Genomic DNA, 140,131 nt, shown 5'->3' on the forward strand with positions numbered 1-140,131 from the left:
CAAATCTTCTGGGAAGGCACAAGGTTTAGGAGTGGTTTCATGCTTCCAGAAGCCGTCTCCGCACTAATTCATCCCAAACGCGTTCTAATGGGTTTAGGTCAGGACTTTGTGCAGGTCAAGTTTTTCCACACTAAACTCATTCAATCCATGGACCTTGCTTTGTGCACTGGTGCACAGTCATGTTGGAACAGGAAGTGGCCATCCCCAAATTGTTCCCACAAAGTTGAGAGCATGAAATTGCTCAAAATCTCATTGAACGCTGAAGCATTAAGAGTTCCTTTCACTGGAACTAAGGGGCAGAGGCCAACTCCTGAAAAACAACTCCACACCCTAGTCCCCCTCCACCAAACTTTCAACTTGGCACAGTGCATTCAGATAAGTACCATTCTCCTGGCAACCACCAAACGCAGACTCATGCTTCGGATCACCAGACGTGTTCTCCAGAGTCCAGTGGCAGCGTGCTTTACACCACTGCATCTGACGCATTGCATTGTGCTTGCCGACTTTTGTGCACTTCAGCATCTGTTGACCCCGATCTGTCATTTTATGTGGCCTACCACTTCAAGGCTGTCATTCCCAATTGTTTCCACTTTTTTAATCCCATTGACAGCTGACTGTGGAATATTTAGTAGCGAGGAAATTTCATGACTGGACTTGTTGTACACCTGGAACACCTGTCCATCTTTCAGCTGTAAGAAAACAACAGTGATATGAGTCTAAAAAGAAGTTTAGCTTCTCAGAAAACATTAGTTAGAAAAGAATAAAATGGCTATTTTAATTATTTTTCATTATTATTTGTTATTTAGGCTGTAATCTGTCTTTTTCCCTTAATAACTGTGGCAAGTGCCTTGGCCACATTACACAGTTAAGTTGGTAAAGGGGCAGAGTCATGCTACACGGCTCCCAGCATGCCCCCCTAGTTCCCCCAGAGAGGGATATTTTGTAGTTAGTTCAGAGTTTGTGCTGTGTTCTTTGTACTCATTGTTAAATAAAAGAGAGTTTCTGGCTAGACATGCTGTACTCGCTTCTTATTTAGTGAAGATAGAGAAGCTCCCCTGTGGATCCAGTGGCGAAGCGCAGCAAACATTGAGTCACCAAACCAGAGATGTCTGCCCCCTGACTAACTGGGCAAGCTACTGGACAAGCCAGGGAGAGATGGTAGGAGCAGACTGCAGGCAGTGCAAATGACTGCACTGCGGCAGTGGAGTAGAGACATCTTTAAGGAGTTTGAGGGCATGAGGGCCAAGCACACAGACCCTTTACCATCAGCAGCGTAAGGACCTGGTGTTTGTAGACTATATCGGTTTGCAGAACTTAACCATCGAGGCCAGAAGGTTCTCAGGAAGGGGCTGTGAGCCAAATGCCATGGCCCCAGAAACAGTTAAAGGACGGTAAGAGGCCGGTGCCTAGGCTACCCCAGTAGTCCCCTCATAAATATATATGAGTAAGTGAATGTGTGTGCGTTTGCTGCCCTGTGAAGGACTGGCGCCCCCTCCAGGGTGTGTTCCTGGCTTGCACCCATTGGTTCCAAGTAGGCTCAGAATATATATATATATGTATATATATATATATATATATATGTATATATATATATATATATATATATATATATATATATTGTAACCGCTTATCCAGTTCTGGGTCGCAATGTGTGCAGAGGCTAACTGGACTACAATTATAGACATATTTCTTTATGAACATATCAGAATACAAATATTCATCAACATATAACATTTTCTATTGTTGCAGTATAGAAGAGTCAATTATTTATTGTTTATATCACAGAGATATAATACTATAACAATATTTGGTCATGGATTACTGTAGGGTGTAGTCTGAATCTATTTTCTGGTACATTCTTTTCTCCAGTGTGAAGCATCTCATGGGACTACCACCTCAAGTTTAACAAAGCACTCCACAAGTAGCATCATTCAGTGTTTTACATCAGTGACACGTGTCCTTGTTTGTTATTATTATTAGTTATTTTTCTAAATTAAATGTAAAACTGTTCCTTATAAACTCAGATTCAGCTTTTTTTCATGACCTTTTTTTATGCATCTTCCAAAACGTCCAGTTAATATGGTGCTGAGTGTCATAAACATCTTTTTAGACCTCTTTTCATACTCTAAACTCATGTAACATCTGTAAATGCACAGATCATTGCTACAAATCATTCTGAGGCTGAATGAAACGTGAGTGATCCACATGAAAATCTTAAAGCCCAGTGAGCCCGACAAAAACCCTTAGACTAAAAAGCCTAATTTATAACCGTATAAAGAAGAATGATTACAGATCTGGCTTACAGTATAATGATGAGCAAGAAAGATAACATTAATTGTCTAATATATAGTATTATTATGCAAAGCCACATAGGGCTTCAAACTAATAAATTAAAATTTATAAATATTTACCAGGGCTCTTCTTGCCTAGCTTTTCAGATTTGGAATGTACGGTCACATGACCCTGCACTATTACAAGCTCAAAGCTGTGAAAGCAGAGTACATGGCAAGTCTGTATTAATGCGGAAAGAAGAATGAGTGCAGATTCTTCTTGGCACGCCATCCCTCTCCTCCAGTGCTCTCCTTGGATGGGAGGCCATCTTAATCCCACTCTTTGTTTTTGTGGTTGTGTTAATTGGGGCATGCTCAGAGAGAGAGAGGAGAGAGGCCCAGTTTCAGAAACTCACTGCACCTCTGTAAGAGAAGGATGAAAGGAAAGAGAAGAAAAAAGAAAAGAGGATATAAAGAGGAACTGACCTACACACTTTTCCACTAAGGTTTTCACTATAGCAAGGGGTTAAATACTTTTAATGTTAATGTTGTGATACAAAAACAAGATCTTAGCACAAAATAATAGTTTAAACGTATATCAGTCTGAGCCATTATTCCATTATATTTGAAGAAGCTTTAAAAAACATATGCAGCATATATACGATACGTCATATTTCATGGTTCGCCTGTGTGTAGCCAGTTAGCTAGGTACCAATGTGCAATAGGCAGTTGACATGACAATCATCTAAACATCATTGTTATGCAAAGGCCATCACATTTTCTGTGGGTGTACCAGACCCGGGAGCTGAGCTCTTGCCCAATTTAACCCTGGAGTACAGCTCCTTTAGGCTTTTGGTAACAAAGGAAGAAAATCAAACGAGTCCTGTTCCTGGAGTGAGTGTCTGCTGGTGTGCAGCAGCTGTAATAGTCAATCTGCTGCGCACATTTCCATGCCAACTGTCACTATATGTCATGTCTTATTAATGTGCAGCACTGTCCATTTTAATTAGCAATTTCAGGTCAGTGCTAACGCCTTCCTCCTCCAGGCAGTGGTGGAGAGCAGGGACGTGTGAATGAGATGCCTTTCCTGTTATTTGGTCAAAAATAGGCCATTACAGCCATAATCTTAATGGTGACAGGCTTAGTGTAATGCATGTTTCACACAGAACATCCATCTTGAGGCGAACAGGGCAGCAGCCGAGAGCGAGCCGGCAGAGGAGAGATAGAAGACAAAAGCTGAAGCCTGTCTGCAAAAATAAAGCACCACGCTACGCACTGCAGTGTAATTAGAATGAAAGCCGGGGCCATCATTCTCCAGGAATCTCATGCAACGACAGACGAGAGACTTTTTTTTTTTTTTCCACTCATATCAAGAAGCCCATTAATTATGTTAATCACCTCCACGCATGATAAGGAACATCCAATTTAAGAAAACCAATGTAAGAGCACAGTCCTAGGGAGATAGACAATTTGTTCATTTCCAAACCAATAATGCTTCTTAGCTGTGGTTAGTTCATTATTCCCATAATGAAATTAATTACATCAATGTGACATGTAAAAGAGATATGTGCTGTAGGGGTAAATGCATCAAAATTCACCACAGTGTGCACTGGAAACGTGGGTACCTTCGAGTAACATTTACTTTCTCTACATCAGTAGATGACAGTCTACTACTGTGTGCCCAAGCTTTTTATGAAACATCTGTCGACATTGTTGTATAGATATGACATATCACACTGATCCTACTCTGATACACTGCTTCCCTGTTAAGATCTGCTTTGACTACAAGGCCCGGCTTATGGTATTTAAAGCTCTTAATGGCCTCTGTTGAAGCAGCACAATCCATCTAGACCACTTTGCCCAGCTGAGGCACCTGCCTAGTGTCACTTGCAGCTCAGGTGTTGGAAGATCATTTTCAGATAGAGCCTTTTAGCTCTGGAATAGCAAACCAGGTGAAGACTCGGTGTAGTGGCTTTTTACCTCCTGCCTGTAAATGTGCTATTATTGTCTTTTAAAATTATGAAAATGCTTTACCGTGTAAGGTTTATATATCGTTGCTGTCCAATGAAAACTATGTATCTCCCAAAACAGTAACTTTACAGGAGAAGAGAAGAAACCTTCTTAACTTTCAGTGGAAGTCGATGTATTTTGGAGCATTTCTATTAGTCCATGCATCATAAAATGTTCACACAGTGTGAGGGACAGCTGCTGTGTCAAATGATGTAGTAAATTAAAAATGCACAAAAATGGAGAGATGTTTTAATTGGACAGTGGCAAAATGCTTTTTATAAAAGCACTTTGAGATTTTGCAAGTAAAGGGAAAGTGCTATATAAACACATTGTTATTCTTCTTCTTATTATAACTATAAAAATAATAATGATAATTAGTAGTAGTAGTGGTGGTAGAGGTAATATAAGTGTTTTGGTGCTTGCTTTTGGGACGTGTAAAATACAACTGCAACACAGGAGCATTTCTCCTATTGTCCTCATTGCAGTGCAGATGCAGTGTGTGAATCCTCCTCCAGTCCGCCCCTCTCCCTGCCAGGAACTATTGTATTCCTCTCCAGTAAATTAGGCTTTGTTGCATATGCACATCTCGTCTCTCTTGTCCAGACCTAAGAGGCTGCGACAGTTTCCTGAGCCCTGGGAAACTGAAGGGGGGGAAACAGGAATAAAAACATCACTGAGGCTGTTTTAGACATCTGGAGAGAGAAAGAAATAAAGAGGGAGGGGGACTGAGTACATATCTTAACTTGTAATTGGTCTTGTTTAAAGCTCTTATAAGTGTAGAATACTGTAGTATCAGGACACACTGAAGGTGTGCAAGGCAAGGATTCACTCCTATTGCAGATAAAATTGCACGGCCCTCACAGAAAAGACTTAAGCACCATGACCGTGGACTATTTCTCTTTCAAAAAGAAAAAGAAATCTCCATTGTCCCCAAGACAGAATATTCCATACCTCTTCTACCTCTCACTTTGCTGATCTCTGACAGATATAAACATTTTTTTCTCATTCATATTTAGACCAGTGAGAATGGGCCAGGGCTCCAGCACTTTTCACACTGGAGTGTCTCTTGGTGTGTTTCCTACAAACGTGTGTTGATCAGAACAATTATCTTTTACAGTTAGTGATATGTAACCTTTGCTCCTCTTAAGCAGCTGCGGAAGGCACAGCTCTTGTTTGCAGCTGAAAGGCGGTTGAGATCAAAATAGACTGAATATCTGTGTCCTTTGTTTTTCAGCAACCCTTCTGACCTGCATAGTCCTGTGGACTTTGGAGCAGAGGAGCAACTGGACTATAAAGACAGGCTGTGGCTGCCTTCAATCACATCCTGCTCTTAAGGCCCCAGCCAAGCAACAACAAACTCACTCCAGATCCCTTAGGCAAAGTCAGACGACAGTGAACAAAAACAAAATAACTGAAAAATTGATTTTTGTCAATACAAGGAGATTCTATATAGAATGTATGTTTAAACGTGCTTCTTAAAGATCATGCTTCTTACCCTAAACTCAAAGAAAACATGGATATATATCCATGAGAGAGAGAGAAAAAGAGAAAGAGAGAGAGTGAGAAAGAGAGAGTGAGAGAGAGAGAGTGAAAAAGAGAAAGAGAGAGAGAGAGAAAGAGAAAGAGAGAGAGAAAGAGAAAGAAAGAGAGAGAGAAAGAGAAAGAAAGAGAGAGTGAGAAAAAGAGAAAGAGAGAGAGAGAGAGAGAGAAAGAGAGAGAGAATAATGACTTTTATCTTAAAAACTACAAATCTAAGAGAGGACAAGACTTAGCCCATAGCCCTACACACTACAAAATGCTACAATTATAAGAGAAAAAGGACAAACTCGAGGTTACCTTTTGTCAAGTCACCATTTTCATTTATGGCCAAAGTCCAAGCCCTGCAATTTAAAAGTGTACTTCTTTATAAAGACAACTTTTAGTTGCTTTTTTACAATATTCAATGCCAGACATTCCCCTTAACTCAGGGACTAGGCCAGACATTAACTGAAGGTGTATGAGGGAAAACAGCGGGTTGTATATCGTCCAGTTTGTAATTTTTGTTACAGGCCTTTAAGTGGAATGGTTTATTGAGGGTATTTATTTATATTTATTATATTATATATTAATTTATATCACGTATAGTACGTTTATCACCCTCTAGTTCATCCCAGTGACGGTAGGAAATAACCATCGATTCATTCTGTGAATTTTCCCGAGATGCAGCGCGCTCTAGCGGCCACAACCTGACATTACATCACCACCCACCAGTGAGGAGCGACCAAAAATGAAGCAGTGGTGTTCTCCTGATCAGGGGGACATCCGACCTGTGTGTTGTTTTCTCCTCCCTCCATCACACACTTCAGCTTTAGAAGTAGTTGTTAACTAGCTCATTAACAGGTGTGTTTAGGGCAGAGGGGTTTCTAAACCAGAGCAGAGCAGTGGCCGAGCAGGACGACAGAGAACCACTCAAATAAGGAACGATGATAAAAAAAAAAAGTAGTCAGTCCCAGTAACTAAGAATTATAAAGGAGAGTTAAATAAATTACAACAAAATAAAGGAGATAAGAATATATACAGCTGTAGTGTGCTTGAACCTTGTAGAATTCCTATCTGCATAAATTTGACATTAAACTTTATCAGATTTTCACACAAGCTGTAAAAGTAGAAGGAGAACCATATATTTGTTGAGGAGAATGATCAATCGTTACATGTCTGTGAGCGGCTCATAGGATTATAAGGTCATTTGTAGGTTAAATTAGAGTCAGAATTAATTTTTTTATTTATTATGTATGTTTTTATCAATCAGATATGGACACTATTGCACAGACATATAACTTGATGGGATTGACTTTTTACAGAGCTTTGAGGGACCAGAGGCAAGGTGAAGTTCTATATTGAAGGAATAATTTGTTAATTCTGTGCACTTTTTAATTTAAATTATTATTTGGATTATTTCCAACAATTTACAAAATGGCTGTTACTTTCTTGTTTTTTAAAATAATTATTATTGAATTTTCCAACACAATTTCTTAAACATTCCTTAATCATTCCTGCAGTTTACGAAACAGGAAAACCTTTAAAAAAAATAATAAAAACAAAGGACTGTTTGTAAGCTGTGTTTGAATAAATACAAAAATTGTTGCCTGAGAGAAAAATAAAACTGTAAATGTGCTTTTAAGAAAATTAAATAACAACTTATAAATTGTTGTAATTAATTAAGAGACTCTGGACATTAAATTGAAAATTGTATATATATATGAGGATAAAAGGAAATACACAATCTCCCAGCAGAGGAATCCAGACTGACCTCACTGAGACTCCTTTCTCTGCAGCAACAGGAGCACAATGAGCTGCTGTGTGGACAGAGGTGCGTGTCCAAATCCTGTGCATCTGCAATTATTCCCCATCCATATCTCAACTAATAAGAAATACGTGATTCTAACGTCACAACCCTGAACTGGATAAGCATTTACAGTCAATGAATGAATGATTCTAATGTATAAAACTGTACTTTTAGCATTGCACACGTAAATGTGAAAAATACCATACTCACATCACTCACATATCTACAGCGATTCCACATTCAGCCACAGCCTGAGACACAGGAGCCCAAGTGGAACAGGTAGACTGACACTTCCAGGGTGCAGCACTGACAGTGATGTATAAATGCCTCTAGGGGAAATTAATCTGGCCTCAATATTCTGTCCTAATTCATACTGCTGTGTTTCAACAGTCATAGCTTTCACATGAAAATGTAACAGCATTTAAACATGTGCATGATGTGTGGTGTAGCCCTCAGAAATAAACAGGTTATAAGAGGCAGGTCAAAAGCGTAGCGCTCTGAGGTAGCAATCAAGCATTTTTGCCTTTTAATATTGACACTTACTGACCTGAGTGTTTGTGGGTTCGATTCCCGCTCCGGGTGACTGTCTGTGAGGAGTGTGGTGTGTTCTCCCTGTGTCTGCGTGGGTTTCCTCCGGGTGCTCCGGTTTCCTCCCACAGTCCAAAAACACACGTTGGTAGGTGGATTGGCGACTCAAAAAAAAAAAAAAAAAAAAAAAAAAAAAGAAGTGTCCGTAGGTGTGAGTGAATGTGTGTGTGTGTGTGTCTGTGTTGCCCTGTGAAGGACTGGCGCCCCCTCCCGGGTGTATTCCCGCCTTGCACCCAATGATTCCAGGTAGGCTCTGGACCCACCGTGACCCTGAACTGGATAAGGGTTACAGATAATGAATGAATGAATGAATGAATGAATGACCTGAGTGTTTGAGAGAGAATCTGTAGCTAACATTTCAAACAGTGTCACCTCTCTCTCTCTCGCCCATTCTATCGCACATGATCTTCTCCATCCAAGGACAAAGATATTCAATTATTCACCTCATGGGATTTTCACTTAAGAGAAAAATGTACAAAAACATGATTTGTGATGCGCTGCTATTTTATGGAATGAGTCAAACATGAAACAAACGTGGTTTATTTTTGGACAATAGTTAAGTCATAACCACTATTTTTCATGACTTGATGTACATCTGACCGGACAAAAGTTAGTAAAGACTCGTGTTTCTTAAAATATCTTTGAACTCAAAAGCTATTTGACCTGTAGTTAAGCACAGAATTCATCTTAAAAATTCACACAAAGCTCACAAACACACACACATCTTAGAATTAAAAAGAAAACCAAAATGGAGAGAGAAAAAAAAAGGTAAGTCAGAGACCACACAACATGCTCTAAACCCTTACAAGCCACAGGTTTAAAACCTCTCAAAGTGCTCGTCTTAGATTTCTCTTTCAATCTTAAAGAAAATAAAAAATCTGAGACGTAGAATATGCACCAAGATTTACCTCCAGAGCTGAACATGAGCAGTGAGCTCACAACTTCAGCTTACGCTAACTTTCAAAGCATCATTTCAAATACAAGAGGCAAATATTGCAGAAATTAATCAGAAAACAAAACAAGTTTATCCACAATTTATAGGATCCCCTAAAAAAAAGTCTCTAAATCAGAGCATCATTTGGGTTTTTCCCCAAACAGAATATATGTTTATGATTGAACCTCACTATGCATTTTCTTTCATTCTTAATAATGGCTCAAAAGTATAGAGTATTGGCTCAACAGCATACAATAAATGTATTTTTTTAAAAATTGTTAAAAATAGGCAACCAGAAGCTGAAATTTTCCAGAATCACAAGGAAAACCGGAATGGGCTTAACACTTCTCTTTATGGCTTTAAGTCTTTGGAACCATTATACATGTGTAATAAGAGCAGTGTGCATAATAAATGTTGCAGCTGAATGTGTATAAATGTAACATATGAACCTCATGTCATACTGGTAAATTCACAGGCCTCAGTCACTCTTCCCCAAATTGGCACAAGAACCAGCAAATAGTCTTTTATCAACAAAATGCACCATGTAGTCCACGTCCTCGCTACTTGGTGAAAAAATTAGGTGCTCAATCCCTAGATAAACTCTGGATCCACCAAAGTACAAATGGAAAAGGTGTCAATTAAACGTGATCACTAACTATACCACAAACTATACTGCTGTAATTCTGCATAGCTAAGAACAACATCCAGCGGTATGCCCCTGGACATAGTGTGCTCAAGTGGGGCATAGCTGGTAACACAAAAGCGCCGCATGCCCCGGGGTCATGGGTCTTCAGGAGGTTTCATCAATCTCTTCAGCCTCCACCAGGCAGGTCTGGTCAGCAGAGGGCGCTCTGAAAGGAGGATGGTACTCAAAGGAGGGAAAGAGTGTAGAACCAGAGCCTTTCCTTTGCTGGAGGAACCACACAGCTGCAGATATCCCCAGAATCATAATTACGCTAATGACGACCAGGGCAGAGAGGAGAGGGCTAGCATCTGATCAGAAGAGAAAAGAACATAATCAATTACGATTCACTCAAACTGGAAGAGTAAAGTGAGTTCAACATGCCAACTTTTCTTATGACACTGCACAGCTCAGTGGTTAATACATCTTTAGACTTGGCAGTATGTATATGTAGAGCACGGGTTCACTCCCGTTCTACTGGCAATAATTTCCTTCTATGGAATTTTAAAGATGTGTGAGTGTGTGCCTGAGTAATCAGTGAGTACACCTTAAAGTTGGCTGAATTTTCAAAATACAAGAAGTTTATAAATACGTTTTTGATGTGGAGTGTAGTATCAAAGATGAACAAGTTCTTTTACTTACTCTTTCTCTGTAGTCGAACTGGAAAAGACAAAAAAAAAAAAACATGAATGAATATCTATTTGCTTATACTGCCAGTTTAAAAAAAGAAAAGATTAAAGTCTACGAAGGTTTACTGTGAGGAAACATGTAAATAACTGACATTGAATTGAATAATCTCACAAACAGCAATACATAAATGTTCCTAAAGGAAAAAAATGGTCCTACTTTAGCAAGAACTACTCCATGTCATTTATTCCCGACTGTTTAATGTAGAGTTAAAGCAGCTTACTCTGGGGTGTTTCACACACCACTCCATGCTGGGGCTGTTCAGAGCAGCTGACATTCTCCCACTTCCCAGAGGCAGCATGCAGTATCACACACGTGTCAATAAGGGGCATTTCTGGATCCTCTGCGTCCCCTTCCTCCCAGTTCTTAAAGGTCACATGAGACTCATCATTCCATTTAAACTCATCATCTGAGAGAGAGAGATAATCAGAGTGATAAATCAATTATATGATAGTGATAAGCTGCAAAAAACACTTAGTTTCTGTTTTTTAAATCGTAATTATCTTACACTCCTTACATATATCTCCAAATCTATTTCCAGAAATTAAATATTTAGACTGATATTTATAGCGTTCATGCGGTACGTTTACTCTGTCTGTCATTTAAAAACTCAAGTGTTGCCTGGAGACCAGTTACACAGTCCATAACACTTTTATTTTCCTTGCACTTCCAGACAATTCTCTATAATCACAGGATGTCCTGATGGTGTGAAGCAAAAGGAACCTGTATTATGTATAGGTCATGAACTCATTATAATGTGAGCACTCTTAGTCCTTTACAATTGCTAAAAAAATTGCTGAAAATGAATTCAGCCACTTACATTCGTTTATTCTGAACTCACATTTTAATGTAACTATTCATGGAAATGCATACCCAACAGTCCCTAACACACAAACAAAAACGACCAGCAACTTCAGAGCAACTCTGACTGGCCCCACTTTAAAGCAGATTAAACACACACTGCTACATTCCAGCTGTATGTGGAAGGAGAAAAGGCTGGACCAAGTCCAGTAATCTGATTTAAAGTAGCACTGGTGTTTTCAGAGTAATTGTTTACATCAATTTATGGTTAACAACGCCTTTGTTTTAGAGAGGAAATCCTTTCTAAAATATCAAGAACTCTCTATCCGATTACTCAGAAGCAATGTTAATACAGTATATACACCTTCAAATAAATCACAACCATGCAGCTCCACATTTGTAAGTGTAGAAAAGTAGGCGACATGTATATGCATCATGTGTGTATGATTTAGTAACGCATCATGTGTGAAATGTTACCATCACTGTTGTAGTACATTCCCAGCCACATGTTGTTGTTGCCACCTTTCCACACTTGTAAACTGTTCTCCACTATGAAGCTATTTTCCTCAGCACTGCGCACTGTGAGGAGCCCTAGAAAAGATAAAGAGCAGAGATGGGAGTGTGTACGGAGGCCTACATATGGACAGAATGAGGAGTAAATACACTGAAAAGCCAGATTGACTGGTACCATAGTCTTTGCACATCTCTTTTGCCTTTTCAATTGTGTAACTTTTGAAACGGTCCTCGTTTCCATGCACGAAGTAGTAGCAGCTTTGGCCAAAGGGCACCCAAGTGCGTCCATCTGCTGGGCAATCTGTGGGCAGTTTGAGATATGGTCAACATTGTGTTTTAGATTTATTACATTTTTTTTCCCCTCCTCCACTGCGACTGACTCCTGTAGTTCAGATATATGTTGTGTACGTGCAGTAGGTGACAATGGGTCATGTCCAGAGCTTTAACCTCGCTTCCTCTTTCATTTTAAACATGAGGAAACTTAACCTCGTGATTAAGCTATACACAGACAGCACATAAACTCCTAAAGACTTGTATTTTTAGCTGCAGGACTTAGGGAACCAAGATATAAGTAAACCATAATGTTACACGCTTGCTGTCATTTTTTCAGGTGGCCATGTCAAATAAAAGACTCTAAGTGTAAAATTCCATGTAGAACTATTACATTTTAACAACAACAAAAACCTGTAATACATTTAATATGGTTTTGCAGCGCCCTAGCGCCAGTGACATTGTTATATAACCACAGCTGTAGGCTTCGTCTTCAGCCATAACTTTTTTTTAATGCTGCCATTACCGCCATAGTGAGGGACAATAAACAAACGCCAGCTCTCTGACAGTCCTCAAGGAACCTTTATCTGTGAGTAAATGTATCTACTCACCTCCATTAACCTGTCCCTGCGAGCAGAGAAATAAAAAAGTTAAAACAGCAAGGTTTACAAACGACGTAAGGTGCCATTCCGTCGACTCCATGTTTTCAGTAACAGTCAAACCTTGTTGCTTTTCCTACCTCTTTTCCAACTAGCCCCACTTTCTACGCTAGGATTAGGTAGAAGTGCAGTGTCCTACGCTGTGATTGGCTAATATTTTTCCTACACTTAACACTGGCCAATCACAGTGAAGGGGCCGCTACCTGTCTGAAAACGGGTGCAGATTGAAGTAGCGCTCTAACTGAACTGAAGCGTTCGAATCGAACATGTTTACAACCGCTCCCCCGACAGATATGGGTCTGGGTCTGGGTCTGATATTGACTCCACTACTCTTCACACTTTACCTTAACTCGTTTGTAAACTACGAATTAATAAACACTTAAATGTATCCCAAGGAAACTACAGGATTGGGAAACACTGGACTTTAGAAGAATCGATATTTCAGTAGGACTGAGCTCTCAATAAGATTCAAATAATTGTATATTCCAGTTTAATACTACTACCACTATTCTACTACACACTTTATTGCGGTCCATCAATACTCATTAAAATATTTTTATATTTGTACTCATATAATTAGTATTGGTAATTAATGACAGATTTTTTTTTTAAGAAATGCAGAGCAAACAGATTAAAGAACGAGACACGTCTCAGCAAACAAAGACCAGCGGCTTTGGGGCCATCTGTGTTTCAGTGAAGGCTGGACATTCCCCCCCTCGGTGACCTGTAGTCCACTCTGGCCCGAGTCCATTAGTTCACTTCTGGCCCTTACTGGTTCAGATTGGGTTTATAAGTATAAGGCTTGCCCACTGTGAAGCACATGGTGGCAGTTTACTCACACTGAGTCTGTACTCATTAACCTACTTCTGTGTGTTCAGTGTTCCGAGCAATAAACCATGCTCGCCCTGCTAGCACTTGTCACCCACACTGAGTTTTTAATGGATTTTTCCGTTCTCTCTATTTGTAAATAAACCAAAAGCTTAAAGCACATTCATTGGACACAAGGCGGGAATACACCCTGGAGGGGGCACCAGTCCTTCACAGAGCAACACACACCCCTACGGACACTTTTGAGTCGCCAATTCACCTACCCACGCAGACACAGGGAGAACACACCACACTCCTCACAGACGGTCACCCGGAGCGGGAATTGAACCCACAACCTACAGATCCCTGGAGCTGTGTGACACTACCTGCTGCGCCGTCTCTCTCTCTCTCTCTCTCTCTCTAAATAATATATGTGATAAATAAACATAATTACTATGTTAATAACTACTTTTTGCTTTGAATTTGAGAAATGAACAATTTTGCTTCAATTTACAGTTGATTATGGGACATTTGGTAAATATGCTCCATAAAATACATTTCTTTACCTACCTTATTCCATCCATTATCTGTAACCGCTTATCCAATTCAGGGTTGCGGGGGTCCAGAGCCTACCTGGAATCATCAGGCGCAAGGCGGGAATACACCCTGGAGGGGGCGCCAGTCCTTCACAGGGCAACACAGACACACACACAAACACACACACCTATGGACACTTTCGAGTCGCCAATCCACCTGCAACGTGTGTTGTTTTGGACTGTGGGAGGAAACCGGAGCACCCGGAGGAAACCCACGCGGACACGGGGAGAACACACCAACTCCTCACAGACAGTCACCCAGAGCGGGAATCGAACCCACAACCTCCAGGCCCCTGGAGCTGTGTGACTGCGACACCACCTGCTGCGCCACCGTGCCGCCCCACCTACCTTATTAATTTAATAAAATATTTGGAACTCAGATGTATGCTCTATGAGGTATAGGCTGTAAGCTTCATGACACTTGACACTTGTAAAAATGGGATATATTATTTAAGAAAATTAAATGTTTATGCTATAATTGATATAAAGCTTTTACACCCCTACAACACCAACAATAAAAAAATATTCAAACATGTCTGTCACACTCCAGGTTCCTGGGTTTGGGGGTTCGAGCCCTGTTGGGTGAGGAGGGTTCTCCCTGTGTCCGTGTGGGTTTACTCCAGGCGCTCCGGTATCCTCCCACAGTCAAAAACACATGATAAGTGGATGTGTGAGTGTGTGTTGCCCTGGGAGGGGCTGGCACCTCCTCCAGGGTGTGTTCCTGTCTTGCGCCCAGTGATTCCGGATAGGCTCCGGACCCACCCTGACCCTGAAGTAGATTATGTAGGTTATGAACAATGAATGAATGTTGGAAGACAGAAAGTAGTCGTGGAGCAAATGTAGGACCCACACATCTCTAACCAGGCCTCTAGATGGAGCCTTTGTCTAATGTGAGAGTAGAGGGCCGGGTGTTCCCTGCTGAACGTGAGCCATTTCATTATCGAATGTGGGTGGGTGGTGTTCGAGGAAGCACACCCTGATACACAAACAAGAGTCCTTGGGCAACACTCCTTACATTACATTTCACTCCTATTGTGATATTATTAGAACGGTACATTGCTCGGTGTAAGAACAAAAGCCAAATCCATGAAAGAAAGTGAAAGAAAGAAATTCATTATTGCTTCATTAACATGCAGAATGAAACAAAAAGGCATCATATTAAGAAAAGTTCAGTGTAATCACAGCGGAGCAGCACTGATTCTTCAGTACCTTCACATCTGTGGCACATCATCCCCATGCAGCAGCTCCTGTATATTTGATGGAACTGATAAAGCACAGACCTTTACTAAAGACCTCCACAACTTACTCAGACTCCAATACTGCTTCAACCTGCAGTTTAAAATCAAAACTCTGTTGTTTATAATTTGATCAGAGGAGGATGGGTCCCCTTTATGAACCTTGGCTCCTCTTACGCTTTCTTCCTCCAGCTTTGATGGAGTTTTCGTTTTCCCAATTTCGCATTTGGCTTGCTCACCTGTGGTTATTATTTTCTTTCTTTTGTTATTTCTTCTCAGTGTGGGTAAAACTGTTTTGTGACACTATAAAGTTGTATAAAAGCACTATCCAAATAAATCTGACTTAGGAGGAGTAGCTGGAACAATTCCGTAAACACAATTAACACAGTAAACAACGGCACTCTTAAACCGATGGGAGAATGTTTTAGTGAATTTTTGTGTAGCATTAGTCTCTCTACTGTGGAGTGAGAAAACCGTGAGAGTGAGACAGTGAGAGTGAGAGGCTGAGAGACTGCACACTGGAGGCGAGAAAAGGGAGCTCAGTGCACACCCTGTGGAGAGAGTGTGTGTGTGTGCGTGTGAACAAACTGTGGAGTGTGAGTGTACCCCACTGTTCCACACAAAAAGACATTGCTGGCTTCTGCACCAAGTCTCACCCAGCAACAAAAGCCTGTGCAGCTTTTCTCCTCATTCCAGACATTCCAGCTTAGCACCAACGTGTTCCACAACATACCACTTAATAAAATAAAATAAAATAAAATAAAATTAAAATAAAAAGATGGAGGGGAGTTAACTGAGTGTTTCAAACAAAGTCCTCTCCTCGGTTTTCAAGCTCAGAAAGAGCACTACATGTGCATTGCTGCTCAACATATTGGGCTGAGTAACAATTTCCATGGTGTAATTAAGGACATATGGAAGAAGACGCTGAAGGTGTTGTGGATATGAGAGGACTCTTGGGTATGAGATGTACGGGATCTGACCGTCCCAGTAATTCTGACTCACCCACAGACGCAGCACAGCGGCCAGACACCCGTCTCTGTTTATTTATCAGCTGTTGTTGACTCTGAGAGGAACACTGACTGCTTTATTTTGACGTTGTGCAAGTTATGTGGCCTTTCATTCTCACGACACAATCGGTCAAATCAAAGCCCACAAAGCCACTTCATGCCAGATTTCTCCAGACTTACCGAGGCTGTGTGAGAGAAGTGTTAAAGGCCCATATGTACTTCTACGGTACCTTTTTATTTTTTACGATTTTTTGTTTTGAGAGTGTAGCTGTAGATTCCATTCGATGCCGTACTGATGTACTCTCAGCCCCACTCATCCTGAAGGTCCTGGAAGGTACTCCATAACTCCAGAGAACACAGTGCACTGTCTTTTCTGTTTTCATTGTAGCCACATTTCTGAGTGTGTGCAGGCAGGGTTTGGTACTACAGGCGGGTGGGAGCAGAAAGCTGCAGTCTGGGTCTCACTCATCATCTGGTCCTCTAGGCCTCCTGTAGAGTGTAGCCACACACACACACAGAGAAAGAGAGACAGACCCTAATTGCTCTAGAGCCATGTTGGGCCCATCTGTTGATCTTGTTGACCTACTCTTCATCAAATATCAGTCTTTATGAATCTATCCCTTTAAAAATGTATTATTTCAAAGGTCTCATAAATACGCACACTACCCTGTGGCCACCAATGCCCGTCTGGTGCCCAGAGGTTCAGTAGAGTCAGGAACAATATTGATGGAGTTATACCTTCCAGAGTATTTTTAAAATCATGACTTTATTTCTTCTCAAGTGTTTTTGTGAGGGATCTTCTACTTACCGCTACATGTTGTTCATTAACACTTAAGCAATTCTCTCTCTTTTTGGGTTTAATTTCATTACGTTGTGTTGGCAGCAGCAGATGTGCTATGTTGTGATTGGTCACACCTCTCTCGTAGAGTTAATTAAATAAATAAAGTGTCCCATTTGGAGAAGTTGTACTGTAGTTATTTTACTGGGTTACACAGTTTTAACCCATCTGCTTCAGTCAGGGGCATAACTGTGTCTAGTAAGTAGCCTGTTAAGCCCTACATAGTTTAAGTGATTTAACACTAAATTGTGTTGCTTTGTCATGAATGAGAAATGAACAAATTATCACTAAAGACAGATCAAGTGCCAGACTGTTTGCTTTAGTGGTGTAGGATGTGTTCTCAGCTGAGATGGTTATAAGGGGCAATAACCTAAAAATATAGCTATGAGCGGTCATTGCCTTGTGTTGTGTGGCTGATTTTCTTTTAATGTTTACCAATGTCCCCCAGTAAATTGGGTCTAATGAAGCCCCACGCATTACCGTTACTCTTTTAGAGTTACTCCGTCCCAGTCCACTCCTCTCGCATTTATTAGTGTTGTAGAAACATGATCATGTGCAGGGAGAAACACTGTGGATCAGTCTCGCACATGCTGCCCCCTGGTGGAGCTTCGAGGAAGTAAGGAACCTATGATTACATATTGCAGTGTGAAATGGTTCATTTATAAAGCTACATTTGAATCATTACTTATTAGAACCCTCTGCATTCCTTTTCCAGCTCTGTCTGCTGCCTGCACTCTTCCTTAAGGATTTAAACTTTGGAATTTTTGGAATTACAAAGTGAAGTGTCTGAAGTTGAGGTATAGCAGCATGGTGGCGCAGCAGGTAGTGTCACAGTAATATAGCTCCAGGGGCCTGGAGGTTGTGGGTTCAATTCCCTCTCCGGGCGATTGTCTGTGAGGAGTGTGGTGTGTTCTCCCTGTGTCTGCGTGGGTTTACTCTGGGTGACTGTCTGTGTGGTGTATTCTCCCTGTGTCTGCGTGGGTTTCCTCTGGGTGACTGTGTGTTCTCCCTGTGTCTGCGTGGGTTTCCTCTGGGTGATTGTGTGTTCTCCCTGTGTCTGCGTGGGTTTCCTCCGGGTGACTGTCTGTGAGGAGTGTGGTGTGTTCTCCCCCTGGATAAGGGTTACAGATAATGAATGAATGAATGAAGTTGAGGTATCACACTGACAGCATCAGCAAGTATCAGTCTCACCATCACAAGGACCACAGAGATAACATGTTCTACATTTTGAGCCAAATCAGTGGCTACTGCCCTGAGCATATCCCTCCAATTTATTTATTTATGCTTTTAGCCAGAAAAAAAAAAGAGATGCAAATCTACACAACCCACTAAATTTCAGTTTTTATTCCAAAAATTCAAAGAAATGAACAGAAATAAAGCTTAAAGAACAATCTAATGAAAGGAATTTTTTTGGCTTTGACAAACACCACAAAAAAACCAACCAAACAAAAAAACAACAACACAACAACAACAACAACAAAGAGGAAGGTTTTTCTTTAACCGGACATGTTACCACAGGCAAGGTTGTGGCACGTGTAAAACAAAATAAAATAAAAATAACTCTCATATAGATATCTCTATGAAAAACTTTTTTTTATTTCTTCAAACAGTCTGTACAAAACTTCTCTGTTCATAAATTATTACTTTTTTCATAACTTAATGGCTGTCTAGTATGTGATGTTTCATATTCATGAGCGATGCTTTCTATACGTCTCCCACTCTTTCATCCAGCTATACATTGGCACTTGGTTCAGGTGTTTACTAGCAGCTTCGCCCACACGAGGCTCCTGCTCCAGCATTCCTCTGTCTTACCCTCTCTCTGACACACACACACACACTTATACACACTCTAACACCTCAAGCATACTTCAAACTCTGCCCACACACACACACACACACACCCACACAATACCAAACCACGCAGACAGGTCGGACAGACAGACGGAGCAGGGCTGTGAGGTTTGTGCTGCTGAAAGTCTGGACTGGGACTGAACACAGATCCTAGAAATACCACAACTTTCATTTTTGAAAGTATTTTTCTTTATTTTTCCTCCTTCTTTCTGTTTCTTTTCCGTGAACTGTGTCAACTACTGGAACATCCTGTGATTAAGCAGCAGTGTTTTGCTTTTGAAACTATGAAACTGAATGTCAATACAAGACTAAATCACGTTCAACGCACATCTATCCCCATTATAATAACAATGTCTTTAAAAAAAATAGTTTGAAGGAAAAAAACAAAAAAACGTAAGTATTTAAAGACAACCTGAAAACAAAAAAAAAAGTGTGTGTGCGGGCAGCTCCAGAGCTAGCCGTTTGGTCTGGAGGGGGCGGGCTGAACCTGCTAACCCGGCCAATCAAAACAGAGGAGAACGCAACTCTGAGGTAGATAACTGGTCAATAGGACCACCAGTTCGAAAACACAGTCTTGTGGAAGACAACCTAATAAAGCCTAAATTAAAGCCTATTGTTTTGAAAAGAAATAAAAAATTGAACATATTCATGCTGAACAATACCATAGCAAAGTATGACTGTGCTGCTCAGTTCATAGTTTCAACCTTCTCCTTTTTTGTGTTCTAGTTCCTATTTCAGTTTCGTGTGCTCTGTAGTGATGCTTGTGGCACTTGTTGGATCCAAAACTTCCTTCATGCACGTGTCCAAATCTTGACAACTAAAGACAGCTGGATGCATATATACAAAAAAGGCACATTCTCAAAATTGCAGTCTAGTCCAGTAGAAAGTCTTAGAATCTTATTCTGACCAGGGAGAAAATGACAGTATATCCATTACTTTGTCTCTGTTTGCTAGCTCACTGTCTTTGGTGAAGTAAACTTGATTGAAAGTGCCAAGTTCTGTTTGCTTCCTAGAAAAGAGCTAGACAACTAAAATTTCTTCTGAAAACCTCCACTGAACCTTTGCTTAAAGTTGCCCCTGGAAGGCTATATTCATCTGTACACGATCACTAAAGCACATCTGTCTGCACCAAAACTGAAAGAAAAAAAAAAAAGAGAGACAGACCATATCCCCCCTCCCTTTAAAAACCAAATGAAAAATAAAAAAAAAAAGACTTGGTCAAACTACTTTCCCCCACCCATATGTTCGTGTTCAGCTAAACTACAACAGCATTTTTCTAAAAGGCAATTTAAAAATGTGTTCATTCAGCAGAATTTCTACCACATTCAAACAACCAGAGGATTTTTCCCCCCGATTACAAAAACATTACATCTCATTTAAACTCAATCACCTTTTATCACTCAACACATTTTCTATTCTAAAAGCTCAAAGAAGATCAGTAAAAAGTAAAACACCTAATCTAGTCAAAGCGAATTTCATTAGCTAGATCCTAAGAAAAGCCCTATTCAGCTGATTTACAAGGCCATAGCTGATTTTAACGTCTCTTTCTCTGGTTCAACCTCGGCTAGAGGCTACCTGTACAGCTGTATGGAAAGAATTTAAGGCAAATTGTATGAGAGAGAAAGAGAGAGATAGAGAAAGATCATTCTAGTTCAATAAAACAAAAAACACACTGTACAGGAAGAGACATGTAACACTTCACCAAAGCAACACTCACACTGCAAGCACTAAAAAAAAAAAAAAAAAAAAAAAAAAAAAGTTGGGGAAGAGGAAAAAAAAAAAATTTCTCAGGATGTCCGGCCAATAAATCTCTTCAAACAACAAAACTAAACCAGTACAAAAAAGGAAAGAAAAAAAACAACCCACACACAAATCAGAATTCATAAAAAAATATTAACAATGGACACCTTTGCTACCATGCACATATAGCCACATGATTCTTTGAGTTTGTGTGACAGTTCCTTGTTAAAAATAAACGTTCTTGCTATTAAAAAAAAGGTTTTTTTTCTCCTTTTGTTATTCTCATCTTCGATAGCTAGCATCCTTTGATGAAATTAATTTCTTATTTGCACCTCACTGAACTTATACCAAAAATAGTCTGGATAGTTATTTTAAAAACAGAGGAAACTCATTGTAGAACCTGTGCAAGCACCGATCAATCGGTCAAGCTTAATCCATCAGAGGAAGCATGATTGTTGAAGCAGACTCCTCTCATGTTGTCCTGAGCACTGAGGGACCTGGACCAACACAGACATATAAGCTACCATTAGTTTTTAGATGCATTAAATGTAGCTCCAGTGCTAAATGTAAAACTGATCACATTTGGGGTAAAAGTGAAACAGAAAATTAGAGGCTTGACTAAACCTTTGCTGTTAAAATTAAATGGCACTTCATATTAGACATGTGCTGATATAATTTTTTTCCCCCTGTGTCTGTGTGGGTTTCCTCCGGGTGACTGTCTGTGAGGAGTGTGATGTGTTCTCCGTGTGTCTGCGTGGGTTTCCTCCGGGTGACTGTCTGTGAGGAGTGTGATGTGTTCTCCGTGTGTCTGCGTGGGTTTCCTCCGGGTGACTGTCTGTGAGGAGTGTGGTGTGTTCTCCCTGTGTCTGAGTGGGTTTCCTCCGGGTGACTGACTGTGAGGAGTGTGGTGTGTTCTCTGTGTCTGTGTGGGTTTCCTCCAGATGACTGACTGTGAGGAGTGTGGTGTGTTCTCCCTGTGTCTGCGCGGGTTTCCTCCGGGTGCTCCGGTTTCCTCTCACAGTCCAAAAACACACATTGCAGGTGGATTGGCGACTCAAGTGTCCGTAGGTGTGAGTGTGTGTGTTGCCCTGTGAAGGACTGGCGCCCCCTCCAGGGTGTATTCCTGCCTTGTGCCCAGTGACCCACCACAACCCTGAACTGGATAAGGGTTACAGATAATGAATGAATGACATCATTTGCAAAAAAAGTCTACCTAAATGGTTAATCACAGCATGTACTGCTTTCCATAGCATACTCTGTGTTAAATCACATAATCCTAAGGAACCTGCCTGACATATGTGGAGAATGATTGCACCCCTTTGTAAAGCAATCCCTATGAGGTCTCGAATGTGTGGTGCAGTTCTTAACCAAGAGCAGGTGAGTGTGCGTGTGAAGGAACTACAGGCCAGTTCCATTGGTGCATTACACCTAAAAGTGCTAGAATGTATAGATAAACATTTTCATTACCGTCACCAAGCTAATATCAGAGCGTTTCTCTTGGTCCATTCATCGTGAATTTGTCAAACACTGTGAAAGACTGCTACTGTGTTCAAATGAGGTAGTAAACTAAAATTCATCAAATATTGAGGTACATGTTTGTCTTTGGACAATGGCTATATTTTAAGGTCAGTTTTAAACATTAATTGCTTTGGCTTTAAAGTGAAAACGTCAATTTAACCAAAGAGTGGAGTATACTGATTCTTAAACTCAAACTAGTTCTTAAATGAGGATAAGTGCAGTATGCTCCAGTGCATTTTACTTCTTATACATATGTTGTTTGATGGCAAATGTACATTAATATTAAACTATTTTTGTTTTCCTTCTCCAAGCTTGGCGGGTATTTCAAAGTGTATATATTAAAGTCTGTGTTTCTGTGTAATACAGTGACATATCAAAATTACTACCTATCAGCACGTATCTACTAAACAGATCAAATTATATTAGCATTGTAATATTAATGCATTAACGCAGGTTAACGCACTTGCAAATGTAACAATTTTTTTTAATGCTAATTAATAATTTACCAAATGTGGCCACAACTTCCTCCAATAGACTAGAGACTGGGTGGATTCATGTAAAAACACATAATCACTACTGTTGGGTTCTGAAGGCTGAAATATGTATCTCTCTCCTCTTCATTCTCACACACACACACACACACACACACACACACACACACACACACACACACACACACACACACACACACACACACACACAATTAACAAGCTTAACTTATAAACATTATTTAAAAAAATAAACCTATGGTTCTTGCACGGTATAATAATTTCTCCAAGAACACACAACAGCATATTCCGGCTGGAAGATACCTTTCAGTAAATGCTTATTGAGGTGCAGGATATGGTATTATTTAGTTGAATTATAAGCTGTACCTCTTCATCACTTGGTTTGTTGGTAGGTGTAAGGAGAATGATCACCACCTGACTCCACCTGAGGCTGGGGACTGTTTTCCTGCAAACCAAAACACATTGTATTTTTCAGCTGAAATTGCCTTTATGTAAACATGTATTAAAGACTAAGCAATGCCTCCACTCACCTCCACGGCAGGTGGCTGCATGGGAGTGTACTGAGGGATGTACGCACCCTGCATCACTGTGTTCGCCGGCATGAACTGTAGCACAACCAAGAGATGGAAAGAATGTAAGCGTGACTTGTACAACCACATTACACACCTTAACCAAACATTATTTTGCCTCAGCACAGTACACAACTTTGCGTTTCCTTGACAGCAGGCTGTGACTTTACCAGCAACTGACGTCACCAACAATCCAAAATGGAAACAATTCAGGCCACGTTTTGTTATTATTTAGGAGGAAGAATGCCCTAATTAATGCAGTCATGTCTGTAGTGAGCCAATGAAACATGGATTTCAAAGGCTCATGAGTCAGTATGGGTTTGTTTTTTTACATAATCTTCTACAATAAAATGAAAGCACATTGTAACGTGTTTTTATCCGTAACAGAGCAGGGACAGCTGTTTATTTCAGTGTATATAAAATACACCTTTATTTTAACTTATAAATGTATGAAGAAATAATTTCCAGTGTTTTCACTGATAGGTTTGGTTTTATATCGTAAATATAACACATTAATACATAGGATGTGTGTCAGAGGAATATATACCAATGTGTTATACCACTCTTCCTTCTCAATACCCTTCCAAATACATTTTAGCAAGTGGATTTTTGCGCTCGTACTTCATACAAGAATTTCCTGATCAACAGTTATTGTCTGACACTTCTTTTCATGATGTGCTATAAGAGACAGACTTGGACTACAGAAAAGCCAGCCAAACAATCTCTGTTTTTGTAGCACATGCAAAATGAGGCTTGGCATTGTCCTGCAAATATAACTATGGAATGACAAAGAAAACACATCACTTTTGTCTCTCTAAAATTCCAGTAATTTGTTACATGATACGCATATCTCCTATTACTACATTTATTATTATACACTTTCGAATATAAATATAATTGTCTATTTAAATCAAATATATTACTTTCTTTATTTAAAACCAAAGGAACATATGTCCATAAAACCCTCATATCCCGTATATCTCTTTATTTCATATGTTATATCTACTGAAATTGCACGTATGCTGGGATCTGAGCGGAAGTGTGTTTTTATGTATCCTCACCGCTCCTGTAGTGCCCAGAGAGAGGTGACTCATCTGCTGAGTGAGTGGGCTCATCATGGACGTTGGCTGCAGTGACATAGAGGGATCCATAGAGGGCGATATTACAGCTCCCTACACAAGATCCAAAGAGATAAAGGAAACACTAAACCGACAGACAGAGAAACTGGGAAAATTCAGTCTGGATTCTGACTGGCTCTACAGGACACTCCTTTAAAACTTACCCTACTACAAAAGGCACCAGGGCTGCCATTAGTATACTTAATATGGGTCTCAGACACAGTGCTTCATAAAGCACAGGATCTATCAACGCTGCAGTATAGGTAGCATATTATAAAGATAAATACATTTCACATTACTACAGAATATGAAAAAATGTTATTTACACTGAGAGAACACCTCTCATATCACATTAGATATCCGGGACTGAATAAAGACATGGGAATTTTCAGATAAAACCAAACACGCCTTCACATTGGTTAGGCTCTTAGGAGCTGGAATAGGAACCTAACACATTATTAATCACTAACATAATTGTGAATCCTCAATGGAATCAATCACAATGTGATTTACAATATCTCATGTAGTTACTAGTGCTAGCTTCAGTTTTCAGCTCAGCTATAAACACAGGGCTCTGCCACAGATTGAAGATGACAGCAGAGAAGAGTTCATTAACAAGTCTGCAGAGCCAAAGCACTTAAGTGCATAGTCACTTGGCCAAGAGTACCCTGCATACATGGCACACTACGCTTTTTCCTACTCCTGCCTCAAAGTGTGTGTGTCTGTGTGAGAGAGAGAGAATTAAATAACAAAAATTACAACTCAGTATATTAGAATGCGGGTCCTCCAAATGAACCTCTCTCTCTATATATATATTCCCTTTAAAATTTAAATCATAACACAGGACATGAAAAATTATTTTTTAACTTCAGCCTTACTGGATGCTGCATAATATAGGGCTGGTGGGTGACCCAAGATGGATTCTGCACCTGAAAAAATGAACGAACACACACACACACACACACACACACACACACACACACACACGAGTAAATATACACTGCGAAGGCAGTCGCTATTTCTGTCGGTTTCACACCCCTTGTTTTAGCTTCACAAGAGTGTGATACTCCATCTCTGCCATAAAGATGTGTTAAAACGGGTAACCATACACACCCTCGTACTGAGGTAAATATCAGAGGCTCAGCAGAATCTATTATACATTTCAATAACAGCAATAAACTTTGTAGATAATTTGGAGAAAGTTTTGAAATTATTCAGTGTACACATTCTTGGGGGGAAAAAAGTATAAAACTTTCACTGGGCTAGTGCCCTTTTAGTCACTGGGGTGCTACCCTCAAATGTATGTCAGTGATTTTAGGTAATAAACATATATTGTAACTACACTGCCATTATGTTTTTTGAGTGGCACCGACTCCATCCAATGTGTCTTAACAACAGGCCTTTTAAAATGTTTTACAAAGAGGGATGAATGCACATTTTTTCCCCTGCAAAAGTGAATGTAGTGTATGCTTTAAGATACTCAAATGGATCTTAAGATCATTCTTCCTATGATGATGCATTTAAACTGTTTATTCCACTGTTTAAAAAAAAAGTGTTTACCAGTAAGAACCAAACATATGCTTCATTTTTAATACTGCTAAACCCTTATCAAATGTTTATCTTCCGCATTAACATTAATTATACATATTATCTATATTACACTACATCTATCCATTGTAAACTTACACTAAATGAACATAATTAATTCAATATTTCAGAACTGGCACCAACCCCAGGGTGAATAAATGTGCTAATCCAGACAGTTTCTTAATTGATACAGACTCATAAAGATAACATTTTGAACCAACAAAAGCAAAAGCACTGAAGGTTTTCTCTAACTGGAAACTGTAATATTCTGGGACCTGTTTCTACACAAACAGTTATAAACATTATATATTTATTGTGACTATACACATTTCCTGAGTATAATGCATGTTTTTCTTAGTACTCTGGCCAAAAATATAATGCTGTAAAAATGTGGACAAACTGCAGAAAGCCTTTATTATGAGTTTTACATTGTCACGTGATAATGAGGACCTGACTGGAGGTTATAAATTATAGTAAACTATACTGTTGATCTGTTAGATCAAATTTTATAATATAGTGTTTTTTTTTGTTTGAAATGTATGCAGTATGTGCTTTATCATTATATGTAAGTTTTGGTTAAATAAAGTCAACACACTAACTAGAAAACAGTTTTCCTTAGTTCACAAATATGTGTTTGTGTAATTGGTGGAATGATAGGTACCGGGTATGTGGACACTTGGGAGATGTATGGTGACATGGCTGGCTGGGCGATCATTCTGTTAGTAATGCTGTAAGGGGTGGGATAGAACCTAGAGAGAGAGAGAGACAGAGATAGACAGAGAGAGAGTCAGACTTAAATTGTTCTAGTGAAACACACCGTCCACAGTAAAGTGTCAAATGCGCATTCTTCAAGGTGCAGTCCAGTGCTGCTTGTGAGCACATGTGCTGGAGCTAATCACACAGCTGGACAAATTGTTTCATGTCAGTGGTGGTCTTTCACAAGTCTGATGGCCTATGTACATAAGCTATTTTTGAGTTCTTCAAGTTGTTCTTGATTTCTCACTCCTACACTGCTTGCCTGATGTTTAAGAGTGTGAAGAGGTTGTGTTGTGGTCAGGTCGTACTCTTAAATGATGCTGTGTGCTCCTCTGATTACCCTGATGGTGGTAAATGTCCTCCAGTAATTGCGGTCCTGAACAGAGCAGGTCCCAAACCAGAGTGTTATGCTACTGTTGGGGATGGCACCCCTGTAGTTGAAGTTGAAGAATTTTATCTGGAATGCCAAATATTTCTCAAAGCTTTTAGGAAGTACAGATATTGCTGTGACTTCTACACCAGATGGGATGAATTTTGTGACAAGATGAGACCCTCACTTATGTGGATGCCAAATTCCACCAGATTTGCCACCTCCCTTCTATGGGCTGTCTCATCATTTCCAGGGATCATTCCAATGACTGTAGGATCGTCAGCAAATTTGATGATACTGCTATTGGCCTGGGAAGCACCACAGTCATATATAAAGTGTGTAGTGCATGGAACTCAGTGAACAGCTCTAGGTTTACAATGTTTAAGATTTGTCTTCCTGTCAAAAATTGCAGGATCCAGATGCAGAGGTTAGTCTGAGGGTTTGGAGCTTTGTGGTCAGTTTTGATGGTACAAAAAGTGTTGAACGTTGAGTTGTAGTCAATGAACAGCATTATCACATAACTGTCCTTGGTATTGAAGTGTGAGAGGGCTGTGTGGATGGAAGTGTTCACAACATCCACTCTGGACCTCTTCTGACCATATGCAAACCAGGGCCTAATGTGTCCAGTATGTTCCTCTGGATGTGGGTCATGACTGGCCTTTTCAGACACTTTATTACAATTGGGAGTCAACGCCAACTAGCCAGTAGTCATTGAGAAAGGTGACTGGGCCAGGAACATGTCGAATATGACTGCAAATACATCAACCAACTCCAACAAGTAGTCCTTGAGTGCACTCCTGGGGATGTTGATTGGGCCAGAAGCTTTTGCTCACTTCTGCCACAGAGGTTGTGAATGATGTGCTCCCCACTGTCACCACACTCTTTTGTGGCTTAGTGTGGAGAGCTTCAAAGCAGGCATATAAATCATTCAGCTCATTTGGCAGTGTGGAATGGCAGTTTGTTTCCCCCTAGCACTTGTCCTGGTAGCCTTAGATGCCTTGTAGCCCTTGCCACATGCAAAGAGTGTCAGCCATGTTGTGGTATCACTCCAATTAGAAACCGAATTGTCTCTTGGCTTCTTTGGTGGCTCTATGTGGACCATACCTGGCCCTCTTGTAGTCATTAGTACTGCAAGAAACGAGTGCAGTGGCGCAAGTGCACAACAAGGACCACACCTCACAGTTAATCCATGGCATTTGGTAGGGATTTGTCTTGAGGCATTTAGTGGGTATAAAGTTCTCAGTGCTGTGTAGATAAAAGACTGTGCGGCCAGTAGCATAACTGCTGTTGTGGAAGGGCATATACTCACAGGCATCACTGAGAATTTCCTGTCTGTGATAATAAGTTATATCAAACGGAAAAAGAAACAGTAATAGACAATATGTCACCAATCTACTGGTGGTTATCCACCATTATGATTTAATTAAAGCCTTCAGATTTAATGATCCACATTCAAAGCTAGGTATTCATGCGTAGTTAGTTATGTATATAATGCTGCGGGATGTGCTTGGTTGCTTTGTGCTTTTAATATATGTAGTTTTAAAAATTTGGATTATAAATTTAAATTGTGTGACATGAGTAGTAACTGGTTGCTGTGATTTAGTTAGCATCTTAATAAGAATCAAGTAGAAAATTTACATTTGAGCAGTCAATTGGGGGAAACAGAGCATAAATGGGTGTGGTTCAATTAACCTAGTGACCTAGAAAAATGACAGATTGTGGAAAAACAACTAAAATCAATCTCATACAGGAGCACACAGCACCTCTTCCAATCGAATAATGTAAGTCAGTGAATCATTAATATTGATGAATCTATTATTAACAATAAATATTATGTATTATTATCTTAAATCGAATTAGTATTATTATTATTAGAATTAATATCGCTGTCATAAACTGTGTTACTTCCTCTTGATACAGTCATGCTAATAAGCTCAAGTCTAAGAAAGGTGTAAAGGTTTGTTTGCTGCTGCTGCTACTTACCCATTCTGCATCGCTGCAGCAGTGGGGTCATATGTGAGCGTCATTCCAGCCTGGGGAGGGGGGGGGGGGGGGGTTGGAAGGCAGAGCAAGCAAGAAAAAAGGGTGAGAAAGAAAGAGAGGGACTCATGAATATATTGCCACCACTGTGATTCTTATTCCAGTCAGCATTTTACGGCCTTCTCCTTTACTCCCACACACTCTCCTTCTGCTGGTTTTCTCCCCTCTCACACAAACATACACACATGAACATACCACTTTCACTGCACACATCCATCAGTATTTATTGATACACAATTACACAGAGAGAGAGAGAGAGAGAGAGAGAGAGAGAGAGAGATTTCTCTACAATACAGAAAAGAAGCAAATCCAGGATAATTCAGTATTAGAACAAACAGCTGTCCAATAAAAAATATGTAGCTCTCAAACTTTAAAGTAACTTTAAAGGAGAAAGAAAAAACATTCTTAAGTTTTAACAGAAGTAGAAGTCTATGTAACAACATTTTATTTGAAGTAAATTTGGATAACATCTGGAGATCTGTTTTTATTTGGACAGCAACAAAACACTATATCTGTTAATGAACTAACAATAGCACTTCATGGTGTCAATGTGCATTAATATAAACTTATCCAGCACTTACAAGTCTGGCCTCTCCATCTCTGGCCCACGCTCGTCCATTCGGCACGTATTTATTTTGGCTCTGTCGCTTTTTCTGTCCTCCGTCTGCAAACTTGCACAGCAGAGGCTCACTGGGGGCTACAGCAAGGTTATGGGGTGGAGACACACATGGGAAACGAGAGAGAGACAGAGAGAGATTTGGATATTATAACAATGCGTATCATTCTGTCCAGTCTTTTCACTACTACGTCTGTCATTTGGGAGACAGCCCGCCTCCACTCAAACTGTCTACTTTTTCCCACTATACTAAAATTATAGACATCTAACGTGCCAGCCACCTTCCCATAATCCCCCTTGTCCTCCCCCTCCCATTTTGGAAAGGCAGCATGGACATCGGAGTCTATTTCAGTCTAATAATCCAATTACAAAGCTTAGACAGAGAGCAAGAGAGACAGAGTGAGAGAGAAAGAGACACAGACAGAGAGCAACGTCACTGCCAAACACAACAAAGACACACACACCAAAACCCCCAAAACAGACAAATGGAGAGGTTCAAGGAAAAATAAAAGAAAAATTAAAATATCAGAAAAGAAATGCAATGAAAAATGGGCATAACTTGAGAAATAGTCTGCAATTTAAAGGAAGAAAGAAGAGAGTAATACAAAGAAAAGAAAGAGAGACAGAGAGCCTATACACTAATTTCAACATTAACCAAAAGCTACAGTAAAGAATCAATAAGCTCTTACTCCTGCATTAGGCCTATAGTGTAGCAGTTCTTTTTGTTTATTCTGTGTTTGTTTCAATCTGAATCTACATTCATTTTACGTGCTGTGGGGCTGTAATGCTGAGCTACACAGGTGTAACCTTTACTGACTCAGAGGAGAGAAGCACAATAGGCAAATGAACAAGGAATGAATTCTCCCTCTAAATCTGTAGAAGTGTTGCTTCTTAATGAACAGCCAAAAACACTTAATAAATTATTCACACACACACGCAAAAATTATTTCACTTGAACACACTCAATTCTTTCTTACCCATTACTCCCGCTGGCATCTTGAGAAACTTTCCATTGAAGTGTGAAATAACAGCATCACATTTTTCTGTGGACTCCATTCTGCAAAATAAAGCAAATGAGCCCTTACTAAACACTATCACTTCACACAGTAGAGGAGGGCAATATTATATATTTTTTAGCAGCAGATGTAAACAAATTACCTCTGAGCATATCATTGCATTATTTAAACAACACTGACATGCTGTATTTAAAAAAAAACATCTGACCAATGATTTTGAATGTGTATCCTTATTTTGTTTTTGTCTTTACAGGGACTGAGAAATATTATATTATCATTAACGCAGTACTGGGGGTTCACTCATTAGAAATGTTCTGAAACACTTAACGTTCCCAGACATTTTAAATCAGGTGCAACAAGTAGCGCAGGCCGGAGCAAGTGTGTGTGTGTGTGTGTGGGACTGAATTCAGCCCTGCCATACTGCCGTAGGGACTGGTATGATCAAATGTTTGAGGTGTAGATTATTATTCAAGCTGTTACTTGTTCACTCACACACTCACACACACACAGATCATGTCACAGATCAGTTATGAGAAAGTGAGAAAGAAGTGTTCGCTCAAATCTGAGTCACTCTCACCTCACCCCATTCCAGGGCTTATTACACAAATGGGAAACATTATAATGTTACAGTAATGGCATCAAAATGACTTTATTCAAATCAGTTGAGTGCATGCTTACACTGCGTTCACACGGGCAGCAACACAGTGGCAGGATGTTACTTATTTTTAATGTGAGAAGGTGATTTCTGGTGACGGCATGAATGCTGATAACGCAAAGTGGAAGTTGTTAATGTGACAACAATGTTCAGATAGTTAAACTTGATGCTAGTTAGGAACGGGGCAGCACAGTGTCGCAGTCACACAGTTCTCCCAGTGTCCGCAGGGGTTTCCTCCAGGTTTCCTCCCACAGTCCAAAAACACATGTTAGTACATAGATTGGTGACTCAAAAGTGTGTCACCCTGTGAAGGACTGGCGCCCCCTCCAGGGTGTGTTACTGCCTTGCTCCCAGTGATTCCGGGTAGGCTCCAGACCCACCGCGACCCTGAACTGATAAGCAGTTACAGACAATGTATGAATAAATAGAAACAAACCAATGTGGTGATTTTCAGTTGGAATCGAGCAAGGTAGTGCATGCTTTTTCTCCCCTAGCCCACTGTGGCACTTTGCATCAGTGAAACCATGGCAACTGAAGGTCAGCGTCAGTTCAGATACGCCAACAGGCAACGAGTAACAAATGACTTTGGAAACAAGAAGCAATTAAAAAAACTTCTCGACTGAATTTACAGTTAGGCACCACTTGATTTGGAAAGGATGGGTCCTCTCTCTCACACACAAAAAAAAAAAAAAAAACATTATCACTGGGGTGAGCAGAAAATTACAGTTATAACCACTGGGTTTCTAGCATTATGATCCAGGGTAAGCCTCACCTGGCAAATCCAACTCCCCGGCTAGTTCCACTAGCATCCCGGAGTATACGCGTAGAGACCACCTGACCAAAAGGCTTCAGCATAGCCTCCAGTTCCTGCTCGTCCATAGAGAGTGGCAGATTTGAAATGTACAGGTTAGTGGGGTCCTGCTCCTGTTGCTGTGCAGAGAGAGTGAGAAAAAGAAAGAGAGAGAGGATGAGACAGTGTGAGAGAACACACTGACAGATTGTTATATTGCTTTTTTTTTTTAAATACTGAAACCTGGCCTCTTGTCCCTGTGGCTGCATTGGACAGGTATAAAAATGTTAAACAACAAAACATACTGATGTACAAATAATGACAACAGATAATTTACATTAAGGTGTGGCCAATACTGTTACTAATTACCAGCAGAGGTACTGATTTGAAGCTTTGATCCAAAATTTTTATGGTCAATTCCAGTTCTTTTACAGTCACTGACAGATTTTTACACTTTTTTATTTCTTAATTTTTTAAACGAAGCTCCCACTGTGTGGGATAAATGAACAAAGTGTCAACATTATGTGCTCTTACAGGGGTAATGTTGATCAATGTCATTTGTGCACCCCTAGTTTTACAATTCGTCATATAATAAAACTCTTACAATGAATCCAAATATTTGCACATGGTCCTGACATTTGGTTAAAGTAAGACAAAAAAAAAGGCACCCTGAGACGGTCACTAATTATCATCTTTAAATTTCACTATTAATAATTTAATTTATCTGTCCAAAAATATGTAGACACGATTAGGTGCATCCACTGCTGATAAGGTCACCGTGCCCCATGCCGAATTTGAGTCATGGCCAATGAAGCTCCCAGTGCTGGACTGCCCAGCAGTGAAACAAGACTCCTTAACGCAAAGGAGCACATCCAATAGCTTTGGAATGTTTTGGAGTGGCGTTTTTGATCCAGGACAAATCACTAATTGTGATAATCAACTAATCAGCAGCCTATACATTGTACACCATATCTACAAGATTTACAAAAAAAACCCAAAAGAAAACCCTAAAAAGTAACACCTGTGTCCAAACAGCTGTAAAAACACCTGGAGTCTGCTATCATATCACCCAATCAAGCAAGCACTCACAAACGCACACGTACACTGCAGGTTTCCCCGTCACAGGCCCCTGTTTGATCAGTTAACGGCTGCACAGCTGGACTGCAATGAGCTGGACTGCAAGACTCTCATTCTGTGGCACTGAGCTTGGTTCTGGGCTTTTGCCACAAAGCTCTAGATAGAGCCATGCAGGATTTCTCCAAATTCCCCATGTAGGATCTCACACACACACAAACACACAGACACACATTAACATTTTATGGTCCTAACTGACAAGAAAACATACTGTGGATGCAGCTAGTGGGTCATTCTTACCAAGGGCTGGAAACACCCCTTGAAATGCTTTACTCAGTACTGATACAAAGCAATAAAGAGTAAACAAATCTAAAAAAGAAAAGAGACCATTTAAGACAATGAACTGGAAAAGAATGGATCAACAGGGAACTGTTTTCACAACCCCAGTAACAAAAGCTGTGGGACGTCCTGACGACATGAATACAAATTGTTTATACTCTGCTGGTATGTTTTAGAGTAGATCTCTGAGTCTGTAAATGACTGCTTCTCTTTCTCTGTCTCTCTCTCACACTCTTGCACTAGGTGCTAATAAAGGGTCAGTGAGCATGAATACTGATGAGATGAAATTTGCATGCAGGCCTTGCCCACCTCCTCCAAACGGCGTCACATCAGCTTATTTCCTGAGTTACATCTGCATCAGCAGAAACAGAAAGGGGGGGAGAGAGCGAGAGAGAGAGAGAGACCGACCAAGAGAGAGAGAGAGAGAGAGAGACAGGAGAGGAAGAAGGAGAGGAACTCCCAGGAGAGAGGGCTGCCTCATTAATATTCATTAACATCCTACTGCATTCAGTCCATGCCAGAAAGAACAAGACAGGGAAGGAAAGAGTGAAAGCAAGAAAGTAAGCAAGAAAGAAAGAGAAAAATGAGACTGGATTACCAAGTAACACAAGACAGAGTAGGAACGAGTGAATGCAAGAAAGAAAGAAAGAAAGCAAGAAGAATGAAAGAATAAGAGATGAGACTAGATTAATACGCTGACAGAAAATCTACATTTCACTATCAGGGAACAATAAATGACTCTAAGAGGCTGCGCCCTGGCCAAGAGGCTCATTGAGGGGGCACAGAGAGATGAGGCAAGGGGGTGGTGACCCAGCAGAGCTGTCAACCTCTGGTTACACTTAACCACAATGCAATTCCTGACACGAAGAGTGGAAAAAAAAGGAGGTTGCGGTTGTGCAATGATTTTTCAATGCAATTAATTATAACTGAAAGGTAATCTATAGGAAACGGCAATGTATTGACCGTATGCTGATGATTCTGAACAGAACCATCAAGTGTAAAAACATTCACCAGAGGAAGGGAGGTTAAACCGCTAGTGTTACTTAAACTGACTCATCTGGTTTTGAATCAAGCGCAGCTCAGTGACCTAATGCCCGTGCCATATGATTTGATGCAGTAGAGAAGAGTGCTTGGTCAGCAGATTAGTGGGTTAAATGTGTGAGGGGAGATTAGCGGTGATGGCTGGAGGCTGAGTAGCTACAGACACGCAATGCTAAATTACAGCTCTCAGCTCCAGCATTAACAGCTTCAGAGCGCTTTGGGTTGAGGGGGATTACAGAGTGCTTGGACAGAGAGGCAGTGGTAAAGGCCAGGTTTCCTCAACACCACACACAGACACACACTGATGTAGAGGAACCAGTAAGGTATGTGAGCCCAGATGTATTTGGAAGTCTTTGCCTATGCAAGTGTTTTAATGTATAAAAATTTTCGTGCACCAGCTTGCATGTGAGAAGGACACAATTTTGGCAGAGCTCGATAAGACATCTGTTTGCGCAGAGCAGCAGGTCACCAGTTAACCATCCAAACAGCCAAGGTCACATGACTGACACTGTGTGTGTGTATGTTTTAGAGAGACAGACAGGCGAAGAAAGAGAGCTGAGACTGTGTGTTTATGGCAGTGAGAAACAGCAGACTGTAAGCAGGAGTAATGTCTAGCCTTCTGTTTATAGAACACAAAAGGTAAGGGATGTCCATGTAAAATATGCACAGACAATCAAAAAGACATGACAGTGTGTACTGTGCCGGTGCATTAAAAAGTTACCGCAATATTTCTATAAGTCGGTTTGGCTAGTGCGTCTCATTAAATTAATTTTTCGAAGGATTTCGAGCAAGCACATCCATCAGCTTGCAAAAATTCAGACAGACTATAAAAGCACACATCTGTGTGCTTTAAAGGGCTCTTGATACGAAGGAGGCTGGCACAGCATGAGGGAAAGAAAACATCCGTGCAGCGTTTCCTTCACTCTTTCATTAGCACTTATGGTTTTCTCCGCTCAGCCAAAAACCCTCCGCACTCTTGCAGTTCTTTCCGAGCCTTGCAATCCCAGCTTCAAGTTGTGTTTAAAGCATGCGTGTTTACTTTCTTATCATCACTGGAACAATGTGTTTGTACAGTGAAAAATTCTTGAGAGAGAGATATTCCCTCCCTCTCTAATTTACACGCCATTAAAAAAACAAACACAGCTTAAACATACTGAAAGGAGTCCAACAAAGACCTAAAATGGGCTTCTTGAAAAGGAAAAGAGTTCATTAAGTCCACACAGACCAGGTCTGAATCGTCTGAACAAAGGGAAAAAACCCTTAGGAGAAAAGATAAAGGAAAGATCTCGACTTCCTAACGAGCTTTGCCCGGAACAAAAGCGGGGCTTAAACTGGCCCGTGTCGCCCCAAACAGCACTACTCTAATTGGAAGTGGAAAGGGTTCAGAGGGCACGTCCAGCAGCTCGTCCATGCCTATAGAACTCCACAGAGCCTAACATTGCTTTCTTAGGGCCTGGTTGCCACGGTGTCGACGGGCCTGTTACCATGACTACTTCCAATTATTTACTTCCTTAGCTTTAGTGGAGCAATGTAAAAGTGTTTGGAGCGTGCTTCTGCAGTTCACTTTTACACACTACAGAGGAGAGTACATCCACAGCCTGTTAAAGACCAAAGACCCAAGTCACCAAGAGACCACTGCTGTAAATGTTTTATTTAGCATTTTTTTCTGATAGATTTAGTTCTTCAGTAAAATACATAATTTACATAACAATTTACATTATTTAACATGATTCTATAAAGATATTAGTGACAACTGTTTACTGTCTTTTTTTAAAACAGACATAACTTTGTGCTGTTTGTTTCTGAGTTTAAATGAAATATAACTTTATAAACTACGTATAACTACAGCATGATTGTAACAACCTAAATATAGAATGTATTCATAAATGTTTCATTGATCTTACACTCAGTATTTGCTACTGTTATCCTGATTGACCAAATGAGTTTTAATGATTTGCAAAAACACACGCATTTAAACTCGCATGAACTCAAGCTGTAACAAAAGCTCTGAATGAAAATGTACCTAATTGTGGAAGTGAAATTTTTTTCCCAACAGTAAAACCTGCACAGCTGAAAAGCCCATCTGCCAATCATAATCTCCCTGTGCTGCCCTCTCCCTCTCTCTGCTTCTCTTTTATCTCTTTCTGATCCCTATTTAAAGTAAGGCCACCGCGGCATCTCTTTAGGAATGAACAGTGAGATCTGAATTGAGAGGGCTGTGGTGACGGCTGCTAAGAATCTACCACAGTGAACAGAGAGACCCCCCCCCCCCCTCTGTTTTAAACACTCTCTCTCAGATGTGGCTTTATTGTGCCGCTTGCTGCCAACACCTGAGCATGTGGGGTAGAATGCATGTGTACGTATATGTGTATGTGTATGAATGTGGGGGCCGAGTTGGCTATAGGTCACTTGTTTATGTTCGTTGCAATGCTTGGAGCGTCTCAAACAGTCTGCACTTTGTAGTGAGCAGAGAGGCTTGTCACAGGCACACAGAGGCTCTTGTGTGTTTTCCATGTGTGCGTGCATGGTCTGTGTAGCAGAGAGAGTCACTGTCCCAAGGAGGAATCCCACTGGATAACGTCACCCTCCTGTCATCAGAGTCTCTCTCTCTCTCTCTCTCTCTCTCTCTCTCTCTCTCTCTCTCTCTCTCTCTCTCTCTCTCTCTCTCTCTCTCTCTCTCTCTCTCTCTCTCTCTCTCTCTCTCTCTCTCTCTCTCTCTCTCTCTCTCTCTCTCTCTCTCTCTCTCTCTCTCTCTCTCTCTCTCTCTCTCTCTCTCTCTCTCTCTCTCTCTCTCTCTCTCTCTCTCTCTCTCTCTCTCTCTCTCTCTCTCTCTCAAACACTTCACAGACTCCTCTGCATGTATGAAAATGGATGCCATAAGAAATAAAAACACATTAATGGTCCAGCAAAGTAAAACACAGTATTAATACATTCTACATTCATCATTCCACAATCACTAATTCCAGAAAAGATGGATATTTTATTTAATGTGAGCATTTGTTTAAATAAACAGAATCACAAAGCACAAGCTCCAATGTTTTCACTGAGCAAACTGTACATAAACTAATTTAGAATCTGTTCTGCAACACACTCCAAACAATCAGGGACAAGGGAAAAAGAAGAGTGAAAATTCATGTCACACTGCTCTAAAGCATTACACCACCTCAAACAGAACAATTTTCCAAGGCAAGATAGAAAGGAATAGCAGGTCCTTTTACCATCTACAGTTCATAACATCATAAAAAGATTCAGGGAATCAGGGGGAATCTTAGCATGTTAAAGGCCAAGGCTGAAACCACTGCTGAATGTGCATCGCAGCCACGCAGTCCGTCTTTCCATCAAGAAACGCAACCTGAAACTGTATTATGCAAAAAGGAAGCCCAAAGTAATCTGAGAGAGACAGAAGAACAGTAGAAACGTGTTCTCTTGTCAGACAGCTCCATGTTTTAGCTTGTTTTTAAGGAAAATGTACGTCAGATTGACTACCCAGGCTGTTACCAACGAAAAGTGCAAAGAAACAGCATCTGTGATGGCATTGGGTGCATTAGTGCTCACGGCCTGTGTGATCTGTGTGTATATGAAGGCACCACGGATGCAGAGGCTTAAGTTGGCATTTTTGAGAGACATATGCTGCCATCAACACAACATTTTTTTTTCCCAGGAACTCTGTCTATTTCAGCAGCACAATGCCAGGCCTCATTCTGTACGAGCTACAACATATTGGCTTTGTAGACAGAGTGTATGTGCTTGACTGGCCAGCCTGCCATCCACATCCATCTCCTAGTGGAAATGTATGGCTCATCATGAAGAGGAGAATCTAACAACAGCAACCACACAGAGGCTCAAGTCTAGTGTAAAGCAACAATGAGCAAAAAAATCCACTGAAAATCTGCTCATCTCTTAATGTGTTGCAGGCATCCATTTTGAATTGTGTTCATGTTAAACATCTAGAATTAAGTTTGCTAATGAAATCACTCAAAATCTTTTCTTTCTCTTTCATACCTTTAGATAGTGTCCCACTTTTCTGGAAATGGGGTTTGCACATCTACAGCACACTTTCACTCTATAATTTCTTTCCCAAAGCTGCATCACAGTGAAAACAGGTTATTTCAAACCAAACCAAACCAAAACACACACAAATGTTCACAGCGCCTATGCAGATGAAAGGCATGTGACTGAATATTTCTAAGAAAGTCAAGTTTCTCAGAGGTGTCTTTTTTCTGGACATTGTCCTAAACACATTTACAACTGGCAGCTCATACTGGCACTCTCAAAGAGGAAATGGAGATATACCAGCATTTACAACCGGATATACTGCTTGGTTTGACTGACATCCATTTTGCCCGGTCTGGAACTAAAGTAATCGATTACAGTTTTCTCGTGAAACAGCAGACTGTCCCTGAAATCCACACACGTCCATCAGAGACCCAGATACACAGATGATTTGACAAGGTATGAAGGAATGAGGGAAAGAGTGAGAGTGAGAGAGCGAGAGAGAGAGAATGAATGAATAACAGGTGTGCTCTTACCTTTGCCATCTGTGCCTGCACACCGGTGGATTTTAGAGCATTGACGGCTTTCTGTGCAGCAGCAGGGCTGTCAAAGTCCACAAAGCCATAACCTAGAAAACATAACACAATCTTTCACTTATCATGACATGTACAATTCCTCTCTAAAGTTGGATTTGACAGCTCATGGCCATCTGAAGTAAATGCAATTGCTACTTGTCAGATTGATAGGGCAATACATTCAAAACGCTTGACTGAAATGTCTTTGTTCTTCTAGGATAGCACAAATGCTTCAACTGAAGATGACAATCACCCCAATAAACAATTGACCAAATGATTAGAGGACACTAACAGCACTACACAGTTATTTATACGCGATGGTCACAGCATACAATGTTTGCAGTCAAACCCACATTTCAACCATAGATAAGGGTAAAACAATTCTGAAAAACAATAACCTACATGAACAAGACGGCACCAAGTCTATTCTTCAGAGTGTTGTAAATATCCTGCTTACTGACATAATACTTTTAACCTTTTCCTCCTTCACGAGAGTACATTCAATTCTGTAAACTATGACACAATCTTTCTTCCTCTACTGTTTCAGTATCAAAGCATGGTTGATCACAAAGTAAAAACTTTGCATATCTCCCAGATAAAACGTCTTACGTCAAGAATGTATAAAACTAACATATCAAATAATAAATCACTGTGGTGGTGAATCCCCAGCTGCTCTACACGTGTGGAAATGCTTCGTTAAACATAATGCCTCACATTCAATAATGATAAAACAGCCCGACAATGCAATCTTCTGTCGCTGACTTCCTTCTCTACTGAAAAAGTTAGTTTCTACAACCACATAAGTTGGAAGAAATCTGTGCCCTGCCCAAACTTCAATATTTAATCTCTATAGCATTGTGTGCCTTTGGCTTGTAATCAGCATAAATGATGCTAATACACTGGCTCACACTTTCATTTTCTCCTACATTGATTCCTTATTGACTGAAACCCTTAAACTACCATACATCCACCAGACAGCTGCTAAAGAGTCGTGCACATTAACAAATACATACATATCACCCTCTCCTCTCTGTCTCTGAGTAAGTAAATAATTGTACTTTTCTACTTACGGAAACCTTTCATTGTCTAGCTGTGTGTCTTTCTGACTGCTTTCATCCTAGCTCACGTCCTACCCTCAAGTTGACAGGCACTGGACAGCTGGGTGTCTTCAAACCCAAAGTAGACACTCTTCAGCGGGTGATGGTCATTCAGTGATGACCCCAAAATTATGGGATTCAACCTTTCAGTGACTGCAGTTATTTCAACTTTAAAACTCAACTGAACACTTTCCTTTTTAGTAAACACTGAAAAGTATTGCGTGTATTTTAGCCTACACACAACTCTGGGTGTATATATATATATATTCAGATGCTTATACAATATGTGAGAACACAGAGCCCCTACATTTTACCCATGATAAGTTGACTTAACAGTTGTGTGTGTATGACTGTGGGTGTGTATGTAGGTGTGAGGGTAATCTGTGGGTGTGACCTGGTCTGCTTCTCAGCAAAGGCTTTTACTGGATGTGTGCAAATGCTGCACAAACAATTTGTTTATCAAAAGAGCTTATTAGGAGACATACGGCCAGATGGAATTCCGAATACACTTGTATTTAATTAATAAATAAATGCTGTAATTACTACATTTTGTGCACGAGCACCAAAAGTTCAGGTGCTCTCTTACTAACTTAGTGAATACACTAATGGAACAGGTGCCTACCTTTTCATGTACAACTCTAGCTGTGTTCTATCAAATTACAATAGGCCCTCCTTATCTGTGATGGATTGGTTTCAGAAGCCCCCATGCTCATATCCCTTACATAAAATGGACAAGAAAATAAAGTGTACACATGTACAGAATAGACAAGTAGGGAAGGAAGAAAAATGTGAGGCAAGCAATGCTCAGAAACTGATTGCTGGAGCAAAGATGAGGATCTGTGAAATGGTGAAAGGCTATTGGGTCCCTGTCTGAGCTATTCTCGTGGATAAGGCTCAGTGTGCATCAACTTGAAGTTTTTTTTTTTTTTGGAATTTTGTTTATATTTTCCATCCAAAGTTGGTTGAATCCTCAAATGTGCAACTTGCAACTGCAGAGAGCTGACTTTCACAATCCAGTAAGGAGTTCATGGCAACTGCGCATAGAATAATATGAAACACTGAATGTGATTACATGCTCTAAATAATCAGATACCTGAAAAAAATCTGATCTGATCAATGTGTTTACATGCACTTGGGAAATCAGGTAATGGGAAAGTTTACATGAGTTTACATGAGTCCAGTAATTATCTGATTCTTGTGGGACTGAATGGTATAGAACAATGAGAGAACTTCAGAGATGTGCGTCTCCACTCGGTCCATTGACATGTGCAGACAGAGAAATCTGAAAGTCATCACAAGGAGTACACATACACTGAGAAACCAGATTACTGAGCTAAAATCCAGCTTTCTCAAACAGATTTCTCTGATCTCAGAGTATGCTGTTTACATGACAACTTAAATAATCAGATAACTGCACATTCCTTTACTAAAAACAGGCCGTTTTATGGTTTAAAAACTACAGAACAATGTTAATGTGTAAGTGTTAATCTTGTAAAGTGGTGATTTGGGGGTTGCAGTGGAGTCTTCCTTGTTTGCCATTTTCCCATTGCTCAGGCTAATTAACCCAAAACTGAATTTTTGAACTACAGACCTATAGTGGGTTAATTGATTGCATTTGTAATTTCAGAAAAATTATTATTCTTGGGGCTTTCTCACAGCTCCACGGTCCTGGGTTTGTAGGTTCAAGCCCAGCTCAGGGTGACTGTCTGTGAGCAGTTTGGTGTGTTCTCCCTGTATCTGAGTGGGTTTCCTCCGGGTGACTGTGAGGAGTGGGGTGTGTTCTCCCTGTGTCTGAGAGGGTTTCCTCCAGGTGACTGTGAGGAGTGTGGTGTGTTCTCCCTGTGTCTGTGTGGGTTTCCTCTGGGTGACTGTCTGTGAGGAGTGTGATGTGTTCTCCCTGTGTCTGCGTAGGTTTCCTCCGGGTGACTGTGAGGAGTGTGATGTGTTAGCATGTTTAGCATGTTTAAGGACCTATACAATTAGTAGCCTAGTTGTATTTGGACACTAAAAACAAAAAAAAATGCATTTTCTCCGCAAAAATTTATTTGAGTTCTTAGACGTCTACTACTATAGTATGATATTCATTTGCTTATTCATTCATTCATTTTCTGTAAGTGCTGTATTTATAGTGCTGTGGCTGGTCTGCAGCCTACCCAGAATCACTGGGCACAAGGCAGGAACACACCATAGATGGGGCACCAGTCCAAAAGAAGGCACCACACACTCACACATATGGACACATTTAAATATCCAATCCACCTACCAGTGTGAGTTGACAGTGGACAGTGAGTTGAAATCTGACCACCTGGAAGACACCCACGCATACACAGTGAGAACACACCAAACTCTTAGTGTTTTGAACCACCATGCCTCAAAACGAAAATCTGTCTAAAGGTCTAAAGTTGATATAATTGAAGTGCTGGCTTTAGATCGATAAGGCAAGGTATTTTATCACATTTAATCAGTCCTGTTCTGCCACTTTTGTCTGTGCCTCTGACTGCTACAGGTACTTCAGGGCCTTACTGGTGCAGCTACTGCAGCTATATTTAAACAGCAAACATGTCCGGCAGCAAATATAGCCTGCTCAACCACCCTTCCAGCACAACAGCCTGGGCACTGGCACTCAAACATGACGTACTGTGCTCAAAACACACTGCACTATGCACGTACCAAAGAATGACAAAACTTGCCAAGTAATCCCAGGATATCAATGCAGAGGATATCAAATGTTTCCATGGCAGTTATTCTAATATTGTTTAAACTTTAACATATGGGGAAAAGGAAAGTGAAAGTAGTAGCATCAGGATTTTCAGTGAGGTTATTTTTTTTGTGTTGAGTCATACTTTACAAAAGAGGTGTGTGATATGATTGCTCAGTGAGAGCAGGTTTTAAATGTAGCACTAGTAATGTATTGTGTGACTGTGAAAATATTAATGTACAATTTATGTATTTCCATATAGACCTGAGGTATTAAGTAAGTAATGTGATACATTGTGTCCTATAGCCTCTTGTACACGCTGTATTTCACAGAGCCTCATGGAGACTCATTGTTGATTTAGTTATAATTTAACTGGTTTTTAAACTATGAAGAGACACAGCGCTGCTAACTGAGGTGCTAACTGATACACTTGGTTGGCAGCTGCCCCTGAGCACACAAAGTTAACCTAGATATAGGATTACAGTCTTTGCACACCATACACACAAACACAGACTCATACACACACACACACACACACACACACACACCCTTTTCAGTCTTCTCTCTCAGGCTGAGATTACTCAGCACATAAATAATCCACAGCACTGTGACTGTGTGCTGAGGTCCAGGGTGGCCAGGACCCAGAGGTGCCAGACCCAGGAACAGAGCCAAAGCTGGGCTATGCCACCTTTTCTCTGTCTTTCCTTCTCTTTCTCTCTCTTTTTTCACTTTATCTCTCTCTCTTGCATCACCTTTACCCTGGAAGCACACCAAGCCCCAGAACCAGCCAGAACAGAAATAACAGCAGGGAGTTCAGGGTACAGAGGACAGACACCTCCTCTCCAGTCCTTCCCTCCCTCCCTCCTCCCTGCCCAAAGGACTGACTATCAGTTTCCTGATCCACCCTGACCCACACAGCAACACAATGACACTCACAAAAAAAACCCACAAGTACATTTCAAAAAAGAAAAGACATTGCTTTTAGAAACCGAAAAACATCTTTTTCGAACAAGCATTGCATTAGACATGTCAATTCCTGCATGTGACTGGTCTATCTACAGCAACATACAAAGGTATAGGAGCCCTTTGCCTGTCTTATTGAAAATATCACTATGTTTACTTCAGAATAAAACTTTGTTGTACAGTAAATTTACTGAATTCAAAATGTATAATTCTTTTAAATGTCAAGGCATATATAAACAAATGGACAACACATGAGGCAAACCAAGAAACACCATTGGTCACATGGTCATATGAGCTTGATTATTCGTGTACAATTTGTAATACTGATAAACTGCACGATCAAATGGCTATGGCATGATTTGTGTTTTTTACAAGAAGATATAGAGCAGAGTGGAGTGAAATGGCAAATAAGCAAGTTGTTCACATAAAAATATAAAACTGGTGCCAAAGTGATGAAGTTAAAATCGCACACATTATCTAAATGTCATTAACATATTTTGAGTTCTAGGCTAAAGGCACACATCCACTTGTACTTTTTAAAATGCTGTTGTATTTCACATGTGGACGTTTCCCATTGGAAGTAAAGATTGTGCTGCATATGAACCAGAACCAGACAAGCTGCTGCTCTCTCCTGATTGGCTAAATTCAATTTGGCTGCCTCCCCTCATCTTGCTCTGGTTTGTATGCACCAGAATGTCAGTAACAAGCTGGATGTTCCCTCGCCTCTTTTTTTCACTATTTGCCCAGTGTAGACTTTCACAGAATGAAGACCGCCTCCCAATCTTCACTTCTGAAAGACTTAGACTCTTTTAAATCCTATCTTATCGCTGACCTGTTGCTAATTAACATAATATGTGTTGTTTATAGTTTTTATTGTTTTTGCCCCATTCCTAAGATTTTTGGAATGTGTAGCTGGCATCACCTTCGAAACGGTACTAAAAGTACAGATATTGAAATATCAGCTTTCTTGCTATTCGGTATTGGAGGAAAAAATCTGTCACACACAAACAGAGCTCTACAAACACACGATCCTATACACACTTGCACTCATATACATACAGCTGGCAAGAGAGTATGAGTCAGAGCAGGGAAGCAGAATTTGTATTACTCATGGAAACAGATGCTGGCAAAGTGTCCAGCACACACCACTGTTTGATCCAGTTACGCAAAGTCAAACATCAAAGACACACACTGCTGTCATTGAAGCACTAACTTCTGAAATTTCAGCACAATGAACCATTACATATGAGGTTTATTATTCCTTTAAACCTTAAGTGGTATATTTAATGGTAGATTTTGATCGCCACTTTCAGAGGAAATGTATGAAAAAAGCACAGAGTGCAGTGCTTGCTGAGGAGACAGAAGATATACACACCTTTACATTTGTTTGTAGTCTTGTCCAGGATAGCCTTTGTTGATACAATTTTGCCATAACTGTGGAAAAAAAACACACAAAGAGAACAGTATTGGTGGACAGGCTAAAACAGCTGGAGTCTGTCTTAAAACACTCCCCCACACACACACACACACACACACACACACACACACACACACACACACACACACACACACACACACACACACACACACACACACACACACAGAAATAACACAGCTTGCCTAACACTTTATGACATCATCCCCCAAGCATGTGAGACAGGAAGTTGATTTTAGACTGAAGTGTTCCCGAAAGCAGCAGGTTCTTCTTAAAATGTGAACACTCTACAAGAACACAATCTCTGTGTGAGACAACAACCTGACCTTCTGAAACAACAAATGCAGGCAAGAAAAAAACATGAAATGAAAATAAATTTAGCTGCAGAAGTTTTTTGTCTATTTTGCTAAGGCTAATGCATTCTGCTAATGCATTTCCTTTTGCACATGTACTCTAAATAATCTAATCTAAAACCACATTTACTAAGCTAATGCTGCATATATGAGCGCAGGAGAACAGCAAGGATCTCTCGAGTCTGCTTAGCGCCACAAACAGGAAACACTTCAGAGCAATGTCACTAAAGCTGTCCAGTCTGACAAATGAACCTGACATTGAACCCAAAACATTGGGAGCCAATGGTGAGTGTTTTCCAGAATGAACCAGGTGGCCACACACAGAGGAAAAACAAAATGTCAGCCAGAGAAACAAAACAATCGGGGTAAACACTCCCAGATGGAGGCCACCTCGGCCAAGGTGTGTGTGTATTTGATCTTCCAAACTTACTGCACCACTAAAAATGCAGTTTAAAACTTAGGACTAGGAGTAGCATACATTTTAGTCATGCAATATTAGTCATTTTCTCAAGCATGTTAAACTGGTTGGTAATGCATGTACAACAGTCAATATAATAGTTTTATTATCCATGAATGCATATGTTTCAGGACAACAAGTTACACAGACGATTCACTTTGGCCAAATTGGTGAAAAAAAGCAGGAAAACATAAATGTTTATAGAAAACGTCTGAATTAATTTGATTAGTTCTTTTGTTTTCTTTCTGAAACTCAGTTACAGTAGAACATGGTATATGTAATCTTGGCTGGAGGGAACAGAAGAGACCAGAGCATTGTGTAATTACAGTAGGGCAGAGATGAAAAAGAGATACAACAGATTCCTGAGAAGGTTGTATAGAGCAGGGTAGGCCACAAAAGGGCACGTCTGAAAAAAAGCTTGACCTTTGACATCTCCTGGAAAACAGAGAACAGACTTCCTTTAACAGAAGACTCTTGACCAGTCCTCCTATGTAACAGTGATTTACCCATTGTACCTGCGCTGCAGGCAAACAGGGGATGAGGGAAAAAAACCAAGCATTAATCCCATTCAATTAATATCCAACCACCAAAACCATTATGAGATTTGAAATCCAATTACAGAGGATGACCCTTAAAGCCTGTGCCAGCGCGGTCTCTCTTGGCTGCTGTGACCTTCTGCTTTTCTCTGCTGATTCTAGGTCAGAAGCATGAGGGGGTTACCAACGAGCCACCACCAAATGAATCATTAAAGGAATCAGTATGAATCCACCAGCACCTTGCAAACCCCATCTCTTGCTCAGTTTAGAATGCCAGTGGAAAATGGGAAGAGTTAGAAGGTAAAAAAGGCAAATGGATTACCCCACTGCCTTCTAGGCCACTGCAGGTTGATTGAGGACACAGCACCATTATGAAAGGTTGATGAATGTCATTCATAAATCTCTCCAAAGGCGTGTGACAGGAGTGCAGTGGTTGTTCCTGGCTCTTAAATGGGTTTCATAAGCTTCCTCCTCTGCTTTATAGGGGGACGTGGGGCCAGTGGAGGCAAACTCTCCCTATTAGTCTCTCTCTCCATTAGCTTCCGTTGAAAATCCATTAGAATTGGATTCCATAGGCTAGTGATAGAGATAGGGTGTCGTCTCTGGCAAGGAGAACAATGCAACTGCCATCTCACCTGCTATTCCTGCCTTGCCTTCATCCCATTAGAGTGCCCTTTTCGTGGCTATTCACCATGCATTTATTGATTTCTATAGTTCAGGGTCATGTAACTATCCACTAAAGCACACATGACACAGGCAAACTTTCGGTTCAGGGCCACAGAAAGTGTAATGTTCAACTAGACTGTGTAATGTTTTTATCAAATTGCTAACATACCACCAGAGCAGGCTTGGCAACTCTCAAAAAATATATACTGAGAAAGCTGAGGAACGAGCCAGTAAGAATTCTAAATACACTATAAACAGCTGCATACTTCTACACGAATGCAAAAAAACAGTTACTCAGTTACTCTCTCACACAATCAATTAATTACAAAGGTTCAAACAAACTATGTCTTGGACTCATTTGAGCTGCTAGCACTTAATTTAGTCAGTGATTTGAGCTTATAATCAGCTGCCATAGAACCGTAACACCAAAAAGTGCAAATCCACTCCTAGGAAAACTTGCCTGGCTGATCAAGGAGGAAAGGGGCCAACAGAGGACACTATCCATGTTGTCTGTTCAAATCCTAATGGCCAACTGCAGTGACAGGGACACTGTCCTGAATATATGGAGCTGTCATTCGGATGACGCATTAAACCTAAGTCCTGAATCTCTGAGGCCAAAAAAGATCCCTGTGCATTTCCTTGAAAAGAGCAGGGGTGTTACCCACATGTTCTGACTAAATCTGCTGCTGTGGCCACTTCTGGCCTCCTAATCATCCCCATCCTTCTCATCTCCTCTCTTCTTAACTGCTGGTTTGTGGGGAGTGTACTGCTCTGCCGCAGATTGACTGCACACTGGTGGTGCCTGAGGCAGCTCCTAAATGTCCCAAAAATGTAAATTGCTTTGAGTGTTCAGAAAAATAAACTGCTAATAAAATAAATTGCTAACAAAAAAGAAATAACAAAGAACTTACAATGTAATTCTTTTTCATGAATCATTAAAGAATACTCAGCGGATTTCTGTCCTTACAACTGCCCTTTGTACATAAATGTAGCATATGGTGCAAGCTTATATTTCTAATTCTGCATAGCTGCTGTGTCAAGCAACTCTGAGTGCGTGATTCCCTGAGAGACACACATGCTTCTGTACTCCGCATATGTTCAGAGGTGAAAAGCTCCAAGCAATCTCTTGTATTCTTATGAAGATTTACCTGGAGAATGTAATAAACAGAGATAGAACCCATAGTTCAGTGCTTAGGGGTGAGGTTTTCCCCATCATATGTAAATACATACTAAATCTCAGCCAACTTATGAAGAATCCCTACACCTTCAGTAGTCCCCAAAAAACCAACGACCTTGCTTGAATAATACTCTGGCCTCTTTTCCGTCCTGGAAATGTTGCACAGTTTAGGGGCTAACAGGTAAACAGCTTTAGCTATCAGGATGAGATTAAGCTAAATGCAGCTAATGGTTTGGAGATCACACCCCTGGCCCTCACCTTACACTAATCCACAACCTTAAACAGCCACTGCTAAGTGCTCACAGAAGTACTGTAGTCACTTTACTGTTGCACTGTTCTATTTTGAGACGGTGATTAAAGTCTCCTACTTGTTTCATCTGAGCTCAATACTGCGTCTAAAGGTATCGACTAATTCCTCAAATACACAAAAGTTATGAACCATAACTGAAACATTTGGCTATGTAATTAGACTCTGGCAAGATGCACTTGATTTTCTCAATGATGTGGAAAGATGTGGAAACAGAAATTGCTACAGTTTGTCTTCTTTGCAATAAAGAGTGACTCCCCTCCTTAGCAAGCACTGCAGGGACGCCATAGAGGAAGACAAAAGAAATAGAATGTACTGCAAAGTCAACCTCTTATAGTCTGTCAGTGAGTGTGTGTGTGTGTGTGTGTGGAGAGAGGATGGCTGTTTGAGAGGTCTGGAAGGGGAAAATGAGATTTCAAAATCACCTCGCTGCTCCTTTGGTCTCGACAGTGACCATGATTAAATATAAAAAATGCAGGCTGTTAAGGGGACCTTTACTTTATAAGACCTTTATAAGCACAAATTGAATCATGTTAGTATTAGAACGTTTTTTATTCGTTTTACAGCTTTGATAAACCCCACACACATAAATGTTTATTTATCATTCTAATCCAGGTAAAATAGTCCACATCTCTACTTTTTATTTATTAATAACTGTTTATTTATTAGCATCTGAGTAGATTATGTAGAAGATTATGTAGATGACAACTATCTCTGCCACTGCAGTCAACGGACTATCTGTCTCTGCTCCCTCCTTCACAACTCTATTTTGACTCATAGTTGAGTGGATTCTGTTCCGTTTCTTAAAATCATTTCAAACCACCACACAGTCACTGACAGTCATTATAAGTAATCATTTATTCACCACATTACTCCCAGTTTAGAGGTCTAAAAGGATTTCCCTGCAGCCCAGTGATACTGAAAGTCTTTGCTCAAATCCAGAAAGGGGTTGGCTGATATTATGCTGAAAAGTGTAGAAAACATAAACCTACGAAAACTACTCGCTCACTTCACGGATGCATCCCACATACAGCCTGTTTTGCCCTACGCTGAATATGTGGAATATCTCAAAAGACCACAGTAACATAATTTGTGGTCAGAACTTGTAGTAGCTATGTAAGCTTATGACTGGTTTCACATCTATAGGGAGCTTTTCAAACAACCTCTGCGCCACTGTGGCTGAACGGATTACAGCCATATACAAGACTCAGTGTGTGGTGATTGGAACCGCACTGATACAGAGGATTGATGTTTGTGTATTTCAGACCATATTCCCCTCCTCGAGCTGTAATCGATCTCCATTTCAGAGCAGCACTTTCCTCTCAGAGTCCAACTGGGATTAATGAGTCACAGCCAGTAATTCAGACCTGCAGGAGGCCCCAGTCCCATCTCTTCATCTACTTTAGAAAAAAATGAAAGCCTTCTGAAGCATTACCACCTTCATCCAGACTTACCAATCTGGTCCAAAGCCCCTCAAATTCTCTCAGTCACTAGGACCGAGGAGGAAAAAAAATAAATTAATGTGTCAATAGCGGATCAATAACAGCACTAATGAGAGGAAGTGGAGTACTCACGGCTGGCAGAGCTTGACCAGGTCATGGTCGGTGGTTGCTGGGGGCAACCCCCGGATGTACAGGTTGGTTTTGCTGAGCTGCTCCCAGCCTGCCGTGCTGCTGCTACTGCTGCTCTGATTGGTGCTGTTGTTGGTTCCAGGGCTAGGTGGGGCCATGGGCTGGGACGAGGGGCCAACAGGGGGCTGCCAAAAGTGACAGAAAAACAAAATGGGGTCAGTGTGAAAACACAGAATAACATAACGGTGAGAAAGGTCAACACGGCGAGAGAGAAGACGGACAAAAGGAGAGGTTTGCAGGTATACGATGTGGCAAATGTGGCAATGACAACTGGGACTGTTGACAGTTATTAGATAAACAAAAGCCGATGGTGGACTGCGGGGTGCTAAAGCTATTGGCTAATCCTGCTTTACACTGCTGCATTCATTATGCGGATTAAGGAAGAGAGATACTGGGTGTCAAAGCCTACTTTGGAGTCATATTGATCAAACTTACAGTATAAGGGCCAGGCTAGTGTCTGTTCTTGCTTGCATTTGCATCCTAATGAGTATGGGGGTGGATCAACAATTGAACTAAGATGCTTGAAGCATTGGCTCCAGAGAACAGGCTGCAGTGCTGCTTATGTCCCAGAATTGTCCCAGGAATAATCTGCCTGCTCTACCTGTTTTCTGGTGTTCCTGTGGGGGGCCTGACCACAGTAGTGAAGGGTAAAAGGGAGCTAACAAAGTGTGGAGAGCCACAGATGGACTACAGTTGGTAACAGAACGACAGTGTAGTGCACCTATATGCTAATGAAGCAGATACAATGGACGACGAGCATAGAAAAGAAGATGGTGTTTTAGTGTTCTGGGTAATGGAGCATACAAACACAGTGGAACCAAACAATACACCTCCAGGGCCACAGTGGAATACAGAGGCCTATATGTACGATCAAGACAGACTACATATGAGGCAAAACTGAAATAGTGTTCTAAATTACTAACAAGCTATAAACTCATCTAATTACGCAATTTGATTCAGAAATGATGACAATATCCTTGTTGTTGCACAACTAATAAGATGACACATGACACCAAATGAACTGTCGTACACTTTCCCAGAAACAGTACATTACAACAAAATAAATACACAACCCTGCAATACAAGGCATAAAGCCTGGCAATAATACACCCTCCGAGAGACAGAATTCAGATGGACTGGGAGTAAATAAGAGATGTGTAGATTAAATGTGCATATTAGTTCTCCTACAATGACATATGCAATATCTGCACAGCCTTGATTCCCAGGTAAAAATAAACACCAGGAAGTCTAAAAGAAGCAAGAAGAAGTAGACAGCCGTGTTGATGTCTGGAAGCTGACTGACTCCACACTGTCTGCAAAGTGAATGAGGATGAAAATCTCGCTCTCCTGTGATCCATATCTCTGTCTGAAGTCTCCTCTCCTCTCAAAGAAGTGAAAAGCTGGTGCTGTGTGGGTCACGGAGCTCTGACATACGCTCTTAAATGGTATGGTTCTACAAGGATGCTTTATTAAAAAGGTACTATATGGTTCTATATAGAACCATGAACACTTGAAGAAACTTCTGCATCGTTCCTTACGAAGGGGTTCTTCAGATTAATGGAGAACGTGCTATAGATGGGTCTAATTGAATAATCCTTCTTAGTGCCATATAGAACCATTTTCTGATAGGTGCTATATAGAACTACACATTCTCCATCAATGTGAAGAACCCTTATATCATTCAAAAGGTTCTTCAAGTGTTCATGGTTCTAATTAGAAATATTTCCTTTAAAAAAGAACCTTTGAAGAAGCATCATTTTTAAATGTGTAGGAACACAGCAGCTAAAGGAAAAACCTTAAGGGTGTGAGTGTGTATCTGGGCTAAGCATTCTGCTTGATTATAAAGTAATTAGAGCTGGGTGATCTAGCAAATACAATATCACGATACATGAAAAAATAATGTCCAAAATACTCAGTGTATAGGTCTGTCACAATCGTTATTGTCACCTGATCACTATAATTTCAGCTGACGATTATTCGCTGCAGTTTTTAACTTTCACAGTCTTAGATTTATGTTGCCACTAATGGAACATGGACTGGGTGCAAATCCATCCACAGGTTTGACACAAAAACATGTAAAACAAATGTGCTAGGACACAGTTATAGATAAACAGAGTGGTATTTGTTTTTGGGGTAAAGCTGTCTGTCATCTGACACCCAGGAAGCAAGAAACATCAGCTCCCTTTAGAATTTATAAAAGGAACATACAAAGAACAAACTAAAACAGACAGGTAAATATTTAATTGAAATCATTTACGTGAATTAAACCTGACATTAATCAAGTTCGAATGTCACAACCCATGTTCATTAAGTGTGATAAGTTGGAAGAGGCAGAAAATAAATCACCAGTTGTGTTACATATAAAAAAGTCTAATTAGTAATGATTAGACAAGGAATATGATTTTTACTTTATTTTTTTCACTAAATCCCATTACACTGCACCAATTATGCTCTTATTCTTCAAGGACTGACATTACCTACGACATGCTTAAAAAAAACCTGCGGTCTAATTGTCATAATTTAATCCTACTATGATAAAATATTATCACATTGCTCCTGGCGATTTGTAAATAACACAATATTAGTGCCAAAATAACACCAAATAGTGCTAGGCTGCAATAACTTTACACTGTTCTGTGCCTCTCTACAAAAATCCACATGCACAGGAAACCACTTTACGCCTGCCAAGGTCCTCACATGCGAACCAGTCAGATAGACATGTCTGGGAATGAAAACTAAGCAACAGGAAAAGAATGACAACACTGCTTCCAACCCTGCAGGGTGTGTGTGTGTGTGTGTGTGTGTATGTCTGTCCCAGTCCCATGCAGAAGCTATCTCCAATTTTTTATTTATTTATTTTTTTAAATTGAAAAAGCCTAAACACTTATGCTGTACATTTGTGGACTTCGGAGGGGGAGAGGACAAACAAAATGTAATCCAAACATCCCAGTGATATAAGTACTTTGCTCTACAAAGGCAATGTGTTTTTAAAAACCTGTTCTGTGTTCAAGGACCTTCTGCAGACAGGAATAGAAATGGGCAACGTTCAAACTGAATATCAACCCTTAATTGGAATCATGTTCTCTATTCAAAGACCACACATACCAGAAAAAAATCCTGGGGCATATTTGGACAGGCTTTGAGTGCGCTGGTTAGATGGCCCTATTCTCCACATTATAAAAGAGCTCTTGTGTGGCAGAGCCAATCACTTCCGCCCTGTTTGCATGGACACAGATGTTCTGAGCTGGTGGAGCTTTTCCTCTTTAAGTACTCCCTCTGTTACAGTCTGATTACCCTCTTTCTCTGCCTTTCTCTGTATTCTCGGGCAGTCACGAGAAAAAGGAAGCGTTCGGAATCCAAAGAATGAAGCAGTGACAGAGTTGAGCAATAGCAGGCTGGGCGGGCTCCAGAGGCTCTGATCGTCTTTCCAGCGTTCGCACGTCTCCTAAGCTCTGCAACTCAACACTCCCTGGCTGGGATTTCAAACCAGGAAGAGCATTTTAGACCCGAACCGGAAAGCTTCTGTTCTTTTTTTTACCCGGTGGACTGAACCTTCAAGGTGTGCGCAAACTAGCAACCAAAGATGAAATTACCACATTTTTTGACAGGTCAAAACAGCCTACTCGTTGCAAAAGCACACTCTGACTCCTGCTCTCGTCCTCCTGACCTAGACACATATTTAACCTTTCTTTCCACCAAAACTGGCCGGTGACAGACAGTCCAGGAAAGCTAGCTCTTGTTTTCATTGTTGCACATAAAAGCAGCTTCTGAGAATACAGTTGACTGCACCACCGTGCTCATTACTGCTCATCTTGAAAGTATTTCTGAAGTGAAAGCTGAACAGGAAGACTTAAAATTGCTTTGTGAGAAGGGGGAATGCCCTGGCACCTGCTCTCTACTCCAGGCTGATAAAAAAAAATCTCAAAAATCTTCTAAGCGTTGAGAAATGAGAAAACTGGGCAAAAACAATGAAAAAGGAAAATAACATCTCAGATGAAATTTTACAGCTCCAATGAAGTAGCAGCTCAGCCAAGTAACAGACACTACACTGAGACACACCCCTGGGACAAAGCAAAGTGCTGGAAACATACAATAAACTCATTAAGACATTCACCTGGAAGGTTGGGCTCTATATGTGTAATCTAAAGGACTGACTCTATTCTCTATCACTCCCTTCTCTATTCGTAAAAACAGAGAAAAACACACAAAACGGATTCAAATGCACTACTAATAATTTCACACATTTACTATATATTTAAAATGTTGTTTTGAAACAGGGCATTGGATATCTTTAATAGCAAATATGACATAAACATGCTTCCATTTTCATGGTTACATTTTGACAGATACATCCTAATGATAATCAAACACGCTCTGCACTCAGCAACGCCCTGTTTATGCCTCTGTCCTGAATGTTTGGGTTCCATAAGTCTTTGGCTGGAAGCTGAAATCTGCAGGAATTTCCTTTCAGAATCCCACCATTTCCTTTCTCCACTAAAGCCATCTAAAGGACAGGAGAGCTGAGCTAGGCCTCATTAGAGAACATGGCATGACTCAGGTACAGACACTGTGTCTCATTAGATTACTTACATGCAAATGTATTCAAGTCGCTTCTGTGAATGACTTTGACTTTACTTTTGATAATGAAAGACCACTATTTAAATCTGGTTAAATAAACTCTTTAAATCGTTTTCTACTCAAATGCTTTTCATTTTATATAAAAAAAACAGATGGTATCTGGCGATAAATAATAATATTAATACAAATTCTCAAACTCCAGCTGTCAATTGTATTTCCAATCCACTTAACAGCTGCAACTAAGCCAAAGCCCTGCTGCATGGGGCTGAGATTGCAGGGTGCTGAAATACAGGTCTCAACTCTGTGAAATCCAGTAACGCTTAACAAAATATCATTCCATGAAAGTTCTCAAACACAAAGAGGGCATTTATGGCATGGATAAGCTCAAGCACATATTCAAATGGTCTTGCAGCCCAATGGCACTTCAAGGTATAGTCAGTCCTAAAGGGCTGCACAGTGGTTGCGAGATTACGATTGCAAATAAGGCAGAACTGTGACTCCTACAACAAAAGTTAAATGCCACTTCAACCAACAGAGTATTTCATGAGGATGGAAGGGCCATCAGAATCAGAGGTTGATAAGTCCAAATATATGCTTCAGTAAAACACCTGTGGAATAATAATTCAAGTAAAAATAAATGTACTATTTTTTAAAGCCAACACCTGTCAAATGAAATACTGAGAAACATAACTGCAGTGGAACATCTAGTCTTTATGATCTCACAGAAACCGAAGATTATTATTAGTACCGTTCCACCATTGAATTTTTGAAAAATGTTATGACCAATCTCTAATGCAAAACTATATTTAAACAACAGCATAATATAATAATATAAAAGCATAATAAAGAATAAAAATTAAATAGCAAAAATGTGGCCAACCAAAGAAAAAAAAAACCTAGTGTCTTTTTTGAACCAAGCAAATCATTTCTCAGATTTTTATACATTTTGGTGTGAGGAATATTTTTAAGTTGCATTATAGATTTTGGATATTTGGTTTGTATCCCCCCCAATTGCCGTTAACAATTCTTTATTCTTTATATAGAATAGAACAGTTCACATCAAACTTTTTCTGATTAGTTTTTACAGCTAAATGTTGGGCAAATATTTGGAGAAAAAAATATATATGTATGCAGTTGGCCTTTAAATGTTAAATCACCTTTGACTGTTCAGTCATGCACAGGTATTCAGACCTGTTACAGACAAACTGTAAAAACATCGCCGCTATCCAATTAAAACCATGTATCTCCATTTTTGCCGATTTGTAGTTTACGGCATCATCTGAACACAGCAGTAACACTGTCCTTTACATCGTGTGAAAATTTCATGTTGAATGAATCAACTGAAATGCTCCAAAATTACTTGGAATAAAACATTTTAACACTGACTTCGATCGAACGTTAAGAACGTTAAAAAGCGAGTATTTGAGGAGATACATTTTTAAATTCCTTACCTGCAAGGTCAACCTGCAAACTCGCAGAGTACATATTTATAATGTTGTAGACCTTTGACACAGAAAACCATACAAGACTTCACCTGTCTGGGAGACTAAAATGAAATGACCGTGTCTGTCTGTGCAAATAAGGACAGTGAGGGTTTGTTTTTTTAATCTCATGGCACTGCCATCTGTTAAGACTGCATTTGGGACTGTTCTCTTAAAAAAAAAAAAAAAAAAAAAAAAAAAAAAGAATAGATTATCTGATTGTTCCACTGGAAGAAAAACTCCAGGAAGTGCTCCACGGGCTGGGGCAATAAGAGGACAATGAGCATCTTTGAAGAGAGAGAGAGAGAGAGAGAGAGAGAGAGAGAGAGAGAGAGAGAGAGAGAGAGAAGAGAGAGAGAGAGAAAGAGAGAGAGAGCATTCCCCTTGTCCACTTTTTACAATCCTCTGTGCTTCAGCCTTATGGTTCTCTTTCTCGGCTAGTTTCCAACAGACCTGCCATTTTTTTTTTTGACCATCTCAAAGCCTGTTTGTTCCTTTCTGCTGTGCATTCACGTCCAGGGGCCAGCACGAGAGCCAGCAAGTGCGAGTGAGTGAGCGCGAGAGAAAGGAGGGGAGAGACCAGACTCTTATCGGCCTGCCCCAGACTCAAGATAGCTCGTCATATCCGCGATGGAAACACTGTGGCCTAGCAGAAACAGGCCTCGCCCCTGAAAGCTCCTCACCTCTCCCTGCTCTTCTTACAGAGTCACCCTGCTAAACCTGCCCATGAATATGCATAATCCTCTTTGAGTCTCTCGATCTCACTTTCTCTCTCGCACAATCAACCAATTAATCTGCTCACGTGCTGATAAATCATAATTCATAATTGGAAAGGCCACTGAAAGCACATTATCCACATTTGTCATCAATCATAATGCAGATACATCTGCTAAAGCCATGGCATGTCATTTTATCAATACTGATGGACAAGACAAGGTCGTTTATGCCCAGCTGGCACTCACCAGCCCTCAGCCTCACCTGGGTGAAAAACTGGGGTTAGGGTGTACAGGTAAAAACAAATTGTGCTTATAATAAAGTCAAGCATCGCGGTAGATTAAAAGTAAACACAATTACAGATACATTGTGTCAAAGCAGATAGTTAGAATATTAGGTGAAAGGTTTATACACATATTTAAAAATACTGGATCAGCTCTGTCAAACTTAAAAGTGATTAATGTTAATGTGTAATCAAGCTGAATACCCAAAATGTATTCCTCAATGAAACACTTTAAATATCCCATGAAGCAGCAACTTTAATCACTAACTTCATTTAGAAAGGCAAAATGTTGGGATGTGCCTTGCACTAAGGCTGGGACCTTTAAATTAAAATACAAAATACAGGTATAGGGTCAATTACCTAAATTACATTTCACAAAAATGGAGGTCTAGTTTATATACAGGCCAAAAGAAAATGCCGCTGATAAACGCTTATCTCCACATTATTTTCAGTGTTCCCTCAACGGATAACACTGACCTCAGAAGCCACTTTGTGTACATTACGGCACAGTAAAGCTTCACAATCCTACACGACATTTAAATAACCCAAGCTCGGGAAACTGGGTGATTATTTTTACCTGTTTACGATACGTAGTTCTCAGAAGGTTGCCAGAATTCGCAAATATCATCCTCGAAGTGGAAGTATCGACTTTCCCGATTGTAAAGCTGATTTACTGTCAGTTGTTGTCGGTCACTGGCTTGTAAGCGCTAGAGTCCGAGCGATAAACGGCTGCTAAAGTTGTACATTTGACTCCACAAATCATAGAGACCGGCCGGTGCTGTTACTGAACCTCACTTTTAGCCTTATCTGCCCCGCTGAAGTGTAGTAAATCCGCTGTATGTCTGTTTGCGAGCAGAAATTCACCGGGCTGAGCTCTACTTGGCAGAATTGCCCAACCCGTTTGTTTAGCTCCCTTCATTGATCTGTACTGAGTTCTCCACAAAACAGCCCCTCCCACTACGGACCGAACCACCGAGCACTCCACCATAGGGGTGCGCCACAAGCTAAGACACATATCTCACACGTAGATACCGCGCGAATCGGTTAAACATTTAAACAGCGCTCGGTAAAAATACTTAATTATATATACGAGTATCCAAAAATATCATAGAAAGCGACATATTTTCATATGAGGTGAAATATGACCCGACCGTTCACCCTCTTATTTCCGCTTTTTTCATCAAGCGCGCATACTTCACATTCCTCTGCGCGGCCATCAACTACACTGTGGTTTAGAAATCAGCGCGCGCGTGCATGCGTGTGTGTGTGCCAGGGATATATCACGTTTGGACACCCGAATTTAAAACAAATGTTGTGGGTGCTTTTCTTCCTTGTTAGGACCAAGGAACCCCCGACGTAATTCGCAACAATTCATCAAGTGGGAGAATAAAGTTATGCTAAGTGTAAGGTTTAGGCTAGTTTATTAGAACAAGCCTCCACAAAATGTAAGAAAATGGTCCCCTAATTCATACAAATAAATATTTGTGTGTGTGTTTTTTTGTTAGAAATTATTAGAAAGAATATTATTTCTCCTCCTGTGTTTTAAAGTTACCCCCCCCCACACACACACACACACACACAAACACACACACCACCACCCAATAAAAAGGAAATGTCTCTTCTCCTTATGAACCACGAAAACCTCCAAACTGAAAGGGAAATCTCTTCAATAGGACGACACATAAAAGGTTAAACTAGTGTAATCCCTCTGGTGGGCCGGGGCCTTAAAAGACAATACAGGCTTAGAATAAAATACATTTCAACAAATGGGATGTGTGTAAACAGGTGGCCCTAAAGAAGGTTCCTGAGAAAAAAAACTGCATTGTAATTTATAAGTTAAAACAATAGCAGGCCCATGCTAAAACCAACTTAACAAAACCAGCTTAACATATTGATATGAATAAAGCAGACCCCCTTTAAAAATGTTTTAGATGAAGACAGATGTAGGATGAATGAAGGAAGAATACGAATAATATATAGGCCATAAACTGTTCTAAATATTTAAGCAAATCTGATGCTTGAAGCTTTTTCAGAATTGTGCCCCTTGCATCCCACGTGTATGAAATAAAAAATCTGATCTATGTTTCTGAAACAGTCTAAAGGTGTAACAGTAAGAAACACAAAAAAGGCAATAAATATAAAATCACCAGACCTTTCCCAGTAAACATTTAGCCGTTGATTCAACGTTGAAATAACGTAATGACTACCGTCTAATCAACGTTCTCTTAAGGTTGAGAATGAAAGTTGAAAAGACGTCCAAACACAGACATTGAAAAGACGACTATTAGACGTATTTTGGACGTCCATTGATGTTATTATTTGGTCCTGAAATAAATTACTTGTATAAAACGCATTTTGGACGTCCACTGACGTTATCGATTGGTCACCACTTAACTAACTTATTAAGATGGATTTTGGACGTCCATTGACGTTTAAAATATGTCCTTGACGGACAGACTACTTTTAGACCTATTTTGTACGTCCAGGGACATTCCTTGTACACTGGGTAAGCTGAGTCCAAATGTGTTAGAAGAGCTCCTCAGTGCACACAGTGGATCAGAGTGTTCCTAAAGCTAAAATATCAGGATCACTGGCCTGCTGGTATTATTCTCTGCTAAACCAGGCTTTAATCTGCTAGCATTTTCCTCCCTCTGTTGGATTAAATAAAATAAGAGCAAAAGTCAGGTATATCAGGTTCTCTTGCTCTCCTCTTCCAATTCAGCAATTCAGTTCAAAAGGCTTTACTGGCATAAGTCTTATAGGTATTGATGTATTGCCAAAGGATCTCTCTCTCTCTCTCTCTCTCTCTCTCTCTCTCTCTCATGTATACTTGCTTTATTTTTATTTCTCTCTCTCTCTAACCGAAACTCTAATGGCTTGTCCTCAAACCTCAACTCGGCATTTCCTGTTATCTACTAAAATATCCCCCGACCTCAGCACTTTCATTCTGCTGTTTTGAATTCTAATGTGACCTTAAGAGCACACTGCAGTGAGAATAATCTCAAACATTGTTGCTCTTTCTTCTCAGCGAGGTTTATATACATTTGTTATTCCTTTACAAACCGGCACAGTTGCCCTGACCCTCAAAGACGATATACTCTTTGGCTTTTTATGTCAGGGGCTTTGTATAAACTTATGATTATGCAACTTCTGCGTCTAGTGCCACCGCAAACAGTGAACAATATAGAGGAGTCGAAAACCACATCAGCTGAGAAACAACAAACTAATCACAGAGACATCAGAAACGTTTGGTTACTTAATTACATGAAAAACACCTTTATCACCTGTGCTCATTCACTTTGTAAAAAATATATTACCAGGTTATGAAACATTAAATACTATAAACACGGACCTCGGTGAAGTAGAGCCCTGCCAAATGACACTTCTAAAATAGAAGAACTAATGACCAATGACGAGCAGGACTAACATTTTATTAGATCTTTAACACACACACAAAAAAGAATAATTACAATGTCATTATAATGATGAATTGGTCCCTATGTCATTGCATAATACAGTGCATATCTATTCTTAAATTTCATGTCCATAATCATCATCAGAATCACTAGGTATTCAAAGATAAACGGAATTATGCACCTACGCTGATGTCTATTTTTTTAACGCATTCTGCCAGTGCTGATATTTATACATAAAAATGTAAAAAACATTGAAGTTGGGACTGTGTATCCCTGAATAAGAATTCCAGAGAAGACAAACATTTATTTCTTTAGGGTGAGGAATTTTGGCTCAGTGTCAACTACACACTATCTCTTCTGGATTAAAACAAATTAATAATCAAATATTTGTTTCAAATAGTTAGTCAGTTAAACTGAATTCACTGATTTATTTAAGCATTTGTTGGTATTAAAAATAATTCAGATAATATCATTCATTTATTCATTATCTGTAACCACTTATCCAGTTCAGGGTCGCGGTGGGTCCAGAGCCTACCTGGAATCATTAGGCGCAAGGCAGGAATACACCCTGGAGGGGGCGCCAGTCCTTCACAGGGCAACGCAGACACACACACACACACACTCAACATTCACTCACACACTCACACCTACGGTCACTTTTGAGTCACCAATCCACCTACCGTGTGTTTTTGGGCTGTGGGAGGAAACCGGAGCACCCGGAGGAAACCCACACAGACACAGGGAGAACACACCACACTCCTCACAGACAGTCACCTGGAGGAAACCCACGCGGACACAGGGAGAACACACCACACTCCTCACAGACAGTCACCCGGAGGAAACCCACACAGACACAGAGAGAACACACCACACTCCTCACAGACAGTCACCCGGAGCAGGAATCAAACCCACAACCTCCAGGTCCCTGAAGCTGTGTGACTGCGACACTACCTGCTGCTAAAACAAATTACTAATCAAATATTTGTTTCAAATAGTTAGTTAAACTGAATTCACTGATTTATTTAAGCATCTGTTGGTATTAAAAATCATGTGTGTAAATATTCATTCATTAATTCAGATTCTGCAACAATTTTGTCCTGTTCAGGGTCACCGCGAGTCCAGTACCTACCCGGAGTCAACGGGCACAAGGCAAGAACAAAACGTTCCATCTCAGGACACCACACGCTCACAATTATGAGCACTTTATAAACAGCCAAACCTTCCTTTTTTTTTTTGGACTGGTGGAGGAAACCAAAACATCCTGAGGAAACCCACGCATGCACAGGGAGAACACACCAAACTCTTTAGAGACATACACACGAGGTGATGTTGGAACCCACGACCAAAGCGACACTACCTGTAGCTCCATCACGTCGCCATAACTACTTCATCCGCTCACTGTATATTTGGCGCCTTTAGAAAAAAAATTCAGAAAATGATTATATGAAGTCAGTGACAAAATAGTATTCAGTATTCAGTCAGGGACATATAGTGTTCCCTTATTTTAACAACCCACTGAGAGCAGAATATATCCCTGAACCTTTTAAAAAATGATTCTCTGCCAAATACCTACTGCAAAAACACAGCAAAAACACACAGCACTCTGCTTTACCACCTGTCTGTGGAATTTAAATTCATCTGCTGCTTAATGTTTCAAAATAAAGATCTGCAGGGCAACTAATATCCCATCTATCAACGTCCAGGTCACTAATGTGTACAAAACCTGTCCTATGGAGTGGACTGGAAAATCTCTATGGGCTGTGTAAAGGTTGTAATAAATTGTGCAGTAAATAAATGCAGTTGTGTCTGATTATAAATCTGAGTGTAAATTTGAGGTTAACTGTAGGGTTTAGCTCTAATACTGGAGGTTTACCATCTTAACCTTTAGCTGTGAGTAATGCATCACACAGATTTGTTTCAGTACTTCTGCTATTACTGAGCAGAGTGCTTTCTACAGTGAATGGATGTGAATGAATGGTCAGATCTGTGGATAATAAAGTGCTACACACTCACAGCACACATGAGGTTGTGTCAATGACCTATTGACATCATTCAGGCTACTGTGAGTGTGTGATGCCAGCAGGGTATTGGCCAATGAAAGAAGCAGAGAAAAATGCTGAATTAGCAGAGTGTGTGTGTGTGTGTGTGTGTGAGAGAGAGAGAGAGAGAGAGAGAGAGAGAGAGAGGGAAAGAGAGAGAGAGTATTGTTGTTGATGCCAATTAGTTCAACAAAACATATATTTACTCAGGTTTATATATATATATATATATTTCTAAATATGACAATACCCCAATATTTTATAAAACAGACTTAATCTGACAGTGACAGCTCAACAGTAAGTCCATCTGCAGAGCACCAAAAAATACATTGTTTTGAAGCTGTCAGTATGTTCATGACTTTGTTTAGCTCCTGGAACGTTTGAGGGGATCGTTCTGCAGCTCATACATCTGCAGTAGAGTCAAAGCAATCACACTCAAAGAATTTAATCATACTAGCTGCTACAAATGAGCAGTGAAGCAAGCAGCTATGCTGCAGTGTGTCCGTTACATGGTTCTCTGTAAAACACTTAGGCTTTGTTTATTCCTGGTATCATCTGCATAACATCTCAAGGGATCTGCTCACATGTGGGCAGTAAGACGTAAAGTTGTTTACACCTGGCACTTCCATGTGTCTCCAATGCCCAGCCAGGGAGCTATGGTGATTGGACTTGGTGACGCTAGGTTGGAAAAACCTTGCACGTGTACTCTGCTTTGTAAGACAAAAATGTGCTATTTTTTTCATTATATTTTTAATTTATTTATGTATTTTAGTAAATGTTGTTTAAAGCGAACAAACTTGTGAATGCAACTTATAAACAGACAGGATAGTAGTCAAAGGGAGGAGTTTACTAACTGATTTCCTCTCTGCTGTGATGGTGCAGTTAGTGGTCCCTCTAAAAAGATACTGAGGTCTGATGCACGCCCATCACCTTCAAAACTGGTTTGACTGATGGCTCACGACTCTTCTCTAAAAGCCTTTTTCAGAAATGCACGGGAACGCTGAAGAGTTTACCCAGAGGAGATCGATGTGTGAACGAAAACACATGCAACATTTGACCCAGACTTAAAGTGGATTTTATCCCACTAGCATCTTAATAGAGACTCCAGGCAAATCCAAGACAGATCGTGTAAACAGAGCCACTAATGTTCAGGAGTTTCTCCTGCAAGCGCTGCATAGGCACTGCCTCATGCTGAAAGCACACAGAGCATTTCCTGCTGCGAGAATGCATCTGACATTGAAAATCTCTCGCTGTGCACTGCATGTGTGAAAGGACTACTCCGGGACATCTCCGGACCTGATACTCTAGAGCTTCTCTAGAGTTTGTTCAGAGTTCATATGTGAAAGTGGCCTACGATGCCTTCATATTTTTTATTATACTCAATTTTATTTATTTATATTATCAGCACACGATTTAATTTTATTATTATGTAAAACAGTTATTGGATTTGACACACGCACTGACTGTGTGTATCAGGATTGAGCAGGCAGTAACAAACAAAATCAGCAGATTCATTTCCATGACCTCAGAGAAACACCCACGTGGCGAGCAGATCCATGAAAGATGGTGAATTGCGGTAAGAAAAAGTGCAAGTGGATGCGTAAAGGCACAATCATTTTTGATCAGAAAAACTTTCACTTTGTATTGAGGAAGGAGGCATTGAAATCAAAGCTAAAGCTCTGGTATCAATAGTAAAAACATCATAGCATCTCTATGGCAACACAATCACACACAGGTAAAATAACAACAGATTGCTTGTTTGTATCCATTCTAATGTTTGTATATTATTTTTAAATAAATACATGCTTTTTATCACTGACAAAAAATCGTTCTTTCTCCCTCTCTGATGCATATACGTACATTTACATATGCCTGCACAAATAGCTCTTATACAATCTGTTAAATGCTGATCTCTCTCTCTCTCTCTCTCTCTCTCTCTCTCACCCCAGTTGCTATATAGTATCTCTCTGCCTTGTGGGGGAATGAGGTGAAAATGAGCTGAGGTTCTCTGGATGAAAGCAGAAGTGGTTTTTGTACATTAGTTAAAGAGAGCACACTTCTCTCTTGCTCTTTCTCTCTCTCTTTCTTTATCTCTCTCTCTCTGCCATAGCTCTCAGCACTTTGTTTTCTCCTTTACCTCTCTTACCACATTTCTCTCTCTCTCTCTCTCTCTCTCTCTCTCTCTCTCTCTCTCTCTCTTCCATCCTCAATTCAATTACCAATACAATCTAATTTCCTCTGACATGACAAAATAGTATATCTATATCGCAGAGGCCCCCCTCTGTCTCTCGTTCGGCTTCCTCTGATTATAATGCACATCATGTTTTTCTGAGACAGTCATAAGATGAGTGCACAGTGTGCCAGTAGTGAGAGTGTTGTGAAAATCCCCACGCGTATGTTTACCTTCCCGTATTTGTTGCCGGGCAGCAGTCGAGGGCCCGGACGCTTCAGGGGTGGCCATGCGCTCATCGTCTACTGCAACAGCCACAGCACTGAGTGTGTGTCACCGTGTGTATACATGTGCACTCACAAACACACACACACTTACACAGAAGCTCTAACAGCTTGGTGTGTTTGTGTGGGAGGGAGCACGTCCGACTGCCACACAGGAAGACACATACACACACACACACACACACACACACACACACACAGAGTGAGCGAGAGTGTGAAGAAGAGACACAGCTGGGGGAGGGGTCAGAGAGCTCAACATGTTTAGAAGTGCAACAGAAACATAGAAATGGCCTATTATATTAGTCATTTATTATTAGTACATACACAAGATGATGAACAGGTATGATGTTTGCCCTGAATTTAGGTTCAAAACTTAAAATCTTGACTCTCATATCTGCACGAAACTTACATATAATATCACCCAAATACATAATATAATATGTATGTTAATATAATCAGTAGTAATTAGTTCATTCATTCATTATCTGTAACCGCTTATCCAATTCAGGGTCACGGTGGGTCCAGAGCCTTGGGCGCAAGGAATACACCCTGGAGGGGGCGCCAGTCCTTCACAGGGCAACACATACACACACACACTCACACCTACGGACACTTTTAAATCGCCAATCCACCTACCAACGTGTGTTTTTGGACTGTGGGAGGAAACCGGAGCAACCAGAGGAATCCCACACGGACACAGGGAGAACACACCACACTCCTCACAGACAGTCACCGGGAATCGAACCCACAACCTCCAGGTCCCTGGAGCTGTGTGACTGCGACACTACCTGCTGCACCACCGTGCCGCCCTAGTAATTAGTTGTTTTTTAATATAGATGTTCAAATTGTGAAATAAAAACCTAATGCCTTAATTTAATAAAATGTAATGATTATTCCAAGGAAAATTCAAGTGAATAACAGTTATATTTGCAGAATCATTGTAAAAACTAATTTGTGGGGGAAAAAAACAAACATAGGACTGGCGCCCCCTCCAGGGTGTGTTCCCACCTTGCGCCCAATGATTCCCGATAGGCTCCGGACCCACCGCGACCCTGAACTGGATAAGTGCTTACAGATAATGAATGAATGAATGAATGAATGAATGAAAAACAAATATAGACTCATTGCATCCCGTCTGTTTTAATTTTGCTCAGTGCTTAATAAACCCACAGCGCAGGAATGCTTTAACAGTATTTGGTGGTGGCAAAAATGCAGTAAAGTAGTGATTCTGATCTTGTTCTTCAACTGTAACTCATACCAAAACAAACATAATCACTGAGGCAGCTTCCACTACATCAACTTCACAGCAAAAGGAAAAAAGAATTGTTACATATCATATAAAAGAAATTTAGTAGAGTTAAAGTTTATTTTACATGTAGCGATTATGTATTTATTAATGACTAAATAAGCATTCAAATATTTCTCAAAATTAACAGGGCAGCTGGCATTTTTAATTCTATGGGGGAAAAAAGTGCAGTCCTACTCCAACATGTCCCTCTAATTCCAAATGAATAAAGAGTGCTGAAAAAAAAGTGCTGTAAAGAGAATTCACATACTTTATCACACAACACATACGCATACTATATACCATTATAGCACACTGTTATAAAATATTATTTAAAAATAACACACAATATACATTATGCTATAGTTCTGTGTAGCATAAGCTGCAACATAAATTACAAACCAAAAATGAATGAAACTAAAACTATTTTATAGATAGCAACTGCAGAGTTACGCTTTGTAGATTTTAAGCAACAACTAGTCCTTTGTTTTTATTTCTTTATTTATTTTTTTATTATTTGTGCCCTGAACTGCACTGCATGAAGAAGATAACCATTTGTCTCCCTCACTGCTGCTTCTCCAAGGCCAGACAGCAGACAGGCACATGATGAGGGCTAATGAGAGAGGCAGCTGAGCTGAGTTTAGCTCATTACACTGAGGGTAGACAGCCTAGTGAACCCCCGCACTCCACACACACACACACACACACACAGTTGCATGTGACCCCTTTAACAGACCAACACCTCTCCACCAGGTCTCTGACCATACATACACACCTGCCTTCTCTTTCAGAAACACACTGCAACAGAAAGGAACTATTGAAAATGTTCACTGCTAAACAGCACTTGCCAAAAATATTCTTTCTGGTGCATATTATGATCAGTGTGTTTTTGCAAACTGTAATTATTCATGTATATTTTTTGACGTTTGTGATATTTAGATATTTAAACTCCTGCATAATTTGTATTTTATGGAAAGCCTGAATTCAAAATGTTTAATCTATGAACTGAAATATAATGTTCAATATGTCCAATTTCCTACCGAATGTACGGATATCAAAGGATTAAAATGCAAACTGGAAATCTAATTTCGCTGTATTAAACCTGCAAATCAATGCATTAATAACGCAGGCATGCTAGGATTATTAAATAAAAATGAACCTCTATATTACCTAAGGCAAAGTGAATGACACTGACATGCCAGATCCATTATTTTGCGCGTGCTGCCCCGGTCATTCTGTCACTGGCTTCATTTCAGTTTGAGAGCTTATCATTCTTCGATAGGGCGTGAATAAAATATTCATCCCCATACAAAGAGCAATAAAGCAATAAACACTTGACAAAAAAAAATCTCAGTCATATTCAGCCAAGGCAATGCAGCTCCTTTCACAACTGAGTACCGGCCACTGGGCCCAAGCAATTCAGCACTTGCACAATTCCCCTTTATTTCGTCACGTATTAATTTAATGACATGTTTACAGAGATCAACAAAGGCACGGCTATTACAAGCTGATCCGCCTGTGTGCGTCTCATTGACAGTGTCACTGCGCTGATAGGCTGCTGGAGTGTTTTCCCTGTGCCGCTGAAAGGGGCTCTTGGCAGCGTAGTGTAGCAGTGTCGCGGGCACCATTGAACGGGGGACCCTCGTTTCGCCCTTGTCAAAAAAAAAAAAAAGTTCCTAGAATGAGAATCATATGAACACAATGGGCTCCCTTTCAGGCAGCAGCACAGATAATGAGCGCGACCATGCCGTACTTTAATTGTGTACGTTTGGCTGCCAGGCAACTCTTCAAACTTTATTGTAAACATTGTATAGGCCTTTTTTCAGGCTCTGCCTAATGCCTTTGTTAGCGTGCTTGGCATATAACATCCAATGGCAGCTAATGTGCTCAAGCCCTGCTCCTCAAAAGCCTGTGCTGACATAGTCAGCCCACCAACGAACGATGTATTTTTCTTGGATAACAGGAGATGGCTCATAACTGCAAATGAAATGCAGGGGTTTTGCTGGTTTTCCTCTTGCACTGGTGGGTGTTTGGACACAGTTATTCAGGACAGCAGGGTTTCAGCAGTAAGGCAGCCAAACAACACGTACATACTCACATTTGAGGACAAACTTTTCCCTCTTAGGGATCCAAAAACAATTATGTTTGGAATTACTTGTGTTCCCTTTTTGTATGAAGGAAAAGCATCGCTATAGCGATCGTTCCAAGTGTTTATTAAATCAATGCTGTCTCACTCTGATTGGATCTTGCCGTGAATTTGAATCAGAAAACATTTGACATCTCACGCTGTCATGCCGGAATGCAATTTCCTCAGCTGTGATGTGAGACAAACTTTCTGAAATTCGGAAATGTCCTTACTTAATTAGGAGTATGCAACAAATCAATAGGCCATTGTGTTATACTGTTACATTGTTCATACATAGTAAAATCCCCAGCATTATATTACCACCTACACACACACAGGACTGAATAGCTGATTGAACCCTTAGAGTGATCTTCCTAACACTGCTACAAACAAATGAACACTATGGGTCTGTTGACCTAACATGGATTAAGCCTAGGTTTGGACTAAATTGCAGTGCTGAGGGTGAATCACCATTGGATATTATTTTTCGTGTACATTTGTGCTTAATCTGGGCCTGGGAAAACCAACAATTTAATGTCGTACTGGTATCAAATTAGGGCTCTTCAATTGTCCATAGAAACATGTTTAGAAAAGAACTGCACTGAAACTTCAACATTCTCCAAATCCCACATAAAAAAATTATATATATAGCAGTTCCCTCTGACAACACTTGAAGAGTTCTGACAAGTTGTTACACCTAAAGCGATATTGTGTCCTCTGTATTGTGCAGCTCTATATTAGGTATTCCTATATTTGGATCATCGTGTACAGTACAGAGCTGCCAGCACTCAGCCTCAGAGCTAACAGGGCTTTAAGTGTTTGTGAACACTTTAAACAGTGTGGCTCCACCCCTGTTCCCATGTACTGTCTATAAGCCCTGTCTCGCAGACGTTTAGATCAAGATCAAAGCTCTTGCTGTCACATGGTCTTGAAAAAGATCAGACTGCAAAAAAAATAAAATAAAATAAATAAATAAAAAATTGATATTCATTCCTCGCCTCCCTGTCTGCCCTTATCTTACAAAAGCATCTGAACATGTCCCATAACAGTCATTTATGTGAGCCCGCACCCAGAATAGCACATAAAAATAGCAACAGCACTAAAGAGGCTCTGGAGCAGACTAAAAAGCAGAAAATTCAAATGATCAAAAGGCAACCAATTATTCTCTCAAATAAAAAAACAGTCACATGGTCAGACCGCACGAATTGGACCAAAATGTGGATCATTCATTCTGCTCACTCTATTGCAGTATAACAGTTTATAGACTGTCTCGTTCTTTGTATAGCCATGTTTAGATTTAAGCGCTCTTTTTGTATGTTTTGCTCCATGAAAAGTAAACACTGTAAAAATAATTCTCAGCTCCACACTTCTGTTTTACCCATACACTTCTAACTGTAGACCCACACACTTTATCCCATACCGAGACAAGAGGGATCCAGCAGAATGCTTCTGATCTCCTTCATGTCAGAAGAACCCAGAGTTTGCTATATATGGACAACAGTGTTCTGCCAAAAGCTTAATCTTACATTTATGGCTTATTAAAGCATAATGAATCAAACCCAGATGAACTGAATAACAGTGTAATGGCCCACTCTTTGGCTCAATTAATAATTTAAAGTAGATGATGAGCCTTGTGAGCGATGAGCCATGTAAGCGCACTGTAAAATGTTGCTAATGATAAGCAGCACCATTACTCATTTATTTCAGGGGCATGAATTTGCCCCTTTACAACCCATGATTTCAAGAGGACAGAGTTACGCACTACACTTTCACTTTCATGTTTAAAAGCAGTTGGAGGTATTCAGAAAGGTTAATCTAAGATGATACCAGATCAGAAGAAACCGGTGCTAAGAAACGAGAAGCGATTGGATCAGCTCCACCCAAGAAATGCCTCTGTATTGATTGGTGCTGTGGTCTCTGCTGTGGACCACATGCTAGCCTTTTTTCTCTGGAACCTTCCACTGTGTGTTTGTGGCTTCACTTCACCTACAGAAGCATGTACTGGAGATGTTCGTCATAGAGCTCTGATGTTTGTGACACATAATGCCTCAGTACAACTTCTCTGAATATACTGTTGATTTTACTTGAATATTGAACACTTGTATAATTTCTTAGAGGGCAGTACTCATATTATTTATATTACTTTAGTCCAGAAATGTATGTGCATTATGAGAGCAGTAATATTTGGGGCATTCAATTTGTCACCAATGGTTTGTATCAACATACAAGACAGACAACACATGCAAAGCACTGAATAGCACCACCCTGTAGAGCAGTTGCTAAATGTGATTGAGTATGTGAGTGTTTGAGTGAGTGAGTTGCAAGCCAGTTCCATCTAAAAGTGAGATATTGTGAATAATTCTCCAAGTATACTGCAATTATCGTCATATCACCTACATTAGGTTTTAAATGATTGAAACTAGCCCAGGTCCAGTAATCCAAATGCAAGTATGTGTTCAGTACGGTGCTCGCTACAGCAGTTAGGAAACATATTGGGTCCAAAATACATTTGAGAAGCCCAATCCACTTTAGTCTAGTTTTAGTAAGAATTTAAATGAAAAATCTCCTCTATGACCATGTTCACTCATTCATGAATATATCATTCTTAGGAAACACAAACAAGCAACAACACTAATCCACTTCAGAGGAAAAGAAAGAACCAAAATAACAGGACACTACTCAGGGTCTCCATAGTGTTCGTGCAGCAAGCTTTCGTCGTGGGGAAATGTGTAACCTATCTTTCAGTTCGCCAGCTGGCACAGAGACTGTGTAATGACATTGGAATTCAGAGCCACAGCCCAGAGCAGGACAAAGCCTCGTCACAAAACCATAACCATACAAACTGGAGGAGAAGGAATGCAACAACAGGCTAAAAAAGTGAGAAAAACATAGAAAAGGAATCGTCTCAGAACAGGCAGCAAACGCAACCGTTGTGTAAAGGGGAGGAGTTGGGGCTCTTCCAAGAGCTCTCCAACAAACCCCCCCCCCCCTCATCTCCCCCCATTTCAAAAGCACAAACTTATCTAGCAAAGTAAACGTAATTTACAGGCTACAGTTTTAAACGCGTCTCTGAAAAGGTGAGGGAAGCTCTCGGAGAGTCGAAGTCGAGCACTATAAATAGCCCCGTGTTTAGCAGAAGGCGTTCGGAGCGGAGTGTGAGGTTCTGTGAGGTAGAATGAGGTACTTTACCTTGGCTTGCAGGTACGGGGGGCAGTAGTAGGAGAACTGGGGGTACATGTGCCTCCACACCCTGCCCATGAAGATAGAGGCGGAGATACGAGGATAAACAGCGGCTCTGAATGACTCTCAAACCAGCGAGCACTCACTCACTCTCCCGGTTACAGAAAAACACAGAGAGAGAGAGAGAGAGAGAGAGAGAGAGTGAGAGAGAGAGAGAGAGAGTGAGAGAGAGAGAGAGAGAGAGAGAGAGAGAGAGAGATGTTGTGGGCGGTGGAGCTGCAGTGGATAGAAAGGGCTTTACAGCACTCTCATCATCTCCAGAGAGTAAAAAAAAAAGGATCCATGAACTAAGTCTGTTAGGTTAGTGATGGAGCCTGTAGTTACTAAACTGCAGCAAATGCAGTGCATCGCATATTTACAGAATTTACAGTTACCTCCATCAAATCAGACTTGCTGAAGATAAAATATGTTTTAAATCCACTTTTTTAAATGCTGAATTGGACCAAGAAATCAGGCACCAAACATTTAAAGCTTTTTATTTAATGATTGCAAATATATCCTGTGCAGAAATATTTCAAGGCGGAGAGTGGGTTCAAGCGACTGGTTAAAGGTGGGGGAACCCCCAAAATGTCCCAGACAACTTGATATGTGATTCTGAAAAATGAAAACATATATAAAAGACGTGGAAATTGGAAAGTCTACCGATGAATTTTTTAAAAAATTCTGTTAAATAAATTATTTTGATGTGGTTTCCAGTGGAATGCACCGACCTAAAAATGGTCCAGTCAAAATTGTTCATAGTGACGGTGACTGGAACCAGATGTGTCTTGAGTTTATGCCTCTTATAACTATATTGCGTTAAGTTATTACAGGAAGTGGCTAGAAAGACTAAACTATTTTTTATAAAGGATTAATTCATTCAGCTTTATGCGTCAAATGTCTTTGTGTTGTAAACATTTCTGCACCATTGAAAAAAAAGCATTTCTTTGATTAACCCTTAATATGAGAATACACAGTGAGCGTTTACAGCCAAACAACTTAATCATGCAGAAATACAAAGCTGATGGAAATCCCTTTCATTACAGGACCATCTTAAAAATGAAGGACGAGGTGGGAAAAGGATTATTACCAGGGGGTTAATCTGTCTTTATATAAATCACTCAAATCAAGACCTGTAGTCATTTACAAAACCCCCTTGCAGTCTCCCTCAAAACAAGCCTTGGATTTAACACTAAGTTTAAAGCAGTGTAGTTCAGTGCAAGGTGAAGGGGTTAATGTTACTATGTGATCAGATATAGTGCAGCTGAGTGTTACTGGAGCTGAAAGGGGGAGCCGTATTTGTATGGTGGGCTGATTGAATGAGGCCGTGCTGTTGGAGATCAGCCAGAGGCTCATGTGAGAGTGCTTCCTGTGCTTTTCCCAGAGACGGAAACATGGTGCATGTGTGTGAGAGTGTGAGTAGGAAGAGCTGCTGCAGACCTCAACACTTGAAAACAAGCTGCTATTTGATATATGGATCCTGTTGAAACCTAGCTTTACACTGCAAGCACAGGAAAGCATTTCTGTACAGTTTTGTTTAGATATATAAAAGGATACATGTGTGTGTGTGTTTAAAAGCTAGCTGTAATTATGAATTGAGTTATGACTGTGCAGTGTAAGGCAGGTGTGGGATGTGTTGTTCCAGGTGACCTCTCCTCTCAGAGATGCTGTACCCTCCATCCATTTACTGCTGCTGCTGCTACAGCTTCTTCTTTATTTCCAGATGGAGCCATGTGACACACTCGTTTATCACATACAATCATCTACTACAGAGGTCAGTGTGGAACACACACACACACAGGCAGGGAGTGTACTTCAATACTTCCTTCCGTTTAATGGAGCGCTTTCAAATATCTACCAAGAGCTTTATATTTCATGTATGATTTTCCCTTTCATTTGATAGAATCTTAGTTCTCTGTTACGAGATACGTCATGTGCCGCCATTCTATTTTTAATGTAACAGTGTCAAATTATCATTATCATTACACCATTGTCAAGAATGATGCCATAGTATTTGATGTCACTTTGTAATTTCCTCCGAGTTTACAGCTAGCTTTCATGACATCAGACGTTCTGACATCTGTCATGACACTTACCGGTAATCGTAATATGACAACGGTATATTATTTGAGCAGATTTTGTCTTGACGCCTCAAAGCAACATATGACACCTGCCATTATGTGCTTATGACACTGTAAATGTTATGTAGCAGGGTTCACGTTAAGTGTTACAGTGGTGTGAGTGGTGTGAGGGATTATAATCTTTATTACACTGTTAATTCACTGTGCTAAACACATACACATTGTGATTGTGTTTTTGATTGCTCAATAAAATATTAACACTTTAAAGAGCTATAACCTTCTCGTCTACATTTTGTGGACATTAATCTTTCTGATATTAGCAGCATTATTGGGCAGTTTGTCCCCTTTGTTGCAGTGAACACATTTGGAGAGCTGTATACCTGTCTTGTCAACACTTGGCATGCAGTAAGCTATCTAAAGGTATGTGCAGCTGCTCTATTGCATTACATCATGGTTTTCTGCTAAGATTATGCAAGCTGTGCATACCCAACCAGTGTCTGTGTGCACAACAGATGCACATATAAGCATCTGGATTCATTACCTAAAAGGGGGTGTGTTAATATTTGGAAATGGAATGAATCAGGATTTACTAACTCAGAATTAGTAAAAAAGCTCAAGACACCTGCTGGATTCCAATAAAAAAAATCAACTGTTTTATGCTAACTTGCTCATTTTAGTGTATGTCTCATCATCATTACCAATTGTGTTGTTTTTTTGTTTCTGAAGATGATCTATAAATTGGTAATATGAATTTCATAGTTTATATACGGGCAGTTTGTCTCATTGCTCCAATGTATATTTTTGGCAGTAAGTCACTGTTCAATATAAAAAGTGCTGGGCTCAATGAACTGAAGACTTTGGGACTTTCCATGGTGTTGACATAAGAATTGTGTTGTCATGGTGTTTTGCAAAGCGCTGATTCTCTGAGGTGTTTATCCCGTCCATCAGTTCAGTGACCTTTGTCGTGTGCAAAACTATTGGTCAGTCTGGTGAACAGACCACACCCACAGGAATTTCACAAAACTGAATTTGCCAACAGCAACTGAAACAGATAAAGGAACACGTACCAAAATATTTTATGATTTAAATGACATATTCTGAAGTTATGTTTCCTATATGAACTATTCCTTATTATATACAATAGAAAATTAATCCCCAGTCCTCCTTACTTTAGTATCATCTCAGCCCTGTTTTTGTCTCAAATGCTACCTGTGAATATTTTTCATTAAATATTATTTTATTCTTCTATTTGTCTGCTTTGTTTTTTATTGCGAGGGTATTATACATTTTTTATGTATTGTATCCTCAGTTTAGGAAGCCTATTTGGTTGAGTCAGTTTCATAATCCAGTCTATGACATTGTCCCTCTCTTATATCTCCAAAGCCCACCATACTTTGTACTTAATGCTAGCTGTAAATACTAACAGTCAGTAATCCACACGGAAATATGCTAACAACATGAAAATAAAGAATTAAAATCACACAGCTACCCACAGAGGAAGGAGTAAAAAAAATACATGTAAAAAATTAAATAGGACAACAATACAACAACGTGAAGCAAATTACCTGAATGTGTCACTGAAGACAAGGCAGTAGCTGTAAAAGCCAGATACCTAAACTTTATGATTCAGCAGAGCTTCAGGTTGTGTTTGTGTGTGTGTGTGTGTGTTTTGTTAATTTCTGTCTGTCTTAATAATCAGCCATTTGACTTTGATTTGTTATTGTGTGTTTTCAAATATAAATTTACAGAGTATAGGCTGTTATTTTGTGTTTATGTACATTTTGTTTTATTGTTGTTGAATGATATGCAGTGTGTCTCTTCTGTGTTATTTTTGATTGTTATATTTCTTTAAGTATTAACCATTGAAATCATATGCATTGTTTAAAGATATGTTTTTAAATTTATTTTTTTATTGGAATCAACCCATTTCTAAATGCACAAAGCATGCACTATTCTAATGCCTGACCTTATAATTGGTCAGTATTTATGTGTCCGCTTTATTAATGTGTATCTAAAATATTTTCACTGCATATGTGTAATAAATCAAGACAAATGTATATAACACTTAATGGCAACGACTCTGTTGACAGGGCTTCTGCTTAAACAACACCATGACTGTCTACCATGTGTTTTATGCTCAGTACTTGATGTGTGTATGTATTATTAATGAATATATATGTTCTGGGAAGAATGGGGCTGGCAGGGTGTGTGTGTGTGTGTGTTGGGGGAAGGGGGGGGGGGTGTAGAACACTGGCAAATACACTTTTTTATTCATGAAAAGTGCCTGTAGCAAACTGTATGAAGATTAAAAAATTATTACAGTGGAACGTTCTGTGAATCGCGTTGGGAGCAAATCAGAGTAATGTATTTAAAATACTTGGAAGTGAAACTTCTTAGAAATATGACGTTGGCTGCATGAGTCATATACGAATATAGAGCACAACATCAGGGAAGCCAAGAAAAATGAAGTTGTGGAGTTTTGATCAGTTGGCAGGACTTTGCAAATCTGAGAGCAGGGCTTGAAATGTCTCTTATCCTCAGCTATAATAGATGAGGTCTGGGTGTTAGTATGGGCCACTTGTCTGCGATCAGCTGATAAACATTCAGAGCCAGCACAGGGCTGTCTCTCAGTCGCACCACGTATCGACTCGGCTATTTAACTTGTGTCTCAGCGCTTAGGCACTGCGCTTCTGAAATGTGATCTATGAGCACTCTCTTTCTCTGCATTCCAGCACAAGCCCTCCCTCTCCCTCCTGCCTCTCTCTCTCTCTCCCCCAGGATGCCTAAGCTTGTAGCTTTGCCCTGCATCTGATCTCCCTCCCCCAGCATGCTAATTCTCTCTCTCTCTCTCTCTCTCTCTCTCTCTCTCTCTCTCTCTGATCTCCTCTCACTGCAGACCTACAGCAGTCTGTTTATTTTGCTGCCTCTCAGACATGTGGGGGAAACCATCTGACAGGACAAAGATTTACCACTGTTCTCCTGTTAGGCTCTGAACTGTTAGAAGGGAGGGGGGGGGGGGGGGAGAGAAACAAGTCTCTGTAGACAGTCGAGCCACAACAAGCTTTAGTAGCCAGCCTGAATGTAGCATGAATCATCTATCAAACATATAATAATGTGACCTAACAATGAATCAATCAATCAATCAATCAGATTTTATTTATATAGCGCTTTTCACAACAAAAAGTCGTCACAAAGCAGCTTTACAGAGATCCGGGTCCAAGCCTCCTATGAGCAAGCCAGGGGCAACAGTGGCAAGGAAAAACTCCCTCAGCACACGAGGAAGAAACCTTGGAAGGAACCAAGACTCATACGGGGAACCCATCCTCCTCGGGTCGACACCGGAGACACAATAGAGAACAGAAGTAAAAGTGAAGGGGTTATAGTAATATAAATGTAGTATATTAGTGATGATGGAGAAGTAGAAATGAAAATGGTGAGGATGATGATATTAGTGATGTATGAGTCTTAGCAAGGCCAGGATCTTGTACAGGACACAGGCTGGATCAGGGCAAAACCTGGAGAGCAGCAGGACATCTCAAAGCATGAGAGAGAGACAGGAGAAAGAAAGCCAGACAAAGGGAACAAATAAAAATACAAAAGGTTAGTAGGGTCATGGTAAAGAACGGGGAAATTTGTCCTGCGAAAAAAGCTTCCACTGGTCAGGCAAGAGAACCCAGCGACAGACAGCGTTGTTGGCAGGTACTACAAAGCTAACTAAGAATGCTGTAGCTATGGTGATATGACAGGATTAATACAGAACAGTGATAATATGAAAACCAGCCCGAACACCAATAGAGAAGGAGTAACCTGAAGGTGAGTGATTAACCAAAAGCTTGTTTGAAAAGGTAGGTTTTTAATCTAGATTTAAAGATTGAGAGTGTGTCTGAGCCCCGAACAGTAACCGGAAGGCTATTCCAGAGTTGAGGAGCTTTGTGAGAAAAGGCTCTTCCTCCTGCTGTGTTTTTCTTAATGCGAGGAACAAAGAGTAGATGGGCATCCTGTGAACGAAGTGTACGTGACGGGCGATAAGGTATGAGAAGTTCAGTAAGATACTGCGGGCCTAAACTGTTTAGAGATTTATAAGCTAAGAGGAGTATTTTATAGTCAATGCGAAATTTTACAGGTAGCCAGTGTAGGGACGAGAGAACTGGGGTGATATGTTCAAATTTTCTAGCTCTAGTGAGCACCCTGGCTGCTGCATTTTGAACTAACTGAAGCTTGTGTAACGCTTTGCACGAGCTCCCTGCCAGGAGCGCATTGCAGTAGTCTAGACGTGAAGTTATAAAAGCATGCACTAGTTTCTCTGCATCTTTTAATGATAAAATATGCCGAATTTTGGCAATATTGCGTAGGTGGAAGAAGGCGGTTTTGACTGTATTGGATATGTGGGTATCAAATGTGAGAGTCGAATCAAAGGCTACACCTAAGTTTTTAATGATGGCATTGTGTTTGAATCACCTTAGAAGTTTGAATTCACTTTAGGCTTTAGATGCAAATAATGATCATTAGGAGGAATCCAAATGCTTTAACTCTCAGAAAATTAAAAAAAAACACCAAAAATAGACCCCTGCTCATTTGTAAATTATTCGCAGCCTGATATTTCAACCACCTTGCTATTGATCCTGAGGTAACCCTTGGGAAATTCTGTCTTGAATATCATAAATAATGTAAATGAAATGAAACACCCAGTTACCTCAAGCAATTGCGATCACTATTAGAAAATGGCTTTAGTCAAGAACGAGATCAATCAAAAAGGCACGCACGTTGACGAACTACTTTAAGACAATAGTTCAGTCATAAAGAGGTGATAATGTAGTGGCATGTATTGTCACGCTGCATTTCTACATAATTTGTAGCTTCAGTATCAGGAGAAACCGGATCTTACCCAGCAACATGCTCTCTAGTGCTGTCAGTAAGCCATTATTCTCTTCTCTCACAAAGGCATTTGACTCACTTGGGCAAGAAGCCAGTCATGGATCTGTTTGATAGCTACACCGCTGCTCCTTCACGTGTAGAGCCGCTGAAGCTTCAGTGTGGAATAACACAAGGCTGAGCTGCTGAGGTGGACCTCTCAATGACCTTTTGTCATGGATACAGCTTGTACTGTATATCACTTCTCATATGCTGTGGTGATGCGTGTAGAAAACAGGAATGGGCACCATAGGAAAGATTCCAAATATCTGCTATACGGTAAATTTTGGAGGAAGTCGTTTAGGACCCAGATGCGGCTGGGGCTTATTGGGTTTCATAGAAAGCAGTTCCTGTGCGGCTGAGTTTCCTCTGCAAAAGCTTAGAAAATGCTGAGAGATGCAGGAGTGTGTGAATTCCCCGTAATGCCCTGTGGTCTTCCCCCAAGGCCTTCACCAGCAGGTTGTGATATGCGCGTTCACTCATACACACACCTCACTGATTAGAGGCAAATGTGTGTGTAGATCTCTTGTGTGTAGACCTCTTGTCAATGTGAATGGAAGAGTGAAGATGGGAGGCTGGGAAAGATGAGTGAGAAGAAGCAGTGTTGCAGATTAGTGCACACTAAGCTGATGTCACACTATTTTATTTGACATGAATGCACGGGAAATGCATAGCTTTTGGAGAAACGGTAAATCGTTAGTTAAGGAATGGCAGATAGAGGTAGAAGGAGAAAAAAATAATAGGCCAAATATTAGGTGAACAAATACGTTTTAAATCATGTTTAGTGTAAAGTAATTGTAATAAAAATATATAATAGTTAGTTGATTTAAAGCTGTTGATTTCAGTGGTGGTGCAGCAGGTAGAGCCGCTATCGCACAGCTCCAGGGTCCTGGGGTTGTGGGTTCGAGTCCCGCTCCAGGCAAGGCAAGGCTATTTATAGAGCACCTTTTATACAAAAGTAATTCAAAGTGCTTTACAGAAGAAACAGTTAAATTAAAAGCAAGAATAAAAATCATAAAAGTGCAATAAAACAATTAAAATATTGCAGTAAAAGGAAATACATAAAAAGAGTAAAAGACAACATGATGAAAACGATTAAAACAATTTAAAATGATACAATAAAAGAAAATAACTAAAGTGCCATTACTGAATAAAAGTGCAGAGTATTTTAACAGGAATTTGTTAAGTCTTGATTTAAAAGTGTCTAAAGTCGGGGCTCTTTTAATATTCTCAGTCGGCTGGTTCCATTTATGAGCGGCATAGGAGCTAAACGCTGCCTCTCCATGTTTAGTTTTTTAAGGAGTTTGTTGTGTTCTACCTGTGTCTGCGTGGGTTTCCTCCGGGTGACTGTCTGTTAGGAGTGTGGTGTGTTCTCTCTGTGTCTGCGTGGGTTTCCTCCGGGTGACTCTCTGTGAGGAGTGTGGTGTGTTCTCCTTGTGTCTGCGTGGGTTTCCTCCGGGTGACTGTCTGTGAGGAGTGTGGTGTGTTCTCTATGTGTCTGTGTGTGTTTCCTCCGGGTGACTTTGAGAAGTGTGGTGTGTTCTCCCTGTGTCTGCGTGGGTTTCCTCCGGGTGACTGTCTGTGAGGAGTGTGGTGTGTTCTCCCTTTGTCTGTGTGGGTTTCCTCCGGGTGACTGTCTGTGAGGAGTGTGGTGTGTTCTCCCTGTGTCTGTGTGGGTTTCCTCCCACAGTCCAAAAACACACGTTGGTAGGTGGATTGGCGACTCAAAAGTGTCCGCAGGTGTGAGTGTGTGAGTGAATGTGTGTGTGTGTGTCTGTGTTGCCCTGTGAAGGACTGGCGTCCCCTCCAGGGTGTATTCCCGCCTTGTGCCCAATGATTCCACGTAGGCTCTGCACTCACGGTGACCCTGAACTGGATAAGCGCTTACAGATCATGAATGAATGAATGAATTTTGTCCCATATGGTTGAGTTTGTTTGTCCTAAAATGTCCAATAATATACGTGCTGCTACCATTTTAATATGTACAAAACATGCAGTAAGAATGTATTAATATGACTACAATAAGGAGCTAACCACTAAATACAACAGATGCATATGGTCCTCCATTATATCATGGACCTCTATTATAATAATACACTTCAATCAGATTGATGAAAGAAAGACATCAAATAACTGTGGAACTCTTCTACAGAATATGTGCAAGACTCCGTCTCTCTGACATTCCAAAGAGCTGGTGAAGGTCTAGATATAGTGCATAATCAAAAATAATAGCTGCACATTCATGTAGTATGTACTCGGACATGGCCTGTAACAAGTGAAAACGTAAAAGCATGTTTCCTATGTGATTCTGTATTCAAGTGCAATGCATTCCTCTGTACATTATCTCTGAGGAATGATGCCCTGTGCTTACAGATAAACATGAACCCACTGACTCTGCCGTTGTTTGCATTTCGGATGATGTCTTTGGGTGTGTTTCAGTCTCGTTCTAGTGTAATGTCTTGCTCCCTATCAGCTACATGGGGAAATGTGTAGGTAGACAGTATTTTAACCAAAATCAAAGCTTATAAAACAGCTCACTGAGTCACTCTAGTTAGACAGTGATTAAATCAGCATTCATTCACACCTCTTACTAACACATAAAAGTCTTTACTGCCTTTAGCCAACCACTATATTTCAATGAATATATTTAACAATACATTTTTGAATGTCTTTCACTGTGCACGCACACACACACACACACATACACAAGCACACATACATGCATACAACCAGCCAACCACTCACACAGCTCCCCTCAGCTTGGGCTGAGTGATTGACAGCTGCATGAGAGAGAGAGAGAGAGAGAGAGAGAGAATCCCAGACGAGGGGGATCAGATAGCAGTCTGCAGGAAGGGCTCAGGATACCCACCCTGCTCGAGTCAATAGTGTCGAAGAGTATTGCTCTCAGCACCAGGAACATCTATGTTATATATAAAAACCACTCAGTTAATCTGCTCTACTGTTAAATGGATTCTGCATACATTTAAAGCATAGTGTGACTCAAGCCGTGACAGTCAGAGTGTGGTTTGGGAGTATCAGGATAAGTGGTATATCCATTATTAAAATCTATAGATGTATGCAGTTGTTTCACTCAGATCGGCCATTAAGTACATGCCATTTGTTTTTAGGAATAAACAAAGCAGGCAGGAGACATACTGAAGAGAAAGATACAGAGGCCTATGATAACTTCTTCTAGCTTCTATTCTTTTCAGTGCTCTTCATTTTTCTGGTTCTCACAAGCAACGTCATCCTTAACACATTCAATGATGTGGAGATCTGTGCCACAGGGCTGTGGTATATTTTTTTTTGATTCATTTCCTTTTCCCGTAACAACTTCTTTTTTTTATACTTAATTCCTTAAGGACGGGTTAAAATATTAAAGAGCAAAGTCAAACTCTGAATTATAGCAACGTTTAAAGTGTAAACTGATCAACATTCAAGGTCAAGAACTCCGGCCATGGCTACTATATTCAGGATCTAATAGATGCAGTTGTCATTTTCTATCAGTGTTTATTATCAGAACTGCTCTCGTGAAGAATCTAAAGCATGTTACTTGCATCAGTGTTTCTCCAGAAAGAGGAACAAAGCACTCTGACTCACCATCTACTAAAATGTCCTATAAGGTTTGGCTGAATATTTTTTTTTGTCAGGCTGAGGTGTGGTTTGAAGGTGTGTCTCTTTGTTAAGTGCGCACGTGTGTGTGTGTGTGTGTGTGTGTGTATGTTTAACGCATATAAAGCAATGAGGCTGCAGCAGAGCAGAGAAGAATGACAAATATTTTCAAAGCCACTCCACACGTCTGTCTCACTGTCTGTACGTAAGAGAGACTGAGAGTCTGGCGGTGTAAACTGAGACATGTCTTATCTGCAACCACTGAGAGCCTGCATATGCTACACAATGTAAAACATCTGAAATGAAGAATCTGTTTACAATTAGAGGAGGATTTTCAAGATTTTTAAAATGTAGCTGTTGTTCTCATATGGGTTAGATTAGAGCACTGTGAAAAAGCCTTGGGAAAGCTTATATAAAAGCCTTTTATTTATTTGTTTGTTTATTTTAAGTGGCAGACACGTCTTGTCTCAGAAAACACAAATATTACAATAATCAAATACAAAAATCGAATGAGTAAAATGTTCATAAATGTCAGTGTGTTCATTTAAGCCACTCCCACACTTCTCTCTGAAGCCCCAGTAATCCACAGGCATTTCTTGTTAATAGTTAATGTAAAGGATAACAAAATTAAAACCTAGCGCAAACCAAAACACGCAGCAATGTGCCAATAAATGACTTTGTCTGGGCAACTATTTAGACGTCTATGACTTTACACAGTGCTGTGTAAATGTAAATCTAATGCCTCTCTGTACACTAACGCAACGCACTGTTAATGCAGGGAACGCATCTTGAATTATTAACTACATTGTAACCGCTTACACACTACATACTTCACTAAACACCCGCCTCAGGCATAGCATCTGCTCCTCAGTGGAGAGTGGAAATTCAAAGTGAAAAGCCTATTAATATGCATCTGCTAGAGAAAACAGGGCATGATAAAGAGACATTTATACATCAGAGCACATAGAGGAGAAGAAAAAGGCTCCAGTCCTCAACCCTCAGCTGATGCTTGAATGGATTGTGCTTCGCTATAAATCCTCAGGCTTTACGCTTGAAGGAGAAGCTGGAAAAAATCAGACACACAGACATGCATGCAGGCTTACATGCTCACACACAGATTGACAGAGCCACACACACACACACATACTCGCCAGACTTCATGCTGAGAGAGAATTACAGTGTGGAATGTTAAGAATGCGAGCACTTCTAGGGCTCCAGTAAAAGCACCATCACTTGATTTGTCAGACTCCTCAGAATCTTTTTATTTATTTATTTATGTATATTCTTGAATGTCTGACTTCTGCCCTTTCTTCTGGAGAGATGGAGACTGACCTGAAGGTCTGACCTTGCCTTTCTTTTTTGCCTGTCTTATATATCTAGTTCATTCCAGAGGCTACTCTTACTTAACAGGACCATGCTGAATGAACACTGTAAAACTGACTCTCCACCAGAGGGACAAAGGTGAGGAGAATATCAAAGTTGTTTGTGCCTTACGTATCACACTTTCACCACTGCTAACCGCGGCCTGCCACAAACAACAGCAACACTGCCATCTTATGGTAACGTGACTGCGGTGTTCCCTCTTACCTTTGACACTGACGTTTGTCACCTTGTTAGTTAATTTCACTGCCTATACTTAGCACAGTCTATCACACTGAACATTCTCCCCCCCCCCCCAGTAATTTTCTTTGTAAATATTATAACTTCTAAAACATTTTGTGTGTGGGAAAAATATTACTATCTAATAAATCCCACCTCCATACTTACTGAAGAGGGGCAGCATAAGGGGGGAGTAACGTTGGAAGCAGGAATGTCATAGTCATTCAGATGTTTTTGTTTTTGTTTTTGGAAAAAAAAGAAAGTTGGAATGTGTGTGCACTGTCACCCAGCTTCAGTGTCCTGGGACTGTGGGTTTAATTCAGTCAACTCAAGTCTCAGGCTTTAAACTAATGAGTTAGTTATATAGGGTGATGTCTTGCTTGGGTGAAACCAAAACCTGCAGCCATTCCAGCCCTTTACAGATAGGACTGGTGACCCTATGGTGACTAGAATAACTAAAAATAATGACATAATAATCTGCAAAATAATCTTAAAAGTGTTCAAAATCTTGCAAGTTTTCTGGCAAAAATATTGTGCTCATGTCACACTAAGTGGTGCTCATGACAAGATTTCCATTAGCATCTGTATCATTAGAATCCCATTAGAACTCATCTGCAGATGGTGCCAATATTGCAGACATTAATATTCAGTGGGGAACACACCTTGTGTTTTCTTTATAGAAAAGCGTATAGCAATGAGGCCTAAGGGTCAGGAGCAAAAACAGGTGGCTAAAACAGACTAAGTCCTTTATCTGTTAAACCTGATCCCTTCAGGAAGGTACTCATTCATTCATTGTCTGAAACCACTTATCTAATTCAGGGTCGCGGTGGGTCCGGAACCTACCCGGAATCACTCGGCACAAGGCGGGAACAGGCGCCAGTCCTTCACAGGGAGCACACACTCGCACATTCACTTTGTTTTAAATCATGAATACCAACATGTTTTTGGACCGTGGGAGGAAACCCACACGGACACAGGGAGAACACACACACTCCTCACAGTCACCCGGAGGAAACCCACGCAGACACAGGGAAAATACACCACACTCTTCACAGACAGCCACCCGGAGGAAACCCATGCAGACACAGGGAAAATACACCACACTCTTCACAGACAGCCACCCGGAGGAAACCCATGCAGACACAGGGAGAACACACCACACTCCTCACAGACAGTCACCCGGAGGAAACCCACACAGACACAGGGAGAACACACCACACTCCTCACAGACAGTCACCCAGAGGAAACCCACGCAGACACAGGGAGAACACACCACACTCCTCACGGACCAGACCAGGAGCGGGACTTGAACCCACAACCTCCAGGTCCCTGGAGCTGTGTGACTGCAACACTACCTGCTGCACCACAGTGCCTCAGGAAGGTACTATTCTATTTTCTTCTATTCTGAAGCTGCTGATCAGTAGAACAAATCTACTGTTTGTGACCCAGAACTAATCATAGGACATCATTAGTACCTGGGATGAATACTCACATGCTCTGCAAAGATATAATACAGTCACGTCATCACAGTATTGTGGTCTGTTGAGTCTTACTAAAGAAGAACTCTGTATGAGCACGGTGTGTTCTGTATGCGGCCGAGCTGACTTTTTTTTTTTGAGGCTGTATAGAATTAAATAGAGCATGTGTGTGTACAGAGAGACTGATCTGTCTCTCTCTCTGTGTGTGTGTGTGTGTGTGTGCGTGTGTGCGTGTGTTTGATAGAAGGCGCTGATTGGCGGGGCGGCAGCGGGCGGAAGCTGCATACAGCGGCGGGGATTCCCCGAGGGAACTTCCCAGCTCATTGTAAAACATGTCAAACGTCCATTTGTGCGAAGCACTCCATTTCCTCCCCTTCTTTTTTTTTAATGTGAAAATAAAGTTGTGGACTAGACGTGCAGCAGAGAGAGCTCAGCAATGTCAAAGCGCTAGGTTAATGTAGATCTTTTTGGCACTTTCCGAATGAAGGTAAGGCTCTGTCCACTGATAGTTAGCCCTGCTTACTAACTAAACTAAAGTAAACTAAAGTAAACGGAACTGCTAGCTTTGTGTAGTTTAGACCGAGGTGAAGACGGTTTCTTATTCGCGAACTTATTCGAACACGTCCTTCCACCTTAAATGTCACATGTACATACGGCACCGTTTAAGGTGGAGCAGAAAATTCGTGTAAGAATGTGACGAAGAAATCAGCCTCGCGCAGTGAAGCCGTTGAGCGTGGTACCGTCGGTCTTTCCAAACGGTCAAGTCTGATCTCTCGAGACAGGCTAAATAATAAATATCGTCCGAATCAAACCCTACTTTTACTTCTCACCTATATTACGTCGTTGAGTTGTAATATTTCGAGATAAACAGCAAAGTTTCAGTTTTTTCACGCTGTTCTCATCCCTTTGCTGAGAGCGTCCCCTTACTGCCATGACCAACTTCCCATATTTTCAACACAGGCGCTTCGAAATTCAGATTAAACCTACCACAGTGTTTTTTAAAGTTAATACCCAAGGAGGTGTTAAATAATTGGAAAGTACGTCAATATTAAATCGTCCTGTTATTGTTGTAATCATTTAGAGCTTCCCTTGTTTAACATTAGCAGCTTCCACCAACCGTCGTCTGTGGAAGACATAGATAATACATCCACTCATCCGATAGATGTCTACAGTGACTTGGAGGAATGTTAGACTGCCATTGGTTCACAAAGATTAAAAATTAACATGTTTAGTAGCTTCAAAACTGTTCTTTATTTTTTTTAAACTATCTGTTTATCCTGTTTTTGTCTGTAGATTGAGACCTGATCTGTAGATAGTTATGCTGGGCTTGTGTACAGATTCGAGTGTGTCAAATTTTCTTACTTCTCTAAAACCCAGTCTGTTTATAAACGATTGAGAAATGAATTCCTCATGAATATTAAAGCTACCAAATATAAAATATATATTATCTACTTAACTAACTACATTGAGCAAACTAAAGTAAGCTGAGTCAACAGCACGGACTTTTCGGACTGCAGTGGTTTTCCTGTCAGACAGATACTGGCATGATTTTACCTGCCCATGGTATATTAGTATATATATAGTTTTGTGCCCACAGGACTCATGACAGCTCCATCCGTGATGTTACTGAAGGCCGCGGCATGGAACGAAACATTGGAGACCAGCTGAATAAAGCCTATGAAGCCTATCGGAATGTCTCAATTGAGAAAGACAATGCCAAAAAGGAACTACAGCAGAAGGTTCAGTGCACTCTATAGTTCCATAGTGTTGCTTCTTTCTCTTTCTGTGCTCTAAAATTGACGAAAATCACCCTGAACCTCTGTGTGTATGTGTTTGTGTGTTAAGACGGAGCAGTATGAACGGTATACTCAGCAGTTGGAGAGGAAGATAGAAGATCAAGAGCTGCTGATTTCAGAGCTGAAAGCACAGTTGAGTTCAACAATAAAATACTGTTCAGGTTAGTCAGAAACTGACCCCCAGTTTTTTGGTCCTCTGATTTATATATGAATTGGATATATTGGACAATCATATGTCACAGAAAAGATTACTGCAAATGTGTGAGACCTTTTTATTAATTGAACTTTTAGTGTTTTAGTCTTTGCTGGACCCAAATTCCAGGCTTTTTTTGTTCTTCATTTTAAGCGCAACGTTCAAGGAATCTTTAATTATATTTGCTTGAATAAGTGCATTATTTATTTGTCTCGTATTTTTTAATCGCTCTAATCATTTGCACAAAACTGTGACCTTCACACCAAAGGACAATCTGAATAATAATAACAGAAAGCAGTGACGTTTCTTGCACTGCAGTTTTTATTGCTTCCTTTCTGACACACAAAATGACCACATGACCTTAAAATAGAACACAAAAACGTCAGTGTATGTGCCTATTTATGTAAACCAATGTTTAAAAGTATGGAATAGTTGTTGAAGAAGATATATGTAAAAAAAATAATCTGTTATAGTGCTACAACTAATTTGACTAATGCTGTTAAAAAGCAGAAAGTTTAGATGTGTTCTGAACGATGAACCTTTTTTAAATGTTTTTTAAAATAATAATTAATAATAATTTTGAATAAAATCTCTTTAATGACCTTGTAGGCATCTGTACCCAGTACACAGTAAATTCACCAGTGTTAAATCACTGAGAGTGTTAATTTAACACTTATAGTGTTGTTTTAACACTGGTGAATTTACTGTGTACAGGTTATTTCATGGAATATTGTACAAGAATTTGCAAAATGAAATTTTAAATAATTAAGACTCACCACTCTAATACACACAAGAGTATTATACACTTTTAAAGTATATTTGGACAGTCATCAGTGATCATTTATATAGGTATTACATGTTTATTATCAACATTATTGATTTTTACATGCTTGAATGATATTTGGACATAAGTGAATGTCAGATTACAGTTAGTTAATTGGCCTGATTCAGGGCAGAAACACCGAGACACACTGACGTGTGTCAGTTCTGTGTAATTAACTGGCTCATAGTTATGATGTGTTTCTAGACAAGAACTGATCATACTGGCAATATGCACCTAAAATTGTCCTTTGTACAAACCAGTGCAGTAGTATTATTTCTTAATTGCTCTCTGATAGACGTCTATAAGCTATAATCTGTACATTACTGCACTTTGGGAATTGGTGTTTGAGTTTAAAACTGTATGTTGTTTCTTTCAGGGGAAGCGAAATGTTCTGAGGCAACACGCCGAAAACAGGAAACAGAAAGGTTGTCACCTAGCAATCAGTGGTCTGGCAACCCTGCCACTTCCCACAGGACCAACCATGTCCTGGTAGGTGCATCCCCAAGTTAATACCAGATACTTATCAGTATTAATGTCTAAGAATACAAACACTAGTCTCATCTCTCTAGGCTGAAGGAAGATAAAGTAGTTCATTATGCGAAATACATATTGAAGGGGATTCATTCTAAGCCTGCGTTTCCAGATAAGACACTACGGCATGTGTATTTGTTTTTTCACAAATACAATACTCAAAAGAAAAATATATATCCCAGAATGCTCGTTGATAGGATTTTGTTAAAGTTAGAAATTCCTTAAAAATCTGTTGGTGTCTTGTCTTTTGAAAGTTGCTATAATTTGTTATTGACCTGCGATGCTTAGATCCCCCTTAGCATAAAATATGTTGAATATTTTTGCTTGTTGTATGAAGCTATGAAAATATAGCTTAAATTTACTGAATGGAATGTCCTTACTAAAACATATGCCTCCACCCTCACCATGTTTCTTCTAATATTAGTATAAAGCAAGCAGAAATCTGATGGCAGCGCCTGAGCTACTTTCCCACTTATCCACAGTTCAGTCGTGGGTTAAATTGTGAGAAATGTGTGAAAAAGATGTAGTTCTTTTTCTTCACAGTTTGATATCATTTCTCAGCTCTATCTGTCCATAGTGAGAATTTTTCTCTAATTGAATCCAACATGATAATTCTTTTCAATTGTTTAACACTTGTCAATATTTTTAGACAGCAGGGGGAGCTAGAGCATAACGTTGGGAACACGTATTATTTTGAGCTGTAGCAGGGGAGAACTGACCTTTCTCACTTTAAGCGAGTTCCTTGTGGAAAGTATCATTTTTATTTTCTACATTTAGAGACAGACATACACAACAGTCTACACAGTGAACAGGGTTTAAATGATCACATGCAGATTAGAGCAACACTGAAGGTTTGTAAATGAGTTCTCTGTGGTAATCATGTTCAGAATATTTTTTAACAGGTTTCAATGTCTCTCAGAACTGGTTTTAGTTCAAACTAACTCTCTCTCTCTCTCTCTCTGGTCAGAAGAAGGAAGCCATAGAGTGTGTTCCAGGGAATCCTTGCACGTTACCTGGAATCAGTAACATGAAGACGTACGTGGTCCACACTTTGCATGTACACAATGTCAGGGCTTGTTTTTATGAAACTTACTAGATTGTGATCATTAGTTTAACATTTAGTTTCTTTAAAACAAAGATTGCTGGACTTGAACGTCACTGCAAACAGTTAAGAGATACTCAGCCTCCTATTTTCAAGACTACGAAACTAATCCAGACACTGAAACGTAGCTTGTGTCCTGAGATGTTTCAGACACATGGCCTTGCTGGTTGTATTATTAACACTTCTGATCCCGTTTCTCAAAGCGGTCATCGCACAATGAATCATTATAAGACGGTAAAGACAGTAACACTGTGAACTGTCTGTCTGCACTTTAGAAAGATCATTACGCTGGGGTGGTTTTGGGATTCTACTGAAGGTCATCAATTCTGAAACATATTTTAAGAGGAATTGTAAATGCCAGCTAGAAAAAAAGAGGCCTGTTTTTCCTTGCGTCTGCCTCAGTGAAGCATTGCCCCTATACACAAAATGGTTTCCCCATGCTAATTTATTCGCACACATGTGACTAGATTGTGTTGGTCAGTCTGGGATTGTTTATAGTTACTAACTAACTGAATTTGCACAAGTTGAAGTTTCATATTTTCAAAAATTAGCAAATTTAAATGAAAACATGATGCTATTTAAATGTACTGCATTTGGTCTTGTCTTGCTGTTTTCTCAGTAAATATATACCAGATTATCTGGTAGTGCTCTTTGTTTTCTACAGGCTCAGTTTGTGAGCCACTTTTGTGAAAACATGCATTGGAAGTGCTAGCTCAACACTTGCATTTTTTTTTGGTTCTTAGTGAGGATGTTCTAGACGCTTTTCAGGAAATCCAAGGGACTTTCCACAGGATTCAAACTCTTGCAAAGCAACAGAAAGATCACCTGAAAAGAATACGCAAAGGAAATGATACTGCTAGCGGTAATATTATTTGCAGTTTTTTTTTTTTTACTTTTAATTTCTCATTTGATATTTTTGGATAATTGTCTTCATTAAATTATAGTTGTTGTGCTTTAGCTGAGTCTGTTTTTTCTTAATGTTGTTTTTTTTCCTTCTAATTAAATTATGAGGAATAGAAGCTGTGGAGTTAACAATTACTTTGGAAATGTCATAACAAGATATTAGATATTATGTATTATCCAATGCACAATTAAAGACAGAACCACCTGGAGCAGAGGCAAGCAGTTCCAGTGTCGCTGCTGCGGCGGCTTCAGCCCCTGCCCTTCGCACTGGATTAAAATAGACTGAACAGATGAACATGTTCAATTATCATTGTGCAGTTATGCAATTAGAGGCCTTTTGTGTAATGAAGAGAAACAATATGTGCATGGAATGTAATTTTAGCTGTGGAATCATGGAGAAGGACTGGCAGGAAGGAGAATGTGTCTTCACATACTATCCAGGCAAGAATAAAGTGTCAGAAAGTGTAAAAAGTAAAGTAATAACTTAGTTAGAGAAATGACCTAGGGCTATGTTTTGTTTAATGGAATACCGCGGATGTTAATAACTGTCATATAACTAACTTTTTTTAATACCTAAGTTCAGGTTAAATGACGGATTTTAGGTTGTCTACAAGAAACGTTTTATGAGGCACTATAATCAAAGAAGTCTGCATAATTCCACTATTTAGACGAGAACAGTCATTCAGGGTGTGACATGAAAGGATGCCCAGAGAAACGTACTGCCTCCACTTTCTTTCCTCTGATGGTAACATCAGGTTTTAAAAAAAAATCCACGTTACAGTAAAATGACACCTGTGTGTGTCTTTGTCATTTCAAAAATGGTAAAAATGTAACAACCACCAAACACAAGCACAGGCAATATTTACTAAGAAGTGATTCTCAGTGCCCTGTTCAATGTTAAAATGTCAGAGATGATCTTGAATATTCAGCGCTGTGTGGCACATACATCATCAGTCGTGTGGTGGTGGAATTCTAATCATTTGCACACTGATGTTCTTACGCCTCTATGAAGGCACATGTACACCAGCATAAAAGACTGAAGATGGAAGATGCCTTCACACATACAGCAGCGTGGTCTAATCACTGATCTTAACAGATCTAGCTCTGAATAGTGGGTATACGTTGTCTTCCAGGGGAGAACTCAAAGCTGGAGATTTAATGTCAGATTATAGTATATAGTCTATTATTAATGCTACTGCTTTATTTGGGTGCTGTTATTTATTGTCTCACACAAATGGCTTTAAATTAAAGATGATTTTCACTGTAAGTATTCTCCCTTTCTTGAGTCTTACCTGCACAAACAACGGGTTTTTTTTCTGTTGTCCTGCAGAGCAACAGTTCTCCATGCCCATCCAATGCACTGATGACACATCGGAACAAGCTGAAGTGCCTTTCCCCTCCTCCTCCTCAGCATCAGAAGTCAATGACCACTTGACCTCTGGCTCCCTGGCGTCACGCGGCGTTAACCCAGAGGATGCTTACTTTATGAACTGTGTAAAGTTCCCTCCTTCCACAGACAGTGAATATGAGTTCCTGCACAGTGCCCCAGAGAGAAACATTTCCCGCTCCCAGCATTTGAAGGCCCTTGTGGAGCCCATTTCCACAGTGTTGGAGGAGTCCTTCTCCCCTTACGCAGTTTCTACTTCTACATCACATCTGCCACCTACGTCAGCATCGCATGAAGCTGTCCGGGGTCCACAACAGGTGAGAGCCACACATTCGTGCTTCATCATTTTCATACGTTTAGTTGCGGGGCGGATTTGCTGTAGATTAAAGGGTGGTAAGCAGACATCAAACATGGCATGACTGCATAAATACTTGAGAATCTTCTGTGTACGTTTAGATGAATTAAACTGAAGGTAGTAATCAGAATTTAAACCTTTCTTGCATCCAGTTGGGTTCAATTAAAATACAGTTAATAAAATTAAATCTCAGTTTCAATTAAATCTCAGTTAATAAAAGTTAACTGAGAGATTATCAACAAAACCGTACATTCATTCAGAATAAGGAAAATGTTTTGAAAAATGTTCATACATTTATAAAATCTAAATAAAATTGTTTAGTATGATTTTACATTTGAAAAATTTAAAATCATAACATGAGAGTTTATGACACCTTACAAGGTATCAATGTAATTGCTTTTCGCAAATGTAACTGTAAATGTAAAAGTGTAATCATCTGTATTGGCTGATGGTATATAACTCATCTCTAAAAATAACACAAATATAAAATAATCAAACTGGATGATCCTTTAGAAACATTTTACTTCTTTAATTATTCAATTGCTTTGTGCCAGTAAAACTATGAATAGTATTACACAGCTGTCGTATACTGACAACCACACTGCAATTATTGCTCCAGATCCACATTCATTCATGGTATACTCTAAATAAATATATACTGAATTGTTGAATCATATGTGTACACAATTTGACAGATAGTTTAAAATATGCTGCTCTTGGGGTCTAGATTCGTTTCTACAGTCTGCCAACCTAAATCCTGAGAAACTCTAACATTTATATTGTCAGTGTCAGAATGAAACCGTTTATCTCTGTCTTTTAAGTTTTTCATGTTTGTTACATAATTTGAAAACACTACTTGCAGTTTATAATGTGTCAAAATCTCATGACTAACAGGCCAGGAAAAGAGGCTAAATTAAGATGAAATCTGGTAATGTGCTTCTATTGACAACAAGATGTTTTTTTTTTTTCCAGGATCTTAAAGTTAACACAGGGGGTCCTCGACTTACGACGTTGATCCGTTCCTATGTCGCGCTGTAAACCGATTTTCTGTGTAATTCGGAACATACGTATATATTGTACGTAAATAAGCACTTATCCTATCCTAACACCTATCCTCCTCGGTCCCGAGCCGCGTAACCGTGTATTCTGCCGCCGCGCAAACACCAAACACGAAGTTCGCGTTACGACGTTTACGATGCAAAACCACTTAAGTCGAAACAAGGCTTTATACAGTAAATGGAAGATGTATCGTAACCACGAAACATCGTAACTCGGGACTGACGCAACCCGAGGACCTCCTGTATAATGAAAGTATGAAGTTGAATGAACTTGTATGAAACTAAATAGTGTACAAAGATTTGGATTGCGTTTGAGAACCATTGGTTTGTTGGTCATGAATATTTTGTTCCAGATCCCACGGGAAAGCACTTTTAACACTTGTTAAAGACTTAAACAATTGTGTAGTTTTCCTCCTTTTCATGGCAGTTAACTAATAAATAAGAGATGATTGCTGTAATGTTTATGGTTTAAAAGTATGTGCTTACAGTTTTCTGACAAGTGCAATGGTTAAGGAGATTATAAGGAAGCCAAAAACTTCCTAAAAACCCCCGAGATCAGATTGGGACTGTTGAAATCTGATACAGGATTGAGCAAATTCCAAGTTTTCAGGTCTGATTAGGCCATCATGGTTTCTAACTGACAGAAGTGAGTCACTGTTTCAAATGATTTACATTTTATCACTTTCAGCTGAGACCTCGAACATCTAACTATCTTATGTAGAAAACCTTTCTTCTGTAGTCCAAATGGAATATCACTGGAATGCATGCACACATCTGAGTTCTTCACATCTGCAAAGAGATTAATAAGGTGCTGCTCTGTTTAAGATCTCAGTCAAAATGTGCTAAGACCACAGAGAGCTGAACACCACGTACTGTCTTTTTTTTTTCCTGTGTTGTCATCCACTCCTTACACACCTCGTCATATTGTTCTTTTGCTCTGGGTTAGAAAAGGATTAGCGTAAGTCCCTCAGGGTCATCTGTTATGGAAATATGAAAAATAATGATTGTCAGAGAACTGGGATTCTAATTTGTTTAATTATGAATCTTATTTCCTAACACTGCTCTGAAAAAGTAAACGTTTTGAGATTTGGAGTGGAGAGGCAGCTTGTGATTATCATGCGGTATATAGCATGGAACATTTCAGTCTACAGCTTATTTCGGTGTAGACATGGCACTGTGCCATTTTAAGTGTGTGTATGTCCTTTTTCCAAGGGCGGCAAGTGATTTGAAATGTATTTATTGTGAGGAGTCAGAAAACTACTAGCACATGACTGTAATTATACTTCATACATGCCTGTAATAGGCAGATATATTTAAGATACTTCCTGTATTTACAAGGGTCTGGGTTTATAGCTAGACATTTATTCAAAAAATGTTGTCGCCTTAAACCTATACCTTTTGGCCAGGGGCAGGGTTGTTATTAAAGAAATGTTTTACATCAACACCCATTTTAATAAGCAGCGTTAAGTACTGTGAAGCATGAAACACTGGCCTGTGGTCTAAAATACTGTCCCTCTCTCTCTCTCTCTCTCTCTCTGAGTAGCCCGTGTGGAGCCCTGATCTCTCAACTATGCAATCGGAGGCATCAAGCCTGGAGTCTGCTCAGACGGCCAGCCCGGGTCTGTGTGCTTTTTGCAAGGCTACTGTTCCCCCAGACCTCATATACAGCCACCTCAATTCACACTTCCAGGGCAAAGCCAGCGATTGACACAACCAGGCACAGGGGCTGTCTACAAGCTGACGCCATGCCTTATTCATGCCTTTGTTGCCTGATCCCTCTACAAAACCAGGGTGTTACACGGTATTCACGTTGGCTTTCATTCAGAATGTAGCGGGAGGGGGGCTCTCCACGCTCATTTATTTAATTTGTAAAAGTTTAAGCGGTACATTTTGTGGCTTTTACAAGTTAACTAATCTGTCTGCATTTGCAAAGTGGGACTCTGGAATAAAGAAATGCTTCCATATGATTAGACTGAATATGTTTGGTATATCTTTACTGTACTGTACCCCTTTTTTTCCACTGTTTAAAGTAAAATGTTTTTTTTCTGTGCCTGCAGCTGGCAGTTAAAGCTCTCCATGTTGAAGCAGTTGAGTTTTTTAGACAACTCAAATCAGCAGACACAGTAGCACTGAAAATCAGGCAAATGGAGAACATTAAAAAGCATGTGATCAGTGTAGTTTTTCTTTTCAATGAAAAGTTAGCTAGCAATAACTCTTAATTTAATATCTTTATTTTAATTTGAACCAGCTGTATGGCAGATTCTAAGCAGAATGATAAGTAATTGTCGGATAATTATTTTGATGTTTCCACGCCATATGGTCTTTGCGAGCAGTTTTGCACAGGTATTGCAGGTTAATTAAAACTTTGTTACTACACAGTGTATCTGTTGCATACTTGCTGGGTAATTATATGCACAATTATCTTATTATTGATAGTGTAATGTTTGGAGTCCTGATGCTATTAGACCTGCATTAAATACATTATTTTCTATATTCACATGAATGAACAAAAGGCATTTTAAAGGCCACGCTATTATTTCAAAACATAAAGGAACACATTAGTTACGTTGGTTAAGCAGCACTGTAAACCTGCCTATTACTATCTAAAGACTTCTGATCATGTGGGTGAGTTCCTCAGTAATTCTTTAACGTGAAAACATGAAGGTTTCTCTTACCTTTTGTTAACCTGTGTGTTTTCTGTTCAGTGTGTCATACTGATAAGTACAGTAATGCTTGAGTGAGACTAGATGTATTTTCTAATGGAGTGTTTTAGTCTGTCACCTTCCTGCAGCATTGGACTGTGGGAGTAGATCATTAGCAGCTTCGCAAACAAATGTAATAATTTTCACCAGCTCGTGTGATGATGTGCTAAGGAAATAGGCAAAATATGTGTACTGAAACACATGCGTGTGCAGTGAGGACCTTGCAGGCCCCAGGATTACTGCCTGCTAACACTTGTGCTGGGTAGATGAGCTGGTGTGAAGACTGCAAACTGGATTTTTTATTGATTCAGCGTAGGCTGCTTTGGTTTGACGGAACAAATAATTTCAATGCATTCTGAGAGTGTGCTGTAAATGAATTGATGGGAGAAAATGGCAATGTGCATGTAAAGTGTGTTTCTTGTAAGGATTGCATTCATTTCAGAAACAGAAATAAGACATATGGCACAGTGATAAAAAATATAATGGAATATAAATGTAGCTATAAGCACTGTATATTCCCATGTGAATGAGACCATGTTTGCGCTCTTTCTCATTTCCAGCATATTTGCAGTTCCATATGCTTACATACTAGTTCTCAGTTGTTCTAAACAACCTGTTACATTGTCTGCAAATGAGACTAATATTCTTTCCAGAAAAATGTGCTCAGTGTTGTCATCATTTAGATATTAGATAATATATTGCCTAGATAGGTTTCTTAAGGGCATAGCGCTACCTAAAAGCATGTTCATATTCAAACTTACACTTCTGCACATTAATAACTACATTAGCTGATTTTAACATTACGGGAAAAACGGAAGTAAAGTCATATAATTATTATTTTTAACTCTCCAGTAAAAGTTGCTGTAAAATGTGTTTCCTGTAGAAGATCCGTGTAATTTGACCAGTGACGTCCATTGGCAGCACATGGACTGTAAGTTCTACAAATGAACTCTTGACGAGGCTACAGCTGTTCAATGAAAACCATTTCAGGTGACGACCTCATGAAGACGACTGAGAGAAAACCAAGGGTGTGCAAAGCTGTCTTCAAAGCAAAAGGTGGCTACTGTAGAAGATAGAACATATATATATATATATATATATATATATATATATATATATATACACACAACCAGAATATGTTTTCTACATATGATTCTTCAAATATGCCACCTTTTGCTTTGATGGCAACTTTGCACACCCTTGGTGTTCTCTCAATCGTCTTCATGAGGTCGTCACCTGGAACGGTTTTCAGTGAACAGCTGTGGCCTCGTCAAGAGTTCATTTGTAGAACTGCTCCTTCTTAATGTGTTTGAGACCATAACTTGGTTTGTGCTGAGGTAGGGGCTGGTACACAGTTCTATACGGTGAATAGTCCTATTCCAATGACTAATGAGAAGATATATATATTAGAAAGACACACAGTTTGTTTGACAATCTACCAGCACCCCACCTCTCTCCCCGACCCCCACCCCCACCAAAAAAAAACCCCCCAAAAAAAACGCCCCCACAGGACAACATGCTTTTGTGATCAGATGATTGTTCTGTATATTTACAAAGCATAATATTACATCTTGATATCACACAATGTGTTCTGCATAATGCCCAATTCGAATTGGACCAGCAGGCCCGCTTTAATTCTCATTCCTCTCAGCAGATCACAGAGAATAAAGAGAGAATTTATTCTGGAGCTTCAGCATATCTGCTAGCTCCGCACTCCCTAATGGCTCCCTCTCTCCATGAGCCCTGTGAAGGCTCAGAGAAGGCTTTCTCACTGGAGCCATGGACAGATGCTTCTACATAATTATGTTGTCAATGCTCGTTATTTGGAAGAAGGAAGCTGTACTGACAGTTACTAGACCCATGTGGGTTTTTTCTTTTTTTTTCTTTTGCCCTGCTTCTTGTACGATGACTCGCTCACTCATGTTTAGCATGTATAAAAGTTTCTCCACAAGGGGGCATTATTGGTAGTCAAATAGATTTTAATGCTTTATAAGTGCATTGCTTTAAATGGGAAGTCTACGATTAGGAGAAAAGTTGTTTATATTAAGAAGCTCTGAGTCTTTTAAGGTGGAATCGTATGTTTAATTGGGAAAAAAACGACTATTTGAATCACCACAGAAAGTTATTTGTAACTCGAGTCGTTCGGTTTTATAGCAGGTTCAATAATACAGTTAGCCTAAATTTGGAGACACTTCACCTTAAGTAATTACCCATATGGATACTCTCGATTCGTCCTTTTCTAAGTTTGGAGGTCACTCTGTTGTTTAAAATTCCCCGATGCCTTGACTGGACAATTTTATTTACTTATTTATTACAGACCCTGGACCTTCATAAACACGTTAGACTAATGTCGAGCTCACAAACAGACTGGACTGCTAGCAAACTGTGGAACAATCAATTTGAAAAAAAGAATTTTGACTAAAATCGCGAATTTTAACGTGAAGTCTTTGGTACTAAAACTTATAATAAAGTGCCAGCACTCCTGGTGTAATTTGTTGATATTCTAAGTAATTAACTGCATGTAATGAGAGCACACTTCTGCACGTTTTAATGCACATTAATAGCTACATTAGCTGATTTTAACAATACGGGAAAAACGGAAGTAATGTCACAAATATTTTTAACTCTCCAGTAAAAGTTGCTGTAAAGTGTGTTCCCTGTGGAAGATCCGTGTAATTTGACCAGTGACGTCCATTGTTACGCATGGACTGTAAGTTAAAAGAAGTCAAAAATGGGTAAGCTTTGTCCACGCCAGTCTTTGTAAGTCTATTTAAGTTAAAAAAAAAAAAAGAGATGAGTTTAATGTGCTGTGCCTGAGCCCCCCAAAGCAGTTACAGGCCCTGACTTTCGGTCAGAACAGACTCGGCTAGTTGAACATGAGGCTAGCAGCGTGGGCAAGCCTTCTTGTAGAGTGTTTTTTTTTTTCCGGGGGAGAAAAAAAAGTAGCCTACGTAGCCCCCCTCGCAGGAGTCTAAAAAGGCCGAGAGGGAGGAAGAGGATGGATATGGATTGAAAGGGAGAAGCAGCAGGCTGATTACGAGGTGTCAAAATTGCCAGGAGCAAAAAGGTGAAAGCAATCAGGGGTGAGAAGAGTGAGGCATTCGTGAGGGGCAACTAATTATCCATCTCATTTGTGGAGTGCAGCGTGTGAGGCAGCGCGCGCCCGCTGCACGGTGACAGATTGGTGCGGAGGAGAGGGAGGTGTTAGAACAATGGAGCCCGGCTCGCCATCATTATTACTGCATGCTAATCAGCGCGCTGCCGCTCCACAGCTCCACACACAGCGCGAGCCGAGCCGAGCCGAGCACAGCAGAGCGAGCTCAGTTCAGCGAAAAATAGAGTAGAGCCCCGGCTTAGGGGAGAGGAGTCACCTCCAACGCGAGAGAGAGAGAGAGAGATGACATATTTGTGCTGGCACAAAATCCTCCAACGCATGAATGAGCCAAAAAGGTTCCTTCAGGCAGGAATTGAGTTCTCTTTGCTCGTAGGCTGTCAGCTCTAAATTTACACTCTCGTTTAAGAGAGCGAGCGCTTCACTTGCGCCATGATGTTTGATGAGAGAAAATGAGCAGCACGTTCACATTTAGAATTGTTAGATGTAGGAATTTACCTGTAGAATAACGTCCAACCTTTTTTTTTATTATTTTAAAGGACTGAACCCGGACGGTGGCAAGTTCGTCCAACCCTCGTCAAATGTCATGTTTAATTGATTAAAATGAACTTAACACGTGTATCTTATAGTTGTTCCCAAATAATAAACATGTGACCTCTGTCACTGTACATTTAGTGGGGTTTTTTTTTGGCCTCCGAAATTTAAGTGAACAGACCGTACATTATAATTATCAGGAAAATGGCGGACGCGTGGACTTTTCTCTTCGAAAATAAACAGAAAGTGTCATATAACCGGGGTGTCCAAACTTTTGCACACGGCTCTGGAAATGGCGTGGGCTTCCTCCAAGGATTAAGCTGGAGCCGAGTGTGGATGTGAGCTGGGCTTGGAAGCAGGATCCAGTCTGATTTGCTATTTACAGTCAAAGATTAAGGGCCGTGTAATGACATAAAATGAGGCTGATTTGAAACATCTGTTGCTGTTTCATTTGTACCTAATTTTACCTCCATTAATGCCACCGTATGTCTGCTCTCTCGATAGCTGAGCCAAGCGTGATCTTTCTTTCTTTCCTTCCTGAAACTGCTGAAATCCTTCTGAAAGGTAATACAGACTTGGCGACATGGTTCAGTCACAACCCCAGGAGCGCCGTACTCTTTCACACGAGTCCGGTGTCCATTCCGTGTAATTGGTGCTTTTAAAACGTGTAAAACCCGCAATGTATTAATAGTATTTTATCAGTTACTGGAAACAAAACTGACCCTTCAGTATGGAGAGAGATTAGTCTCAAAATACTTTATAAATGCGTGAATGTTAATCCACAAATTAAAGTCACAAATATGTTTCACTGTTTACAAACGAATACATTCCAATCTGTGTCTTACGGTCTGTGGTTTGTACAAATAAATTCACATTCAAATTGTACATTCATAAATATTTAAGTTTTTGTTTTTCATAATTATAAATTTATATTGCAAATATTTGTAAAGTCAAAGTCTCTTATTTAAAATGTATTAATAAATTGTTGAATCTGCGTTTGTGAATCAGGTCACTCTCGTTTTTTTCGTGACGTATTTGTTCATTTCCTCTCGCGGGTTTTTGGATTTTGAGACTTTCACATTTCACCCGCTTCAAACACAAAAGCAGCCTGATCAACAAATGTGGAAAGCAGGCGAACAACACTGTTGTTTTAGGACGTGTGGGGAGAACTTAAATGGAGACGCATTTGCGCAACATTTAAGGTGGAAGTTCGAACAAAAAATCTGAATTCAGCTTCATATCACAGACGGTTAGGAGCGGGTGATCTCTGTGGAACGCTTTTAAAAGTACCATAAATTTGACGACGTTAAAGTCCAGCGGAACTTCTCTAATTTCGCTGCAGACAAGGGTTGTCAAATAAAATACGTTACAATCATTCCGTATTTGGACACGAAAAACCGTGCTGCGTATTGGACTGTTTCGTATTTTTGAGTTTGGACCGTTAAGACGGGTGATTTGTTTCAGACAGATGCTGCCCCTCAGCCGGAGGGAGGGGCAGACACCCCAAGGCGCTTCTCATTGGTCATCACTTTGAGCCAATCAGCAGCCAGAGATAAATGTCCATCATTAACTGCAGCAGTCAATGGAGTCATAGTTCCGCCTACAGGGTGGTTTTGCTGCGGCCCTCAGAGCAACAGGTCAGTCCTGAAACACCGGGGAAAAGAACAGTGCCACCTAGCGGTGGCTTGTTCGCCTGCTTTCCACATTTGTGGATCAGGCTGCGTTTGTATTTGGACCGAGTGAAAAGGGAGAGGAAAGTCTCAAAATCCAAAATCCCGCGAGAGGAAATGAACAAAAACACGTCACGAAAACACGCGAGTGACTTGATCCACAAACGCAGATTCTACAAATTACAAATATATTTTAAATTCGAGACTTCGACTTTAGAAATATATGCAATGTAAATGTAAATTTATTTATTTTCATGTAAAATGATGATATATCTATGAAAACCAAAAAAAAAAAATTATATGAATGTAACTGCAGACCGTGAGACACAGTTTGGAATGTATTAATTTGTAAACAGTGAAACATTTGTGACTTGTGTTTAATTTGTGAATTAACATTTACACATTTGTAAAATATTTTGAGACTAATCTCTCTACATACTTAAGTGTCAATTATATAATACATAATATTGGTCCAGTTCGTATTCACTATGACAGTGTTGTAAAATGTCAGAAGAACAACTTCCCCTAGTTAAAGAGAAATGGCGCTGAGGGCACAGTGCTGTTTATTAACTCCACGCCTTTGTGTTCGGTGTATCGCCACGTACACACACTACTATGCAATTATCTCCAGCAATAGGATAACAATGTAGCTAATAGCCGGGCTAGACATTGTAATTATCATTAATGGCAAGGCTGCAAATATGACTTTCAGTGATGTTTAAGCTGGCGTATCTGCGCAGGTATTTTTAGTCCTTTCCGTAAACAACACCGAGGATTACATCAAGAGGAATTAACTCATTCAGCATTAACATCAGCATCAGCTGTGATCTGATTAGTATGTCTGCCTAGCCATCGTATCATATAAAAAAAAAAAAAAAATATATATATATATATATATATATATATATATATATATATATATATATATATATATATATATGTATATATTCAGATTTCCAAAACATTGATATTAGTTTTATTTTGAGTTTTTATTTATTTTTTCCCCTCTGGCTTCTTTATTTTTCCCTTCTTGACAGACAGTTACAACGATCACTGACTCTGCATGTGCTTAATAAATCCAGCTGTAGCTGTTAAAGGGCACGGATTGGTTAAAAAAAAAACATATTTGGAAGATGTCCTCCAGAGGACAACTTAACTTGTATTGGCAGGATAGATCTCAATCTATGATCTTGCTTGAGTCGCCGAAGAAAAACAAGCCCAGAGCAGCTCAATGCAGCACACACAGTGTATTGCCAACTAGCAGTGAGAGTGAAAAAAGAAAATGATTGTAGAATTAGCATGAAGTGTTAATTAGCAGGAAGTTAGAGGCAGCCTCATCATTACCACTGACAAAGTTTAATAGGAAGAAGGATATTTCCCATATTATTATTTTCAGAGTGTTTGTGGTGATGTTTCCGTGTGGTGTTTCTCCACATTTCCACATTTCTGTACCAAGGTCTGGACACGTTTTGAGGCAAGCGAGTTCTTTTTCTTTTTTTTTTTTGTCTTATTTATTTTTATTTTTTTTGGGGGGGTGGGATATGAGAGAAATACATCTATCACTTTTAGCATTCCAAGCGAACCATTAAGCTAAGTTCAAATCCAGCTCTTTGATTTCTGGTTTGATTGTGTGTGGTCTAGTCTCCATGGCACATAGCTGTTTGTTCCTGCATCTGTGGGCCCCAAACAGCTGATAAGCTAAAAAAAAAAAATCTCCATGACTTGATACCAATCTCCTCCATATCTCCATAACAGAGTCATACGAACGACCAACAGCTTCCTACAGAAACATATTTGGGCGTCTCTGGCCTGCAAATATTTGGGATGCAAACCAAATGTAAGGACACAAGACAGAGGAGCCACCCCGCGCTTTGCGCGCGCTCCAAGAGGCCCTGCTCCCCGTGGGTTCAGCTGCCGCGTGATTCCTCCTCGTGTCAACGGGAATGTGTTGAAGCTAAAGGCTGCCTTCGGCAGGTCTCCGAACAGCCCTGCCTGCATTGTGTGTTTGTTTCGGTGCTGCTTTGCGAGCCCTCGTTTCTGGAGCACAGATTTGGCAGTCACAGCAAGTGATGACAGAGGCATTGGTGAGATCGCACCCAGAGCCCCAGAGGATGCTGCCGTTACTGGGGAACCGGAGGAAGGAGGAGAGGCTTGTGCGATGCCCAGGCCTGGAGACTGTTAAAACTACACACTGCTACATGCTGCTTATCGCTGGTGTTCACACTCAACAATCGTGGCTGTGTATTTAAAGTGCTGTCCACCTTCCAGATTCGCCTTTTTTTTCTCCACGTGTATTTATAACCGAAGTTTTTTAAAAAAGCCTGATTTCATTGACCTTTCTGAAGTGACACGGGAAAAGCTGAGTAATAGTGTGCTCAATTATGCGACTGTACACTGACACAGTCCAGAATGCCTGGCAGAACAGCTCTGTCTCTGATGTACTGGAGAACATCAGCTCTTATCAGGGCTTAGGGACTGCAGTTTAAGGGGCGTCATCAAGCGCCGAGTCCACTTGAGTGGCGTAATGGTCTTAAGGGGCTTTTCTCCTCAGTTTCTCCTGCTTCTGGTGCGCTGCAAGGGTTAAGGCAGCATGAGAGAATCCATTCTCGGCTTAATGACCTAGCCTAGCTGGGCGAGGACGACGGGGAACATGCTCTTGACTTGTACTGAATTTGCCAATTAACACCTCCGATAACAGGCAGGCTCTGAACATCAGGCAGCGCCGAGAGAGAGAGAGAGAGAGAGAGACACTGCATGCACTTTGTTTTTCATTCTCTCCCCATTCCCAGTGTTTGGGCCGCTCTTATGGCTGCCATATAAGGGACTCGGGGACCTTTTCACATTGCATTGTGTTCCGTTACGCCTTCCTTGATAGCACTCGAGATGAGGAGCATATGATCCAGTGATGGGACAAAGGAGGAGAAAAGAGAGACATGACAAGACATCACGTCGTGTAAAAGCTCCTCTGTTGTTTTGTCCCTAGCTGAGGAGCGATTTGGCTCTTTGCTGCAGCATCCTCTCTACAATGCTGTGTATTTATTATTATTTCTCTCTCTCTCTCTCTCTCTCTCTCTCGTCTTTCTCCTACTCTACTCTGGCATTCTATTTTCACACCAGTCCATATGGCCGTTCGCAGCCTCAATTGGAGCTACAACTCTGGTGTCCAAGACGCTCTAGGCTCTATGCTGTTGTCTCTCTCTCTCTCTCTCTCTCGCGTCTCGTTTTCCTTTGTTGCTCCTTATTGAATGAATGACGAGGAGCGGACTGCTATCATCTTGATCACAATGTTAATTATTCTAAAATCTCGATCTTGACTCTGGTCTCTGTGGTTGAAGCACCCACTCCTCTCCCAGCCCATTATTTTCTCACATGTTTATCAGACGCCTAAACAACACCTTGGATGGGTGTGAATTTTCAGGCCCCTGGTGAAATTCTCACCGGGCTCTTCTTCTGTTTTCCTCTGAGTCCATTTACAGGTAGGAGCCGCGCCGCTGCCAGCTTCTAATGACTGAGGCTATAGACAGCAGCGCTGGAAACACCTCGTCTGTGTGTGTGTGTGTTTTTTTTGTTGTTTTTTTTTTTTTTTTTAGGGTGTACGTGTTGTTCGGACATCCTCAATCCTAGCGCTCACCTACAGCTAAAGCCAGGCCAGTAATTAAATAAGTGGGTGCACAGCGCCGCCGAATAGTGATACTGAACTTAATGCTTGCACCATAGCACCACGTTTCACAATTCATTAGCAGGTATTCTAATGGAATATAATAATAATAATCAAAGGACGGCGGAATAGCTGATAGTGCTTCGCACCACGGGCAAAGGTGGGGCCATCCTTCTAATGATGTTAACAAATCTGCGGACGAGTTGTGAGGGGCTAACACTGCGAGGTGTGATCTGTGTACAGTGAAGAGCAGACAGGCCTGCACTTAACACTCTGTCCACAGAGCCGCTTTAAACACAGCCAAAGCGTCAGTGGCCTTGGAGAGGACCTCGTATATGGCTACTGTATTAGTATTATTGTGATTATAGTCCTCTCTCTCTCTCTCTCCCTCTCTCTCTCTTTCCCCTCAGGTTATGAGCCCGTAGTTTGTGTCATCATTAAGATGACCATGGCAGAGTCCTGTATGTGCAGTAAGAGTGTGATCCGTGCTATAGAGGTCCGCACACCCTCGTCCATTTATTTATGCAGTGTGAAGAAACCATCTGGCCGTGGTGGAACGGAGAGCCGCTCTGCTCTGGCAGGAGGAGAGAATGACTGACACCTCGGCTAGTGGGTAGACAGCTTCATTAGTGCCCAGGCTCCCTGAGCCTCTACAGAAGAAGAAGAAGACGAAGGAGCCCTTTTAAAAGACATGAATATACAATCTAAAGCCCATTCACTTTTACCATGGAACTAACAGCTGTCCCTTTTGGCCAGACAAAGTCCACCAAATCCCCCCACTATTATGACAACACTGTTGTTTGTCAGCTGTTGTGTTATGAGCGATTTCTAGCACTTTTCGTGTTCTTATAGCTATAGCACTGTGAAAATGACGCCTTGGATGGGACGCTAGTGTCCGAGAGCAGCACTCCCACTGAGCTGGAGCTTTTGTTCTTCTCAGCATAGTAAACTCACTTATTACTAATACTCACCCACTTCTTTACAACTACACAGCTACACAGGCCTGAACCATCTGAGGGAACATTTCTCTCTGGGACTGTTCTGACTGCTGCTGTGACACAAATGTGATTTTTGACTAATGCAAAGTCACTAAAGGTGAGGGCTGCTGATGGACCTCTAAAACTTCTGACAAATTTGAATAATGGAAGTTAAATCTAATGTGATTTGAAAATGTCACATTTTTAAAATGCAGTTTGAGCTTACACCGTCCCTTTTAGAAAGATTTTTTTTTAAAATACCGTAATAACAAGACTCTGTGATTGGTTGATTTATGTTGTCGGTGACCTGTTTGACTGCATTTTGTAAAAATAAATATAGAATTTCACACCTGACACACAACTGGGATGGGGCAAAATGAAAATGAGTTATCGAATTTCACCACAAAAAGGTGGATAATAAATATATAAATAAAAGGAGCATTCACCAAAGTCTCTGTCAAGTGTGAAAATGAGGCATGGCTCACAATTTTTGCTGAACTCCATGAGAGAAATTTAAAAATGTTCAAAAAGAAAACATACTCAATTCAAGATGAAACAGAATAGTAAAAGCCAACATCTGTCACGGTATGGAGTGCATCACCAGCTATGGCTTGCATATGTGAGAAAGCACCATCGAAGTGTAGACATGTATTGGGACTATTACCATTGAGGTGACATATTTTCCTGGGAAGTCCATGGTTATTTCAGCAAGATAATGTTGGGCCTCTTTCCGTACCTATGGCAACAGCATGGCCTCAAAATCTGTGAGCTCAACTGGCTTACCTGCCATCCAGATCAGCCTACTATGTTACCCCATGAAGTCGACAATCAGAAAACTGCACACTGCTGAGCAGAAGAACACATACATGCATGTTGGTCAGTGGAAACATTGAAAATGTTGTTTGGAAATGTGTTTTTTAATCATTCAGCCTTAGAGCTAGAGCACTGGCCTAGTTTAAAGCTTTGTGTGTGTGTGTGTAATGTATAAATGTAATTCAAAATTTAATTTGATCATTTTATGGTAACTGCTGCATAGTAGTAAAGATGACAATTGTCATTTAATTAAACTAAAAACAACCTCAAATTTAAGTAGTTTCAAAAGGAGGAGTGAAAATAATTTATTGATCACTACATTTATTATGAATTTCTTTAAGGAAAAAGCACTGCAAAACCATGTGCATCAGTTTGTTCTGTTCTTTGGGATAATACTGTGTCCAAAAGAATGTGTGAGGTTTGGTTTAGATGGTTACAGTCTTAGGACCATGGACCTAGTGTATTACCGAATTTTCAGATTATTGTTTTTTAATAAAATGACTATTGTCCTTTATAATGTTATGCAAGTTGCCTTAAAATGACCAATCATTTTGCAATTATAATTACAAATATATGTCGCTTTATAATCTCTTTAGATCTTATATGTAAACCTAATAGATACTAGGGATGTGTGTGTGTGTGTGTGTCTGCATTCTCCTGATGCATTTTAATGTAAATTTCTCAGCAATGAAAGGAGAGATCAAATGTGTTTGGAATTCTTAAATTAATATTAAACGTGTGAAGTGTTTAAAAATATAGGGGACACATGTTTACATCCATGTGTTGCTGATGATGTGGAAAAAAAATCATTTAATGTATTTGGAGCTTTTAATTTAGTGCAGCACAAATTGGCTGTGCGCTTTTGTTCACAGTTCCTCATCTGTCTGGGGATAAGCAAGCGCAATTCTCCCTCGACCAGTCTGTGACAACAACCTGCAAAGTGCTCCCACAACCCTAATCTGCTAGTCAGAGAGCACCCTGAGCTGCAGTTGTTGTTTTTTTTTCTGCAGAGCCCCAATCCTTCTTCTCCTGTGTCTGAACGCTATAATAAGTCGTTATAAACGTGCAGTATGCATGCACTACGTCATGGAAACGTACAGAAATGGCAATACACGAGCAGTGGTGGATATTTCATCAGCCTCGTCTTAAGTGTTGCGTCAGCTTTATTCATTGAACTCAGCCATTTCTGAGACTGAAGATGGAGCTGTAAAAAAAGGAAGGTGTTATATGGATATGCAGATTTCTAAAGCCTTGTAATAACACAGCAGATATGATTATTACTGTGAATATAATGTTTTGAGTTGTTTTTTATTATTAGATTTACACACGTCTATGTTCTGTTTAATACAACATCGTTTAGCTGTAGGTCTGTCTGTATCCTTCTATGTCAGAAGCAGAAGCTATTCCCTATAGAGTGGTGGCACATACAGACATAGTGGATGGCTATCAAGTGCAGATTATTTTTGTATCATCTCAGACATGTCAGTTCTTCCATCACGGCAGCAGAGAGAGAGAGAGAGGGAGAAATGTGCTGGCAGATTCCTCCATCTGCATTACTAAATCATACTCACTGCCACTCCAAAGGGACAAATAAAACACCACTGCTGAATATTTTAGCAATATATTGGATTTCATGTGTGAGCTTGAGGATGTTGATAGAAAGGGGCCAAAAAGATGCAAACCCCAGAGCAGTTCAGTTTTTATTTTTATTATTTTAAATGTAAGATGAAGCATATAGATGTATCAGTGGAGACATGGGAATCGAGTGTAGTCTTGGAAACACACCCATGAATATCATAGTCACAGCAGCACATAGAGAGGCTTTTTTTTCTCTGTCATGTGCTATAGTGGACTGAGTGTTATTGTCCGTATAGAGGCGAGCAGGTCGATGGCACCTGTGTTATTGATCCATCTGCCCGTGCAGACACTGTCATGTCACCTCAGCATTACAGCGATAACTTGTTAGGGCGAGATGATGCCGCTGTCAGACGGGAGCTGGATGTTGTCTTTGTGACATATGCCTCCCAGACCCGTCATCTGCTGCAGCAAGCTGGCCCTAGCTGGATAACGACGCCTTATGCTAAAACAATTTAGGCAAGGGAGGGGAGGCAAAGGAGGAAAGACGTATAACGACACAGGGATATTGTGGAAAAACAATGCATTTATCTAAACAAGACGATCAGAATGTGTGTATGTTCAGGACATGAATTTCATTATTTTGTAAGGATTGTGTTTGATTTTTAAGCTTAACTAAAATATTCCTGATTTCCCAAAGCTTCTGGATTTATTTCACACAGCAGCAAGTGTTAATCAATTACCAAATTCATCTGTGGAGACCACTACGTAAAATTAAGAGACCACCCATACCATCATTCAATACTCCATTTGCATTAAATGAATATTATTGTGTAGTCTGTAAATAATCAGATATCCAGAGTCATTGTTCTAATCCAGGGGTTCGTTTTTGACTATTTCCTTCGGTAAAAGTCTTTTGACAACTACGTGTCCTTTCAGACCCATAGTGTTGAATTGTTTTTCACAGCAGAAGGTTTGTGATTCTCTGTAATCTCTACGTAGTGTTTATTTTCTATTTGAAGTCACCGCCAGCGACATTTTTGGGAGGAGCTTTTGTTCAGAGCACGCAGCAGTACGTTTTGTGGGAGATGGTAAAAGTGGCAGTGTGTTGTACAGAATTAAAGAGTGAATAAATTAAATGCTGTCAGATTTAAACCGTACTGAGGCCACGGTACATCCGAACCCATTCAGTGACGCTGAGGTCATACACCTGGGGTCACTCCATTGTTCAGAGAAACCAACAGCTTCTTTGTCTGATTTTCAAATTCAAATCTTTCTATTTTTGCTTTGGAATTTTTTATTTTTGCACTTATGAGTTTATCCCTAATTGTGTACCAATTTTGAATAACACTACACTTATTAGTGGGTTAAAATCTGTTCAATAATAACTTTCAATTATGTTGTTAATACATTACTAGGGCAACAGTGACCTGTTGTTTGCCAAATAATGAACCCACGAATACACGGTTAAACCTCAGACATTGCCAGGTACTGACCCCCCCCCCCCCACTCTTCTCCATCATTAACCCTGTCAGGCTACCATTTAATGAACTAACTACCAACAAAGTGTCTATTTATACATCAGTGATAATGTGGTGTGTACCTTAACATGTGAAATGACTACATTCACATTCAGTTCTTAGATTATTCTTTCTCTGACACTCTCGGTATTAGACACAAAACAGGTTACTGTCACACTTCCTAGCTCTGTGTTACAAAAGGATTATTAATGACATTTAGGGTGTTTACAACCTAATTAATAACCATGTAATGAACTGGCATTGAAACCATTTATAAGCCTTTATAAAAGCAGTCTTATTTTAAAGTGGTACCACTATGTTTACTATTACTCTACCCTTATTCAAGAGGATTGTCCTCTGTCTAATCTCCGCTTTATGTATGAAAGCCATGTCTAAAGGTTGAATGAAAAACAAATGTGTGTGTGTTTGCTGGGGAAAAAAAAGTGTATGGAGCATGTAATGTGATGTAATATGTTTGCTACAGGACAATACTTCTGTATATGTGTGAGGTGAAACCCATCTCATGTGCATTTGTGCTTAAATGCATGACTATAAGATAAGATAAGGTGAAAGCGCTCTCTCTCTCTCTTGTTTTTGGTGCTCTGTTTCCTGCAGCTGTGCTGCCAGAACTCTCTGCCCTTCAACAGTTGTCATCTGCTTTTTTTTTTCTTTTTCAAATACCTTTATCATTGAACGGGAATGTAGAGGGGGGGGAAAAAAGCTTCAAATGAATGTGAGCAAAGGCACAGCAGAGGAGCAACACAGTGCAAATTGCTTCATGATGAAGTGGCTAATCCCACTGCTAGTTTAATTGATACTTAAAGGCCTGGTAGGCAGACATGAGTGCTGAGTGGGTATAAACTGCCTCGGCCAAGGTGTGGTAGCCGGGTGAAAAATTGAAAGCAAGTTTCTCCGTGTGCTAATGTTCATTGCTTAACGTTAGCACTCCGTCCCTGCTACACACACAGCTCTCATTTTCATGTTTGCACTCTGGCATAGTGAAGGAGACAATTTTAACAACCGCGTCTATTATGTTTTTTTCCCCCTTCTTCTTCTTCTCTTGTTCTACTTCTTTTTTTTTCTTCCATGTGTGATTATTGTTAGTCTCTCAGGCCATTTCAGCCACCTTTCTGAGCTCTGTGTCTCATTTCCGTTGTGGCTTGGCTGGAGGGTGCTGTGCATTGACTTTGCAGGACACGGTGTAACCAGGGCCAGGGAAAGGTGTTTCGACGTCTGCGTAGATGGAGTGGGATTCTGGCCTCGGTACGTATTTCTGCTAATATGGATTCAGAAGATTTAAGGTAAAGGTTTTATCATGTCACCACTTGACCTGTAATTATAACCAAAACGAACGGCATTGTGCTCAGAACCATCAAACGTACTGATTTGGATTGTGCGACTGTTTCAGCGTCCACCGACAAAATCGAGGCGATCGACAAGAGTGCGAAGCTCACTTCACGAATGCTTTACGAGAGATGTGCAGCATGGTAAGCCACCGAAACATCCTCTTCCTTCTTCTGTGTCCTTACCCCCACTCTCTCAACTTCAAGTAGACTTTCTCCCACTAGAATTCCAGACTGATCATTAACCTTTTCCTTTGGTTTCCACTCTTGCCAGGCTGCAGCTCCTGTTCTGTTTGGTTCCTGGCCCCATATGCCACTTTCCTATTTCCTGACTGTAGACAGCAGGGAGTAGCTCTATTATCACCTTCACTGAGCTGTCTTTGAATGTGAGAGGCAATTCCATTTCACTTTGCCATGGGGAGGAGGAGATAGGCACACTACCCAGTTCACAGAAATTGGCTCAGGGCTTGCTTTTATAAGCTGAGCACAAGGACAGAGCATTTTATTCCGGTATTATGGAGGTAACTTAATACAGGCAAATGTGCTCTTGAAAAGAACTCTATTTGAGCATCAGCAAATGGATGATTCTAGTCTAATTCCCCAGGGTTAAAACGTTTGATTACTGTGGGAAGGTGCAATTTTAATCTTTCATATGCCGCAGCTACACTTCTGTGGTCAGAGGTTTAATGGCGTAAAAAAAATTGTGAAGTTACAGTGAGTCTTTTAACAGCACAGCGTTTCTGGTGATGGGATATTGACTGGATTACTGCTTTATATTTATTAGTTTGGATGCCAAGCTGAGGGCCTTCACCTGATGGTGCTTTTTAAGTGAAACAGGCGTTCTGGCCTGCTGCTACACTCGGCTAGTCAAATCAAGATGTCTCGCCAGTGTGATATTGTTTACACTCAGTACTGTTCTGCTCCCTGCTCCTTCTGGCGATTTTACAAGCATATGTAAAATTTATATTAGCAAAGTGCAGGAATCTGCATATCACATCGGAATGACTGTGCACACACCATTTCAAATTAAGGATTCAGTACCTACCAAAGAGCGGACTACACGTATAGAACACAAATGTATTTATTATGATCCTATTGCTTTGTTAATAGTGTTAATAATGCTAATAAAAACAATACTATTAACAATAAAGCAAAGAATGATAATAATAAAAACATCAACAATAACAATATGTAGCATAATATTTTATAATGCATTTTCTTTTTAGTCACAAAATAATACATAATATTATTTAAACAATGGAAAATGAAAACAACAGGTACAAACAACAGTCAAAAATGGGACAGTATTTCAGCTCCCAAAAGCCTAAATACACATCTTTATTCTGGATTTAAAGACAGCATTTATTCCTCTCGTTCTCCGGAATGGTGTTCCAAAGTTTAGTAGCAATATAAGAAAATGGTCTTCCACCAGCTGAGCTGTAAATGATCCTAGTCTCATCTATATGAAAAGGCCTGGACGGACGATGATACTTCAGGAGATTAACAAGCTGTGCCAGAGCTTTAAATGTGTTGTAACCCACTTGGAGCTGATTTAGGGAGAAAGCAGAGCAGCCAGTGACCAATATGGTACAGTAGTCTCATCTTGTAGTTATGAAAGCATGGACGTATTCCACGGCAGCTTGTACAGTAAGCATGTGTCTTGTTGTGTATATGCTTCTCAAGTAATAAAATACAGTCTGATATGCCAGAGTACTCGCACTGAAAAACCAACACGATTTTTAACCATGGAGAAAACCTGCAACCTTATTGTTTAATGGACTTAGGCCCTGTACTAAACCCTTTCTTTTTAGCAGTGTTGGATGCAAGGCACAAAGCAGACAGAGGTTGGATTGCCCTCACTGCATGTAGAGAGCTGTCCTCCTTCTTCAGGGGCAAATCCCAACATCCCTGAGTCTCAGGTTTCTATCTCTTTAAGGTTAATGCCAAATATGTTGAAATCCTCCAAGGGTTCTGAAGAGAAGTGCACACACTTCATGCCGTCACGTGTCTTAAGATAAAATTGATGTTTTATAAATAATTTCAAGCCTACAAACATCAGAGGCACAATCACAGCAATCCAGTGATATTCATTTGGCATAAGTCAGTTTCATTTCTCTGCACTTTTCATCAGAAATGGCTTAAAAAGTAGAGTTAGCCTGAATTTTTAATGCCCAGGGCTTGCAGGGGACAGTGGCTGATGTTCTTCACTTGTAGACGTCTGACAGTGCATGGCAGCAGAAGAACAAAATGGTCACAAAGCCCGGATGCACTCGGCGGGTCACTCAGGCCTCTAAATATTTAAAGAGACTAGCAACAAACTAAGCAGTCGCTAACGGGACCATAGCTGGTGATAAAAGATGTTTTTATTTGGGACATTAGCCCTTTTCTTCCCTCTGTGATTCCTGATATTAGATCCACACTATCGTTCAGACCAATAAAACACATCAGCGATTTGGCTTTAGTTCCTGTGAGTAGCCTGCAATTGACTCAGAGGAGAGGCTGGGGACTGAAACGTCGACTATTACAACAACACTGAGGGTTATCGGGCCAGACAGAGAAAAACCTGGACAGAGTTCTACACAAATAATAGTCATTATAGAATAAGGACCACTAAATAAGCAAAATGTTGGCCGTTACCATTGTGACACCAAAGCAGAAATATTCACAGAGATCAATCATCCTGCTAAAGTGGGCAAACTATGTTTCCTTGTACTTTACTGAATTATTTTCACTGAAACAAATCCCTGTTAGAGGCCAATCAAACAGCACTGCTTTTTAAAATCTATATTACTGTAAAGAGCAGTAAATGAAGATGTAAAGAATATGCTAATGTAAACAGTAAGAGTAAAGTCAAGAAGTGTTCGCATAACATACAAGGCAGCTGGTAGTCAAAAATAAACATAAAAAAATAGGTTTTGACACGACAGCGATGCTATGTAACATAACATGTTGCTCAGTGAAAGGCCATAAGGCTCAGAGTGGATATACAGCCATTTGAATCAAGACCAGGCTTTGGGTGCTTTATACATTCACAGAGAAAGACAGAAGGAGCAGATCTCATGAATAACATTCCTTCAATGTGCTGTGCTTCTGCTTTCATTTGATTTTCATTGCACATCATAGTGAAGACAAAATGTTTCTCCAACAGGATTGTAGCAGATCTAATACTGACAATGGCACAAAAAAGATGCACCCCTCATCAGCTCGCTCAAATATTGATATCACACATTGTTGAAGCTTCACACACAAAGGTTTAATAAGATGTTTTACTATTCACACTCCAGTGTTATAAAGCAGAAAGTACAATCACTCTATTATTAAACAGTGTGAACTACAGACAATAGAGTTTAGTACAGTGTACTGTAGGGGTCTATCATTTCACAGAGTATATTAGAGGGAGTTTATGACTCTGTGGCATGAACTATAGGGAATTTATTACTCCACAGAATACACTGCAGGGAGTTTATTATATCACAGAGTAAACTCCCAGCAAACTATAGGCATATAGGTGAGTACAGTGCAAACCTTGAAAATATTAGATATGAGCTGGTTCCTATGTAGATAATGCAGTAAATTACTTGATTTATAATGACGTGGAACAGCATTCGATTAACAGAGATTGAGGCTGTGTCCCAAAAACACACTTAAATTTTACATACTACACTACAGAACGCACTTCTGAGGGTGGTTTTTCATACTATTCACTGCAGCAGTGTGCAGTTTGGGACGCAGCCAGAGACGTTAACTTACTGCATGTTTAGGGCGCTTTCTCACAACCTGAACACAGCTAATATAGGGTGACCAGACGTCCTCTTTTACCCGGACATGTTCTCTTTTTTAGACTTAAAAAAATGTCCGGGAGTTTGTTTTTCTAGAGCTTACATAGAACTTCGAGAAGTTTCGTTCACAAACTAGTCCCGCCCTCCCCTACTCCGATTGGTTCGCTTGAGTGAGAAGGGGGCGTGGTGAAGTAGCCTTAAATCTTCTGATTGGACGGTCTGACTGTAGAGCTACCGTTATTGGTCGAGAACCTTCTCTGTCAACATTTAATTGATCAGTCTGCACGTCAGTAGTCCTTGTTTACGTCAGACAAAGCTCAGGTACCCACCCTCATCTCGAGCAGCTATGCCGAAACGGAAATGTTCTCGGATGAATTAAAAAAGAAATTCCCATGTTTTGTGTAGCAAATAAAGGTGTAAAGGACCTAAGAGCACACATAGGTTCAGCTAAGACTACAACGGCAACGAGGGGCGAGAACTAATCATCACCCCCCTCCCCCGGGGGAGTGTCCTCTTTTTCACCATCTCAGACCTGGTCACCCTAGCTAATAATTTAACGTTAACTAACTCTCAGATCCTCCTGTGTTTCCTTAACAGTTATATACAAGCCGCTTTTATATACAAGACGCTGTAATTAGCCGTTATTGATATCCGTCGTGCTCTCATTACTGACCTCAAGCCCAGAGCTGGTAAACACTAACTTTATAAGCGAGACTCTGACGGTGAAGCGGAGGCCAGTGAAACTGATGATTGGAGCTTTATATTTGAACAGGCGCCTTAACGAAGGCTGAAAGAAGACCCACCCTGTGTCTGACTCGCTGCCAAAACACGTTAAGCTCGGTGGCGTATTTTCAAAATAAAAGTTTGCGGGGAAAAGAAAGCATATATATATATATATATAAACAGCTGCAGTTTACACACACACACACACATACATATATATATATATATATATATATATATATATATATATAGCTGTTTCAGATTTATGTGGGACACGTCCCAGTACCCCACCTCATTCCCTGGTTTCCTTCACCAATGGGAATATGGGAATAACTGTGATGAAAAATAATACTCAAATGTACATTTATTTTGTGGTGAAATTGTTTGAGTTTGCTGTACAGTCCGTGATTAATTAAAAGATAATATTGTGTCTCTTTGCCCTTTTTTTAGGCCATGGTTTAATTAGCCTTGATGCTGAAGTTGTTGCAGAGATTGCTCTTTGCTGGTAAATGGCATATATACCAACAAGCATGTGTCTTGCCCTCAGACACAAGGGTGAGTGTCTATGCTAGTGTTATTGTAACATTCCCTCAGGGAGGCCATAAAGGTTTTAGTTAACACTTCGGTGTATTTCATTCGTATTCTTGAGATATTCTTAGTGTGGGGATGCTGTGGAAAATTGGCTATTTGAAACAGACCTCGTCACCTGTTGACTTACCTGCGCAGAGTCTTATGGCCTTGCAGCCGTTTACTCATTACAGTTGTTATGCATTTAATGGTTCTAATGGATTTAGCAATTATTCCCCTCTGCTACACATTCTCTAAATATGAATATTTGCTTCTGAAATAAGGCTTTTAAGGAAGAGGTTATTTTCTTTTTCTACATATGGGTATCATTTTTAAAATATTCATAGTCATACTCTGGACTGTTTTCTGTACATTCAGTGATACATTCTGCTGTCAGTATATCTAACTAAAATTTATCTAATTTGATCTAAAATGTTACCTCTATTTTTGTAATGTACTCTTTATTAATATTATCAAATCGCCACTCGACCGAGAAGTAAAGCTCTGGGTGAGAGCGCATCATTGCGCAATGTAACAGAGCAGTGTCTTCAATATTACACACAAAAGCCCAGTTTATAACACTCGTGAACAACATGTCACAGCTCAAGAAGAACGGGGAAGAAAATTACCTCAGAGCTTTTGACTTGTAATTCCAATCTGATGTATGACGCTCACCTCTTATTAACCTTCATCTTGAATGCCTTTCAAAGGAGGAAGGCAATTGTCACAATGTTTACTCAAGCTGTAATTCAGGAACCTGATGAGAAGCTCACACACCATTCTCTCACAGCTACGAGAGGATGGTTTACTGACAGAGCCCCTGGAAACAACTGCTGGGCTGGTGTACACAATGCACAAACATTTAGAGCATTTAAAATGAAACACTGCAAAAGACTCTCGAAAGGCTTTGTATCAGAAAGTACTCTGGAAATTACTATCAACTTATGTACGATTTATATCAGTACTACTGCTCAAAACTCAGATTAGATTTCCATCCATCCATTATCTGTAACCGCTTATCCAATTTAGGGTCGCGGGGGGTCCAGAGCCTACCTGGAATCATCGGGCGCAAGGCGGGAATACACCCTGGAGGGGACGCCAGTCCTTCACAGGGCAACACAGACACACACACATTCATTCACACACTCACACCTACGGACACTTTCGAGTCGCCAATCCAACTGCAACGTGTGTTTTTGGACTGTGGGAGGAAACCGGAGCACCCGGAGGAAACCCACGCGGACACGGGGAGAACACACCAACTCCTCACAGACAGTCACCCGGAGCGGGATTCGAACCCACAACCTCCAGGTTCCTGGAGCTGTGTGACTGCGACACCTACCTGCTGCGCCACCGTGCCACCCCGTTTTTAAATAATATTCACAATTAAAAAAATCTGATTGCATGTTCATTCTTAATAACGTTGGAATAGGCCATTCATCAAATGTCATATTTATTAAAGCATTCCCAGTAAACAAGGAACGTTACTGGACGTTCAAAATAGGTCTAAAAGTAGTCTGTCCATCAAGGACATATTTTAAACGTCAATGGACGTCCAAATTCCATCTTAATAAGTTAGTTAAGTGGTGACCAATCGATAACGTCAGTGGACATCCAAAACGCGTTTTATACAAGTAATTTAAATCGGGACCAATTAATAACGTCAATGGACGTCCAAAATACGTCTAATAGTCGTCTTTTCAATGTCGGTGTTTGGACATCTTTTCAACTTTCATTTTCAACCTTAAGAGAACGTTGATTAGACGGCAGTCATTACGTTATTTCAACGTTGAATCAACGGCTAAATGTTTACTGGGTTAGAAGTATTGCTCAAGAAAATATTCCTCAAACTTTAAGTACAAAAAATTAAATACCTGTTGAGTCGTGATGTTCAACAGATACTGAAGTTCTAGCATCAGTCTTCTGGTCTTTGGATTGAAGTTTGTACTGCCTTCCAACCCAACCAAACAGGTTTGATTTCCTGTCCAAGTTCAAATAGATCAAAGCTCTCTAATATAATTAGACTGTACAATAAACAGGAAATGTTGGACAGAATGTTACTGTGGACTGATGCATCTAAATTTATCATTTGGATCATTTGGATCTTGAGAAGAAGAAAATGTCAGTAGCTTCTCAGACTCAACTTTGGAGGCACATACAAATGATGTCCCTGCATTTTATTTTAAAAATAAATTAGATCTATAAAATCTAATCTGAGTGGCACGGTGGCGCAGCAGGTAGTGTCGCAGTCACACAGCTCCAGGGGCCTGGAGGTTGTGGGTTCGATTCCCGCTCCGGGTGACTGTCTGTGAGGAGTTGGTGTGTTCTCCCCGTGTCCGCGTGGGTTTCCTCCGGGTGCTCCGGTTTCCTCCCACAGTCCAAAAACACACGTTGTAGGTGGATTGGCGACTCAAAAGTGTCCGTAGGTGTGAGTGAATGTGTGTGTGTCTGTGTTGCCCTGTGAAGGACTGGCGTCCCCTCCAGGGTGTATTCCCGCCTTGCGCCCGATGATTCCAGGCTCTGGACCCCCCGCGACCCTAAATTGGATAAGCGGTTACAGATAATGGATGGATGGATGGATATTATTTAAAAACAAGAACCAACTATGCACTAAGCAAATGACCCTTGGAGACCATCGTAGTGATTTCAGTCCTGATGAGAAACCATCTAGGACGCGCTCCAGACTGCAGTCACGGATCTGTCAAAACATTAATAAAGAGAAAAAGACACCAGCATGACCTCCGACGATTTAACACAAGATACACATGTTCAAGAAAGGAAATGTCCAACCGCATCTTGTTAAAAAGCATGTGAAAAGGTCCAGGAAAATGATGTATAGATGGATGAAATGAAAAACAACCTGCTCTAGAGTGACAGAAATAGGAAAGTGTGAAGAAAGTAACTCCTGATCCAAAGCTAACTGTGTCACCTGTGAAACACAGGGGCATGGTCACGTACAGCTGCTAGAGGAACTGGTCTTTACCAACAGCAGCTGAAGCACACAGAAGAATCAAAGCAGTTGTGTCTGAACACACTGACCAAGTCCAAGTGCCTCACTTAGCTGAAATCCTTCTGAATACAAGTACTAAGCGTTATGTAGATTAGGCCTAGGACTTAAAGGTTCCTATTGTGAATAGCTATTTGACATTCTTTTAAGTCTATTACAGGTTGAGAGTTCCCACATCTGCGTCTGGGAAAAGAGCTCTTGGTGTTAAGCGATGGCTGTTTTCCTGAAGATCAATTGGAACTCCTTGGTAAAGGAGTGCTTTCATTGGAGAAGCATACCCTCAGGTAACCCGCCTTAAGTGAAATGTCAGTTTTCATTTCCAGCATCAATTTTGCATCAAATCAAGAGTGAAAGTGAGCAGTGAGGGTCAATGAACAGTGAGAGGCCTCTTTCTCTTTATGTATGTGTATTCATGTAAGAGAGTGTGTGTGTGTGCGTGTGTTTGCATGCATGCGGCGGGTAAATCTGGCTCCAGTACCAAGCTGAGGCAGCTCTGACGGGGACATGAGTGACACCTGAGCAGAGGACCTAAAAGGACATCAATAATGAGCGGTGTAGGAGTGAGTCTCGGGGGATGACACGGGCCTGCGTCTGTGCCACTCAGTCTAATAAGGCTTTAAAAGCCACAACTGTCCACACAGCCCACGCCAGCCCACCTCCCATCTCCCTTTTCCAACGGGCTGCCTGATGCCTTGTGACAGGCCTCAGGCCCAGCCACAGGACGCCACAGCAGCCTGCACTTACGGCCACAGCAACAACACAGGCGCCTTATTAACGAGATGATTAACAGAGCTGCCAGCAACTGGCCACTGCAAAAAAATGTGTGTGTGTGTGTTGGTGAGTCGGGGAGACGTATTTTTGTGAAATAAAATTTTAGGTTCGAGTTTGATTTATTGATATGAATTTCGCTGTGGCATCTGGCAAACAACTTATAAATAACTCAAGGGCCATCTTAAATGCATTGCCATGAAATTTTTATTGACACTGTAATATAAGCCACTACCTGCCATGAATCACAAATAACCTTGAGCGCTCTCTCTCTCTATGTGTGTGTGTGCTGTCAGTACTGCAGTACCGTGTTTACCCCGTGCAGCCCCTCTCGTGCTCACAGAAAGCAATCTCTTCTGACTGGGGCAGCCTCCTCTGTCCCCATATCCAGCCTGGCTATAATTTTGTTGTCATTCGGTGTGCGGCGATCCCATCATTGATGTGACAGTGTGGGCATTAGGTAAAGTCCCTGAGCTGGTGCTCACTTACAGCAGCTTCCTCTGCCTGCCACTGACAGTGATTAGATTAGACCCCGGTGGCAAACTCGCTCCTCCACTACAAGACTCACAAAAAAACACAGCACCTGATTTAGTTTTACCCCAACGTCCTTAAGTAAACTCCTCCAACTTGAGGCCATTCTTGGATTTAAAAGGGGGAAAAAAAAGTGCGCTCGGTGCCAATGTGACCTCCTTAGCACCCTGGTGGCAACATTATTGGGTGAGGTGTCTGGTGAAGCCCGCTGGCACCCAGCCATGGGCAGCTGCGGAGAGGTTTAGCGGACATGTCTCGCTTCCGTGAAGCTGAAGAAGGGATCTGACGTTTGGCTTGTTCCTATAGCAGGTCATTGGCATCTCACGACTGATCGATGGCTCTGGGAGGTGAACCAAAAGCAAACATCTCCCACCCTGAGGTCACTTACTCAAGCTGTTCATGCTGGTGACTCATTAGAGGTTCTTTGAATATCACTGGAAAACTGGGGTCTTAGTAATTGCTTGAGTTGAATCCACTGACGCTGCAGTTTTCACTGTAGTACAAAGTCGTCGTTTGAATTGCAGCTGTTTTGGAAACAGTTCTTCCATCACAATATACTCCATAACGACTGCGTTAATATTATCCAGATTTGTTGGGAGCGTTGTTGTTTTGGAAATAGTTCATCAGCCGATTCTTGCGGCTGCAAATGATCTGAATTACGTTTCGACCAAAACTCTCATCACAGAGCACATAATGAATACTTGCGTACCAAACATATAATTAAAAACACAATATATCATTCAAACACATTAGATTAATATGCGTGTGACGTGGAAACACAACACCTGCTTGCGTGGGTCAGTGGCGTGTGTTTATGCCCACCTGAGGATGGAAAAGCTCTCTATTCAACACAATGACCCCCTGAGGGAGCGCTGGCCCTGCTGCCATTGATAATCACCACAGGCCCCTCTGTGGTTATGGCCACTGGCTGAGCTAATAAGTGCAAAGTACAGGGGGCTAATGCACAACAAAAGAAGGGGAGTGAAATAACAAGTTGGGGGTGTAGGTGTTGGGGGGCAGGGGGGGGGAAGCAAACTCTTAAGCAAGACATATGCACTGGTGACTCAACAATAAAAGCTGCAGTGGAGCTTAGAGAGACTGGTTAAAGCTTATTAAAGAAGAGGGAAGAGAGGGAAAGAGCAACAGAGAGGGAGGGAGGGAGGGAGGGGAATAATGAGGAAAAGAAGATAGCCATTCGTTGAGCTGGTTATGTGCAGGCAAGTCTGTGCTTGCATGTTTCTGGAGAATAGATTGCTGGACTCAGTCGCCCTGTTCTAATGACCCTTCTTGTTAGCCTCGGAGATGTAAAGCCTCTTCATTAGAGCCGCAGCCCACTCACCTCTGCTGCAGATCCACTCCCAGGCTCCGGGTCGGGTTTACACCCATAAACACACGGATTGTGGGTTCAAACTCTGGGTTTTAAAAACACAGGGATCATTTTTCAGTCATCTACATGAATCAGATGCTACATATAGAATCACAGTTACATTATAGTCCAGCGAGGTCTTCATCACGGGATCATGTTACATTACGTCTGACCGCTCCTGTTATCAGTTCTGATTCGTTCTTGTATGTTTTTTTCATAAGTGAATCTGACAAATTCTGTAAATGACAGTGTTGCACTGTGATATTTGCTGTATTTTGAATTATATTTGGTGACATTGTTACTTTTTGTCTGACCAATACTATAGGCTGGTGTTATAGGTGCCCTGTATTATCTACACACTGATGGGTTCTACATTATATTGCATTATGTTTCATATGTCATTAATTTATAGACATTATAGTGAGTCCTGTTAAATTATTAGGTTTCATTAAATATGTATTTGTGCTACATTATGTTATTTATACAAAGAAATATAATTAGCCTCTTATCTATCAGGGTTGTGTTTGTGCACCAAATGATATCAAGGTGTAATAAGAATAGGAAAGAGAAGAGATTAGAAGAAAGGAGAAGAGAAGAGTGGAGAAGAGAGGAGGGGAGAAGAGAAGAGATTAGAAGAAAGAAGAGAAGAGAGGAGAGGAGAAGAGAAGAGGAGAGGATAGGAGAAGAGATTAGAAGAAAGGAGAAGAGAAGAGTGGAGAAGAGAAGTGAAGATGCTCTGGACACGCCTGACACGAGCTGCATTAATGAGGGTGGTCTGCAGTGGTGGTCAGACGGGTATATAATCTGAAGGAAATAAAAGCTTGCAGTTTAGTATGGGGGCTGTTTGGAGGGGTACTGTGGCACTGAGGCAGAACCCTGTGAAGAGTCCTGCTGGAAGTGGCAATGAACCGGAGCCACTCATTAACTACAACTCTCCAAACAGCGCGCAGACTGTTTGGCTTCTGCGTCTGATTCGAGGATCTCAAGCCTTGTAGCGTGTGTTCAATATCATCCCTGGTCTCAGTGTCTCCGCATCACGGGTCCCCCTCAGCCTCAGCGTTAAATCTCAACGTTCTCCGCGCTCTGAACCTTTTCTTTCATACGGCGGCGTTACCGGATATTTGGGGTTTATAAACTCCGGACAGCACTGATCAGTGGTCAGCCATCAGCTCCCAGTCTTTGGCCAACAGCAGACTGAGTCTCAGTGGAGGGAGGCTGAAAAAAAATACGTTCAGATTTTACAATAATAATAACAACAACTAAATCTGTTAAGAATATTATTTTATAATTATTATTATTATTATTATTATTATTATTATATTATTATTATTATATTATTATTATTATTATCAGGTCGTGATGTTAGTATTAGAGTCTAGAATGAGCGGTGAATATTAGCAAGCTTTCATTAAACTGTAAAATATATATATAATGTAAATTAAATGTGGCGTATGAAACACGATACGATTATATTTTCTTACTAAATAACATCATCACAGTGACGGCAAAATGGACACTTCTCATAATAAAAACATCCACACAAAAGATGTTTTACTACTCTTCGTTAAATAAACCCTCTACTAATAATAATATTTACAACACAAATCAGTAAACAATGACCTCGTGACAATTCGCCACAACTGGAGCAGCTAATAACAAAGGAAGCCACGCGGTAAATTTGTTATTAGGGCACTGTGCCTCTCAGGCCTCGTCTGCGGTGAATCAGAAAGGGGTGCAGACTCTCTGCGTTTATCTGAGAGCTCGGAGTCCTGTCCTCTTCTCTATGTATTATTGATCAGAGCTGGGACTGGTAAAGAGGTATCGAGAGAAAGCCCATGATTTTACGCCCTATCACAAACATCTGAGCAGATGAAGCGCGGTCCTGTCTCGGGCGTCAGGGTGAATAATGAATCCTGCGGTAAACACTCTTTGTTACTCCGCCGCACATGAACGTTCTGAGCTTCTGAACGCGCCATTATTCAAAGCAGTCCCTCTTACAGCTCCCCTCGAGCGCTCTGGAGGGTGTTTTTCTGCAGGAGCTAAAATTACCGCTCCTCTTTTTTCACAGGTTTCAGTGTACAAACACGAGCGGCCACAGGAAGCTCGCGCACAGTGGCGGGAAGGGCCGCGCTTGATTATCCTAATTAAGTTCTGTCTAATTAAATTACCGTCACGCGCGAACCAATAGCGAGCGCACCTTCATTAAGCATGCACGAGCAGGAGAGGCGCTGATTTAGCGTTCTCTCTCTCCCCTCTCTCTCTCTCTCTCTCTCTCTCTCTCTCTCTCTCTCTCTCTGAACTTCTCTCAAAGCAGGCGCGCACGCGCCCCTTAATTGCAACTGCCATCTCGTTCTGCGTGCGTGTGTGTGTGTGCGCGCGCACGTTGGTGTGTGCGTTATTTTAATTTTTTATTTTATTTATTTATTTATTTGATTGTTATCGGTTCCTCGAGCCATGCAGCTCGAGCAGTGCCTCTCGCCGGCGGCGCGAGGGTCCGATCTCGCGATTGCGCACGGCGACGACGACCTAGAGAGAAGAGAGAGTTCACCTGTGAAAAAAAACTGCGGCGGGAGGATGACGAATGAGTCCGAGTTCGCGGACTCTAAGGGCCCTGCGGGGGCCGCCCAGAGCGCGAGACTCTCTCCTGCCCTCGACATTCGCCACACGTTCGATGGCTGCGCCTCAGAGCGCTGCCTCGCACCGCCGCCTCCACAGCCGCCGCCGCCACCGCCGCAGCCACCGAGCCCAGCGCCCATGTTCCCGTACGCCGGGCAACACGCCGCCTTCTCCATCGGCAGTCCGAGCCGCTACATGGCGCACCACCCGGTGATCGCCAACGGCGCCTACAGCGGCCTGCTGAGCGGCGCGTCCCCGCAGGCGTACCCTTACGCGCAGCAGTACGGCCACGCGTACCAGAGCGCGCACTTCTACCAGCTGCCCTCCGCGCAGCCCGCGCTGCTACCGGGCAAGGCGCACGTGTACCTGTGCAACCGGGCGCTCTGGATCAAATTCCACCGTCACCAGACCGAGATGATCATCACCAAGCAGGGCCGGTAACGTATCCGCACGGGCGCACACCGCGGAGCAGCCGGATTACACTCTGCATCCACGCGCTTTTTACTTTACTCACTCCCTTTCTCCAATTTCCAGCGTCTTTACCCTCCGTCTCTTGTCTCTACATAAAAACACTTCTACATTACACTTACACCGCTTCTTCACATTCGTTCTTTTCAGAAATGCATTCCCTTTACAACGGATTGTTTCCAACGTTTTTCTGCGCCTTTCCGACTGAAATATTCGTTTTTATTATAACACACTTTCATTTATTCGGACGGTGCGTTTTCAGAAACATTTATTCCAAGAATGTATTTCTCTTTTGAACATGTTTTTTTTTCTTTTTTATTTCAAAGACGGGGTTTCTCTCTCTGTCTAAGCTTTCAATACAAATTACAGTTTTATTCCATTTTTTATTCCAAAGTCAATTTGAGCATATTTTTGAATCGTAATCGCTATCTTTTATTGTTTTCTTTAATTGGACGAGTGCTTTTAGAATCAACACTGATCTTCTTTAAAATACAAACCAAATACGTATATTTTTTTATGGAATACAACGTTTTCTAGATTACTCTGAGAATTACACCGACTTCACTGGACAATTGTTTGGATTCATTTGTATCTTCACATTTTAGAGAGGGTCGTTTATTATTATTATTATTATTATTATTATTATTATTATTAGCCTTTTTTAAACGATATGTTTTTTGGGTTGAAATAATACAGATTTTACTGTAAATGGAGAACAATGTGAAAAGACTAAGGCGTTGATGCTTGGTACTAATTTCGTACAACTTTAAATATGACGTGATTAGGGGGGTTATATTAAGCTTTGTTTATAACAGAAGGTGTACTGATGTAGGGTGTTTTAGTGCGCGGTGTATTAGTTACTCTTAGATAAATAGTGTAATAGTGTAAGGTGTTTTTGTAGGGAGTAAAAAAGTATGACATATTTTAGTGTGAGGTGCATTTAGGGTGTTTTTGTGTAAATGTATTTATGTAATTTAGTATTTTTTAGTTAACGCTGTACTGTATTTCAGTGTGAGGTGTTTTAGTGTGAGGTGTTTTAATGTGTTTAGATTAGTTTTTAAGATTAAGGTGCTGTAGTTTAGGGTTGTTTTTGTTTTGTTTTTTTAGTCTATGGTGTATTTACACTCCTCGGTGAATTAGCGTCTCTCTTCATTAACAGGCTGTTCGTTCCAACACTCGGCTTCGTATTTCTCTGTTATTTTTTCCTGTTGCTGATCAAGTCGTGTGTAATTGACTGCTGAGCTCTTGTTAAGAGAGTAACTGAAAGCAGCGAGGGGCGCGTGCGGTCTTTAAATCACTGAACCGCGCGCGTTGTTTGACTGAGTTCCCGGTCTTTTTCTTTGTGCCCAGGCGGATGTTTCCTTTTCTGAGTTTTAACATTTCTGGACTGGACCCTACCGCCCATTACAATATTTTTGTGGATGTTATTCTGGCTGATCCCAACCACTGGAGATTTCAGGGAGGAAAATGGGTCCCGTGCGGAAAAGCGGACACTAATGTCACAGGTAGGTATTAATAATAATAACAATCAGCAATGCGACAATAGTAATAAAAGATTTATAACAATGTAACATTACATAATAAATGGTAAAAAAACAATACATTTCATAGTAACAATTTGTATTGTACACAAGAAAATAATAAAATAATTAAAAACAAAACAAACAGGACATTCCTTTCTATAAAAATATATATAAAATTAACAGTTTGTTGCCGTTTAAAGAAATTAAAATGTACAGATTTTTATTGGAACAGATTGGTTCAATAAAGTTAAAAGTATTTTACCAAAAATAAAAAGAACTTCTCATGATATATGTCTTTGTAGGAATGGGAGCTCAAACATTATGTGATATCTGAGTTCTTTGTGAATATTAAACAAAATGTAGACGTGTTCATTTATAGTCGTTATTTTGGAGCTGCGCAGGTGCCATTTTGTCTTTGTTGAAGTGTTGAAGACCTGTTGTGTTTCTAGCCACGCAAGTGATTATGAGTTATATTTAATAAATGTGTGTGTGTGTGTGTGTGTGTAGGGAACAGAGTGTACATGCACCCGGACTCTCCTAACACTGGAGCGCACTGGATGCGCCAGGAAATCTCATTCGGGAAGCTCAAGTTAACAAATAACAAGGGAGCAACCAACAACACGGGACAGGTGAGAGAGCAGCTGAAGCCATAGAAAATAATAAACTCAACATTTATTTTCAAAAATGCTTCACTAGATACTAACTTCAACCCGTTTTTAGCCGTGACTGGGATTTAACATCGTGTGGTCTTATTGTTGAACTCGTAACGAAAGTCACCAGTCCACGGATAATTTAGAATTATATTGTGTATTTTGAACACACTGATTTAAAAAAACAAAAAACAAACAACGGACAATCCATATTCGATTGTTTATTAATATTTGTGGGAAAATTGAATGCCTTCGGTTTTATTTATTTATTTATTTATTTTGTGGAAAAAATAGCTTCTTAAGATGATATTAAAGAAACTGTTATCACAGATCAATCATAAGAAATTCTGTGCCATATTTCCTGATTATGCTAAATGTTTGGACATTAATGAAATAAGAGAGAAAATATAAATTATTAAACAAATAGTAAAAAGTGTACATTTTGCCTCATCCTTTATATTTTTGATAACAATTTGATAATAGCAAATAAAATGGGCAATCTCCATTGGGGGGTGTAACACACACACACACACACACACACACACACACACAAATTTGTGCACTTCTTTTATGCTTTTTAATATTGTTGAAGGCACATAAATATTTTCTCAACGTTTTCAATCATTCTTGCATTTTTTTGTTTTGTTATCTTCATTAATGTTATCAAGTCTTTTAAAACACTGCAGCGAAATGTTATTCTAAACAGTGTTGTGTTGTTGTTGGTGTGTGTGTGTGTGTGTGTGTGTGTGTGTGTGCAGATGGTGGTCCTTCAGTCTTTGCATAAGTACCAGCCCCGATTGCACGTGGTGCAGGTGAACGAAGACGGAACCGAGGACACGAGCCAACCCGGGCGCGTGCAGACCTTCACCTTCCCGGAGACCCAGTTCATCGCAGTCACAGCCTATCAGAACACAGATGTAAGACTATGATTAAACACAAACACACTCATATACTGCACAGTTTACAATGTACACGCGCGCGCGTAAGAGAAAGACTATACGTCTCTTATTACTCTTCATCTCTCACTCCTCCTCCTCCTCCTCAGATCACTCAGCTCAAAATCGACCACAATCCCTTCGCTAAAGGATTCCGGGACAACTATGACACGTAAGAGAAGACACCTGTTTGCTTATTTCCAGCCCCTTGTTATGTTTAATCCCTGAGTTCTTTGTTGTAGAGCTTTGTGTTGACGCTTACTGTAGCCTTTATCCGCCATTGTCTCGCTTCTCTGTTGAACTGTGAACGCCAACAGATCGTCTGCTGCTTTCTGAGAATAATTAAGTCTCTGTTCATCGTGTCCATTTCTCACTCAGAGCTGGAGAGTGCTGTGGAACAGGGCATTTTTTTACAGACAGAAATGTACAGCACTATGTTCCTCAGAACTTATCCAACAGGTGTAATACTGTTGTGTAATGGTGAATAATATATATATTTATATTTATATGAAACAGACGGGTAAGGAAAGTAAATTGCGTGATTCTAATGTATAAGCGCTTGGAAACAGGCCACTTCCTTAAATAACATTTACACGATACATTTCCTGTTAAATATCACGTAGATTCTTGGTGATATCGAGAATGTTTATTACGTCAAAAGTGTATTATCTCTAGTGTGGATCAATTATGATAAACACACAAATAAAATTGGTCACATCTCACCAAGAGCTCGATTTTTAATATTTAAGATCTGTATTAAAACACTTAGGTGTGGTGCAGTGATTCGCTTCATTCGGTTGTACCTTGCTCTCCAGAGGTTTTTACTTTGCTCTGTTTCTAATCCGCCTCTCATTTCATTTTTGTTCGTTTAGAAATAATCCATAACAATGAGCTGGAACCTGTGTTTTTATATTCTTCAAAAACCTGATGGTCCCCAATTACTGAATCTGTCTTAAATGTTCAAGACATGTTAGTAGTATATTACCATTCTTATTTAAATGTAGTAATTATAAAGTGTATGAACAAAAGCGTAAACGTAGCCAAACTGTAGACAAGTGTAATCCATGTGCTCCATTGTCTTTTATTTAAAGCCAACTGGCGCAGATCGTTGCACCACTCCAACGTCACATGTGCACAATGGCATAGTAATAATAATAATAATAATAATTAATAATTATAATAATAATGTCTCTCTCACACACTTTCTCTGTCTATCTCTCTCCAGCGTGTATACAGGATGTGATATCGACCGCTTAACGCCGTCCCCGGGCGCGTCACCGCGCTCGCAGCTGATGCCGGGCGCGCGCTACGCGGTGGCGGGCTCGTTCCTACAGGAGCAGTTCGTGGGTTCTTACGCAGCGGCCAAGTCTCGGTTCCACGCCGGCGGCGCTGCGGGCGCTGTCGCGGGGTCAGTGGCGGGGTCTGCGGGCGCTGCGGAGCGCGGTGTGCCTCTCGCTAACAGCCTGCTCTCACCGCCACAGCCGAGCGACGAGTCCGCGGGCTCCCCGCAGCGCTGGTTTGTGTCCCCTGCGCACCACCATCACAACAACCATCACCACCACCGCCTGGACTTCGCCACTGCCGCCGCAGCCTACGACGCCGCAGCAGCCGCCGCTGCCGCTGACCTTGCGGGCAACGCGGCCACGCTGCTGTCGTACGCGGCCGCGGGGGTCAAGCCGCTGGGCTGCGGCTACTACGGCGAGGCGCCAGCGTGGGGAGCCCGCACCTCGCCTCAATATTGTGGCGGGAGCGGCGGGGGCACGTCGGTGGGTTCCACGTTGGTGGGCTCCGCGTCGGTGGGTTCTACGTCACTGGGCTCCACCTCAGTGGGCTCCATGTCACTGGGCTCCACAGCGGGCTCCACTGCTGCCTCCAAGCCGGGCTCTGTGCTCTCGTGCTGGGGGAGGACCGGCGCCTCGACCGGTTACCAGCTCCTCGGGCCCGAAGACGTGGAAGGAGATGTGGATAGGTCCCCGCTGAGCGCCGCGGACGAGGCGGCCAAAGCCAAGGAGCTGTCCGAGGCGGCTTGGAGCGTCGAGCCGCCCTCCTCTATCAAGTCCATCGACTCCAGCGACTCGGGCATCTTCGAGCAGGCTAAACGCCGCAGGATGTCACCTTCCGCCACGCCGCTCTCGGAAACTTCGTCTCCGCTCAAAGCCGAGCTCCTGGCGCCGAGGGAGTGTGAGAAAACGTGCCCCAAGGACATGGGCTACTATAGCTTCTACCCACACACCTAGACTACAGACCCCACTCCCCTCTCTCTCTCCGAGGAAAAACCCCGTCCATATTTATCTACTCACTGAAAAAAATGCTGCTTTGAATTTATTAGATTTAAACGTGGACATCGGTTCTCGATGAAAAAAAAAAACCAAAAAAAAAAAAACCAAACAAAACAAAACAAAATAATAAAACAGAAAACAACCCAACAACACAAAAACATAAACACAATTCTGGCCCAAAGTAGGCTAAGTAAACAAACACTTAATGTGGTGACAAGCCACTGAAATTGTTTTATTCAACTCAATAAACACGGGACGATAAAAATAAATGTAGCCTCTTTGAGTTGAATGAAAGTAGCAAATTTCACAGCTCGAGATCATTTTTCAGGTTGAACTGCTGAAGATAATTATTTATTTTTAAAAATTATTTATTCATTTTTTTCTACAGTTTTTGTGTTGAGGTATTCACGTGGAACCTATTTACACCTTTGAAATAAATTCAAAGCAACATATTTCAGTGTATATTTTAACTAGCCTCCTTATTTAATGTTTGTTTATGTGTCCATTTATATAGGCTATCTAGTTTTACCAACTTATCCTTATTATTCCCTATACACTTTTTAAAGAAGAAAAGGTGCTACAAAGAGTTCTCTTTTTTACCACAGAAGAACCTCTTTAGTTTTCTTAAACAATGTTTTTTTTTAATTATTATTTTTTATTTTTTTGTAAATTAGACATGTGGGTACGGAGAAACTTTTAATGTTTAGAGACTTTTCACAGAATGTAACTATAAACTTTACAGTCTGGGCCGGTTCTCCACGTGTACACATGTCATTTACAGAGATAGTTTTTAAACCTTCGTCCAGTGAATGGTTCTTTAAGGAAACCAAGACGGTTCTTCTGTGGCTAGAACTCTTTCTGGGACCTTTATTTTGAAGAGCGCAGACCTACGACTCTCGCTCTTTTTAAATGGTTATAATAAGTTTATATATAAAAACCTTTTTGGCGTATGAGGGATGAGGATTTAATTAAATAATGTAAATAAGTATCTAGACATCTCATTGCCTGTTGATGTACAGTGTGGAAAAGGACAGAAAGACTAGAATCGTTGTGCTCTTAGCGGAAGTTGAAGAGGAAGTGTAATGTTATAGGAGAAGGTTGTCGAGGCTCAGTGTGGGTGTGTCCCAATTGTGTACTACACAGTTCTACTGTACGATATATATTTTAGTCTCATCTTAATAGTACACAATATTAACATTTTGTACTAACAGGGAGCGATAAAACATTGCTTTGCCAACACCCACTCCAACGGAACAGAGTTTATCTTTGAAAGATATTAATTCAAAATGGGCATTAAATATTTCCAAAAGAAACGGACCTGTTTGAAGTTTGCCTTTTGAATATTTGAATACATTAACTTTTACACTGTTAACCACACTAAATACCACATAATAAAAAATAGTTTGCACCACTATTAAGAACTCAATTGGGATGCACCCTGTGACTGCCCTGGGGCCGCACCAGAGAAGAGACCAAACGGACCATTGCTCAGTATTGCTGTTGCTTTGTAGCCTCACCATGTCTCTTTGGGAAATCTATTAGTCTGTAGTTTCATTGTTGCCCTTAACGTTCATCATTCCATTGCCTGTATTTTGTAATGCTGTTGGTAGGCCATTCATTAGGAAAAGAGAAATCTTCCTAACTAATTCAATGAGACTGATAACCTCTGGGTTCTGAGGTCAGCAATTAATAATTAATGATTTGTACAGAGCAGGCATCAAATCTCATACATTCCTCCACCATGTCCTCATCAAAGATGTTTTTTTGTGACTTAATGGCCGTTTTGTTTCATATTTCAGCATGAAGTCCATTAGGGCTGCTGAAAAGCTGATGTAACTGTGTTGTGCTTCTTTGCAATAAATGAGACTATGAACCTCTTGACAAAATAACACAAAACTTCAAATCAAGTTTGCCTGTATGTTCAGAAACCACACTATTTTTATTTGATCAGTTTCTTTAGGGTGAGGTCAGTGTTGGTGATACTCAAACATCCTCCATTATATTAAGTCAATGGCAGTCTTATGAACACGGAAACGGAAAACACGTTGTCTCCTGTAGGAGTTCATTGTTAGGGGTTGTAATATACCGTATCACATATGGTTCAAATGAAGGCATGTCAGAGGCCTGCAGTTATCACCTACACTGATGCTGGATTATCTGCACAGTTGAACCTCAGTTGAGCTAATTTAACTCTGTTCATTTTCCTCTGTGCTTAATGTATAAATGTATACAGTAATTATTCAATGCCTCCAATGTCTCAGCCACACATTTGAAGTAAATGGACCAAAATGAAGACACATTCCCTTTCTGTGGGCCTGGTGTACAGTAATTATGTTTTGCTTGGGTCGTTTGATAACATCATAACGGATTAATTGCATAATTAGGTTAAAAATTATGTGATGAGTGAAAATGGTGATGATAGGCTTTATTTTTTAGTACAAACCTGCATATTTTTCCCAGTATTTTGGCCTGTCCATCGTTCATGTAGTCTGTGAGTACAGAAGTGGCACTGTAAACATAGCATAGTCTGATTTTAATAAACCTCCGTGGGTCTGTGTTGATCATAATATCAGTCAGAAGTGCTTTGCTTTCTGTGTTCTGATCAGTTCATTATTACACACCCCTGTGTATACTGTAGATGTTTTACATTACTGCCATCCTGTGGAAGAAGCATGCGGTGCCTTAACCGAGACAACCGTAGGAAAACGTCCCGCTTAACACCCATAAAAGGCAAGTTATTAATATTTTTATGGGGCGATATCATAGCGGAGACCCGTCTCTACCAGCAGTCGTTTTATTGTGCTCTTTATAGGATCAGCCACTTATCACTTGAGCTATAAACTGTAAACCTACAGGCCAGCAGAGGGCGACAGCATTGTTCCTTTTAGAACAAGAGCTGATTTCCTTTAGGCCTAGCTTTGACCTCATGTAGTCCACTGTCTCAGACATCGACAGGATACAGCTATAGAGTGTTCAGTCCTCATTTTGTCCTAATGATGATCACAAAGCTGCAGACAAGATTCCCAGGGCTGCAAATGCTCAAATGATACCACACACAAACCTCTTGTCTCCAAAATGATTATTGTGAATGGAAAAAAGTAGTTTTAAATTGAAATTGATGTTGCAGTTTGATTTAAGAAATCTTAGATACTTTTTGTTGGTTGAATGTGTGACACAATATAAACAACAGCCAATGATCGAGTCACGCCACAAATGAAGGTACAAGGTTTTGTCACGAGATTATTTAAATAATAATAATAATAATAATAATAATAATAATAATAACTCAAATAAATCCTGTTTATAGGCAATTAAATATCTAAGACTAAACTTGACTACACGAGTAATATACATCAGCAAACACGCTCGTAATTGTAAAGCTGACCGATTGATTCAGTGCTTAATTGGATGAGTTTTCTACAAAACTACTAAGAAATCTCTACTAAATTAAATATTTTCCTTCATTAACACATCATCACTGTTTATGAGAATGTTTTTCTCAAATAATGACTTTATAGGAGAATGAAAAAACAGCACTTTGACTTTCAGTGGAAGTCAATAAAAAATATTTTATTTCATATAATTTTGGAGCATTTCTACTGGTCCATTTTTCATGAACTTTGAAGGTCAAATGATAGAGGAAAATAAAAGTAGACAAAATGGAGATATATATTCATTCATTCATCTTCTTTTCCGTTTGTCTATTTCAGGGTCGCGGTGGGAGATATATATATGAAGTCATATTTATATTTTAGTGTTTTAAAAAGAAATTCGTAGGCATTAAATGACCTTTCATAGAATTCCACAGAGCAAAGATACGCATCAAAATTTGGAGTCAAATTGTTCTTAGAATGGTATTTATTCACACAGACACATTCTTTGGGTATTGTATGGACTGTAAATTAATAGAACATCAAGGAAATATTATTTACTGATTAGCTGTGTCCTTGTACTGATGATAGAGGGAAGATTAAAAAGACGCCGTAAGGAAATATACCACACAGCACTCAAATCATCAGTAGTAGAACTCAAGGCTCATTTGTGTTAATTTTGTGTTTGTCTGAGTGGCTTTGTTTTTCACTACTGTGCAAATGTCAGACACATACATTCCAGTCAATACAACTTTTAAACCAAATTACTAATTTTTCCCAGTCACACATAAAAGTGACATAAGAACAGCTACATAGAGACCTCAGAAGTAAACAGTGATACAAGTTCTGATAGGTTCTTAGAACTTGCCGTTATTACACAATAAAGAATTCTGCAGGGATTTTTCCCATCTCACTAAAGTTCAGTCGTAAGAGTTGGTTGCATTTTTCTTTTCTCAGTCACAGAATATTGGCAGCTGTTGATAATCATTTGTTCAGATCCATTGCTGTGAATTGTTTTCTCACACGCAAAGAATGGAGAGAAACACTTGTGGATTTTCCTTACGTACTTCAACAGATTATTTTTGACTTTCCTCCTACGTTTTCTACTTTTCTCAGAAATAGCCCCTGAAAAATGAAAACACTCAATGTTCATTCTGTCTGAAAATTATGTAAATGCTCAGCACTGTGTGGAAGCCAGTGTTAGGGTCATTTTGGTCTCATATTTTATGCTTAACAAACTGGGGAGGAAATTTAACATTAATATCACCTATTAGTCGGCCTAAACTCGAAATGACAGGAAGCTCTTCTGATTTTTTCATATTTCATTTATTGCTAACACATGAATGTGGCTGAATGCTCTCTTTACAGTTTGATAAGACACAGCCAGTTATAGTTGGAGTTTGCATGTAGAATTGTCATGTACATTATAGTACATTATCCTACAAACCTAGAAATGATTTTCTTGTTTTCAGCTCCAGAAAGTATGACTTTTATAGCTGTAAGGTTTATGTGTAAATGCTTGGTGTCAGCTTCTGTAATTTATGTACCTGTAAATCATGTAGGTCATTTCAATAAACCAAGCCATTAGTGAAAAAACGGAAGTGAATCAGTCCAAGAAATCCTTTTATTTGTAAAGTTTAGATTAGTTTTTCTAGATGCTTACTTTGATTTTCAATAATGTAAACATTTATCTGTTTCCCTTAAGATTCCTCTAACTCTTCTCAAACCTCAAAGCAATATGTCAGGGTTTTTCAGCCTTCCTTATCTGCAGTGTACAGTATGGTCTGTTATCACAGTAAACAGTAATTTTGCCATGTTTCCTCGTATATAGAAATAAATCTGAAACCCCCTTCACATATTATTACAGAAGCTATTATGTATTTTCTAAATATGTTGAAATGAATTTGAAATAACAGACATTACACTAATTAAATGATTTACTAAAGCTATTTATATAAAATATTATCAAACGTTTAAATATTGAAGAAAGAAATGTAGTAAAAATTTGATTCTGGTTCTATTCATATTTAATATATTATTAATATTACTAACATTTTAATATGTCATCATTCTGGAAAATCTTCTACAGATTGTTTACTACTTTAAAACACTTACTCTTTAAAACACTAAACACTGAATTGTTGTTTAAAACTATATACTATGTGTGTGTGTGTGTGTAAAACAGAATTTCAATATCTTTGAGTTGAGTGATGGGCGGCACGGTGGCGCAGCAGGTGGTGTCGCAGTCACACATCTCGGTTGTGGGTTCGATTCCCGCTCCGGGTGACTTTCTGTGAGGAGTGTGGAGTGTTCTCCCTGTGTCTGCGTGGGTTTCCTCTGGGTAACTGTCTGTGAGGAGTGTGGAGTGTTCTCCCTGTGTCTGCATGGGTTTCCTCCGGGTGCTCCGGTTTCCTCCCACAGTCCAAAAACACACGTTAGTAGGTGGATTGGCGACTCAAAAAAGTGTCCGTGTGTGTGTGTGTGTGTTGCCCTGTGAAGGACTGGCGACCCCTCCAGGGTGTATTCCTGTCTTGCGCCCAATGATTCCAGGTAGGCTCTGGACCCACTGCGACCCTGAATTGGATAAGGGTTACAGTTAATGAATGAATGAGTTGAGTGAGACCATTAAACTAAAATTAAAAACCATAGCTGATTAGTTCTTTTATGTGGTTTTATAGTGTTAGTGGGACTGAACTGTGAAGTAACTGGGAAGTTAAAGAGAGACCAAAATACAACTGGAGACAACAGGATTTAGCTCCATTAAAGGCAATATATAATATAATAATAATAATAAAAAAACAACACTTTTTATAAAATTCAGAAAGTGTTTCCTCTCCATTTGCTAATGGTGCAGTTGGTTTGGCACTGGAAACAGGTCTGATGTGTTTATGAGGCCTTACAGCACGACCTTCCACCGCACGACTTGTTCCGGCTCGGCTCTTTTGCTTTTCCATTGACCAAATGTTGTCCCTACTCCCTAGGTACTAAACTGTGACATGTAAACACTGCAGAGTGCTGATTGGCCCAAGAGACCTGTCCATTACCACAAAAGGCAGAGCTACATGAAAAAAACTGATCCTGGAAAACTGGGGCACAGAGCAGTGTTCACGCAAACACACAACGAGCAAACGGCACCTAACTTTACCGCCAGCGTTGTTGTGGTTTTCAAAGCATGTGGCTCCAGTTAGGGACAGAATTTTGCGACGACGCGCTTCATTTCACAGGGGAACTCTGCAACTGGAAAAGCCACCAGCTAAAAGTGAGTCGAGCCGATCCCATGCAGTGGAAAAACACCATTATTGTCAGTAAAAGGGAAAAAAGGACATGCTAGTCTGTCTCTCTCTCTGCCCACGACAGACAAACTGCATCTGGAGATGTTCGAATGGAGGAGAGTCCACCAGACTGGACCTGAAAATCATAAAAAGAGATGAGGATGTTGTTCTATTCCTGCTGCATATGTGGGTAATATTGACACATTTTTACTGACTCAGATTTCTTAAGATGAGACTGATTCTAAATTCTGGAGAGACTGCTAATTGCATGAACGTAAACACAGATGGAAATGTTTTTCTGTTGTGAATCAAACCGTGAATAAAAACCTACAGACAAGTTAAACTTCAGCTGTGTACATACAACGGTGCCCCCCCCCCCCCTTAAACATACCATTTCACCATAAAAGATGATTTAAAAAGATGAAACAAGACGGAGAGAACAGCACTTCCCAATAATTATAGACATTGCCTTTAATGACAGAACTTATTTTTCTGGTTACTCTTAATGAGCATATGTCCATAGCAGTGGAAGTCTATTTGGGCCTTGGATTTGGTTACAGTAGAATACCCTGCACAGTCACTAAAAACAGTCCACAGTCGTACCACACATTACTATTACTACTACTACTTACACACACACACACACACACACACACCCTTGTGTCATAGAGACATAGACTTTCATTCATTCCTTAACCTTAAACCTGTTTTCATCTTAAAATGTAATGGTCCCCACAGGGAAGACAAATTCCCACTATATGAGTAAAGATGTCTTGGTCCCTGCAATATAGGAGACAGCCATACCTGTCAACCTTACGTTGTAGGTTATATATTTTATATTCCTGAGGGCAGGATGCGGTAGCAAAAATAAGGCTTTAATTTAATACATATTTATCCTGACTTTAAATTTGATTGAGGTGGCACGGTGGCGCAGCAGATAGGTGTCGCAGTCAAACAGCTCTAGGGGCCTGGAGGTTGTGGGTTCGATTCCCGCTCCGGGTGACTGTCTGTGAGGAGTTGGTGTGTTCTCCCTGTGTCTGCGTGGATTTCCTCTGGGTGCTCTGGTTTCCTCCCACAGTCCAAAAACACACGTTGGTAGGTGGATTGGCGACTCAAAAGTGTCCGTAGGTGTGAATGTGTGTGTGTGTGTTGCCCTGTGAAGGACTGGCACCCCCTCCAGGGTGTATTCCCGCCTTGCGCCCAATGATTCCAGGTAGGCTCTGGACCCACCATGACCCTGAATTGGATAAGGGTTACAGATAATGAATGAATGAATTACATTGAATTCTTTTTCAAATGTAATAAGGTTAACATATTTATACATATTTCATTCCGGCTTATACTCTCAGTACAGTTCAGATTCAGAAGACACATTAATAAACTGACATTAACAAGTTTTAGTCTAATTAACAGTCTGTTTAATTCTAAAGGATTATGTTAGATTGGAAATGGCCTTGTGAATGTTTGTTTTTATTTATTTGTATCGCATAATAAGTGATGCCACAGCCTCCCAGATGACAGGTGTTCAGGGGTTCATTATGATACACCAATAAATGTCAGTAGAAGTAAGTGTCAGTAGAAGTAAGTGTCAGTAGAGGGGTTGGGATTGGAGTAACTTTCTGGAGGACCAAATTAAACCTCCTTGTGGACCAGCTTTGAGCAGCCATGCACTGCAGTATAGGGCCATAACAACAACCAAAATCACATCAAGGGGTGACACTACTAACATGAATTCAGATGCTGGTTTTCCTGGTCAAAAGCATGGTCAGGCTGGTCGACTGTGTAGTGTTCACGGTGCTTCTATAGTAACACAATAAGACAATACCAAAAACACCTAATTTCCAGATAATACGAAGATTTCAGAAGATGTAGGACAGTGGCCCTTCAATAATTTAAAGGGTTGTTCACTTCTTGAGCCTGATGTAGCATTGTGGGTAATATTACTGCCCAGAGGGAGACTAGTATGTGCTTTCTAACCTGATAAGAGAATCAAAGGGTTGCACATTAATAATAACATATGCAACACAGCTGCTATTTTAAATTCAGCTTGAAACACATTGTACATTGCGACAAACCTAAAGGAACCATTTCTTTTTTTTTTCACCGGGTGACTGTCTGTGAGGAGTTGGTGTGTTCTCCCTGTGTCTGCGTGGGTTTCCTCTGGGTGACTAGCTCGACTCCTTACATTATCACCTCATGTAGATCAAACACGGGGTCTCTCCAACGAAACACGCCGTTTCTAGCATTTTC

At 40.4% G+C, this 140,131-nt stretch overlaps 4 protein-coding genes across 8 annotated transcripts; 2 read left to right on the top strand and 2 right to left on the bottom strand.

Annotated features, from left to right (window-relative positions):
• Window positions 1–9,333: 9,333 nt before the first annotated feature.
• Window positions 9,334–12,851, bottom strand: cd302 (CD302 molecule). The gene is made up of 6 exons (XM_066686787.1): window positions 12,692–12,851; window positions 11,986–12,111; window positions 11,775–11,888; window positions 10,720–10,905; window positions 10,452–10,469; window positions 9,334–10,120 (listed from the first exon to the last, which is right to left on the bottom strand). Exons 1-6 carry the CDS (start codon window positions 12,780–12,782, stop codon window positions 9,918–9,920), a joined length of 738 nt encoding a protein of 245 aa, XP_066542884.1. The 5' UTR covers window positions 12,783–12,851; the 3' UTR covers window positions 9,334–9,917.
• A 5,723-nt stretch (window positions 12,852–18,574) lies between these two features.
• LOC136710870 (RNA-binding motif, single-stranded-interacting protein 1) lies at window positions 18,575–72,394 on the bottom strand. 3 transcript variants are annotated; one of them, XM_066686721.1, is made up of 14 exons: window positions 72,264–72,394; window positions 50,643–50,824; window positions 45,513–45,571; window positions 39,341–39,432; window positions 32,340–32,497; window positions 30,874–30,953; window positions 29,862–29,977; window positions 29,224–29,273; window positions 26,776–26,863; window positions 25,406–25,456; window positions 24,471–24,581; window positions 23,371–23,445; window positions 23,207–23,285; window positions 18,575–21,310 (listed from the first exon to the last, which is right to left on the bottom strand). In XM_066686721.1, exons 1-13 carry the CDS (start codon window positions 72,330–72,332, stop codon window positions 23,214–23,216), a joined length of 1,203 nt encoding a protein of 400 aa, XP_066542818.1. In that variant the 5' UTR covers window positions 72,333–72,394; the 3' UTR covers window positions 18,575–21,310; window positions 23,207–23,213. The 3 variants fall into 3 exon arrangements, with proteins under 3 accessions (XP_066542818.1, XP_066542819.1, XP_066542820.1); XM_066686722.1 differs by lacking the exon at window positions 72,264–72,394 and adding an exon at window positions 58,333–58,653; XM_066686723.1 differs by lacking the exon at window positions 72,264–72,394 and adding an exon at window positions 53,805–53,908.
• Window positions 72,395–86,320: 13,926 nt separating this feature from the next.
• On the top strand, window positions 86,321–96,788 carry tank (TRAF family member-associated NFKB activator). 3 transcript variants are annotated; one of them, XM_066641007.1, is made up of 8 exons: window positions 86,321–86,461; window positions 87,558–87,713; window positions 87,820–87,931; window positions 89,163–89,275; window positions 90,288–90,352; window positions 91,163–91,281; window positions 92,653–93,026; window positions 95,666–96,788. In XM_066641007.1, exons 1-8 carry the CDS (start codon window positions 86,456–86,458, stop codon window positions 95,828–95,830), a joined length of 1,110 nt encoding a protein of 369 aa, XP_066497104.1. In that variant the 5' UTR covers window positions 86,321–86,455; the 3' UTR covers window positions 95,831–96,788. The 3 variants fall into 3 exon arrangements, with proteins under 3 accessions (XP_066497104.1, XP_066497103.1, XP_066497106.1); XM_066641006.1 differs by having other exon boundaries at window positions 90,285–90,352; window positions 95,666–96,787; XM_066641009.1 differs by having other exon boundaries at window positions 87,572–87,713; window positions 90,285–90,352; window positions 95,666–96,785.
• Window positions 96,789–125,221: 28,433 nt separating this feature from the next.
• tbr1b (T-box brain transcription factor 1b) lies at window positions 125,222–131,196 on the top strand. Its single transcript, XM_066685929.1, has 7 exons — window positions 125,222–125,820; window positions 127,202–127,356; window positions 127,882–128,003; window positions 128,783–128,941; window positions 129,070–129,131; window positions 130,185–130,729; window positions 130,787–131,196. Exons 1-7 carry the CDS (start codon window positions 125,222–125,224, stop codon window positions 131,194–131,196), a joined length of 2,052 nt encoding a protein of 683 aa, XP_066542026.1.
• Window positions 131,197–140,131: the final 8,935 nt, after the last annotated feature.

The sequence above is a fragment of the Hoplias malabaricus genome, chromosome 12, assembly GCF_029633855.1.
Source record: "Hoplias malabaricus isolate fHopMal1 chromosome 12, fHopMal1.hap1, whole genome shotgun sequence".
NCBI lineage: Eukaryota > Metazoa > Chordata > Actinopteri > Characiformes > Erythrinidae > Hoplias > Hoplias malabaricus.

Excerpts from the sequence above, each read along its gene's own strand:
- LOC136710870 (XM_066686721.1), bottom strand. The coding sequence starts at position 72,332 with ATGGGCAGGGTGTGGAGGCACATGTACCCCCAGTTCTCCTACTACTGC. Across the intron at positions 45,572-50,642 it reads CTGGTCAAGCTCTGCCAGCC|TTATGGCAAAATTGTATCAA; the intron begins GTGAGTACTCCA and ends TTTTTTCCACAG. Across the intron at positions 23,446-24,470 it reads CTCTGGGCACTACAGGAGCG|TTCATGCCGGCGAACACAGT; the intron begins GTGAGGATACAT and ends GTTGTGCTACAG.
- tbr1b (XM_066685929.1), top strand. The coding sequence starts at position 125,222 with ATGCAGCTCGAGCAGTGCCTCTCGCCGGCGGCGCGAGGGTCCGATCTC. Across the intron at positions 127,357-127,881 it reads AGCGGACACTAATGTCACAG|GGAACAGAGTGTACATGCAC; the intron begins GTAGGTATTAAT and ends GTGTGTGTGTAG. Across the intron at positions 128,942-129,069 it reads CAGCCTATCAGAACACAGAT|ATCACTCAGCTCAAAATCGA; the intron begins GTAAGACTATGA and ends CCTCCTCCTCAG.
- cd302 (XM_066686787.1), bottom strand. The coding sequence starts at position 12,782 with ATGGAGTCGACGGAATGGCACCTTACGTCGTTTGTAAACCTTGCTGTT. Across the intron at positions 11,889-11,985 it reads AGAGATGTGCAAAGACTATG|GGCTCCTCACAGTGCGCAGT; the intron begins GTACCAGTCAAT and ends TATCTTTTCTAG. Across the intron at positions 10,906-11,774 it reads AATGTACTACAACAGTGATG|ATGATGAGTTTAAATGGAAT; the intron begins GTAACATTTCAC and ends TCTCTCTCTCAG.
- tank (XM_066641006.1), top strand. Across the intron at positions 87,714-87,819 it reads AAAAGGAACTACAGCAGAAG|ACGGAGCAGTATGAACGGTA; the intron begins GTTCAGTGCACT and ends TTGTGTGTTAAG. Across the intron at positions 89,276-90,284 it reads ACAGGACCAACCATGTCCTG|AAGAAGGAAGCCATAGAGTG; the intron begins GTAGGTGCATCC and ends CTCTCTGGTCAG.